Source organism: Mustela putorius, unplaced genomic scaffold (genome assembly GCF_011764305.1).
Source record: "Mustela putorius furo isolate JIRA1106 unplaced genomic scaffold, ASM1176430v1.1 tig00000430_pilon_pilon_pilon, whole genome shotgun sequence".
NCBI classification, from domain to species: Eukaryota; Metazoa; Chordata; class Mammalia; order Carnivora; family Mustelidae; genus Mustela; species Mustela putorius.
Genome location: NW_025421377.1, coordinates 19563303 through 19707481, shown reverse-complemented (window position 1 = coordinate 19707481; position 144179 = coordinate 19563303). Strand labels below are relative to the sequence as shown.

General features: G+C 35.6%; 2 protein-coding genes across 8 annotated transcripts; both read left to right on the top strand.

Annotated features, from left to right (window-relative positions):
* Window positions 1–2476: 2476 nt before the first annotated feature.
* On the top strand, window positions 2477–32132 carry SULT1B1 (sulfotransferase family 1B member 1). 3 transcript variants are annotated; one of them, XM_045079834.1, is made up of 8 exons: window positions 2477–2771; window positions 9814–10000; window positions 10276–10404; window positions 20613–20710; window positions 22807–22933; window positions 23758–23852; window positions 27374–27554; window positions 31900–32132. In XM_045079834.1, the coding sequence occupies exons 2-8, from the start codon at window positions 9853–9855 to the stop codon at window positions 32010–32012; spliced, it is 891 nt and encodes a 296-aa protein (XP_044935769.1). In that variant the 5' UTR covers window positions 2477–2771; window positions 9814–9852; the 3' UTR covers window positions 32013–32132. The 3 variants fall into 3 exon arrangements, with proteins under 3 accessions (XP_044935769.1, XP_044935771.1, XP_044935770.1); XM_045079836.1 differs by lacking the exon at window positions 9814–10000; XM_045079835.1 differs by lacking the exon at window positions 2477–2771 and having other exon boundaries at window positions 9718–10000.
* A 44541-nt stretch (window positions 32133–76673) lies between these two features.
* LOC101691729 (UDP-glucuronosyltransferase 2A1) lies at window positions 76674–137523 on the top strand. 5 transcript variants are annotated; one of them, XM_045079833.1, is made up of 7 exons: window positions 76674–77389; window positions 86722–87353; window positions 123747–123895; window positions 126695–126826; window positions 129343–129430; window positions 130723–130942; window positions 136090–137523. In XM_045079833.1, exons 1-7 carry the CDS (start codon window positions 76674–76676, stop codon window positions 136367–136369), a joined length of 2217 nt encoding a protein of 738 aa, XP_044935768.1. In that variant the 3' UTR covers window positions 136370–137523. The 5 variants fall into 5 exon arrangements, with proteins under 5 accessions (XP_044935768.1, XP_004766391.1, XP_004766394.1 ...); XM_004766334.2 differs by lacking the exon at window positions 126695–126826; XM_004766337.2 differs by lacking the exon at window positions 86722–87353 and having other exon boundaries at window positions 76674–77391.
* Window positions 137524–144179: the final 6656 nt, after the last annotated feature.

Genomic DNA, 144179 nt, shown 5'->3' with positions numbered 1-144179 from the left:
AGCATGTTGTTTATACTAACTCATTTAATAATCAGAAGAACTACATAGGGAAATTAGAACCCTTGTGCATTGCTAGTGGAAATGTAAAATGGTACAGATATTACTGCTAATAGTCTGGTGGTTCCTCAAAAACTTTTAAATATTTATTACCATATGATCCAGTAATTCTACATATATCTGAAAGAATTGAATATCTGAAGCATATATCTGAAAGAACTGAAAACAGAATTTCAAAGAAAAATTTGCACCCCATATTTATTGTAACATTATTCATAACAAGCAAAAGACAAAAGCAGACCAAGTATTCGTCGATGGATAACTCAATAAACAAAGTGGGATTTGTACATATAATGGAATATTATTCAGCTTTAATAAGGAAGAGAATTCTGACACACGCTACAACATAAATGAACTTTGAGCACATTGTACAAAGTAAATTAAGTCAATCACAAGAAAACAAGTATTGTTTGATTCCACTCACATGAAATACCTAGAGTAGTCAAATTCATAGAAACAGAATGAAGAGTTGTCCAGAGGTTTGGGGAAAGGAAACTGGAGAACTATATTTTTATGGGTATAGTTTCAGTATTGTAAGATAAAAAAAGTTCTAGACATTGGCTACATTGGAATGTGAATATACTTCATACTACTGAACTGCACCTTTAAAAATGGTTAAGGGGCGTCTCAGTGGCTCAGTCGGTTCGGTGTCAGAATCTTGGATTTGGCTCAAATCCTGATTTCAGGGTCATGAAATCAAGCCCCGGGCATGAAGCCTGCTTGAGACTCTCTCTTGCTCCCCCTCTGCCCCTCCTCTCTTTCTCATTCTCTCTCTCAGAAATAATAAATAAATAAATACAGTTAAGAGAGTAAACTTTATGTGATATGTATTTTTCCATAATTAAAGCTAAATAAGATGGCATTCTCCATCCCAATGGAACAATGGAAACACAGAGAGTGGTTGAAAATTGTGGCCTTATTCATAAAGCTGTGGATTACCGAGCTGGAGATTTAAAGCTCAGGGAGTCTAGTTCCGTAGACCACCCTCTTGGTTGTCCTACTGCTTTCAATGTACCTGATGTTGTTTTCCATAGCTTCACTAATAGCAGCGAGGATACCGTAATCATCTCTTTCACTGAGAAGTTTATTTAAGAAATGAAAGTATAATTCCTATAACTCCTGAGGTATGATTCCACAGTTCTCTAAATTTTGCCTGATTCCAGGCAGTCTTGATGTCCATTATTATCTTGCCTATGTAATTGTTTTTTAACAGCAATAATTCATTTTCAATCATGGATCTATATACCTAATTGAAAATACAATAACATGAGATTTGGTTTTGGTGGCCCACTGCTGCAAATGGAAGAACTGTGTTGATCCTGTGTTTTTGGAACGTGTCATTTGATTACATGAAGCATGGCAGGAAGGGCAGGTGATCTGAGGGAGTCATTGGATTTATGGGCTTTATGTGTCATCAAAAGGAAAAAAAAAAATCCAACCTTAGTTTGCAGAATCATAAAATGGACGAATTAGCTCAGAGAATATCTCGGAAAAATTAGCAATTCTGAATCCCCAAAGAGAGCCAGCCTAGCATTACTATGCTCAATCTTGATGTTGTCCAGATTTGTGTACAGACACCCCACGCACATAAACGTTTTCTCCCTGTTCTCTCACAGACTCCTACCCTCCACACAAACCAAAAATGAAACAACACCAGCTCTCAAAGAAAAATGGGAATCTGCTGGCAACATATTTTAAAGACATAAACACATTTTTTAAATCTCCTTAAACATCTGTAAGTAAAATGGAAGGTCTTAAAGGACGCGCTAGTTTCCTTCTGGGCTTTTTTGTATTTCCCAGCTCTGCATAGGTATAATCTCCATAGCAAGGCCTTGGTGGTTTTAGCTCTATCTGTCTTGTTAAGGGCCCTTACCTAAAGGGTTGATTACAGCAACTAGACCATGAGAGAATCTCACAGGGTGGCTCAGATAACAGGGGTTAGAGAACAGGAGCATATTTCTCGGGCAAAGTTTCTTCCCCTCCATACACAAGCTTCTTGTTTAATCCTTCTTTGTGTATATGTGACTCAGCATACAAAAAAAAAAAAAAATTACTGAGAGGTTGTAGAAATGATTAAAGTGTCAGAAACCATCAGTTCTACCCTGTTTCTGCTTGCTGAAATTGTTTAGTATTATCTTTAGTAAATGTTTATATATATTTCCCCTTTCCAGGACATTGGAAACTCAGGTTTCTTCCACGTGAACACACACAAACACGCTCACACACCCAGTGACTTTTCATCACAGTCAAAATTGCTAGAAGACATCCTTATAAACTGCAGAGAAGCAGCCGGCTCCCATACACGGATGCTTCAGATACTTCCCCTGTGCATTTCTTTCAGACTCTCTGCAACCCTGTGGAAACCGTCAAATCCAGGCGCTCTGAGTGTGCTTACATCGGGCCACCACCCTGATCCATTTCCTTCTCAGGGCTTCCTGGCTCCGCCAGCTGTTGAAATAGCACTACGTGCCTCTATGCGTGTGCATGTGTGTATAGCTCAACCTTTTTATATCTTAACTGTGTGTAAAGTCACTGATTACTACTCTCAGATCAAATCCTGGACTTACTTTTCTCCTGGTGACAGAAGTGAGCCTCCCCAGTCTCCCCTGGCCCTGCTTTCCAGGGACTCCCACCAGCTCCCAGGGTTCTTGCCAGCACCAGCACCAGCACCACTGGCTGAAAACGAAAACTGAAAAAGGAGACTGGAGTGTGAGGTAGATTTTGCTTTTTAAAATCTCTTTTATTGAAGTTTTTGTCTGGCATCTGCAGAACATTTGGGCTTCTCGAGTGATTTCAGTTTTGAACACAAGCTTTCGATTGAAATGCTTTTGCCTAATTCCAATTTTCCCACAGGAAACTCAGTATTGTTTATGCTGTGCACAATCTATCAGGCTTTCCGTGATCACTTTCATTTTCCTAGGTTCAGCTGGACTTTTCTGAAGCATGTCAGGACTGGGGGTCTGGACTTCATTAGAGTGAAGAAAAATGGAAGAAATATTCTTTTCTCGGGGTGCCTGGGTGGCTCAGTCGTTGAGGGTCTGCCTTCCGCTCAGGTCAAGATCTCAGAGTCTTGGGATAGAGCCTCACATCATGGGGCTCCATGCTCTGGGGGGAGCGTGCTTCTCCCTCTCCTGCTTATGTTCCCTCTCTTGATTGTCTCTCTCGGTCAAATAAACAAATAAAATCTTTTAAAAGATATTCTTTTCTCTGGGGCGCCTGGGTGGCTCAGTGGGTTAAGCCGCTGCCTTCGGCTCAGGTCATGATCTCAGGGTCCTGGGATCGAGTCTCACATCGGGCTCTCTGCTTGGCAGGGAGCCTGCTTCCTCCTCTCTCTCTCTCTGCCTGCCTCTCCATCTACTTGTGATTTCTCTCTGTCAAATAAATAAATAAAATCTTTAAAAAAAAAAAAAGATATTCTTTTCTCATTAAAAGTACCATTCAGTTTTATTTTTTTACTTATTTTTATTTTTAAAAATTTTTAAAGATTTTGTTTATTTATTTGAGAGACAGGGAGAGAAAGGGAAAGAGAGAGATAGAAGGCGTGCATAAGCAGGGCTGGGGCAGAGGGAGAGACAGACTCCCCACTGACCAGGGAGCTAGACAGGGGCCTAGATTTCAGGACTCTGGGTTCATGACCTGAGCCGAAGGCAGACACTTAACTGCCTGAGCCACCCAGGTATCCCAACCATTTGGTTTTAATGCCAGGTATCTCCTTTAGTTTTTCCTGAGAGGTGTTTTCATTTCTCTCTCTCTCTTTCTTTCTTTCTTCTTCTTTTTTTTTTAGCCATTGATCTTTTTAGAAGCCAATTCTAGACATTATAATTTTCAGACTATCACTCAACTAGGAAGACCTGTGGTGTCATGTAGCCTATCATATATAACCACATAAAACTGTCAGTTTGGGGTAAGATTCAAAAGATATATATAAACTAATATTTATAATTTTAAGTGTCCCTCATAAACCATCTTGCAAGGTTTCTGGCTCAGTGACATTAGTTAAGTTATGTTTTCCAGGCTTACCCATCTGCATGTCTCCCCATGTAATTCTGAAGTCCTCATCCATGGGTCAGGACAAGTGCACATCAGGACTACTGCTCCTAGATTCCTGAATCGGTTACACCCACTTCTCAGATGTGACTAGGATGTATTCAGAATCAGCTGCCTTATTTTCATCTTGTTACTCATATCCATGCTTCTCTGACAACATTTTTGCAGCATGAAAAGCTTGAGGTTTTTGTTCAAGGAAGTTTGCTTTGTCAAAGTAAAATTTCCTTACAAACGGTGAACACCCTAATTTGTTAAGAGAAAATCACAGACACTTTGACTCTGGCGCAATCCCACCCATGGTAGATTTGCCCTATGACCAAGTGGCTCAGAGCTGGGAAACTCGTCTATTTCTTGTTGCCACACACTTGTGTGCCTTTGAGCAGACTCTGAACTTGTTCCTTAATCTTATCCACAAGATGAAAGTAAGACTTATCATCAGCGTGGGTAGCCCAGTCAATACAATTTATTTTCTAGAAGACATTAATTCATTTTGATAAATCATTTATATATACCCTACATTGTTAAAGAGTAGATGAAAACTGGTTTATTAAGTCATGCTTTCCACTTTTCTTGAGCATGGCAATTACTTGGGGACTTTGTTAAAATATAAATTCTGATTTTAGATTGGGGCCTGAGATGTTGCCTTAACAAGCTCTCAAGTAATTCCAATAGTACATGGTGCTTGTACATGAACTGTATTTGAATAGCAATTGTGAACTGATTATATAAATATAAAGCAATAGTATAAATAAATCAAAATTAATAAAGAAATGAAAAAGGATGAGTGAAGACACGAATGAACCCAGGAATGATATTATAAATGTATAAAATAACATTAACCACCCACTAAGTAGGGAACAAATCTGTTAACATGATTTGTAGCAGACAATATAAAAATGGGAACTGTGCACTCTGTATTTATTTGCTTTCCCCTAATAATCTGTATGTAGAGTAAGAGCTGTTTAGTGCAATTATATCACTACTGAATTTTCTATTTTGGAGCCAAAGAAGAGAAAGAGAGCCTCATGCATTTTCCTCAATTAATTCAAAATATAAAAGCATTCAAATGATATTTGGGATCACTATTTATGTTTATATAATCTGTGAAGAAACAGTTAAAAAGTTAGTAGAACAAAATGTTTCAAGGAGAACTGTTTCACTTATTGTGTGTAACTCAATCTAATATCCAAATATACTATGCTGACTTCTGCTGTCCCTCATCCATCCTTCTATCATCTATCTATCTATCTATCTATCTATCTATCTATCTATCTCTCCAGGCTGGGAGGTAACACTGTCCCCAAGATCAGTGGGATATGCATGTTCAGTCGTTCACTCATTCAGTTCATTCAACATCTACTTTATTTGAAGTACAGAGCTTACAGACTCCATTTCACTTCTTTCCACCTCCTGCTTCTGCTGGGTTCCTGACCAACCACATTATTTGTTTCCTTCCTGAGCTTGCTGAAATATTCCATAGTAACTCATGCTGGAGAATTTCTTTTACTAGACTCTGCCCTTGTGCTAGCAAGGGACTGCTAAGGCAACGAGACGTTCACCGCAAAACAGAAGATAATTAAGAAGCATACAGAAGGCAAACACTTAATATGGAATATTTAATATAATTTTCCTAAAATGCCCTGGCCACTCCGCTTTCATCAGCATCTCACTTCAGAAACTTGCCTGCTCTAAATTTATGTGTATCTTCCTGCGCAGAGGCTCTGTTATTCCATCAGTGGGTTCTTCTTCAAGCCTCTGAAGGACCCAGCTCCTTTACTTTATGAGGAGTAAAAAGATGCAAAATTTGAACTATTTTTCCTGTTTTTCTAGCATGAGATGCATTATGTTTAAGGAAACCCATGGTTTGGGGCATCTGGGTGGCTCAGTGGGTTAAGCCTCAGCCTTCGGCTCAGGTCATGATCTCTGGGTCCTGGGTTCGAGCCCTCTCTGCTTGGTGGGGAGCCTGCCTCCCCCTCTACCTCTGCCTGCTGCTCTACCTACTTGTGATCTCTCTCTCCGTGTCAAGTAAATACATAAAATATTAAAAAAAAACCCATGGTTTAATAACAACTTTTACTGGGGAAACAAAAAGACACACATTTTTGTGTGCATTCATATTACTTATAAGACATAAAATTATGATATGCAATGCATATCTTACAATGTAAAATGAAGAAATCTTTGTCCAAATTTCTCTCTTCTAAAATATTTTTTAGAGAATGTGTAGAAGAGTTATCTCTAAAACACCAGGCTGTTGTATCAACAAGATTTTCCTAATCAAAAACGTTCTTCTTTCTATACAAACCAATTTTAGGTATACCAGTTTAAGCAGCACCTAGCTTTTAAATTAGTGATTTTGTTTGTAGCTTCCATTATACAAGTAAATATTGAAAGCTTAATAAGTACAATCACTGTTTAAAATACCTTCAAGGAATTTTGAAATTACCAAATTACTTAGAAAATATGTGATAAAACTTCTGGGTGGCAATCTTTGAAGTCCAGTTATACTTATTTTACTAGCAGTAATAAGAGTTCATCTAAGACATTATATAATTCTAATTGTTATTAACTCAAACTTTATTCATATGTAGTATATATTATGTATTATTTTTTACTGACAGATTCTCAGAAATAAATGGAACAGTAGATTATGAAGAATGCTTTAACTTCTACATTTTACATTTCTTCTGTTTCTAGGATGTTCACAATCTATGTGTGTTGAGAGGAGGGTTGTAAAATGAGAAATAATAGTAAAAGCAAAGTTTCAATTACAAAGTTCAGTAGAGATGAAGTGGAAAAAATAAACAATGAGTCATTCTCCCTGATGGTCAATTTTATGTGTCAACTTTATTGGACCACAGGGAGCCCAGGTATTTGGCCAAACATTATTCTAGGTCTGTGAGGGTATTTCTGGAAGAGAGTAACATTTAAATTGGCAGACTGAATAAAGCAAATTGCCCTTTCTAATGCGAATGGGCTTTAGGCAATCAGTTGAAAGCCTGAATAGAATAAAAAGGCTGACCTTCCTGGGAATGGGGGAGAATTCATCTTGTCTGACTTTGAGCTGAGACATCAGCTTTTTTTCTGCTTTCACACTCAAACTGAAGCATTGGTTGTTCTTGGGTCTTAAACTTGCTGGCTTTCAGATTAGAACTAAACCATTGGCAATCCTGGGTTTCCAGTTTGCCATCTACACATCTGGGGAATTTTCAGCCTTCATAATTACATGAGCCAATTCTTTATAATAAATTTTCTCTCTTTCTCTCTCTCTCCATATAAAAACATATGTATACAGATATGCATGTATATACATAATATGTAATATTGTTTCTGTTTCTCTAGAGAATAGAGAATAATAATATAGCTTCCTCCCATGACTCAAAAATTTTGGAAGGCTTAGCAATGAGATTCTAATTCAGAGTCAGTATTATTAGTATGATTATGATTATAATAATTGTTAAAGAGTTTGCAAAGCAATTTTTGTTATATATACATGTGTACATTATATAATATATATTATTATATATATGTATGTACATTATATGTGTGTATGTGTGTATAAAGGAATTTATTATACCTTTATTATACCTGGTTTATGTGGTTGAAGATCCAACAGGATAGATTGGCAAGTTGGAGATCCTGCATGGCTGATGATTTAGTTCCAGTCTGAGACTGAAGGCCTAAGAACCAAGAGATCTGATGTTTTAGTTTGAGAGCTGTCAGGTACAAGACTTAGGAAAAGTCAGTGCTTTAGTTCCATTGTGAAGACAGGAAATAGGCTGATGTCACAATTCAAAGGTCATCAGGAAAGAAGCATTCTCTTTTATTTGGGGGAGAGTCAGCTTTTTCTATTCAGGCTTTCAACTTTAAGGAGGGCAATCTGATTTACTCAATATACCAATTTGAATATTAATGTCTTCCAAAAACACCCTCACAGAAATACTCAGAATAATACCTAAGCAAATGTATCTGGGCATCTCATGGTGCAGTGAAATTGATCCATAAAATTTACCATCATAGTTTCTAAACAAGATCGAATAACAGGAACTAGATTCACCTTTTGCATGAAGCAACCAAATGAAAGATAGTGGATAGGAAACAAACAAACAAAAATTGAGCCATATGATTTCCCCAGATTACTGCCTTGAACGAATTCCCAGGCCACACTTCAAGGAGACAAGACAAGACATCCAATAAAAAATAATCAGGCATGCAAAGAGCAGGGGAAAAAAATGTATTCAATTGAGAAAGCAACCTAGAACTAACACCATGGTGGAATTAGCAAGTAAAGGCCTTAAGAGAGCAATTATAACTGTATTCAATATGCATGAAAAGTTGAGAACAAAAATATAATCATTTCCAAAATGATAATCCTGAGGGGAAACAAGGTCTAAGGTAAACACGCAGTAGGTGGGGTTAACATCACATTACACATTGCAGAAGAATAGGTTAGTAGTGAACATGAAGACACAATGATAGATGTTATTCAAAATGAAACACAAAGAGAGAAAAGGATTTTTTGAAGACATGACTTTAAAGCCACAATTCCAAGAAGCTCAGTAAATCTGAAACATGCACACACACACACACACCCCTTGTGAAAATGACCACACTAATGCAGATGATAATTCTTTTGGCAAAACCAGTGATCTTAGTCATGGGAATATAAGGCCCAGCATAGGGAATGTAGTCAGTGGTATTATAATAATATAATAATGTACAACATATTATAATAATGTTGTACGCTAACAGCAGCACCTGTGGGGAGCAGAGCTAAGTGTAGAGAAGTTGAATCACTATGTTGTACACCTATGTTGAAATAATGTAACATTGTGTGTCAACTACACTCAAATATAAAAGAAAAGAAAAAGAAAATCTTAGAAGCAGGGAAAACAAATGTGTTATATGATGAAGTTCTAGAATATAGATGAGGTTCGGTGGGCTGTGGTCCGGAGCCGATGACCAAGAAAGAATTCTTGAGACATCTTTGGTGCAAAATGGTGGTTTATTAAAGCACGGGGACAGGACCTGTGGTTAGAAAGAGTTGCTGCCCTGGGGTTATGAGGGGTGGTTGGTTATATACCCTAGAGGAATAAGGAAATCGGAGGTTTCAGTAGAACTTCCACAGGCTAAGGAGGAGCTACAGATACTGGATACCAGAGGCCTTGACATTAGGAAGGTCATTTTGCCCTCTAGCAAGGTATTAACATTACGATGGGAGGGAGATTCCTAAAGAATGTCACATATGTCCCACCCAGGAGGTTGAAGTGTCAGCCTTTTGCTTTGTCCTCAGCCAGCCTTCTGTTCCCTCATCATTCTGTATAGAAGAACAAAAAAGACAGTGGATTTCCCAAAAGGAAAAATGACGTACAATGGAAGTGGAATGGTGAATGGTAGTTTATTTTGCCTTGAGTCCAGATAATTCTTAGCATATTTCTGTAAAATCTGATTTTCAATTCTAAGATGTGCAGTTTCATTTCTGTAAAAAAACTTCCAGTAAAGACCTTTGTGCTCCTTGTCACTGAGCCAGTTGCTGCTCTTGTAATCTACAACTTTATACCCACAAAAATGCCCTTTGTATTTAGATCTCCCCATGCTGAGTGTTAAAGGCCAATTTCACTCGCATTGAGTAATAGTGTCTTAAGAACAGCCGTGGTTATTCCGTTTCTGATTTTGATCTTCTTTATTTTCCCATGATTGGACTGTCAGAAAATATTCTATTAAGTATTTGTACAACCTGGTACCAAAATGATTTCCCCAAAAGATGTCCTCAGAAAAAATCTGAAGGTGATTCATGGCTATCCCATGACCTATGCTTTTGCAAACAACTGGGAAAGGATTGAGCAGTTCCACAGCAGGCCAGAGGACATCGTGATAGCCACTTACCCCAAATCAGGTGAGTTTTGTGGACTGACAGAGGCATATCTGGCTTCAGTCTTTGTTTCCTTTCTACAAAATCATCTTCATCCTAAATAAAATTAATATTCCTATCAGCCAGTCTAGTCATATGTTTTTTGAGTATATTTAAAATGAGCATTTGGGACACAGAAAGGGAAATTGCAGAATTAAGTTTCTAATAGAATGTATTAAGATGGTAGACTACCTGTAGGGACTCCCCTCTACCCCCTCATTCAAGTGATGCTTTCTAAAAATTGTTGCCTTTCACCGCAGGTACCACTTGGGCTAGTGAAATTGTGGACATGGTTCTAAATAATGGAGATGTTGAGAAATGTAAGAGGGATTTTATAACAGTTAAAGTGCCAATGTTGGAAATGGCCGTTCCTGGACTAAGAACTTCAGGTAATTTTAAACTACTAGGGAATTATAATTTTATAATATTATTATTTTTAAATTTTTTATTATTTTTTTAAAATTCAAAACCAAATTTTCTTTTTAATTTAAATTTAGTTAGCCAACATATACTACATCATTATTTCTCGTTTTAGTGTTCAGTGTTTCATTAGTTGCTTATAACACCCAGTGCTCATCATATCAGGTGTCCTCCTTAATGCTCATCATCCAATTACCCCATCCCCCCACATACCCCACCTCCAGAAACACTGTTTGTTTCCCTGAGTCAAGAGCCTCTCATGGTTTGTCTCCCTCTCTGATTTCTTCCCATTCAGTTTTCTCTCCCTTCCCCTATCATCCTTTGTGCTGTATCTTATATTCTACATATGAATGAAACCATAGCATAATTGTCTTTCTCTGATTGCCTTATTTTGTATAAGTGATGAAGTTCTAGAACACAGGTGAGGTTCAGTGGGGTGAGGTCTGGAACCGATGACCAAGAAAGAAGTCTTGAGACATCTTTGGTGCAAAATGGTGGTTTATTGAAGCACAGGGACAGGACCTGTGGGCAGGAAGAGCTGCAGCTGCCCCGGGTTGTGAGGGATGGCAAGCTATGTCCCCTGCGATGGGGGGAAGGTGAGGGAAAGGGAGGTTTCCACGGAGCTTTCATATGCTAAAGAGGGCCTACAAGGTGCCAGATAGGGAAGTCTCTAGGCTTGATCAATGTTGTCTTTTGGCAAGCCATTAACATCAAGATAGTTGGGAGATTCCTGTCTTGCAAGATTGTGATCTCTGCAAGTTAACTATTTGTTTCTCATTTATGGTGGTCAGGGGTGCCTGAGGAATGTTACACATATTACCGAGGGGAGCTGGTGGACAGTGGGTGCAAGGTGCCAGCTTTTGCTTTGTCCTCAGCCAGCCTCCTGCTCCCTCATCATAAGTACCAAGTGTTAACTGATTGCACCCCTGGAGCTCCTGACTGACTTATTTCACTTAGCATAATAGCATAATACCCTCCAGTTCTGTCCATGTCAATGTGAATGGTAAGTATTCATCTTCTCTATGACTGAGTAATATTCCTTTGTATATATTAACTACATCTTTATCCATTCATCTGTTCAAAGACATCTCAGCTCCTTCCACAGTTTGGCTATTGTGGACATTGCTGCTATGAACATAGGGGTGCCCTTTTTTCACTACATCTGTATCTTTGGGGTAAATACCCAGTAGTGTAATTGCTGGGTGGTAGAGTAGTTCTATTTTTTTTAAATATTTTATTTATTTATTTAACAGAGCGAGAGAGATCACAAGTAGGCAGAGAGGCAGGCAGAGAGAGGGGGAAGCAGGCTCCTGCTGAGCAGAGAACCCGATGTGGGGCTCGATCCCAAGACCCTGGAATCATGACCTGAGCTGAAGGCAGAGGCTTAACCCACTAAGCCACCCAGGCACCCCGAGTAGTTCTATTTTTAACTTCTTGAGGAACCTCCAGAGTGGCTGTTCCAGCTTGAATTCCCACCAACAGCATAAGAGGGTTCCCCTTTCTCCACATCCTATCCAACATTTGTTTTCCATGTCTTGGAATTCTCACTGGTGTAAAGTGGTATCACAATGTGGCTTTGATTTGTATTTCCCTGATGACAAGTGATGAGGAGCATTTTTTCAAGTGTCTATTGGCCATTTAGATGTCTTCTTTGGAGAAGTATCTGTTCATATCTTCTGCCTGTTTCTTGACTGGATAATTTGTTTTTCAGGTGTTGAGTTTGAGAAGTTCTTTATAGATCTTGGATTCCAGATCTTTGTCTGTGGTATCATTTGCAAATATCTTCTCCCATTCCATAGGTTGCCTTTTAGTTTTGTTGTCTATTTCTTTTGTCATTCAGAAGTGTTTTATTTTGATGGAGTCCCAATAGTTCATTTTTGCTTTTGTTTCCCTTGCTTTTAGACACGTGTCTAGTAAAAAGTTGCTTGGCTGAGGCCACAGAGGTTGCTGCCTATGTTCTCCTCTAGGATTTTTATGGATTCCTGTCTCATATTTAGGTCTTTCATCTATTTTGAGTTTATCTTTGTGTATGGTGTAAGAGAATGGTCCAGTTTTATTCTGCATGTCACTGTCCAATTTTCACAGCACCGTTTTTCCATTGGATATTCTTTCCTATTCTGTCGAAGATTAGTTGAATATAGAGTTGAGGGACCATTTCTGTGTTCCCTGTTCTGTTCCTTTGAACAATGTGTCTGTTTTTGTGCCAATACCAAGCTGTCTTAATGATCACAGCTTTGTAATTTAGCTTGAAGTCAGGCATTGTGATGCCACCAGATTTGGTTTTCTTTTTCAACATTCCTTTGGCTATTTTTATTCCTATGATCTTTTCTGGTTCTATATAAATTTTAGGTTTGTTTGAGCTCTGTGAAAAATGTCAATGGTATTTTGATAAGGATTGAATATTGTTCTGGGCAGTATAAATATTTTCACAATATTTATTCTTCCAATCCACAAGCGTGGAATGTTTTTCAATTTCTTTTGTCTTCCTCAACTTCTTTCATAAGTGTTCTCTAGTTTCTAGAGTAAAGATCCTTTACCTCTTTAGTTAGTTTTATTCCTAGGTATCTTATGATTTTTGGTGCAATTATAAATGGGATTGATTCCTTAATTTTTCTTTCTTCAGTCACATTGTTAGTGTATAGAAATGGAACTGATTTCTGTGCATTGATTTTGTACCCTGCCATGCTGCTGAATTCCATATGGGTTCTAGAAATTTTGGGCTGGAGTCTTTTGGGGTTTCCATATAGAGTATTATGAAATCTATGAAGAGTGATGTTTGACTTCTTCGCAAATTTGAATGTCTTTTATTTCTTTTTATTGTCTGATCGCTGAGGCTAGCTCTTCTAGTACTATGTTGAACAAAAGTGATGAGAGTGGGCATCCCTGTCATGTTCCTGACCTTAAGGGAAAAACTCTCAGTTTTCCCTCATTGAGAATCCTATTCATTGTGGGCTTTTCACAGATGGCTATTATGACACTGAGATATATTCCCTTTATTCCTATATTCTGAAGAGTTTTAATCAAAAAAGGATGCCTTTTCTGCATTATTTGAAAGGATCATATGGTTCTTAACTTTTCTTTTATTAACAATTAATGTGATCTAGCATGTTAATTGATTAGTCAATGTTGAACCACCCTTGAAATCCAGTAATTAATCCCACTGGTTATGATGAGTATTCTTTTTAATGTACTGTTGGATCCTACTGGTGAGATCTTGGTGATCTTGGTGAGAATTTTGGCATCCATGTTCATCAGAGGTATTGTTCTGTAATTCTCTTTTTTGATGGGCTCTTTGCCTGGTTTGGGAATCAAGGCAATACTAGCCTCATAAAACAAGTTTGGAACTTTTCCTTCCATTTTTATTTTTGAGATATCCTCAGGAGAAGTAGGTATTATTTCTACTTTAAATGTTTGGTATAATTCCCCCAAGAAGCCATCTGGCTCTGGACTCTTGTTTTTTGGGAAGTTTTTTTATTATTGCTCTAATTTCCTTGCTGTTTATTGCTCTGTTTTACTCATAATATGCTCTTAAAATTGCCTGTATTTTCTTGGTGTTGGTCTTGATCTCTCCCCTTTCATTCATGATTTTATTAATTTGGGTCATTTCTCTTTTCTTTTGGGTAAGTCTGGCCAGAGGTTTATTGATCTTATTAATTCTTTCAAAAAAACCCACCTTCTAGTTTCTTTGATCTGTTCTACTATTCTTCTGGTTTCTATTTTGTTGGATTTCTGCTCTAATCTTTATTATTTCTCTTATGCTGAGTTTAGGTTTTATTTGCTGCTCTTTCTCCAGGTCCTTTAGGTGTAAGGTTAGCTTGTGTATTTGGGGTTTTTCTAATTTTTTGAGAGAGACTTGTATTGCCATTTACTTTCCTCTTAGGATTGCCTTTGCTGTATCCCAGAGGTTTTGAACTGATGTATTTTCATTCCTATTAGTTTCCATGAATTTTTTAACTTCTCATTTAATTTTCTGGGTGACCTATTCATTCTTTAGCAGGATTCTCTTTAAGCTTCAAGAGGAAATTCCAAATTTCCTCTTGTGATTGAGTTCAAATTTCAAAGCATCGTGTTCTGAAAATATGCAGGGAATAATCTCAGTCTTTTGGTATCAGTTTGGACCTGATTTGTGACCCATTATGTGATCTATTCTTGAGAAAGTTCCATGTGCACCAGAGAAGAATGAGTATTCTGTTGTTTTAGGATGGAATGTTCTATATATCTCTGTGAAGTCCGTCTGGTCCAGTGTGTAATTCAAAGACCTTGTTTCTTTATTGATCTTCTGTTTAGATGATCTATCTATTGCTGTGAGTGGGGTGTTGAAGTCCCTTACTATTAATGTATTATTATCAACGTGTATCTTTACTTTGGTTATTAATTGGCTTATATATTCGGTTCCTCCCATGTAAGGGACATAAATATTTACAATTGTTAGTTTTAGATCTTTGTGTTGGACAAACCCTTTAAATGTGATATAGTGTCCCTCTACCTCTCTTACTACAGTCTTTGGTTTAAAATCTAATTTGTCTGATATGAGGATTGCTACCCCAACTTTCTTTTAAGATCCATGAGTGTGGTAAATTTTTCTCCATCCCCTCAATTTCAGTCTGGAAGTGTATTTAGGTCTAAAATGAGTCTCTTGTACACAGTGTATGGATGGATTTTTTTTTTAATCCAACCTGTTACCCTGTCTTTTGATCAGAACATACATCCTAGACAAATCTGAAATGGTTGGAAACCACAACAGAAAACCAAATAAAACCAAAACCAAAACAAACAAACAAAAAGAACATGGGGAGAGACTATAATCTCATAGGGTGGTCAAAGCCAAGTGATCTACATTTTCCTGATTGAATTTTGTTTGGTGTGTTAGAGGACACTACATCTTAAAGTTAAAAAGACAGCAGAACTTGTGTGTGTGTGTGTGTGTGTGTGTGTGTGTGTGTGTAAAATTGAATAGAGTGAAAAAAGACTAAAATGAAGCATATATCTATAAAATGTAGGTGTTAAAAATAAAAGTCAAAAAGCGACTTAGAAACATAAGTTGGTAAAATAAGAATCCAGTTAAATGGGAAAATGATTAAAAAAAAAAAAGAAATGGAAAAATTTAGACTGAAAGATAAACAAATAGTGAGAAAACACCAAGAGCTTAATATACTATTTTCCCCTGGCACTGGAATTTTACAGTCTTGTGGGATCCACAAACTTGTCCACCTATTCTTCCAGTTTGTCTTCTGGGGGAGGGCCCTGCTATGCTGTTTTTCAGGTGTCAGGTTGCCCAGGCAGAGTTGCCCCACCCCTTGTCAGGGGTCTGGGCTCAGTGTAAGCTGGTCCTTTGTGTCACTTTTGTTCTCCTGGAGGCTCTCTGCACCTCTATGGAAGATCAGAGTAAAAATGGCCATACCCAGATCTCTGACTCAGAGCTGAAAGATCGCATTCCCACTTCTTCAATAAACCCTCTGGGACAAATAGTTTTCACTTTTGCTTGTGCCAAACTCCACAGACTCTTGTGGTAGGATCCTACTGTAATCGTCCCTGGGGGAGTCCCAGGGACTCCTTTTGGAGCTACTGTCCTTTGGAACTGTCAGCTGTTGTGGGATCATGCATGTACCCTGCTCTGCCGCTTCCAGGACATGGCGGGGTGTCACCCTACTGTCCTTTCTGCGGCCTCCACAACCCTGAGAGCTGTTGCCCAGTAGTGGGCACAGCCATTTCACCCCTCCCAGGGAATGGTAAATGGCTTATGGGTTCCAATCTTTTTCAGGGTGCTCAGGCAGAAAGTGGTCACCTGATTGTCCCCCCATGGGGCGTATGGTGGCCTGAGCTGAAAATCCCTTCTTGGGCTTGCTGACTGTAACCAGTTTCCCCTCCAATGCTTGGGTACCTGCTGGTTCAGGCACCCCTGTTTGTTCTGTCTCCTGAAATCCTGAGACCACAGTGACCTACCTAGAATTCTGCCCTTCTCATCCCCTGAGCCCCTTCCAGAAAGGATGTCTCACTGGAGTAGATTTCTAGGAGTTCTGATTTTGCCCTCCAGTGTTATCATCACTTTCCTATGGCCAACTTACAGAGACTCCTCCTCCCCTCCATTTATCTTCCAATATCTCCCCACAGATTTCATCACTCCACACCTCACACCATGCAAAAAGCAGTTGCTTTTCTGCTTATAGAGTTTGAGATATATTTTCTTACATCTCAGGCTGAATTCATGGGTGTTCAGAAAGATTTGACAGGTATCCAACTAAATTCAAGGGACCAGATGGAACAAGGTCTCCTACTCTTCTGCTATCTTGTCTCTTCCCTATAATATTATTTATGTAGCATATTAATTATTGTACTTATTATTTACATTCAAAGATAGTAGAGTCAATTTGGTAATATAAAGTGGAAGTTTGTAAGCAGTACAATCACCGAGATGTATAGAGAAACTGTAGTTTAATTCATTGTATATCCAGGTATGATGACCTAAGATGAAAGAGTTTTGTTGTAGAAAATAACTAAAAATTTGGTTAATAACTTAAGAAAAGTTCCTATCTTTTACTGACTTTTGTTGTATAGAATGTGGTAGATTAGATTAATAAATTTCTAATTTGAAACATCACTGTAGTTAAATAAGTAAGGAAGTACCAACAACTCTCAAACATAAATTTATTATTAATACAATTTATATTTCATTCCACAAATATTTATTGAGTGCTTCTAAATTTTGCACTGTGGTATAGGTTAGATATAAAATGATTAGTAAATTCAACGCCTTACCCCCAAGGAGTTTATAGTAATATTGTGCCACTAAATAAGTAAATAAACCAATAATATGTGATTATTGGGCTCATGTATCCAAAGAATAGGGAGCAACAAATTGTTTACTTTAGATTGGATGTGTAGGGATATCTACTCGGAATTGAGATGTAGATTCATGCACATAGTTGGAGAAAACATATTTCATGAAGGTGAGCATTAGGTATATAGGCCTAGAAGCAGAAAAGACCTTGGTGTAGTCTAGGAACCAAACAACAAAGAAAGGGGAAAAGTGAGATTTAAAAACAAACAAAAAACCAAAAAACAACAGCAACAACAAATACCAAACAAACTGGAGACTAGACAGGGACAGATCATGTAGGGCTTATAGTTTTTAAGAACTACTCAGTGATCTAAGAGAAAATTAAGTGTATGGTGTCCTTCTCAATCTTGAGAAGAATTCAAGAAGTGAGTCCTGGCCTTCAAATCCTGCTGGAAACTTGGGTAGGGAGATGAAAGTATGGTGATGAATGTTTTTATCAGTTTAAGGAGCAGAATCCAAATTCCCTACCCTACGAGAGCTCATTACTTCCATAGGCAGAGAAGAACCAACTGAGAGGGTGTCATTCCTTCTATGTAGTTGCCTGAAGTCAGTGAAAATGATGAATCTTGGAGCTAAAATAATTATTCTGGGACAAGCAAACAAAGTGAGTGCAAGAATAAGACTCCAGAGTCATAAAAATGTAAGGAAATGAAAATTTGATAGAATCAAAGTAGCATCACGAGAGAGTAAGTGAGTTTCAGCAGGTAAAAGAGGGTAAATTGTCACTCAGATTCACTCTGGAAATTAAATATGAATGTGTATAATATCATTTCATATCCCTAACATCCATATTTGTGCAGTAAAGTGTTCATTAAAGACCTTACATGGCAAAACAATTACAACCTAGAGTCTGAGGAAGCTTTCAATGAAGTTGAGGGAGTGAAGGGGAACAAAAGATAAGGGGAAAAATTCATTTAAAAAAAATGTAAAAGTTCATGTCCTGGGCATTGAGTAATTGTGGGTTGTGGAAGATGATGATTGCTCATTTCTATATGCTAGATGAAGTGGTTCTAGTTGCCAGATTAGTAGCTGCATAATAAAATATTTGGTGGAATTTTATAGGTATGTAATTAATGTTTCCAGATAGAACCCAAGATACTCAATTAAATTTGAATTTCAGATAAATGACTATTTTATTTAACCCAAGTACATCCCAAATATTGCATGGAAGATATTCACACTAAAAGGTATCTGTTACCCGAAATTCAAATTTAACTAGCATCCTTGACCTTTATTTCCTAAATTAGTCAACTCTATCCACATTAAAATTAAGAGATTCTTTCTAATATAACTGCATACTAATACAACTATGTGCTATGCATTCTTCTCTACAGAACATCCAAAATGAGCTACATCCTGGCTCTTGTGGAATCTCCATTCTAAGTGTGTATGTTTGGGGCTGGCGGTGGGGTGGGGAAGAAGCATGGGAACTGACAACAAATAAATAAACAAGTAAATAGACTGTAACAAAAGTAAACATTATATAGAACATTTTATTTTATTTATTTATTTTAAAAATATTTATTTTAAAAAGATTTTATTTATTTAGAGAGAAACACAACGAGAGGGAACACATCAGGGGTAGTGGGAGAGAGAGAAGCAGGCCTCCCACTGAGCAGGGAGCTCGAAGCGGGGCTCTATCCCAGGACACTAAGATCATGACCTGAGCTGAAGGCAGACTCAAAAACTGAGCCACCTAGAGGCCCCTAGAACATTTTGAAAGGGTATTTTAATAGAGATTGAGTGGCTTTTTAGCATATGTAATAACTTTCTGTAAACAAATGGAGTATAAGATTATTTCGAATGAGTGAGTCAGATGCAATTTTGAGCAGGTGTGCCTTTGTATGCAAAAGGTGGGAAGATATGTAAGGTTAACAGGTAATCTAGAGCTGAGACTGGATATAAGTCATATTGAGGAGATAATGCATAGGATTCTAAGATTTATTGGATATGAAATCTGAAAGAGATATTAAGTGTTGATGTATGTCAACACTTAATGTGTTGTGATGTATGATGTCATATAGAATATGACATCATTAAAAGATATATCTGGGATGTGATAAAGGCCACTGAGTACCTTAAAAGAATAGTTAAATTAAAAGGGTTTGCTCCATTTACAATAATGTGGTTGGAACTAGAGGGTACTATGCTGAGCAAAATAAGTCAATTAGAGAAAGACAATTATCATATGATCTCTCTGGTATGAGGAAGTTGAGAAGGAGAGTGGAGGGATTGGGGGTAGGGAAGGAAAAAATGAAACAGATGGGATCTGGAGGAAGACTCTTAATCTTACAAAACAAACTGAATGTTGCTGGGGGCAGGGGAAGTATGGAGAGGGTGGTTGGGTTATGACAGTTGGGGATGGTACATGATATGGTGAGTGCTGTGGAGTGTGTAAGTCTGATGATTTGCAGACCTATACCCTTGAGGCAAATAATACACTATATGTTAATAAAAATAATTAAAAAAAAATAAAGGTTGGCTCCACTATTCCTAGTCTATGTCAGGAATTCTGAATGTACCTCCATCCCGAAAGTGCCTCCAGACTGACCAAGTTACTTCCACTATTCCTAGTCTATGTCAGGAATTCTGAATGTACCTCCATCCTGAAAGTGCCTCCAGACTAACCAAGTGACTTATTTCTGAGATCCAGGCCCCTGGGAACATCCTGCATCTGACTAGACAAAATAAGTGGATATTTTCCATCTCAGGGAAGTTGACATACCCCTTATCCAATGACTTGATTTGAAACCAAATTCTGCCACATATTAGTTGTTTGCCTTTGGTGAGTTCAGCTAACACCTAAATGATACAGAATATTTTCATTTTGCATGTATGTACATATGACTCATAGAGGAAATAATGAAAAAAGGCAGGTGTAACAGCAATGCTCTACAGACATGACACCGTCTCTACCGTAAGAGCAAGTGCAAAACAATAGCTGATATGAGAATTGGTAGCTATCCATATCTCTTTGAGAAACAGAAGCTATTTTCATAATTATTTATAATAATGCAAGCAATGATAAAACTCCAAATTGCTAACACTGATATTATTACTTCTCATTTTGGAGATGGAAAAAGTGAAACACAGAGACTAGGATACTTTCCAATGTCACAATGAGTAAGCAACAGACTTAGGATTTGAACCCAAGGAGGCTAACCTCACCACTATACTCTTAACCATTATGCAATTTTGCCTGATAATACCTGTGATTGATTTAAAATTTAGCAGCATTGTATACTTCTCAAAAATATTTTAAAATGTCAGAAAAGAGCACGAAATGCTGGCTCCTTGAAGACTCTAATGTATCTATATATTAAACTAAAATTTTCCCAGGAGTAGAACAATTAGGAAAGACTCCATCACCGCGGCTTGTGAAGACGCATCTACCAATTGATCTCCTTCCTAAGTCTTTCTGGGAGAACAACTGCAAGGTACATTCCACACTGCAAGTCATTTCTTTAATGTGACCCTATCCCTTTAGTCATGCACATAATAAGCAATTGCTCAAATATTTTGTTTGAATTACATGAGAAAGTATTTCCATTAAAAATTGATGTATTTCAGTCTAAATCTTCATAATCAAGTTTGTCAAAGGTATGTGGCAACAGGATCCCCATCTCAGCACAGCATTGCTGCTATCATTCCCCAGCTTCCCCAGATACGCTGGCCGCCTCTGAAAACTCAACCTAAGAATGTCAGTTCATGTCCCGTTATTTGACAAAACTCTCCAGTGAAACCTTTGTGTCTGGATATTTGCTTCTAGGAACTTTTGAATTTGAAATTCAAGTTCTTCAGTATTTGTGGGGCTAGTCTAATTTTCTATTTCAACTTAACTGAATTTTGCTAGTTTGTGATGGGTGAGGAATTCTAAGTTGTGGAATTTTGCAATGAAAAGTGTTTCATAATTCTCTTCCTTTTTAAAAAGATTTTATTTATTTATTTGAGTGAGAGGCACCAAAGTGGGAGGAAGAAGCAAAATCCCTGCTGAACAGGGGATCTGATACAGGGCTCTATCCCAGGACCCTGGGATCATGACCTGAGATGAAGGCAGATGCTTAACTGACTGAGCCTTCCAGGCACCCCCATAATTCTCTTCTTATTCTTTCTTTGAACAGACTGTATTTTTTATAGCAATTTTATTTTTAGAGCAATTTTAGGTTCACAGCAAAATTGAGTGGAAGACAAAGAGATTTCCCAAATGTCCCCTGCCCCTACACATGCATACCTATTATCACTATCCCCCACCAGAGTGGTACATTGTTACAACCGATCAACCCGCATTGACACATCATAATCACCTAAACTTTATAGCTTACATTAGGGTTCCCTCTTGGTGTTGTACATTCAATGGATTTGGACAAATGTATAATGACATATATATATCATTACAGTATCCTACAGCATACTTTTGCTGCCCTAAAAATCTTCTGTTCTCCACCTATTCAATCTCCTCTCCTCCCAGTTTGGCAACCGCTGATCTCTTTTATTGACTCCATAGTTTTCATGGAGGCAATGAAAATACATACACCTTCTTATGAATAGAAATCTAACTGTATGACCTTTTCCAAAAGGCAGAAGGCATAATCATATGGTATGTAAGTTTTTCAAATTGCATTCTTTCACATAATAGTATGCATTTGAGGTTCTTCTATGTCTTTTCATGGCTTGATAGCTCATCATTTTATATTCCATTGTCTGGATGTATCCCAGTTTATTCATTCACCTACTGAAGCACATCTTGTTTCCTTCCACACTTTGGAAATTATGAATAAAGCTGCTCTATATATCCACTAGCAGTTTTTTGTGTGGACCTTATTTTTTAACTTTGGATAAACACCAAGCAGTGTGATTGCTGGATTGTAGGTAAAACGATCTATAGTGGTATAAGAATTGCCAAAGAGTCTTCCAAAATATCAGTACCATTTTTACAATCCCATCAGCACTGAATGAGAGCTCCTGCTGCTCAACACCTCACCAGGATTTGGCATCAGTTTTCTGGATATTGGTCATTCTGATAAGTACAGAGTGGTGTCTCATTGTTGCTTTAATTTTCACTTCCCTGATGACATGTGATATCGAGCATCTTTTCATACTCATTATAATTTTTTTGAAGATTTTATTTATTTATTTGATAGACAGAGATCACAAGTAGGCAGAGAGGCAGGCGGAGAGAGAGGAGGAAGCAGGTTCCCTGCCGAGCAGAGAGCCCTATGTGGGGCTCAATCTCAGGACCCTGGGATCATGACCTGAGGCGAAGGTAGAGGCTTTAATCCACTGAGCCACCCAGGTGCCCCCATACTCATAATTTTAACGGCTATAAGATTTGTTGTGAAACCTCCTGTTTTTTGTTTGTTTGTTTTTATATTGGTTATGTGTCTTCTTTTTTTTAGTTTTTCTAGATGTTTATGGAGTATGTTCATTTTTTAAAAAAGAAACAGCTTGTTGTTTTGTTATTTTTCCCTGATTTTTCCTGTTTTTAAGTTCATGGATTTCAAATCCATGTGATTTTCTTCTTTTTTCCCTGCAGATGATTTATCTGGCTCGAAATGCCAAGGATGTTGCAGTCTCATATTACCATTTCGACTTAATGAATAATTTGGAACCTGTCCCTGGTCCCTGGGAAGAGTATCTAGAGAGATTCATGACTGGAAATGGTGGGTAGGCCTGGGCTTGAAATTAATAAGCACTTTTCCTTTTTAATACCACTAATAACTATTTCTGGTATGACTTTTCTTATCAAAACATTTGCTCTTCGAGGCCAGTAAAAAGTACATTTAAATAGCATTAAAAAGTTAGATCAACTGTATCTAATATTTTAATATGACATCAACATATAAATTCAGTATTTAACATTGGATTGATGAAAATATTCTTTTTTTTTTAAGATTTTATTTATTTATTTGACAGAGATAAATCACAAGTAGATGGAGAGGCAGGCAGAGAGAGAGAGAGGGAAGCAGGCTCCCTGCTGAGCAGAGAGCCCGATGCGGGACTCGATCCAGAGACCCTGAGATCATGACCTGAGCCGAAGGCAGCAGCTTAACCCACTGAGCCACCCAGGTGCCCCTGGTGAAAATATTCTTAAATGTTTTTTCAGTTGCTAGAAATCCATTCTCAATTCCAGTTACAATGGAAATTCTTTAATTTACCCAAATCTTTAGTTAGATCTTTTATACACCTGTTTATAGTATTTAGATAGTTAATATGAGTATTTAGTAGAATGGTTTCCTACTATGGAGGCTAAGTAAAACCCATATGGAGGCCAATGTATTTTCATTTCAAATGCTTCCTTTTTACTTTATGTTTTTTAATCTGACTGTATATCCATAAATGGCTAATTATATATTTTTATTTTGCCTTATATATTCTGTTCCCTTGATTAAAATTCCACAAAATGTTTGTATAATTGACTTATTGTTTAGAAACAAACCTTCAATTTGATGAATGCTTAACAGTAATAGACTTTCTCTGGTTTTAGTGGCTTATGGTTCCTGGTTTAATCATGTTAAGAGCTGGTGGAAGAAAAAGGAAGAACACCCAATACTTTTCTTGTACTATGAAGATATGAAAGAGGTAAAATGGTAGAAATTCATTCTGGATAATTTCCCCCATTACATCTAGGTTAAAGCGTTAATATATATTTTCAGCTTAATCTATGGAATAAAGAAAAAAAATGATGTGATTATTGTCCTCTTCTCCATGCCTGCTTACCCAAATCTTGCTAATATTATGAGTTACTTCTTTTTTTTAATCTTTATTTTTTTTAAATTTTTTATAAACATATAGTGTATTTTTATCCTCAGGAGTACAGGTCTGTGAATCGCCAGGTTTACACACTTCACAGCACTCACCAAAGCACATACCCTCCCCAATGTCCATAACCCCAGCCCCCTCTCCCAATCCCCCTCCCCCCAGCAACTCTCAGTTTGTTTTGTGAGATTAAGAGTCACTTATGGTTTGTCTCCCTCCCAATCCCATCTTGTTTCATTTATTCTTCTCCTACCCACTTAAGCCCCCATGTTGCATCTCCACTTCCTCATATCAGGGAGATCATATTGACTTATTTCACTAAGCATGATACCCTCTAGTTCCATCCACATCGTCGCAAATGGCAAGATTTCATTTCTTTTGATGGCTGCATAGTATTCCATTGTGTGTGTGTGTGTGTGTGTGTGTGTATATATATACCACATCTTCTTTATCCATTCATCTTTTGATAGACATCTAGGTTCTTTCAATAGTTTGGCTATTGTAGACACTGCTGCTATAAACATTCGGGTGCACGTGCCCCTCCGGATCACTACGTTTGTATCTTTAGGGTAAATACCCAGTAGGGTAATTACTGGGTCATAGGGTAGTTCTATTTTCCTCTTTTTGAGGAACCTCCATGCTGTTTTCCAGACTGGTTAGTGACTTCTAATGGTGAAATCCATGACATTTTTACCTTCTTATACTTTTTAACCATTGTGTTTATTGTGAGCACCTTCCCTTGCTGAAACTCTTTCCTACATTTATTTGGTAGGTTATCACATTCTTCTAGCTTTCCTGTAGATCTCCATCTGTCACTTAGTCAGCTTTCTTTGTAAGCTGTTTGCTATATTTTGGTGATGGTAGCCATGCCTACTATTGCCAAAACTCTACATGTGCTAATGACTCCCCTAAACTCCATTTTAACTTCTACCCTAATTGAGACCCATGCTTTTATTAAAATGACTCTTAAATTGAACACATTTAAAACTAAACTCATCATGTCTCTCTCTCCAACATTTAATCCTTTTCTTTTTTTATTCTCTCTTTGGTTAATGATGTCATTTGCCTATTAATTTTCTTTTTTTTCTGTAAATTTTTATTTAAATTCCAGTTAGTTGGCATGCAGTGTTATACTGGTTTCAGGTGTAGAATTTAGTGACTCATCACTTACATACATGTCCATTAATTTTCAAAGTTTGAAAATACATTGTTCTCATTGACTTCCATATAGTGTATATGGTTTCACCATATTGTGTACATCCCATTGTTTCACATGCCCGACCTATTATAACTCAAATCCCTCTCCTTTACCCTTTACTATCTCCCTTATAGTGTGGGAACTCATAAGCATTCGTTTAGTCTACTGTGTGAGCTAGAATCAGTTCAAATACTGCTGCAAGGCTCCAGGCCTAGTCTGAGGCAATTTTACCCAAATTAGGCAAACACACACACACACACACACACACACACACACACATATTTTATGTGGAAACCAAGTTCCTCTATTTTAAAAAGCTTGGAGTTACAAATGAGGATACATTTTAAACTTTTAGATTCATGATGAAAGGTACAATATGTATCATTCTTGTAACTACATTCACAGCACAGAATTAACACCTTACACACACATAGGGGCTCTTAGAATCACCTGTATGAATAACTGATTGCTTCAATAAATAGATAAATGAATAAACAATAATAACATCTTAGAGACATCAGTCTTCCTTCGCATATCAAAAACCACACCCCATGTAAAATTTCCTTTGATCCAAGTATCTCTAAGAAAACCCCAGGGTATTCTCACATCTTAACAAAAAGAGTCCTCTGAATTTTTCTGCTCTGCCTAGGCTCCCACCTTCCATCACACTTGGTTGCAACCCATAAAGAATCTACCCTCAAAACTTTACTATTGCCCATTTATACTGGGCGCAAGGCAGTTAATTTCCAATTTTCAGGCAATATGCAGCTGTGAAACTGAGGTGGTTTTATGAAAAACACCTAAAAAGTGGGAATATCCCTTGAGTATTTACCACAGTATTGCCAGAATTTCCCTTGTAAGGAACTCCCTGCCAAAACATACACATGTGTATACGTGAGCACACATCTGCAAGTTAGTGACATATCACTAAATGTTGTGGCTTCCTTGTATAAGATATAAAGTCCAAGTCCTTAAGTGGGACATACAAGGATTTTCTCATTTTTACCTCAATTTATCTTTCCAACTTTATAGTCTCTCTTATTCCTATGAATAACTCAAACCTAACTTCAACCACTTTGCTTTTTATTCCCTCCCTTCAAAATACTATGAGACCTATACTGCCAAGTATTTTGACTATTTTTCCTACTGGAAATTCACTCTCCAATATCTCAGCAGACTACACATCATGGTAAATTCTGACTCATGTTTTTCACCTTAGTGTAGATTTCACCTTCTCAAAATATTTCTATATTTTCCATATAAAATTTAGTTTAGCTTCCTAAAAGTTGCAAATATTAAGTTTATATCATTAGAATCTGGAAAATGATTGATTCTTGGAATTTGCTCTTTCTATCCCCAATAATTAATGAATAACTTAATGTATCTTCATTGGAGTTTTGTTTTGTTTTAAGATCTTATTTATTTATTTATTTATTTATTTGGGAGAGAGAGAGAATGAGTATGGTCAGGGGACAGGGAGAGAGAGAGGGAGAGAGCCGGAAGCAGACTCCTCACTGAGTGTGGAGCCTGACTTGGAGCTCAATCTCACGATCCTGAGGTCATGACTGAGTTGAAACCAAGAGTTGGATGTTCAAGTGACTGCACGGCCCAGGTTCTCCTGGAGCTTATTTTTAATAATTTATGTTCTGGCAAGGTCTAAGATAAGTAATCTATGGCAAACATACTTGAAGTTGTTCAGAAATTTATTATTTTTGTTTTGAAATGTTATTAAAAACAAGAAAAGAATTTTGATTAGAAAAAAATTAATAAAGACAGGATGAATAAAGACATACTTGGTCCCTAAATATTTACTGTTCAAATCTGATTACAACCTGAGCTTAAAATAGGTGTTATTTTTTCCTCCAAATATTAATATTTAGTCCAAGCTTTATTTGTATTGTACTTTTAATATAAGTTAAAAATATGAAATTTAGGAGAAATAAAATATTTCATCTCTTTTTGCCAAAGATAAATTATTGATTTTTTCATTTTTATGATTAATTAAAAAAATAATCCAACAAAATACGGATTGACTATTCAGTACCAACATTTAAGAAAACAGATTATAAATATTATAGTTTTCACATTATGTTAATGATGTTTTTGCTTGCCATTTTCTTGGGTATGTCTCTTTAACCACTAATAGAATCCGAAGCGGGAAGTTAAGAAGATTGCTAGATTTCTGGAGAAGAATTTGAATGATGAGATCTTAGATAAGATCGTCCATCATACCTCATTTGAAATGATGAAGGATAACCCGCTGGTGAATTATACACATCTACCAAGTACAGTGATGGATCATAGCAAGTCCTCTTTTATGCGTAAAGGTAAATATTTTGCTGAGTTTAATTACCCTTTTCACTTTCTTGTGAATTACTCTGAAAGGAGGTGTAATGATCTCGAACAAGTTACTTAGCCAGTTTTGTCACCAATTTCTTCATCTGTAATGTAAGGACACTAAAAGACCTACCATAAATGTTACTGAACTAGATTAGAAATTACTAAAGGAAATAATAAACTCTAAACCCATGTTTATACCACTATAAACCTGGTATCTATAAATACCAGAATACCTTGGGTATTTGATGTATATTTCTTCTTCTATTTACTCTGCTACTAAATGGGAGTAGTTTTGTCAATTCTGATGAGTCATTCCAAAATTGTTATTTCTGTATCTTAAATCTTTGCCTAAATAGGCATAGGCCTCCCTCTTCTTAGTAATAAATTAATGTCACTTAATACAGGTCCATCTACTTTAAAGTCTCCATATCACTTAGAAAACGTGGTTATGGGCACCTGGGTGGCTCAGTGGGTTAAGCCTCTGTCTTCAGCTCAGGTCATGATGCCAGGGTCCTGGGATCGAAGCCTGAATCAGGCTCTCTGCTCAGCAGGGAGCCTGCTTCCCCTCTCTGTCTCTGCCTGCCTCTCTGCCTACTTGTGGCCTCTCTTTCTGTCAAATAAATAAATAAAATCTTAAAAAAAAAAAAAAAAGAAAAAGAAAAGAAAACAGTGGATACTTTGTTAAGGATTCACAAAGAGAAAGGACTTTTCTTTACCCTCTCGGAAGATTTTGCTCCCTAAAATTACTGTCTGAATTATAAGAAATATGGAATCCAAATTAAACATAAAAAGACTACAGTAGAGGAATATGGCATTTGCTATTGATTCCACTGAAGCGAATCCTGCGTATTATGGCTAATTGTATATTATTTGTGACAAAAATATTTTATTAATGATAGAAATAATACATTTAACAAATTATTAACTTAAATTTGAGATGCTATCCACCTAATAATGTCATCTTCTGTTGTCAAAATTCTTTACTGAAGTAGAAATGAAGGGGTAGAATTTCAACTGGCATGCTAGGAAATAAACATAACTCTAGAAATGTACTGTACATATGAATATATGGCTGAAAACCCTTGATTTTCAAAGAGTTATATGGTTAAATTTTTTCTAAAACATTTTTCTGAATTACTTATCAAAATAGCAAATAGTCCTGGTGTTTTCAAATTTTTTTTTTTCAAAAACATTACATTTAACTTTTCAAAACTAACCTCTGGTATAAGAAGGCAAAGTAAATTTTTCATTGTAAATGGTGTCTAAACAAAGTCTGATGCTCACATAAACACATTTTGTTGATGGAGAAAAATCAGGGAAAAAACCCAAACCTCATAACTATACAAGGCAAATTTCTCACTTTGTCAGATTATCTGAACGTAACTTCCAGGAGCGTTTTATTTCCAGTCACATAAAAACTGATACCACCCCGTGATACCTTATTAGGGTTAAAGGTAGATTAAGTAAGTTTAGTATCTCAATTCTGTAGTTTCTCTAACTTCAAGTAGAAAAGACTGCATGCTAGTCTCATAATAGAGATGGTCTTTACATCCTCTCTGGAAGTGATTAAAAAAAAAAAAAGACAAAAAAAACCCCTTTGTGGTCAGATTGATCTGGGGTTTAAGCAGGCTTTGCCATTCCCTGAATCTATGACTTTGAATACATTTAATCAATCTGCCAAAGGTCTAGTTACATTATGGGAAATATGGAGAAAGTAATAAGATCTGTGACATAGGTTTTAGGGGAGGATTATGATAAATGATGTATAAGCATTCAAAATATATATTTTTTTCTGACTGTAAATTACACATTAAAAAGTACCACATCTGGGGTGCCTGGGTGGCTCAGTGGGTTAAAGCCTCTGCCTTCAGCTCAGGTCAAGATCCCAGGGTCCTGGGATTGAGCCCCACGTCGGGCCCTCTGCTCAGCAGGGAGCCTGTTTCCTTTCTTCTCTCTCTGCCTGCCTCTCTGCCTACTTGTGATCTGTCTGCCAAATAAATAAATAAATAATCTAAAGAAAAGAAAAAAAAAGTTAAAAAAAAGTACCACATCTTTTTAGTCTAAATAGTTCAAGATATGTTTACTCATTTATTCATTCATGCCCTCAACAAACATTTAAAAAATGCCCATTTATTCATTCATTCATGTTTAGGAAACACTCTTCATGAACACCTGTATGTAGCACATATTCTCTAGAACATGCAAAGATGAATGACACATGCATTTGCTTTAAGAAACTCATAATGTAATGCAAGAGGCATGCATGTAAATGGATTCTAAACAGGGTCCAGGGTGACTATGAACAAAGTACTGGGTATACTCAGTCTTGGGGGATGCCATGTTGGTTAAATCAATGTCACAATTTAATCAAACAATAGTAAAAGTAGGGAGAGATCAGATGATGTCCAGTGGTTACACTTATGTCCCAAATTGCAACAAAACATAAAAATCTTGACTTTTGCCAGCATTTACTTCATCAAAATTTTTTTATACTTCCCTCTTAGTGAAGCAAATGTGTTTGTTTGTATTACATAATTAATACTCAAAATAGAAAATAATCAGAATACTTGATATATGACTCCTTATTTTTTATTTTTGGCTTTTTGTTTTTAATGACATTTTTACAGATGGGCTATTCCAAATATACACTACTTTCACATTTCATAGAGCTCTTACCATCCAGTGAACAGAGAACAAAGTATAGTAACCATAACAAACATTGTTTATAGGAATGTTTTTCATTGAAAGGATTTGAAATCTTCACCCAGCCGCCATGGGTTAATGTAGCTTTAATTTAACAGGATATATTTAATATTTCATAAAATAACAAAGCCAATGTTTATCTCCAAGCACATTTATGGTATAAGAATTTATTTTTCAGATAAATATTTGTAACCATCCAAGGATAAGAAACGAAATGCAAATTTGTTCCCAAAACTTTTGCTGTTGTAAAGATGGCTCAGAAAGGTCAAACATTTAACTTTAAATGCTATTCTTCTTATCCAAAATGCTAATACAGTATAAGACTAGTGAACTCAGGGAAAATGGTATCCTTTAAGTGTCATACCATCTTTGTTAATAAATTCATAGGAAATGGTACTTATCAACTTTCTAGTTCATGGATTGTTTGTGTTGATGACCAGTTCTTTGTATAGTTTCCCAAACTAATTCATGAAATGAAATCTGCCCTGACCTTTGATTGAATGTTCAGTAGTAACCCTATGACCCATGACAAGCAGAAACACTAAAACAACCTCTTTCAGGAAACTATTGTATGGTCCATAAATTTAGACAGGAAAATTAACCCTTTTCAGAATGTATCTTTAAGTCGGTCAAAATCATAATGATACATAATGAGACATTTCACAGCTGTCAGAATGGCTAGTATCAAAAGGATAGGAAATAACAAATGTTGGCAAGGATGCGGAGAAAAGGAAACAGTTGTGTGCTGCTGGTGCCGTGTAAATTGGTACAGTCGCTGTGGAAAACATGGACGTTCCCCCGAAAATTAAAAATGAAGTCGTGTATAATCCAGCAATCCCCTACTAGGTAACGAAGTGAAAACACTAATTCAAAAAGATACATGCCCCGCTGTGTTCACTGTAACATTATTTACAATGGGCACAATATGGAAGCAACCCAAGTGACCATCAATAGATGAATGTGGTATATTCATACAAGGGCATACTACTTGCCATAAAAAATATATAAGTAAAACAAAATCTTGCCATTTGCAGCAATATGGATGGACTTGGAGGTTATTATGCTAAGTGAAAGAAGTCAGACAGAGAAAGACAAATATCATACATTTCGCTTATATGTGGAATCTAAAAAAAATAAAACGAAACAGAAACAGACTCTTAAATACAAAGAACAAACTGATGATTGCCAGAGGGGAGAGGGATGGAGGAATAGGTGAAATAAGTGAAGGGGATTAAGAGGAACAAACTCCTAGTTATAAAATAGATAAGTCACGAGGATATAGAGCACAACATAAGGAATATAGTCAATAATATTATAATAACAGATGACATCTCCACTTACGGTGATCATTTCTTAATGGATATAAGTGTTAAACTACTATGCTGTATCATAAAAGCAAATATAATACTGTATGTCAATTACATTTCTAAAAAAAGTCAGATTCTATTTAGCTCTAAATCATGTTTCTAGATGGCAGGAACGACCGGTGAAGGAGAAATGGCATTTTAAATTATTCAAATACAAGGAAAGTCTTTCTTTAACTCTTTGTACCCTTTTTTTGGTATGCATGCTGTTTCCTTCATAATGGAAATACATTATTCCTTCACATGTTTTCTTATTTATTTTTAGGGACTACAGGTGACTGGAAGAATTACTTCACAGTGGCTCAAAATGAGAAATTTGATGTCATTTACAAGAAGGAAATGTCTGGAACTGAGCTTCAGTTCCGCACAGAGATTTAAAGAGCCTACGTGACCAATCTGGATAAGAATGGAGCTGTAATTTGTTTAAAGGGGGCAGTTATGACCTGACTTGGGCAATCGAATCAATTTATAAAGGAGAAAATGTGCTTTTAAAACGGATTTGTGTATGTGTGTGTCATCAATCAGGGCTCAGTTTTGCTCCTGACTCTGAGTTTCCAAAGTCCCGAAATTTAGGGCCAGTTATGTTTTTGTAGGATATTCCTGCCTTTTCCTAGACTAGCATGGACAACAGTGAGGGTACTTATCCTACTCAGCCTTTGTGAGTTATGGCTTAGAATGAAGTTTCCCTCCCTATTAACATGGTCCAAGGAATGTTATTTGCACACTGACACTACATTGTCTAGCTCTGCCCCAATTCCCTTTGGTGAAAACTTGACCCAGGACTCTCTGTTCCACTGTTGTCTTCCGGGTCTCAAGTTGTTCCCTGAGTCATCACTTGTCTTATCACAGTGGCACTATTTGGATAACACAGCTCGTGTCCTTGATACTGGGGTTCAGGTTTTGGAAATGTTGTTCCTATACCTAATTTCTTAGCATCCAAAATTTCAATTGCTGAGCATCTAACTTCTGGGTCTCCACAGATGAAAGGTCTATCTACATTGGTCTCCCTAAGTTTCTCCCATGGGAGCTGCCGCTCTGCTCTGAGAGCCTGGACTGAGGCTGCAACTTGCTTCCTTTGAAGTATCCTCCCTAATCTCAACAGCCTTTTCCAAAATGCTGAGAATTGACTATTGCCCTGGGATTGTCCCCATCTGGGAACTTCAGTTACCTCATTTTGTGAATTTTTTTGGTGGAGTTTCCCAAACTGGTATCTCAGGGGGAGTGTCTGGGCTGAATCTCCACTTTGCCCTTTAGACCCTATATCCCTTCTGTGTACCATCCCACACATATGGCTATCAACTCAGGCTCTTTGATAAATTCTTCCAGGGAACATTTGTTTCCCAGCTCCAGCTCTGCTTTAGATGTAGTTGTCGATACCTCCATGTGCAGCAAGGTCTTTTGCCTGCAGGTACTATCAACATGTGCCAACTTGTATGCCACGCCCAAACTCCCAGATTCAAGCTTGGTTTGAGCCCCCTGGGCCTAACTTGTTCTGGAGAAGAGTTCTGACACATGATAGACTGCCTGAGCCATTACCGAGAGAGGTAGGATAAAATCAGGTGACGGTATTTTGCCTTCACAGGTGAATTTGCAGATGGAATAGTGCCTCAAGCATGTATCTTCTCTCTTCCCTAGCTCCAGCAGGAGATTCATCTAATGCCAACTGCAAACCTCTGGGAGTGAGATACAGAAATATACATAAAGAAAATGTATATATATATGATTTTGGAGAGAGTTTTTTGATAGGTTTATTATAATATGTATTATAAATTATTTCAGAGTATGAAATTTATTTTTAAGTTCCTTAGAAATATGTTTAGTGATAGTTAATCTTGAATACCTAAGAGTATTGTGAACTAGTTTCAGTTTTCTAGAATACTCTTGACAACAAGGAAGTAAAGCCAATCATGGATATATTTGCCTTATTTATTTTGATTATTAAGTTAATGTGACACAAACTTCTGATTATATGGTTTACTTTTGAAAAATAAAAAAGTGTCTGTCTGAACTACTCTTTAATCTGGGTGATAGACTGGCCGCACTAACTGCCTTCCCTAGTATGATAGGATAATTCTTATTTTTCCTAATTTTCCATTGTGGAAACAGTTTCTGTAACTGGACTTTATTCAAAAAAATTGAGTAAGTTTTAACTATGCCCCAGGTATTTTTCTAGGCATTGTACATAGAGTAGAGAAACAAGTAGAATTTAGATTTTCCTTTATGTTTCTTATAGGTTGTTGCATCTGATCCAAATGCCAACGTACTGTTTGCTCTCATCAACTCATGTTTCACACCACATAGTAGCACTCCTACTAGAATTCCAGTTTTAAAAGTACGTGATATCCTTTAAAATCATTTTTAAAAACTGCCATCAAGTTAATTTTCCTAAAATAATGTTTTTATCATTATTTTTCCTATTCAACAATCATCTATATAATTTTCAAACAAACAAATTACAATAATCTCATTCTATTTTTCTCTTGCCAAAGCAATACTGTAAAGATAGTAATAGCAAAGGTCTATGATGAAATTACTCCCATATCCATGGCACCTCACTAATTCAAAAACTATTTTCCAAGAAATCAAAATGTGTCTTTAAAAGTTGTTTCACATCAGGGCATTCGAAACAAGTACTAGCACTTGTTCAGAGTAGGTGCCATTATTGATAAAAGGAAAAGAGCCACAAAACTCCCAAGGGAAAGGCATTTTAAACGTGGATTTTCCTTTCATGAAATGCTTAAACTTTGTAAAACCAAGCAAATCAGATTCTAGTTTCTCATCTGTAAAACAATGTAATTGGTTCATGTTTCCTCCATATTCTAAAACTCTATGGCTATACTTGCCTCCTGCTTCCATAACCAAACTGTTTTAATCAGCACCTGAATGCTCTTTGTGTTTCCTGTACCAGCGCTTCTGTTCACATCAGGACTTTTTCCTTCCAACTCATTCCCACAAACACCCAGAATTCCATATTTCCACTACTTTAGAGTAAAAGCCCAAATCCGATTTCACTTCAGCCAAGAGTTCTCTTACCACCTTTCACAAAGAAACTTCTTCCATCCCAATCTTTGGTATTTGTCCCCTGGATAGTTTATCCGAAAGTTACTAACTAAAGTGGTATTATCCTAAAGCACCATTATTTCTTTGGAGCGACCTACCTATCAACAAATTTAGCTTTGTTCATTGAAGAAAAGGACAGGCTTTTACCTATGGTGCTTCCACAATGCTTGACTCCATGTTCTGAATGATGACATTTAGAGTCATTTGAATTCATCTAATAAAGTTCATTTGTAAACCTCTTTTTTGCAAATTCATAAGCTATTTCAATACACATCAAATGACGTGAATTAAATAAACATAGCATATACATATTGCCTTAAAGATCAAGGCACTTTTCCATGCTAGATTAAATTATAGCCTCAGACTCCTTCTTAACACAACACTATATTGATATATTAATTCACTGAGGTTGGTATATGTGATCATCAGTTTTATATGTCAAGTTGTCTAGGCTATGCTACCAGCTATTTCACTAAACTTGGGTATAGGTGTTGTACAGCCATTTTGTAGACATGGTTAATATCTATGATTAGTTGACTTTATATAGGAACTTATCATTGATAATCAGTGTGGGCTTGATCCAATCAGTAGGAACTGAGATATCCTGAGGAAGAAGAAATTCAGAAATTCCATTTAAGGAATACAGTATCAGCTCCTGTCTTAAGGTCTGAAAGTCTGCCTTACAGATTGAAGACTTGCTTAACTAGGTCCTACAATCATACAAACCAACTCTTTGCAATAAATCTCTTAATATATACATATATGTGTATGTGCATGTATGTATATACACACACGTGTGTATAACACACATATGTAATGTATGTATGTTCTCTCTGTGTGTGTATATATATCCCAATTGGTCTGATTTATGTGACAAAAATGAAACATCAAAAATCATTAAAAGAATCAAAAATGTTAACTATTATATGGCAACTCTTTAGATCTTCCTTCCTTGTTATTTGTTCCAAGCAAAGGACTGAAGTCCATCTGATGTTGAAAGAATTTTCTTCCAAAGAACTACAATACTTTGTCTTAATTTCTAAGAAGTATGAAAGATCTCTATGCTGAAAACCATAATATACTGATAAAAAAATCAAAGAGAACACAAATAAATGAAAAGCATCCCATGTTCCTAGATTTTAAGAATTAATATTGTTAAAATGTAAATACTACCAAAAGTCATCTATAGATTCAATGCAATCTCTATCTCTGTCATGATTCCAATGGTATTTTTTACAGAAGTAGAAAAAAAATGCTCAAAGATTTACATGGAATGACAAAAAATCCCAAACAGCCAAAGCAACCCTGAAAAAGAAGAATAAAGCAGGGGATATCACTCTTTTAAATTTCAGGCTATACTATAAAGCTATAGTCATCAAAACAGTATGATACTGGCATAGAAACAGACAAATAGACCAAAGGAACAGAATTGCAAGCCCAGAAATAAACCCAAGAATATATAGTCAACTGATACTTGACAAAGGAGCCAAGTACGTTCACTGGAGAAAAGATGTCTTTTCAACAAGTGGTGCTGGGATAGATATTCATATGTAAAAGAATGAAACCAGACCTATATTTTACAACACTCATGAAATTAACTTGAAGGGAATTAAATCTTAAATGTAAGACCTGAGATCATGAAACTCCTAGAAGAGAACATAGAAACAATTCTCCTTGCCATGGGTTTTGGTAATGAATTTTTGGAGATGACACCCAAGACACAAGCAATAAAATAAAAATAAATAAGTGGGAATACATAAAACCAAAAAGCTTCTGCACAACAAAAGAAACCATCAATAAAGTGAACAGACAACCTACAGAATAAGAAAAAATATTTGTTAACCATATGTCTGGTAAAGGATTAATATCCAAAATACATAAAAAAACTCATACAACTCAACAGCAGAATAAAAACAACAACAACAAAGAAACGAAAAAATAATCCAAATAACAGAAGGGCAAAGCACATGAATAGACATTTCTCCAAAGAAGATATACAAAAGGCCAAGCAAATTTACTCAACATCATTAGTCCTTAAAGAAATGGAACTTAATTTAATGAAAATTAATATAAGAATGAGATATCACTTCATGTCTGTTAGCATAGCCATCATCAAAAAGATAAGAGATAACAAATGCTGTTGTAGATGTGGAGAAAAGAGAAACTCTGTGCACTCTTCATGCGACTGTAAATTGGTACAGCCACTATGGAAAACAGTAAAGGAAATCCTCAAAAAATTAAAAATAGAAGTATTATATATGATCCAACAATTCCACTTCTGGTAATATATCCAAAGGTAACAAAAACACTTACTTGATAAGATACCTGTACCCCACATTCTAAGCAACATTATTTACAATACCCCAAATATGGGACAACCTAAGGGTCCATTGCTTATGTATATAAAGTAAACATTTTTTTTACAATATTTATAATAGGCAAGATATGGAAAAACCTAGGTGTCCATCAACAGATGACTGAATAACGAAAATGTGATTATTATACACACACACACACACACACTGTATAGCCATAAAATATAAGGAAATTTTACCTTTTGCAAAAACATGGATAGAATTTGAAGGCGTTATGCTCAGTGAAATAAGTCAGACAGAGGAAGGCAAATACTCTATGATCTCACTTATATGAGGAATCCAAGGGAAACAAACAAACAAACTCATAGCAAAAGAAATGAAATTCGAGGTTACCTTAGGCAGAGAATGGTGGGAGAGGGAATTATAGGAAGGTGCTTATAGGTACAAACTTATAGTTATAAGATGACTAAGTACTAGAGATGTAATGTGCACCATGATAACTACAGCTAACACTGCTTATTATAAACAGGAAAATTGTTAGGAAAGTATATCCTAAGAATTTTCATCCGAGGAGAATTTTTTTCCCTTTCTTCTTTTTATTTTCCTTTCTTCTTTTCTTTCTAATGTATATATATATATGAGAATATGGATCTTAGCTGGACCCACTGGACTCATTTACATGATATGTAAATCAAACTAGCATGCTGTATGCCTTAAATTTATGCAGGGATATATATCAATTATTGCTTAATAAAACTGGAAGAAGATAAAGTGAGAAAACTGAAACTTAAATTTAGGATTCAATCTAAGTCTGTTTTACTCCAAAATGTCATCTTAAGAAATTCTGAAAATACATAGCATTATATATAAATAAGCTCTTTTGGACATTAGATGTAGATTGACTCTCAAAATACTATCATAAACATATTCATGTAAAGATGCCCAAGCTGACAATGTAAGCATTCCAAGCTCTATCCCCTTTCAGAGACCTACTATTGCAGAGACACTGCCTGCAAACCTGTGAAAGATTAGATTTGTAAGAATGTCTTCCCCTTATAAGCTATGGTATAATTGGTATTTCTTTATCATTTTTAAAAAGATGGCACAGTTCAAGCTCATCTAAATTAATGTATGTTTTGAGTGTTGATGTAAAAACTGACTAATTAGAAAGGAATGTTTCTGGTACAATGCATAGTGTCCAAATACATGACCAAGAACATAGTTTTTGTAATGCAGCCTATTCACAAGATGAGGACTGACTGTACTCTGTCCTGTTCTCTCCTATTCAGGGAGGAAGAGAACATGCTGTCATAAATCTTGTTGAGAAACTTGTAATGCAAATTTGAATAGGGGAGGAAAAGGACAAAATATTTCCTTGTAACTGGTATCCCTTATATCTCCTCTCTTTCTCTAGTCCTATGAACAGGAGTATCAAAGTTCTTGAGTATATTGAAAACATTTATAAAGAAAGTAAAAATTCTTGTGGTTCTCCTTAGAGGTTCTTAGATAACCTAGACAGTGAGCTCAGACTATGCATTTTATTTAAATACCAAAGGTAATTCAGTGGCTATATTACCTATTGCATTTTCCAAGTGATGAAGACAAGCTATTGTTTTCCAAGTAGCTACCAGATGGATAGATGATAGATAAGCAGACAGGAAGATAAATGATAGATAGATAAACAGATAATAGATGATACAGATAGATAGTAGATTAGGTGATAGAGGGATAGATAGACAATAGATGGGTCATACATACAGAGAGAGGGTAGAGATCGATAATGATAGATGGATGATACATAGAAATACATCGATATAGATAGATGACAGATGATAGAAAGATAGAAGATAGAGAGATGGATGTAACAGCTATCAAGACACTCTGGTACTGACTGGATTTATATTTGGAAATGTAAAAAAATTAAGTAAATAAAACTTAAAACTGGTGATTTAATATAATTTGAAAGGAACAAGTTTAGTGAATTTTTTTTGAAGTTTAGTGAATTATACAGCTCTAACACAGGCCTTTAGCCAAATACATACTAATTTTAAAATAAAAGAAATTAGTAATTTTTCCAGCACAGTTTGCACAATGTGTGACCTATACACTAGTTTAAAAAACTGGTGCAAATTCCATTTCATTAACATTTTTGTTTATTTCCTGTGTATTATTCCTTCCATTGGATAAAAGCTAAATTTCTAAATAGATCGGTATATGTGCTTGAAGCACACTGGGTTTCTACAACAAAACCGAAACACAAGGAAAGTAAACCAGTAAAAGGCAGGAATGCATAACAAAGTCAATAAAGTAAAATGCAACCTATTGGTGAAGGCATAATGTTCAGTGCTACAGATATTCTATGGCAATATGAGAATTTTTTATTGTCAACACAGTATTACATTTTGTGAAGCATAATATACACTCAGAAGAGTGTGCAAAACTCACGTATTCCAAGAAATATGACCAAATAAACACATCTGGGTAACCAGATCCTTATCTCAAGAAACAGAACAGTATCAGCACACCAGAGCCTTCCCCTCCATTGTGCCTCTTTGTGGTCAATATTCCCCACAATGAAAACCACAACCTTGACTTCCAATACCATAGGTTAGGTTTGCTTTTTTTGAAATTTATGTTATTAGAATTATACAGATGAATTTTTTGTTTTCTAACTTTTCCCCTCAACACTTAAAATTGTGTGATTTATCGATGTTGCTTATACTATTAGTTTTGTTATGTTTTCATTACTATACATAATTTTTGGTGGGAATATACAAATATTTATTTGCTCTTGAAGAGCATTGAAAGAATTTCCAGTTTGTTCTTTATGCATGCTACTGCTATGAACGTTCTTGTATACATATTTTTGGTGCATTTTCCTTGAGCTCAACCTAAGGTTTCAGTTACTAGATATTATATGTATAGCTTTAAGACATACTACAAAAAGAGTTCTAAGTATACCTACCAATTCCTGGGCTTATCTATTTTGTTATTTATAAAAATAATTTTATTCAGACAGAATGTAAGCCAACCATGGCTAAAAATTAAGGTCTATAGAAGTTCAGATGCATAAATTTTCAGCTCTGAAATACTATGTAAGAAAATAACTAAAATATGTAAACACTGATTCACATGATCATGCACATGACAATTTATGAATATGTTTTCATCTGCCAAAGATATGTGGAAATAATTATTTCCTTAGCTGATCTAACAGAGAATATATTGAGAGCATCTGAGGCCTGAATTATTTTCTTAATTAAAAGAAAACTTGGAGAATGCATACAGAAGAGGAAAACAACTTATGTACTGAACAAACCTCTATCTACCTCACCTACAATAAATTAATGATTCTCTTTTCTTACTTACTATTTCTTTCTTTTATAATAATACTTCATAATTAGTCTCAGGGCTCAGAATTAGAGGAAAGTCTGAAGATGTAGAAATATAATTTTTAAAGTAAATAATTCTTCAAAGAAATCTAAAAAAAGATTTTTAAAATTGTCACCATCTATTTTATACCTTGTCATCTGTCTCCAATAACTGGCCACAGACTGTGTTCAACATTCTCACTTTATTATTTTTGTTACTATTACTTTCAGTCTCTCAAATCTTAGACTCATTTTGTCTATGTGCCTTTTAATTGATAATTAATCTAATGGACTCACAAGAATAACAACAAAAAAATAATTTGAGGAATGTCATATAGTACTTACACTTTATGTCTCAGGTCTATGGGAACTCTTTTGCTAGATGGTCTCTAAAGACCTATTTGACCCTTTATTTTATTTCAATAGAGTGCATTAACCGTAGCCTTTTCTTTAGATACTTTTCTCTAACTATGTAGTTAGAATTAGATTTTAGGTTCAAAAAGTATCCTTCCAAGGATTTAACAGTACTAGGAACCAAGAAATAGTTGAACTGCCAAACTCCTCCCAACTGTGTGATTCCCAGGACAATAGTGCTTCTCATGGTTTCCAGCTAAGCACCAGGGAACACCATCTCAGTCTGGGCCATGCCATCCTTAGGGATGGCCAAAATCTCAAAATGATAAAAAATTAGTTGCTGGGGCAGGTGAGTGAACAGATGAGCATTGCCCAGCGATAGTGAGGACACTTCTGAGATTTCCTCAAAGTGAAGGGAGCTTGATTGTTTTAATTTTGAGTTGCTATTTTCTCCTTTATTCACTCTGTTCCTGGAGAGGTGAAATATCTTATCTAACTGGGAGGTTTGAGAGAATGACTGGCATGTTTTCTCATTGCTACTCTCTTCTCCTGGGAGTGAGCCTGTACTCTTTCTTAAGAGATAAATTCTAACTCTGTGGTTTAGTAATTCTCTTTGACTAAGACCTAACATCATATTTTCCAGCTTGGCCTCTGTCAATAATAATGACAATAGTTTAGCTTTGTATTTAATCATTTGTTTTATTTCTTAATATTGTACAGAAGCTGGGCCAAGAAGAGTAGTCTTAGCTGGTCTGTAAAGAACCCACTTGAGTTTGGACTGAGAACATTGAGAAATGAGATAAAAAATTTTTAGATAAAGCATACACGAGGAGAGGCTTTTGGAATGAAAAGGACATTTGCTTCTTTTCCTTAATCTCTGATATAAAGGGAGAGATTTGTGACTTGGTGCTTTAGTAAGGGTTGTATTGGGCCAGTTTTGACCCCTGCATCTTTGGTTAGAAGCTTTTTATCAATCAGTACAAATGGCCTTAAAGATCTGTACAGTGGCCTTAGGGATAATTTCAGCTTACATATGGTTTAACCTTAAGTGAGTGGTTCTTTTTAAACAGGTCTTGGGCAATCGTGGTATAGTCAGTGAGAACAGTCTTGGTAAGAGCCGGAAGAGGACCCAAGCCAAAGGCAGCAAATGAGTGGCATGGAGGTCTGCGAGACAGAGTTTGCAGTTGCCAGCAGAACTTTTTGCTTTGTCTTAGTAAAGTCAAAGACTCAGTTATAGGCACAGGTACACAAAAGCATCAAAGATAGGGCCTTAACAAAGCATGGCCCTGAGGTCCGTCAGCAGGCCCTGCTTTTCCTCGACCGACGGGAACAGCTGAGATAAGCATGTCACATAGAGAAAAGATCCCTTGAGGCTTTTTAATCATTGGCTGGCAGAACGGTATTGGCTGCTTCTTAACTGCAAAGGAATTGAATTACTTGTTCTAGAAATCAGGTTCTAGAAAGAAGATATTCTAAAAATAAGGTTTTAGCAGGATCTAGACAATGGTAGAACCACTAACTCAAATTTATTCTGTGCTAGAGCCACAGAGGAGCAGTAGAAAAGCTAACTTTGGACCCATCTGGTGCTGAACACAAACTCAAAAGTCTACTCTTCTCCCATGACATGATTTCAAGTTGGCTATTGACTTATTTAACAAGGAGAGGCTTAGCGGGATTCTCTGATGTACTCATCACTCTCTAATCTTGTGTGAAAAATCAACATCTTTCTGGGAATTTGTTCACAGCTTAATTTAGATTTGCAGGGCATGGTGTGATGGTTAATCTTATGTGTCAACTTGGCCAGAAGTTTGGTCAAACACTAGTATAAATGGTGCTGTGAAGGTATTTTGTGATGTGATTAATGTTTCTAATCAGTTGACTTCATAATGGAGATTATCTTTACAATGTGGGTGGGCCTTTCCAATCAGTTAAAAACATTAAGAACAAAAGCTAGGTTTCCCTCAAATGATTTTTTTTTTTTCTTTTGAGAGCGAGAGAGGGGAGAATGGGAGGGTCAGAGGGAGAGAGAGAATCTTAAGCAGGTTCCATGCTCACCATGGAGCCCTATGCAGGGCTCCATCTTACTACCCTGAGTTCATGACCTGAGCCAAAATCAAGAGTCAGAAGTTTAACCTACTGAGCCATCCAGGGAACTCTCTAAAAAAAAAAAAAAAAAAAAAAAACAGCCTCAAAACTACACAGATACCTTGCCCTAGCATTAGACCTGCCACCTACAGATTTCAGACTCAGGCTGTAACATGAACTCTTGCCTCGTCTGCCAACCTTTGGATTTTGGACTAGCCATTCCCCAAAATCATGTGAATAAATTTCTTAAAATAAATTTCTTTAGGGGTGCCTGGATGGCTCAGTCAGAAGGTCATGTGACTTTTGATATCAGGGTCATGGGTTCAAGCTGCACATTAGGTACAGAGATTACTAGAAAATAAATATATAAGCTTAAAATAAATCTCTTTACATCCCACATATCCAGTCACCCACACTCTTATCCACATATATGGATATATAGGGATATATGTGTGTATATGTTGTAGGGGCCCATTTAGCCAGAGCAGCCCCACCTTGGTTGAATAGCCATTTTGTTGTTTATGCTGTAAAGCTTAAATTGACCCTGCCCCCCCCTCCCCGTCCCAGCGGAACTTACTTAAAAACAAGTCTGGGAAACCAGTCCCAGGTAACAAATCCCAAATAAAGGATGGGTCAGGTCAGGTGGAGATAACAGCCTGAATGCAGGGATGAGTTGGGTCAGGTGGAGACATCTAATCAGTAGAGCAAGCATACTGTCTTCCTAGCTACCAAAGAGTGTCGGCCCTGCCTTTTGGGTGCCAATTCTGACCAAGGTGATAGGCTAGTTCAAATGTCTACTATAGGGTAAATTGTAATTCAGTTGGCCACTTATGTGTGACCTAGCATGACTGTGCAGCTTTCTCTGTGTGTTACAATCTCATTGGCCACCTGTGTGTGGTCAGGCTCAACCACATGGTCTTTGCTCTATAAAAGTTAGTCTGTGAGGCAGGGAGGGGTCACCATCTCTGTAAGGAGTGGCCCCGACTGGTCTGTTTGATGGTTGTTTGATTCTTGATGCTTGGCATGAAATAAAGCTTTGCTTGACCTTTGCTTCGTATCAGTCTCCCTCCTTTGACCATGGTCCCATTATTGGGGGACCCAACAATGTGTATATGTATGAATATAAACACATACATACATACGTATATTGTTTCTTGTTTCTCTGGAGAATCCTGAAAAATTCACATGGTATCCGGGTAACTGTCAAAGTAATTGACACCCTGGAAAGGTTAAAACAAGGAATAATTTCTCTTTTCCTTGAATACCAACGAGTTTCTTTTTTTTTTTTTTTTTTAAGATTTTATTTATTTATTTGACAGAGAGAAATCACAAGTAGATGGAGAGGCAGGCAGAGAGAGAGAGAGGGAAGCAGGCTCTGCGCTGAGCAGAGAGCCCGATGTGGGACTCGATCCCAGGACTCTGAGATCATGACCTGAGCCGAAGGCAGCGGCTTAACCCACTGAGCCACCCAGGCGCCCCACCAACGAGTTTCTTTTATGGTCTTGGTGAATACTAAATATTAGTGTTCAGAAGCCTACATTTGCCTGGAATAGTTGCTTTAGAGAATCATTTTTTTTCTAAATGTAGTATAGGCAGTGATGGGGTGCGGATATTATTTTGTGTGCTACTAACTCTTTGAACTTCTAAATGAAGTCCACATCAGAAACTTTCCTTAGATTTTCTGAGATCTTGAAGAAACTAGGTCATTCTAACAACAAAATTTAGGTTACAACTACTGAAAGAACCCCAGGATCTACAAAATTACTAAGAATCCATCTCGCTGTGACTCTTGAGAATTACAAATTGAGAGAAATTTGGACTTTGGATTATGGACTTCTTTCAAAAGGCAAAAAAAAAAAAAAAATTAGTTAGTTTCTTTGGGCTTGGAGTTGCAATGAGATTTAATGTTTAGCCTTCAACTTCCCTTAGAAATTTGACAAAAGAATGAGAACATAGTCAAATCAGGGTTACCTTTATACTATTAGCATTTTTTTTTTTTTGCATTTTACCCTAATTGTATTATTTAATTTTATTGCAGAATCTCTGATCACCTGATGGTAATTGGTTGGACTAGACTGGGCTAGACTGATTCAGTTGAGAAATAGAATATAGGGTAAATTACAGAAAGGATTTTCAGTTGACTTACTAAATGTGCTGTTTGGGTAATTTCATAGGTTTCTAAAGGTAAAATCTAACTTCCCATCAGCAGTTCCAAAGGATAGACTGGTATTGGAAGAGTGACTTTGCACAGGAGGCACCAGGGATAATCGTGATTTAAATTGCTAATCTCATTTAAGAGGAATGCCCTTAACCCTAGTAGATCATAGTTTAATGATTAAGCAAAGAAAAAAAGAGAACAAATATTCAAAGAATGATTAAGCCAAAGGAAAAAAGAGAACAAATACTGAAAGAGTTTTAGTAGGGAGTGATTCCCCTTCTTTGTGTTTTTTTTTCTCCCCCCCCCCCCCCCCCCCCCCCCCCCCCCCCCCCCCCCCCCCCCCCCCCCCCCCCCCCCCCCGTGGAAGGAATTCTAATAGTTAACTCAAAGTCTCTCTTTGCTACCTTACTAATTCTAAAACTGGGGTTAAGCATATATCTATAGTAAATTGGGGGGAAATAACTGGGCAGGTTCTGTTCAGGTGTACTCTTCTACCTTCTGACAGCTATTTTGGCCACCAAGATATTCTGTTCTGCTCCTCCAGGTATGTCATGGTACAATTATGCCAGGTACAACTATTAAACAATTGGTCCTCTCATTCTTTACTGCTTTTTTCCCTATGTGGAACTTTTAGCCACATTTCAAATCCATGTGGCTTTTCAGAGCAAATGAGCTAGCTAAATAGTTTTCTCAATACCACTTAATTGATCAGATCACCCTTCCCTCATTGATTTAACAACCTCATCTTTTTCATGTCACATATTTTACACATACACATTTCTGGATAGATAGAAGGAAATGTAAAGGAAAATCACAGTCTAAAGTATGAAAGTTTCTATATACATGTATGTATCATGTATTTATTATGTTGTCTTTTCTTGTTGAAACACAGAGCACATTTTTTAACCTCTTGTATTTCTTACCACTCTGGATTATGCATTGATACATAAGTACTTTGTTTTAATTGTCTATAAATGACTATCTCTTATCTATTTCTATTTTTCCCCCCAGTTCCTAGCACAGTAAAGTCACAACCTAAGCATTCACTAAAGGGTTGAGGAATATATTTATTTAAACTTCAAAGATTTTTACAAATATAAATTGGAAAAGTGATTATGGTACTATTCATATGTTTTGTTGATTCTAGAATATAAGACAATTGTCTTGTTGTTTTGTTAAACTTTGAGATGAATATATTTCCAAATTTTTGTCGATAAGAGTCATAAATGGGTTGGCTTATAACTTCTAAGTTGGGAGCTTTGTCTTCTGGGTTTTATTGGTAGAGGTTTTGAGAAAAGATGACATTGGCAAATACCCCCCAAAAGTCTTTCTGCTATAATGAACCCCTAATATATGGTTATGCAGATCGTGAGTTTAGACTTACCTGCAAGTTGCATAGTTATGTTTGTAGTGGTATTAAAGATTTAAATATGCTTACTCAATAGCAAAAGAAAGTCTAAGCCCAAGCTTTGGCTCATAGATGGTGGGCCAGAGTACGAGGGGTGGAGTAATTCTTTGTGCTGCCTGGGAACTATCCTTTGGATTTCCCCGTATCCCTGTCATTCAGAGTTTTACACTACAAAGTCAGATACAACTAAAAAACGTTTTACCCAAATACTGATCATGTCAGGAATCATGGTCTTTAGATAGGCACTGTCAATGATTACAATGACAATCAGAGGAGATATGCCTCCATGAGTGGGGAAGAAAGAGAGGAAATCAGAAACTACAACAGGAGCCTGGGACCAGAAAAATCCTGGAGGAATGTAAGGGCAACTATAGTTCTTGCAAAGCAGATGAAATGAATAGAGAAGAAATAGTGTTCTCATAATGTGTGTTTAACACTTTCTTTACCCCTATGTTATTGTGGCATAGCATAATCTATATTTATAAGCATAATCTATATTTATGTTTCATTGTGTGATTTTCACTTGAATCAAAATGGTTATCAACTTTTAATATAATGGGAAGCAGCACACCTAGTTTATAGGAGATATGTAATTACTTAAACAAATTGGTGTTCCTCTAATTACATTGAAGAATTATATATAAAATGTTTAATTTTTAGGTATAAAAAAACTTTTTGTCTCATTTTGCATCCTTAATATAATAATTCACTTTTTAAAATGGGACTAATTATTGTCTGCAATGAAGTGGAAAACTTAAATTTCATGTCTGGAATTTTACTTTCGAAGTATTTTGTTCAGCCAGCAGCATTCTTGGTGTTGTTATTAGTGCTGGGGTTTTGTTTCTTTGATCTTTACTTTTTGAGGAATTTTAATATCTGTAGTTGGAGCATATAGTCTCCAGTTCAGCACAAGCCCCAATACTCCCTCTTGTTGCTTTACACATTTATGTGACTTGACTAATCCCCAAAAATCATTTTGGCTTTTTGCTTGTCTAGAAATGTCTCATCTAGATTTTTCTCTAAGAAAACAAAATTAAATATGATTAATTTGGTATAAATGTACCTAAGAACACATTCAAAAAAAAATTAGAAGAAGAAAAAGAAAGAAAAAATAAAAAACAAAAAAGAAAAAGTAAAGAAAGATGACAAACACAGGCATGCTTGGAACTGGGAGGCATCTCTGAATTGTCTTAGGCAAAAATCTTGTTTTGTAGCTGGGTTGAAACTGCCCCATTCAACTACCAAGGTGTGTTTGGTTGAAAGCATTTCTCCCAAGAAATTTTCCTGATAGTGAGAACGTCCTGACATAAGTAGTAATGAGATATTTTGTGATGTTATTGCCAAAAAACAATGGTATAGCAGCCAACTTTTAATACTCCCCCTTCCTCTGAAGAGTAAGTGAAACCTCTAAAATAAACACATGTCAAATTTTATGTTTTGTGACTTACTTTTAGAGACAAAAGAACCTGGGATTCTGAATGCCGATATGATGAGTTTCTGAAGTGAAAATATAATGAAACACTACAGAGGTTTAATGATTTTCAAACTGAATTAATGCATATTGTCTCCTTCTGACTTGATAATCAAATGTCATGTGAAATGATTAACAAAGTCATGATACAGATGAATAAGGGCTGTTTGTAAAAATTCTAAATGGAAGAAAGTTTCTTCTTTTTTCTTTCCTTTTCAAATATTTTTGTCCCACAATATTAGTGCTAGTGCCTTCCTGTCCTTTCCATCTCACTAAATATATATTTGCCTCTATAATCTAGTTATAAATAGCTGAATTATTTATTGCAATAGTTGACATATTCATACATATTCAGAACACATACATACACTGAGGCAATTGTTATTTATTACCTATTCTTATGTAACAAACTATTAAAAATGTACTGGTGGAAAACAGAACTATATTATCTTCAAAGTTGCTGTCGATCAGGGATGCAGACAAAAATAAAGAGAGTATGGCTTCTTTCTGCTCTGTGATGTTAGGGCATTCAACTGGGAAGACTCAGATCTCAAGTAGCTGGGTGCTGAAATTTCCATAGGGCATTTTTAATCTCAGGTTGGGAACCTAGGTTGTGTTGAAGACTAAACTCAACTTGTAAGGGAAACCAGGGAGCTACATGTTCATCCCTTGTAGCTTGGGCTTCCTCACAGCATGGCAGCCTCATTGTAGCTTTGATGAAGTTCTAGAACATAGGTGAGGTTTGGTGGGATGAAGTTCAGAGCCAATGACCAAGAAAGAATTCTTGAGACATCCTTGGTGCAAAATGGTGGTTTATTAAAGCAGGGGGACAGGACCCATGGGCAGGAGGAGCTGCTGCCCTGGGGATGTGAGGAGTGGTCTATTATATACTGGTAAGTTGGGGAGGGGTTTAGGGATGGTGTAAGCCTCTAAGGAATTTTGGAAGCAAGGTTTCTAGAACCTTGAGGGGCTAGCTATTGTCTGGGGAAAAGGTTATTCATTACCAGTAATAAAACCTTCTTGTGAGACCCTTTATATGTGTATCAGTGGGCCATATGCTTGGGAATGATTGTCGATACCATCTCGGAGTTTTAGAGATAAAGTTTCCAAAAGAATTGTTAAAGTAGACTTACAGGATCCTGGATGGAGGTAGGGGTTTGGTCAGGCTAGGATTGTCCTTTGCCCTTAGCAAAGCCTTAAGATGGGGGTAGTTGAGTCCCTAAAGGAGAGTCACTCTGCCTGTTTTAAGGGCTTGTCAGTAGGTAAGGAAATTTAATAAATTTTCTTCTGCCTCTATTTCCCATATCAGCTTGACTTCTTACATGATAGTGCAGAGCTCTAAGAGCAACTGTTCTGGCAAACAAGGTAGCAATTATATAGCATTTTATAGTTTGGCATCAAAAGTAAAAGTGTCAGGTGGCTGGGTGGGTCAGTTGGTTAAATGTCTGCCTTCAGCTCAAGGCATGATCCTAGGGTTCTTGGATTGAGCCCCACATCTGGCTCTCTGCTCAACAGGGAGCCTGCTCTTCCCTGTCTTGGTACCCTTGCTTATGTACTCCCCCCACCCCTCTCTCTCTCTCTCTGTCAAATAGATAAATAAATAAATACATCTTTTAAAAAAGTTAAATAGTTTCATTTCCAATGTTTGGTGAAATAGTCACAAACCTACCCATACTCAAGGGGAGGTAAAGAATACCACTCTTACTGAAATGAATATTGAAAGTTTACATCCACCTTTTCTAAAACCACTACAATAGTATCAAAGATAAATATTGAAACAAAATTTCCTATTATAGGTGAAATCTTGATTTCCCTTTATTTCATTCATTGGGGAAAAAATCCTTAGATTTTAAAAATTATGATGACTTTTTCTATTGATTCTAAGTAAAAGAAGAACAACTGACTCTTTAGGAAGGATTATTGATTATTCCCCTGTATTTTCTATTCAGTATTGAAATCACAGCAAACAGTGCTGTGAGCTCTCCTTAGGAATAAAAATTTACAGGTAAGTGGTAAGGCAGCAGATTTTTGCTGTGAGGGAAGGAAGAGCAAAGGTCTGCTCTCCTAGACTGAGTTTTTATGGAACAACATTTCTTTTCCTTTTATCTTCTCATGTATTTCATCCTCCAAAATCTTCATCCAGTCATACATTAGGTGGAAGAAATATATTCTCGGCCATTACTTGCTCACAAGCTTTAGAGAGCCATACTCTTGGCCTTTTTCTGGTTGCACCTTTCTTTCTCTATGTAGCAAGGAGTCTGGGGAGACAAAGACTCCGTCCTGCCTTCCAGACCTTGTCTGAGGAGTCTTAAATCCTGGAATTCCCTGCCCATATAGTCCTCACTTACTCTCAGATGTATAAAAGTTCTTCCCAGGTCAGTCCTCCCCAGGGCAGACCTCTGTTGCAGGTATGTACACCCCTATGCTTAAAAGATGCCCAAGTGATAGCTTTTTGCTAAGAGGGAGAGTTATGGACAGAGCTTGAACTTGTGGCTTAGTTGGTCCAAATACATTTATATGAGGCCTTCTGGGTGGTAAATGGAGCTAGGTGGATCTGTGGGCCAGAGATCCAACTTGTGCTCTTGTTCTGGCCTCGCAAATGCTAGCAGTAGGCCAGTTTCAGGCTTTTTTTTTTTGGTTAAAAAAATCAGAAATAGTAATTTGTAAATTACTATATTAATTAATTGTATTAATTGTATATTGTATTAATTTATTTTCCTGACATATAAGTTGGTAGAGATGGAAATGTTAATATATTTCAGCCTGTGTTGTTGTTTGTCCAAATAAAATGTACAGGGTGTACAGTCACAAGTAGGAACATCCACCATGCTTGGCACTTCCAAGTTAGAACTCTGAGCACACATTCCAGAGAGTTACTGTTGCACAGTGATTAAGACATATAGAATCATTTGTTATGCACAGTATTTCATGAAGATAATCATTCCTAGGAAAAGTGTTTTGTTTAGGCTGGGTGAGAACTATAGAACAGGGAAGACCAGAAAATATGCTCTAAATACAGGATTTACAAATGAATTTCTTGGCTACAGTTGATTTATCTATGGTCACTTACACTGAAATAGGTAGCAAAAGAAGTTTACCACTTAAAATTTTTCTGATTAAAATAATACAATTTAACTTGAATTCATCTATATATACAAACTTTTCAGAAGACTACAGTATAAAAACCAGAGAAATGGTGGTGTTCAGGTTAAGTCAGCCAGTTTAAGTCTGGTTCCAGATGCTTCTGAGCTCCATGGGGGTCCTCTGAGTCAGAATTCTAAAGGCTGAATACTTAAGGCTTTCAACATTTTTGTTGTCAATGATTATTGTTTTTATGAAATTCCTGACTTATATTTGTATCATCCTAAATCATATAGTTCTTCCGAAATGCTAAAGCTAATTTTGAGATTTAAAAGCTTAGTGATAAAATTCAGTGCCCCCTTGATTAAACGTGACGAAGGAAGAATGGTATCTTCATACCTGGAAGTTTGCTGATCTGTTGGACACTCACTTACTTTTCAGAAAAATGTTCACTTGAAAAAAGAAAGAGCTTTCTCCTTATCTACACTGAAAGCAATGAAGAGAAGTATGCATGTCCATTGTTGTTACACGGGGTATGATGTAAATTTTCACTTTTATAATGATTTTATTTTTTATTATTCTCTTCAGGAATCTGAAGCTTATTCGAGGGCATGGGGCTAGAGATTTAACTAAGGACTGCAAAAATAAGTTCTCATCAACAGTGTCCTGAGGATCCTCAGTAAACTGGTGCATCCCTAATGGATAAGAAGTCTTACTCAAAGTATTGACAAACAGCCCCAATATGTACAATCGTTTTACATCAACATGAAGCCCTCACAAAATTGAACCTTGGTATACTTGCTATAAAATTCATGCAAATATAGTTGCCACATGTCCAAGTTGATTAAATATATTGCTTAATGTACCTTTCCCACCTTGGTATACTTGCTTTAAAATTCATGCAAATATAGTCGCCATATGTCCAAGTTGATTAAATATATTGCTTAATGTACCTTTCCCACCATACTGAATAACATGAGTTAAAACATTTTAACAAAAAAGAATACGAGGAGTGGGGGTTTAAAAAATAAAATGGAGAGTCGAGCACAAGAAAACAGCAAAGAGATGTGAAATGGTTTTCCAGAAGATTTTACCGGCCACAAGAGCGGCAGGTAGGGAAACAGAGGAAAACAGCTGTGGGCATGGTGAGGGCCTTCACTTAAAATAAGACCAGTTACCATGGTAGTGTGTTTTTTTCTTTAGTCTTGTTTGGGCACAAAGTAGGTGGAATGTCTAATTTAATCAGGGTTGGAATTTTGGCAAAACAAGTAAGATGAAGGGTGAGAGAAGCAGCAAGATGAATGAATAAAAGGAGAGGGGCTTGGGAGCACCTGGTGGCTCAGTTGGTTAAGTGTCTGCCTTCATCTGCTTTCTGCTCAGGTTAAGATCCCAGGGTCATGAAATGGAGCCCCACTTTGGGCTCTCAGCTCAGTGACAAATCTGCTTCTCCCTCTTCCTCTGTGATCCCTCTCACTTTTTCAAATAAATAAATAAAATCTAAAAAAAAAAAAAACAAGGGGAGATTAGAATGAGCTATCATGAAGGGTTTACTAACTGAAGTCTTTAGGATATACTTATTAAAATCTTAAGTGTAACAATTATAACCAGTTTGGATTACTTTCTATATGCCAAGCACTGGACAGACACTGTATCATTTCATTTAATCTTAAAACAAAACGAAACACCGTTTTAAATAGGTCCATTATTAGGTTCATTTTACAAATGGAGAGATAAGCAATTAAACACTAAATCAGATAGCTCATTCACTTAGCGATTAAGTATAACAGTTGTAAAAACCAATAAGGAACCAAACTAGGATAAAATTAAAACTGTAAAATTTTAAAACAAGAAACAAATAAACGAATAATATTTGGGGATTGGAAAAACAAATCTGTAAGAAATACAGAAAATAAGAAATACATGTAGTAGTTCTTAGAGTTCAAAACTAAAATAGAGCAAAACATTTTTGGAACCAGTTAGCCAGTGATTATTCAGAGTGATACAAGAAAATGGGAAGCCTGACCAGCATAAGTAAGTTGTCATGAAAGAACACTTTTAGGGATTTAGTCTCGGCAAGCAGGAAGGCCACATGAAAATACACCAACAAGAGGGTTTTCTCTTCCTTAAGAGAAAGAAGCCACAGAACAAGATCCTACTTAAGCAGACTTGATGGGGAAAACAAAACAAAACAAAACAGGAGATTTTAAAATATAACAAAAAATTTCTTAGAAATGTGACAAAGAACAATTAAAGAAATCATAGTTACCTAATTTAAAAATTCAACAGCAGAACAGAAATAGACATCCATGAAAATCAAATTATCTTAAAAGTTAAATGAAAGGGGAGAAAGGGGGTGGGGTTATGGAAATTGGGAGGGTATGTGCTATGGTGAGTGCTGTGAAGTGTGTAAACCTGGCGATTCAGAGACCTGTACCCCGGGGGGTTAAAAATATATTACATGTTTATAAATAATAAAAAATTTTAAAAAAAGTTAAATGAAAGAACTCTCCTATAAATAAAAATACCAAAGGAAAATATAAGTGACAAGATAAGGTATTGGAGAGATGGAGAAGAGATGAAGAGCACTCTGTAAGGAAAAATAAAGGAGTCACAGAGGCATAGAGAAACATGAAAAACAAAATCAATAATCAAAAAATTATTTTGAAGATATTTTACAGTATTGAAAATGAATTGAAATTTTAGATGAACTATTATAGTGAATTTAAGGTGGATTTAGGAAACAAAGACTCACACTGGAAATATTTCAAAATTTGAAGGAAAAAACTTATGTCCTGTCAGAATGAATTGGTTGCTTTGATTCCAAAGGGAGGAAAATGAAACCACTTATGGATTTTTCATCTGTAACACTGGAAACTATAATGTTTACAGTTTAAAAAAATTAAGTATTTGTGCCCTAAGAATCTTAGCCCTTGCCAAAATACTATTCATGTAGTAAGATCAAAGTAAAATATTTGGGGAATATTTAATGGTTCAAATAGTGTTCCATTCATTTACATTTTGAGAAAATCATTAGAAGTAGGTATAATCAAAAATAACCCAACCAGTATAAAGATCTCAAAATAAGAGAGGATGAAATGAGCACTGCTGAGCAGAAACTAATGAAATGAATGATAAAGCATACATGTTAATGTGCTTGGAAATGATTCTTTGTTTTCAAATTTCTTTTCAGTGTAACAGAATTCGTTGTTTTTGCACCACACCCAGTGCTCCATGAAATACGTGCCCTACTTAATACCCACCACCTGGCTCCCCCAACCTCCCACTCCCCGTCCCTTCAAAACCCTCAGATTGTTTTTCAGAGTCCATAGTCTCTCATGGTTCACCTCCCCTTTCAATTTCCCTCAACTCCCTTCTCCTCTCCATTTCCCTATGTCCTCCATGTTATTTGTTATGCTCCACAAATAAGTGAAACCATATGAGAATTGATTCTCTCTGCTTGACTTATTTCACTCAACATAATCTCTTCCAGTCCCGTCCATGTTGCTACAAAAGTTGGGTATTCATCCTTTCTGATGGAAGCATCATACTCCATAGTGTATATGGACCACATCTTCCTTATCCATTCATCCGTTGAAGGGCTTCTTGGTTCTTTCCACAGTTTGGCAACCGTGGCCATTACAGCTATAAACATTGGGGGACAGATGGCCCTTCTTCTCACGACATCTGTATCTTTGGGGTAAATACCCAGTAGTGCAATTGCAGGTTCATCGTGAAGCACTATTTTTAATTTCTTGAGGAATCTCCACCCTGTTCTCCAAAGTAGCTGCACCAACTTGTATTCCCACCAACAGTGTGAGAGGGTTCCCCTTTCTCCACATCCTCTGCAACACACGTTGTTTCCTGTCTTGCTAAATTTGGCCATTCTAACTGGTGATGAACAATGTTCATCATCACTAGCCATTAGGGAGATTCAAATTAAAACCACATTGAGATACCACCTTACACCAGTTAGAATGGAAAGGATTCTTAAAATAGAAAAGATAAATGTAATGTATTAATCAAAATATCTGTAACACATATGAATGTTAAAAGACTATTACTCAAAATATAAAAATTGACAAAACAAATCTTAAAAAGTATGAAAAATACGACTAGGAAATTTTGGGGAAGGAGATATCTAAATGTTCATTAAACTCACTCTAGTATAATTTCAGCAATCTTTGAACATGCTGGGATAAACAATCCATTGATTTTGCCTCTCATCACTGTTGATCAGGTCCTCTCACATCCTTATTATTTACCTAGCAGAGGTTTCATGGACCATTATATTAATCAACTCTGTTGTACTGATCATATACTCATTAGCTCATCTAACCTCTCCACATATTGCTCTGGCAAACCCCAATCTTGGCAGCAGAAGGGGGCTGGAAAAATCCACACAATTATGGTGTATAATACAATTTATATTCATAATCGTGGATTATAGAGTTGACACTTCTACAGTATTCTGGTTTCAATCACTTCTCCACTCTTCTAAAAAACTATTTCATACTTCCTGTGGTGTTCTCGGACGTCCAAAACCACCTCTCATTTTATGACAATCAGAAGAGAATGTCCACAAACTCCAGTCAACAAGTGTAGACACAACTCTTCATGTTCTCCCTACTTTTCCCTGTGGATATATTGTCCCTGTGGTCATATGATGCCATCCCTTCCAGAATTTTGTTAGTTCCCATGCTCACTTACTCTCTTCCCTCTTCAAAAGTTGTCACTGTACCAGTATTTCCCTTTCTCTTCCACAATCATTCTCTCATTCCATGAATGTTATTTCTTCCATGTTAAAAAAAAAAAAATACAAAAATCTCTTTCCCCTATATTGGTCTCCAGTAATCACTTCATTTCTCTGCTCCCTTTAGAACAGCTCTTAGAAGGTGTTGACCACCATCACTAACTCTTTGAATATACTCAGTGAGGCTTTCACCTCCACCACTTCATTAGACTGCTCCTGCCAAGTTCACCAAAAGTCTTCATATTGCTAAATTATGTGGCAAATCTTAATTGGCTAATTATCAGCATTGAACACAGTTAATCATTATTTTCTTTTTGAAAGCTGCCATTTCACTTTTGGAACACAAGTTACACCTCAGAGATATTGTGGGTTTGATTCCAGAGCACTGTAATAATACGTCCCAATAAAAACAGTCAAATGAATTTTTTAGTTTTTTGGTGCATATTACATGTATATTATATGTACATTATGTTGTTGTCTATTAAGTATTCAGTAGAATTAGGTCTAAAAAACAATGTATGTATCTTAATTTAAAAATACTGTATTGCCAAGAAAATGCTAACTATCATCTGAGCATTCAGTGAGTGTCATCGTTTTGCTGGTGGAAGGTCTTGCCTCAATGTTGACTGCTGACTGATCAGTGTGCTGGATGCTGAAGACTGAGGTGGCAGCGGTAATTTATTAAAATAAGATGACAGTCAAGTTTTCCTCAGTGATTGACTCTTGCTTTCACTAGTACACATAGAGGGCATTGTAGGATTTTTAATTGGCCTACTTTCAATATTGTTGTGTCTTAGGGAAGAGGGGAGCTTGAGGAGATGGAAAATCATGGTGGAATAGCTGGTTGATGGAGTCACCAGAACTCATATGAAGTTTATCAGTTAAGTTCACTGTCTTGTATGAGTGTGGTTTGTGGCACCCCAACACAATTAGAATAGTAACATCATAGATCACTGATCACAGATCGCAATAGTAAATAAAACAATAATGAAAAAGTTTGAAATATTGCAAGAATGATCAAAATATGGCACAGAACAGATGCTACTGGAAAAGTGGTGTTAATAGACTTGAGGATACCAGCTATAAAATGGTACCCAACAAAGTCCTTTAATTTGTAAAAAGAAAAAAAAAAGCTATATCTGCAAAGCAAAATACAAGAATGTATGCCTATTTTCGCAGTTGGTTCTTTTACCTCACTGGTTGCTCCCTCTCCATCTCCTTTGCTGATTTTCCCTCATGTTGACAGCCTCTAAGTACTGGAGTCTTCCAGAACTCAGTTCTAGGATTGCTTCTCTATCAACTCTTAACCCTGTAGATGAGCTCATCTGATTTCATTGCTTTAAAAATCATCTGCAAACTGATGACTTCTGAGTTTATATTTCATTCTGGACTTTTTCTTCAAACTTCAAACTTCTTTCTCCTTAAGTATATCTAGTATGTCTGCCTGAGTGTTTAATAAGCATGTCAAATATAATGTGTCCCAAACTCAGCTTTTGAGTCCAACCTCCAAACCTGCATCCACCTCATCCTGCCTCATTTCAGTAAATGTCAACTCTGTCATGAGAGTTGTTTAAGTAAAATTACCTTAGAATCGTTCCCAGCTTTTCCCCAAGATTTGCAGCACTGCCTTCAAAATATATTCCAAATCTGATCTCTTCTCCCCACATCTCCTGCTAATACTTTTCTCCAAACTTCTGGTACTAATGGCTTTCATTATAGCAACAATTTCCTAAGTGGTCTCTATGCTTTAGCCCTGCACTCTACACTCAACCCTCAGCACTCCACCCAAAAGCTGAAAGCTCCCAGAAAGTCATGAATCCAATAATGCCACCTCCCCCACCCCCGCTTTAAGTCTTCCTGTAACACTGCATGCATCACTCAGAGTAGAAACTAATGTTGTAATGGCCTTCAGCGGTCCATGTATCTTTCCTTTGAGCTCTCTGATCTTGACTTTCCTCTCCAGTCTTGTCTGACCTCTTAAGATTCTTAGAGCATTTTAAGCATTATCCTACCTTGGGTTAGAGCTCTTCTCTGTAGTTGTAACTGGCTTGCCTCAGACGTCCAGATTACTCACTCCCTCAGTTGTTTCAAATGTTATTTTATTATTAGAGGGCCTCTCTGAACACCCTATAAATCTAAGAGCTCACTCTCTAGGCCTTTTTCCTGGACCAAGCTTAATTTTTTCCACACCACCTATCATCATCTAATGTATGTTAATTTCATTCTTTGTTTTTAGTCTGTCTTTCCACCAAACAATATAAACTCCAAGAGGGTAGGAACTTTATCTGCTTATATACTACTACATGCTCAGCATGTAGAAAAATAAGTAGCAGGTAGTAAATATATTAACTAAATAAACAAATGGATACAGGAAAAGATGCTAAGCATGTAGAAAAATAAGTAGCAGGTAGTAAATATATTAACTAAATAAACAAATGGATACAGGAAAAGTTTTCTAATAGAAAACTGCTTAGTAAGAGAGTACAAGATTATTTCACCTAGTATCTTTATAATGACAAAGAAATTATTGTGGCATCTACTTCTGAAGATAGAATACAACTATAACAGGCTTTTTTTCAAAAAAGTTTATGATGATTAAAAATTAAAAATCTGCCATATTTTTAACTCACCTATGTCATTATAGGGAAATCTCTTTTTAAGAAATAGAAGCAAGAGTAACATTTGCATTGTTTGCATTGGTAACAAAAATTGCATTTTTGTGCATCGGTATGGATTTGGTACAAAACTGTAGTAAGCCTAAACTATAGAATAGGTCAATTATATTGACTTTGAGGAAGCTCACGATGTATAGCAAATGAAAAAAACAAATTGTACAGCACTAGGACAGGAGCTACCTGTCAAAAAGGCGAGATCTGTTGGGGCGCCTGGCTTTCTCAGATGGTAGAGCATTGAACTCTTGACCTTGGGATTGTGAATTTGAGCCCTACATTGTGTGAAGGCATTACTTTTCTAAAAAGTGAGATTTGTTATTTACTGCATCGAGAATCTGGTTGGGTTTGTTTTAAGTGAATCGAGAAAGGGGTCAGGAAGCAGGGGTTTATCCTGCACTGGGCCAGTTAGAAAATGGAAGTGATTCTGTGATTCTGTGATGAATATTTTGACATTAAATTTAGGTGGTGGGGGGGATGGAGTGAGGCTAAAGCTGTCATTGAGAGAGAACTACCAGTCACCCATGTTAGCTGAGAGAGAAGGATATTTCATTTTTTCCTCCACGGTATTCTTGTTTTTGTCTGGGCTTAGATTACAGAGTGATCACAGTTTTGTCTCACTTATCTAGTCACAGACAGACCCCATCTGATTTTGGTATTCTGTGAAATCTTGTGTGCTCAATAGGAAACATGGCCAAGGTGATAGTGATAGGACAGACCAGCCGGCAGTTGTCAAAGCTACTTTCTCAAGATTGATGGGCATAATGTGATATCTGTTTAATAAAAGCATGTCATAGACAGCAAAACATCAATAAATCATATATATATATGTATATTTTATATATATATATGATTTGTAACACTGAATGCATCATTCAGAGTAGAAACTAATGTTGTAATGGCCTTCAGCAATCCATGTATATATATATATAGACAGCATCTGCACACATGTCCCCACACACATACATATTAGAGTTGTGTGGGTAAGAGTGTGTAAATAGAAATAGTCAGGAAAAATACACGACAAATGATTAACATTAGTCATGGGGATGCGGGAGTACAGAAAGCTTAAGAAGAAGAAAAAGTTATCCAATTTTTCATTAAGTAACTTTGAAATCCTTCACTGATTGCTATGATCACGTCTGTGTGATAGTTGTAAATCTGCAACTGGAAAGCTAATAAAATTTGAAGACAAAGGGAGAGAACAATTCAGAGGCCTAGAGAATGAGAAATATGTAATTGGTGGTAATGAGCCATAATTCCAAAGCTTTTAGTTGCCAGGAAATTCCTAATTTCTCTGACCTTGACTTCTTCATCTATAAAATAAAGATCACAGAAATTTGTGGCAATTCAGCAAAAAACTGTAAAGCGCCTTCAAAACTATATTCTACAATTGTGTATCACTTGGCAACTGCGACTATTAGGCTTTAGGTCAAACCTGGATCCCACTCGGGACTTCTTTTCCTGTGACTTGTCCATCTAGCTTTAGGATCTGCTGCCACCATGTGGGCAGCAGTGGGTAATGTTGACCAGGCAACCAGTCTGATTTATCAGGATTTTCCGTTTGTTAATGGGATAAAAATAAAGTTCATTGAGATGTATATATACAAAGATTTGTGTATATACTAGATTTGTTGTGTTTATATAAATGGAGAATAGTTAATTTTATTTGCATTTCATTTTGTGTAATTTCTATTACTATGTCTTCACATTCATTTTTTTCTATACTGTATCTAATCTTCTATTAATCCATCCAATGCATTTTTATTTTTCTTAAATATTTTATTTATTTATTTTAAAGAGAGATAATAGGGGAAGCACAAGTGGGAATAAGGGTAGAGGGAGAGAGAGAATCTCAAGCTGACTCCACACCAAGCCATGGAGCCTGACAGGGAGCTGGATCGCACAACACTGAGATCATGACGAACCAAAGTCAAGAGTCGACTGCTCAACTGACAACCACCCAGGTGCCCCCCATCCAATGCATTTTTCATTTTAGATGTTGTATTTTTCATCTCTAGAACTTTAATATGGGTCTCTTTAGCTTGTTTACTCTCTCTTCACTCACTTATGTTTATCTTTATGTTTTTGGCCATGTCCTAATTTTAGTAGTTGACTTAAAGTCCTTGTCAACTAATTCTGTCATCTGTCAACACTATGAATTTATTTACTGAGTGGAAGACTATACAGTATACGCTGTAAGTCATATATTTATACTTGGTTAAATGTCTTATAACTTTTTATTGCAAATTTACCTTGTTAGGTGGTGGAATTTTATTTTCATTATTTGGTATTTTTTTTTTTTTTTAGATGTACAGGGTTTTTTTTTTTTTTTAAAGATTTTTGTTTATTTATTTGACAGAGAGAGATTACAAGTAGACAGAGAGGCAGGCACAGAGAGAGAGAGAGAGGCAAGCAGGCTTCCTGCTGAGCAGAGAGCCCGATGCGGTCGATCCCAGGACGCTGAGATCATGACCTGAACGGAAGGCAGCGGCTTAACCCACTGAGCCACCCAGGCGCCCTAGATGTACAGGGTTTTTGTTCTAGAAGAGAGACATTGGGAATTTGAGCCACTAGAAGCTTTCTATGAAGTTAATTAATTCATCTTTAGGACATATTTATTTTAGAGTAAAATTTACCCTACCACTGAGGTAACACACTTTTAAGGACTCTGCTTGAAGTGTTTGCAGGTCTTTCCAGTCTGGCGGAGGAAATAGGGACTACGGCCATACCACTCACTGTTTCTCCAGTTCCTCCCCAGTCTCAGGAGGCTTGTCACATGCATGTGAAGATCAGTATTCAGCCAAAGACATGAGAGGACTCTGATTTTTATTATTATTTGTAATTTTAAGAGGCTCTTCAGAGGCAATGTGTCTCATATTTATTGTAAAAATAATTTCATTGAATGTTTAATTTGTCCCAGTAATTCTGCTTATTGTCCTCCATTTTGTCTTAATATCATGCTGCTCTATGTCATTGAAACTTCTGCCATATTTTATCATGACTCTCAAGTATCTTTTGCTTAAATTTTTGACAATTCAATAAAATTAGTTTTTATGAAAAAAATCTTTCAATTCTAGAGAGAAATTGAGCTATTATAACTAATTGCTATGGTACTTTAGAACATTATTATACCTTATCAGATTATAATGCCAAATAAATTGCATTGCCCTATCAAATTACATTGTTCTTCCTTGCTGAAACTTTTAATATAGATTTTTTAACTTCAAAGATTTTGTTTAAATTCAAATTAGTTAACATATGTGTAGTATTAGTTTCAAGAGTAGCATTTGGTGATTCATCACTTATATAAAACAGAGCTCACCCCAATAAGTGTTCTCCTTAATGCCCATCACCCATTTAGCAGTCCCCAACCTCCCCTCCAACAGCCCTCAGTTTGTTCTCTATACTTAAGAGTCTCTTATGGTTTGCTTCCCTCTCTGTTTTTATCATATTTTATTTTTCTTTACCTTCCCCTAGGTTCAGCTGTTTTGTTTCTTAAATTCCACATATGGGTGAAATCATATGGTGTTTGTCTTTCTCTGGCTCACGTATTTCACTTAACATAATATACTCTAGCTCCATCCACATCATTGCAAATGGCACAATTTTATTCTTTTTGATGGCTGGGTAATATTCCATTATAGCTCTATATATACCACCTCTTCTTTATCCATTCATCATTTGATGGCCATTTGGGATTTTTCCATAATTTGACTATTGTTGATAGGACTGCTATATACATTGGGGTGCATGAGCCCCTTTAAATCAGTATTTTTATATCCTTGTATAAATACCTAGTAGTATAATTGCTGGGTTATGGGGTACCTCTATTTTTAACTTTTTGAGGAACCTCCATACTGTTTTCAAGAATGGCTTTCCCAGTTTGCATTCTCACTAAGTGTAAGAGGGTTCCACTTTCTCCACATCTTTGCCAATATCTATTGTTTCCTGAGTCGTTAATTTTAGTCATTCTGACAGGTGTGAGGAGGTATCTCATTGTAGTTTTGATTTGTATTTCCCTGATAATGAATAATGTTGAGTATTTTTCATGTGTCAGTAGGCTATTTGTATGTCTACTTTGGAGAAATGTCTGTTCATGTCTTCTGTCCATTTCTTGACTGGATTATTTTTTGGGGAGTGTTGATTTTGTAAACTTATTTATAGATTTTGGATACTACCCCTTTATCCAATGTGTCATTGGCAAATACCTTCCATTCTGTAGGTTGCTTTTTAGTTTTTTGATTGTTTCTTTCATTCTGCTGCTTTTTATCTTGATAAAGTCCCAGTTGTTCATTTTTGCTTTTGTTTTCCTTGCCCCTGGAGACATGTCTAGTAGGAAATTGCTATAGAAGAGAACAAAGGGGTTGCTGTCTGTATTCTCTTCTAGGATTTTTATGGTTTCCTGTTTGATCCATTTTTAATTTATTTTTGTGTATGATGGAAGAAAGTGGTCAGTTTCATTCATCTGCATATTTCTGTCTAATTTTCCCACCATCATTTGTTGAAGAGACTGTCTTTTTTCCATTGGACATTCTTTCTTGCTTTGTTGACTATCAGCTGACCATATAGTTGTGGGTACATTTCTGGGTTCATTATTCTATTTCATTGATTTATGTGTCTGTTTTTATGCCAGAATCATAATGTCTTGATAATTATAGCTTTGTAATGTAGCTTGAAGTCCAGAATTGTGATGGCTCCAGGTTTCGTTTTCTTTTTCAACATTCTTTTGGCTATTCAGTGTCTTTTCTGGTTCCATACAAATTTTAGAATTGTTTGATAGAGCTCTGTGAAAAACAACTGGTGTTATTTTACAATTTTTTTCCAGCTCTGTGAAAAACACTGATGAAAAATATTGGTGTTAATTTATTTGGTATTGTTTTGTTTACAGTGAATGTGTAGATTGCTTTAGGTGGCATAGACATTTTAATAGTATTTGTTCTTCCAATCATAAGCATGAAAAATTTTCCATTTCTTGTCATCTTTAATTTTTTCATAAGTGTCTATAGTTTTCAGAGTATAAATCTTTACCTCTTTGGTTATGTTATTCTTAGGTCTTTTATGGGTTTGGGCATTGTTTTAAATGGAATGAATTCTTCGATTTCTAATTCTTCTACTTCATTTTTGGTGTATAGAAAAGCAACAGATTTCTGTATGCTGATTTTATATCTTGAAATTTTGCTGAATTCAGGCATCAGTTCTAACAGTTTTTGGTGGAGTCATTTGGGTTTTTAACATACGGTATCATGTCATCTGTGAATGGTGATAGTTTGACATCTTTCTTGCTTTTTTAGATGCCTTTTCTTTTTATTGACCAATTGCTAAGGCTAGGACTTCTAGTACTATGTTGAACAAAAGTGGTGAGAGTGGGCATCCTTGTCATTTTCCTGATCTTAGGGGAAAAACTCTCAGTGTTTCCCAGTTGAGGATGATATTCACTGGGTGTCTTGTATATGGTTTTTATGATATTGAGATATGTTCCTTCTATTCCTACTTTATTGAGGGTTTTCATCAAGAAAAGATGCTCTATTTGTGGAATATATAGGAATAAATCCCACTCATCAAGGTGAATAATCCTTTTAATGTACTGTTGGATTCAGTTAGGTTTGTGTCCATGTTCATCCAGGATCTTGGCCTATAATTCTCCTATTTAGTGGGGTCTTTGTCTGATTATGGAACCAAGTTAATGCTGGCCTTATAGAATGAGCTTGGAAGTTTTCCTTCCCTTTATATTTTTTGGAACAGTTTCAGAAGAATATATACTAATTCTTTGAATGCTTGGTAGAATTCCCTTGAGAAGCCATCTGGCCCTGGACTCTCATTTGTTGGAAGATTTTTTAAAAGATTTTATTTATTTATATAACAGAGAGAGAGAGAGAGAGAGAGAACAGAAGTAGGCAGAGAGGCGGGGCAGAGAGAGAGCGGGAAGCAGGCTCCCTGCTGAGCAGAGAGCCAGGTGTGGGGCTCAATCCCAGGACCCTGAGATCATGACCCGAGCTGAAGGCAGAGGCTTAACCCACTGAGCCACCCACGTACCCCTGTTGGGAGATTTTTGATAACTGCTTCAATTTATTTGTTTGTTATGGATCTGCTCAGATTTTCTATTTCTTCCTGTTTCAGTTTTGATGGCTTATATGCTTTTAGGAATTTATTTATTTCTTCTAGATTGCCTAATTTTTTGGCATATAATTGCTCATAATATTCTCTTATAATTTTTGTATTTCTACAGTGTTGGTTGTGATGTCTCCTCTTTCATTTATGATTTTATTTACTCAGGTACTTTCTCTTTTCTTTTTCATAAGTCTGGCTGGGGGTTATCAATTTTGATGGACCTTTCAGAGAATCAGCTCCTAGTTTCATTGATCTGTTCTACCATTCTTGTTGTTGTTTTTTAATTTCTATATCATTCATTTCTGTTCTAATATTAATCATTTCCATTCTTCTGCCAGTTTTAGGCTTTATTTCTTGCTCTTTTTCCAGCTTCTTTAAGTGTAAGGCTAGGTTGTATATTTGAGACTTTTCTTGCTTCTTTAGGAAGGCCTGTATTGCTATCTATTTCCCTCTTAGAACTGCTTTTGCTGCATCCCAAAGATTTGGGATTGTCATGTTTTCATTTTCTTTTGATTCTATGTATTTTTTTTTTATTTATTAATTTCCTGGTTGACCCCCTCATTCTTCATTAGGATTTCCTTTAATCTCCATATATTTGTGGTCTTCCCAAATTTTTCTTGTTGTTGACTTCAAATTTCATAGCTTTGTGGCCTGAAAATATGTATGGCATGATCTCAATCTTTTTTTTTTTCCCCCTTCAGATTTTCCTTATTCATTTTAGAGAGAGAAAGAGAGACAGAGAGAGAGAGACAGCATGAGCAGGGGAGAGATGCAGAGGGAGAAGCAGTGGGGAGCCCGACATGGGGCTCAGTTCTAAGACCCAGAGACCATGATCTAGGCAAAGATAGCCCTTAACCATCTGAGCCACATAGGCACACCAATCTCAATTTTTTTTGTACCATTTGAAGCCTAACTGTGACCCAGTGTGTGGACTCTTCTGGAGAATGTTCCATGTGCTCTCAAAAAGAATGTTTATTCTGCTGTCTTAGGATAAAATGCTCTGAATATGTCTATTAAGTCCATCTGCTCCATAGTGTTATTGTTGGCTTGTTGATCTTTTGCTTAGATCATCTGTCCATACATTGCTGGGAGTGGGGTGTTAAAGTTCCTTATTATTATTGTATTATTATCAATGAGTTCCTTTAAGTTTGTTATTAATTGATTTACATACATGGTTGCTCCAAAGTTGGGGGCATACATATTTACAATTGCTAAATTTTCTTGTGGTTAGACCTCTTTATTATGATATAGTGCCCTTCTTCATATCTGACTACAGTCTTTGGTTGAAAATCTCATTTGTCTGATGCAAGTACACATACACCAGCTTTCTTTTAATGTCCATTAGCAAGATAAATTGTCCTCCACCACCTCACTTTCAGTCTGGATGTGTCTTTGGATCTAATATGAGTCTCTTATAAGCAGCCTATCAGTAGGTCTTATTTTTTTTTTAATCTATTTTGACATGCTATGTCTTTTGATTGAAACATTTAGTCCATTTACATTCAGAATAATTACTGATAGATATAAATTTAGTGCCACTGTATTAACTGTAAAGTCACTTTTCTTGTAGATTGTCTCTGTTCCTTTCTAGTCTTTGTTGCTTTTGGTCTTCCACTCAAAGACTTCCCTTTAATATTTCTTGCAGAGCCGGTTTATTGTTCACAAACTCCTTCAGTTTTTACTTGTCTTGGAAAATCTTTTATCTCTTCTTATATTCTGAATCACAGCCATGCTGGATAAAGTATTCTTGGCTGCATATTTTTCCTATTTAGCATGTTGAATATATCATGCCACTCTCTATGGCCTGCCAATTCTATGGATAAATCTGCTGTTAGCCTTATGTGCCTACCCTTGTGGGTTAAAGATCTTTTGTCTCTAGTTGCTGTCAGAATTCTCCTTCATCTTTGTATTTTGCAAGTTTCACTATGATATGTCTTGGTGTTGACCTGTTTTTGTTGATTTTTCTGGAGAATTCCCTATGGCTTTTGGACTTGAATTCCTGTTACCCAGATTAAGGAAGTTCTCAGCTATAATTTGTTCTGCCTCCCTTTCCTGCTCTTCTTCTTTTGGGAGTCTTATAATATGGGTTTATTGCACTTTATGGAATTACTGAGTTCCTTAAGTCTATATTTGTGATCTAATGGTTTTCTTTCCCTTTATTTTTCAGCTTCATTATTTTCCATAATTTTATCTTCTATCACCACTTCCTTCCTTTGCATCTTACATCTTTGTTGTGATTACATCCAGTCAATTTTGCATCTCAGTTATAGCATTTTTTTTATTGCAGCCTGACTAGTTTTTAGGTCTTTTTATTTATAGCAAGGGTTACTATGGTCTTATGCTTTTTTTCAAACCCAGCTAGTATTCTTATGACTGTTCTAAACTCTTGTTCAGATATACTGCTTATATCTGTTTTAAATAAGTCTGGGATTTCTTCTTAATCTTCTTTTGGGGAGAATTTCTTCATTGTGTTGTTTTGGCTAAGTTTCTGCCTTTTGCATGTTATGAAATCTTGTTATATTTCTTACTCCTGAGAGTAATGTGATATCAAAAAGAGGTCATACACCATCCAGGGACTGGTGCTTCAGGAAGTGTTTCTGCTGTATGCTGTATACATTCTACTGCTGTGTTTTGGCTGCTCTTTTCCACAGGTTAGTCCCCTACAGAGTTCCTCCTTGCTTGCAGTGAGAAGTGTTTGAGCCTTTATCTAGGTGTGTTTTGATATGTGTGTTAAGATAAGCCTGATTAAAACAAACAAATAAGCAAAATCAGAAAAAACCTGGTCCAAAAAAAGAGAAAAGGTCAATGAACAACAAAAAAAGCAAACAAATAGATTAAAAAATAAATAATAATAAAAAAAAAAACGAACAAACAAAAAATCTATAAGCCTGATTCCAAAGGAAAATTAAGGGGAGGGGGATTGGTCCTATTTCCATCAGAACTAAAGTTGACACTTTGGAGAAATCAATGATCAGCAGACTGGGTACACATGGGAGGCCTGTGTTGGTTCTCTGGGAAAGAGATCCACTGTGCAGGATCACAGTCAGACCTGCCCTAGTAGAGATGCCCCTGGAAGGTGCAAGGAGGTAATGTCTGGTGTAGGCAGTTCCAGCCTCTACTGGAGGCACTGTGTTTCTCTCTGAAGCCCAACCATGCTAGGGGAGAGGTGGCATTGGAAAATGGCACGATTTCACCCTCCCATCCACAGGGCTAGGACCTAAAGACTGCCCCTGTTCAGGAGGCACTCACAGAAAGACAAAAAATCTCCCCTGCTGTGTCCCAGACCTTAGTAAGATCCCTGCCCTCAACCTGTCCATGCCCAGGCTGACTGCATGCTGGGAGTCATAGTCCTGTGTTTTATCTCTGGTTGGTGGCTGGGATTAAAAACTCCAAATCTTAAAGTACCCAGCAAGACATGGACCTGCTCCCCTCCCCTGCAGGAGAGCCACACAGTGCAGCACCCAGCACTGTTCTATCTCAAAAAAGCAGTCACATGGCCACAAGGATTCCTGGAGTCTATGGTAAAGCATAGTGAAAAGCTGTGACCAGATTATCTATCTTTTGCACATGTCTCTGTCCCTTGGGGGTGCCACGCACTATGCTGCTCATCTTCCACTCCCAGGCTTCTGTCTTCCCTCTCCCCAGGAGCACTGCTTCCTATCTGGCTGGACTCCTCAAATCAATTTCCTAGTTGTTCAAAATGTTTTGATGTTGAACAGCTTTGTTCAAAAATGAGGCAAAACCAGGGCCTCCCATCTACTCTGCTATCTTGCCTCCTCCCCCATAGGTTTGTTTTTATTTGAAGTTTCCAGTGTTCCCCCAAAGTTACCTATATAGTCCCACCATGTGTCATGCGATGGTAGTTGGGGACTTGTCTCTGTTCTTCTTCCCACATTAGTAAAAAGTGCCCATTATATTGATGTTATAATATGCGCACATAAAGATTTGCCTGCAAATCTGCAGGTTTTGCTGGAACATCTGTGAGAGAAAGGATGAGAAATGAATCCACAGAAAACTGGAGGCCCAGACACCACAGTAAGGTTTGGGTGTTGTCTGGTCTAGTAAGACACGTGTTATTCCAAAAGTTATGATTGATAATATGCAAGTTTATCCCAACACTTAAAATGTTAACGAGGTACAAGCCTTTGTAGAGATCTGGGTTTTGGAAGATTTTTATTCCTCACCTGCCACAATGCACCTCTGTCCCTTATACTGCCTGGTCAATAAAAGATACATGTGGGAGTGGGAATCAAAGCAGCAAGCTGCTTTTGAGAAAGCAAAATACTGGTGAAACACATTGAAGCTCTGGCCATCTCCTAAGCAGGGTTACCATTTGAGTTAGATATGAATGTAACTGTTTAAGGTATGGATTGGACATTGTGGTAGAGACAACAGAAAGGGAGAATACACGTGTGACTTTGGACCCTGCTCTGGAAGGGGGAAGAAACCTGATATACCCCCATAGAACTATAGCTCCTAGCAATTCTCCTCCACCTCGAGTCTCTCATACAGCAGCAGATGCAGCAGCCAGGGGGCTGAGCTCAGAGCAGTCTGGCAGGTGATTTGTTGTTAACTCTTTACACTGACAGTTGGACTTTTCTAAAAGGATTAGTCCTATAGCTTGGACAATGGAAAGTTAAAGTGTGGATGATCATAAGCCAGCCATTTTGGGGGAAAAAATGTGTGGAAAGACATTCGGGTCTGTCTGCAAGAGCCTGAGGCAGCCCTCATAGTTTTTCCCATCCCAGCTCATAAGGCACTGACAATCAAGAAACTGATGCTTTAGCTCAGGTTCAAGTCTTAGTTACTGACCCTTCAGTAGATATAACAGATTGAGGTCATCAGAGTGCCTGAATAGGATGGTGTATTGCCAGGGAGGTCAGATTGTTCTGACCTTGTATGATGACTTAGTTAATGCAGTAGAGCATGTCCTGTGTATTCTGAGCAGCCAAGGCAACAGCCAAAAGAATCTAGGCCACCCATTTTAGTTCCCAGGTGGTGAGGGTCTGGCAAATTCATCATACTGGCCCTCTCCTTCAGAGTGCAGGTTCTAAATTTGTCTTGGTTTGTATCTGGTCTAACCCAAGATTTCCCTTACCACCATGCAAACCAGGCTGCCACCTCTAGTTATAGGAGAAACTGACTACCATGTATGGATGGTGATCTGTGGTTACATTTCAAAGCTCGTGATTTGCAAGAATGGGCAAAAGCACATGACATTAAGTAGAGGGTTAGTCTTCCCTATAACTCACATTCAGCAGGGTTGAGAGTAAAAGATAATGAAATATGAAAGCAGCAAATTAAATTGTTAGCATGTAAAACCACCTCAGCTGGGTGGATTTAAATATTGCTCCAGGATTTAACACATTTGAATGATCAACTAGTAGGGCCTATTGCTCTATTTGCCAGATCAGGAACCGCTGCCAAAGTGCCCAATACTGTAAAGTTATGGAAATCATGGGAAACAGACACTGCCCCAGCTCTCACTGTGGATCAATGTGGTATGCTACTTGGAAAAGGTGTCATCTACCAGAATTTACAGTGGAACATCCCACCAAGTTGGGTGTTACTTCCCACTCCTGGGAGAGGGGGAAATACTCAATCTCCTCTGAGATCTCAATGTCCTACTTCAGGCTGCACCTGCTAAAATGCAGGATGCCCGGAATGGAACATGCACCATTAAAAGGAGAAGATGTGGGCCCTGATCTGGCATACCCAGCCAGAACCCATTTTCTCATGCCTGACAGTGCTGTATCCCCTGGCCAACATGTATTATATGTATAACCAGTTCAAGTTTCTAAAGCTGCCAACTTCCCTGTCTTCAGGACCAGTAGGAAACATTCTGTGTTTTCACCGTCATGATAGTCTCACTGCTTTCTTCTCTCCATTGGCCTGGAGGACATTTTTTTAAAAAAGATTTTATTTATTTATTTATTTTTCAGAGAGAGAGAGGGAGAGAGCATACACAAGCAGGGGAGGGGCAAGCAGAGGGAGAAGCAGTCTCTCCAATGAGCAAGGAGTCTGATAGGATCGTGACCTGTACTGAAGGCAGACACTTAACCAACTGAGCCACCCCGGGCATCCCAGCATTTTAACACACATAGGACATTTTAACACATATAGAAGCCCTTACAAAATTCATGAGTAAACCTTAAATGACAGCCAACAAATCCAGTCCTTACTGAATAGTGAAATGTCTCTGATGAGAAAATCTGTTTTCCAATATAAAATGATTTTAGCCATTATCACTGTCTCACAAGGAGACACCTGTGCCAGTATCCAAACAGACTGTTGTCTGGTCATACTTGATGAATGAGCCTACTAATCTATCACGAGGACACAAGTGAATGTCTTGAATGATCTGACCTATAGCTTAGGGGAACTGACAAATCAATAGTTCAGATGAACTTCTGTAGAAAAAGTTGTCACTGACTTTGGAGACTATTGTTCTAATCTGTGTTTTCTCTTAGATGTGCTTATATTGTTGCTATAGTGCTTGCTTCCACAGCAGCCAATCAGCTGCTAAACCAGCTGAGCCACCCAGCCACCCCCCCCCCCCCCCCCGCCCCGTGCTAGTGAAATCCTTGACTGCCTGTTCAGGGCCCATTCCAGAAGAGGGGCCTGTGATATTGTAAGATCCGGTCATGAGAAGTGGAATGTTTGGGGAAGATCATAGAAAAGATATGACCCTCAGGTGATCTATAAGCTGGACCCCAAAACTCAGAGGTTCCTCACCTTGTCCCCTATCCTTGGAATGTGGGTTCCACTTACTGTTCTAAAGATGTTGCCTTGAGATAATTATGTAGTCTTGGAAGATCCTACAGGATATATGGGACTGAGCTCAGTCAAGACCTGTTTATAAACTTTCAAGGTTTTGCAGGTGGGTGCGAGGATCCATGCATCTTGCTGCCGCCCCGAAGAAGCTTCATGTGTACATTCCTTTTGTCGATTAAAATTGCCACCTGCTAACCTGGCACGAACTGCCTCTTTCTTTGGTCTCTCCTTGCCCTCTGAATACAGAGGCCATTTCAGATTATGCCAGGGAAGCTCTTGAGAGGGTTATGAACCAACATAAAGTAGTACCTTTTTTTAAAAAAATAGATGCAGGGGCATCTGGGTGGCTCAGTCGTTGGGCATCAGCCTTCGGCTCAGGTCGCGATCCCAGGGTCCTGGGATGTTGCTCTGCATCGGGTTCCAACCCCGCATCAGGCTCCCTGCTGTGGGAAGGCTGCTTCTCCATCTCCCACTCCCTCTGCTTGTGTTCCTTCTCTCACTGTGTCTCTCTCTGTCAAATAATAAAAATAAATTAAAAAATAAATAAATAAATGCAAAGCTCAATAAGAACACCAGAATTTTTCTGAGATGTTTCTTCCTTATACAGAGAAATTCAGTTCTGGTATAGCTACTGCTGTGTGAATGAACATAATCCCCTCTGATCATTACACAAATCAGGAAAAAAAGAACTCAATTAAAAAAAATTATTTTCATAATTAGTAGTGACAAGAATAATTTTATGTTGCATGGGAATGGGAGGTATTTACCATAATTCTTGTTAATAATCAATGATTATTAACTATTACCAGTCATTATTTCATATATATCCAGACATACTTGGTTGGGTGGGGGAGGGTGAAGGGCTGGAGACCATAATAGCAAAGGCAATACTTCATGCAAATAGTTGCCAGAAAACCAATAGAAGGGAAAACCATTAATACCAGGTTAATCTACTTAATAATGTAATGGAAGTAGAATGCCTTAGGAGTAAACAAGTCTGTTCAATCTCTTCTTTAAGATCACATTTCTCACCATATTATGTTTACCCAACTAGCATCTATTTAAATTCAACTTTCAAATAGCAAATGAGTGTTATTAAGGTTCTGGCTGAAAACTTCAGGTAAGAAATTTGAAAACCTTATGACAAGTAATATAAAAGCAATGTATGATGTATATTTGGATTTATATTTTCTTCTAAAAGAAATATCAATCATTACAAGGTTGTGGGTTAAATTTTAGCTTGTTTCATTACTTTAAAAAAGTATCCATTTCTATTTTTAAATAATTTGGGTTCCCCCCACCAGGTGTTATACTTAAGAATAATTTGATATTGAGGGAACTGTTCTATTGAGCAGTAAGGTGAATGCTTTATCCCAGTGTGAGCTCATTGGCTTCTTTAATTTTTATGTTTTAAAGATTTTACTTATTTATTTGAAAGAGAGAGCATAAGCAAGGGGAGGGGCAGAGGGAGAAGCAAACCCCCCGATGACCAAGGAGCCCAATGCCAGGCTCAACCTCAGGACCCTGGGATCATGACCCAAGCAGAAGGCAAACACTTAACCAACTGAGACACACAGATGCTGGCTCACTGTCCTCTTTAAAGGTTTATCTATTACCTTTAGTTCCTACAGTGGAAAATTCATTTGGTCCTTAACTAGCTAACACATAAAGTGAATACAGAGAGTATTCAAAAAAATACAAAAATGATTCTCACAAGTGACTACTATAGTCTTTAAGAGAGCACGGCATAATAAGAATCAATATGTCATTATTTGGTGGGTATTTTATTTCTTAATGTTGTGTAATGGATTTTTTATGTCTATATGTTTTATATTTATATATTCTAAATTTATATATATCAAATAAGCTTTATGCAAAGTCAAATTTATTTATTTAAAAAGGGATATTTAAAGTTTCTGTAAAGAAAATCCTGACGTAAAAGCAATAACCAGTTTTGGTAATGTAAATACTATGTATGCCCCCTTTTTGTTCAGTTAATTGAAGCATCTTTTATTATCATGACCTAGGATAAAAATATTTGTATATAGTAACTTCTTTTTAATTACATTAGCTTTTCCTTTGAACTCATCAGATTTCATTAATACATTAGTCATATTGTTAGCTATAATCTCCAAAAATTTTTTGGAGAGAGTAGATTACCATTTCAGTGATCCTAGGGTCAGAATAATTAAAATCACATTTTTAGTTTTCAGAAAACAACCTATTTAAGTCTTTATGGCCCATAAAATTTCTTCATTTAGCTTTCTATTAAATTTAAGAACATAAATCAAAAATTAAACTTCAATAGTTTGAGAAGTTTCTCAATACTATTCCATTATTGAGGTCCTTTCTCAAAAACCAAAGTTTATTTATGATATAACACTGGTTTCCATAATGCACATCGCTCATCACTCATGTCCAGTCACTTCAAACTCCAAGATAAGCATCAAATACCACATCTGTAATGAAAACTTTCCTATCTTTACTCCCCACCTTCAACTTCCAAACAACAGAAAGCAATCTCTGTAAGAGCTGTGATGGTTTTTACCTGTGTCATTTCATCTGAAGGCACCTGTCATTTTCTCTACTTAGGAGAAAGAATTAAATGAGGAAGACAATAGATTTTAAATATGTCTTTTATTTTGGCACTATGCTTGTAGATTAATCAATATTGTTTTATTTATTTAAATATAATTTTTATCTTATATACTGTTTATATTATCACATAATTTGTAGTAGTTATTGAAGAGTTATGCATTTTATATATTAATGAATGTTTTATTATTTATCTTGTTTTATTTAATACTCATAAAAGCCTTTTGGATTGTTTCTAATTTCTATTTGATAGATGAGAAAAGTGGGTCTCATCAATATTAAGCAGCTTAATGCTAAATTAAAATTCTTTGTTTTTGATTCTAATACCTAAATTCTTATATTATCATGCTGACTTAATACTATGCTGATTTTTACTGTAGTTACATATGCAATTATCTCCACTGAGAGCATAAAATAGATGTAAGAATTATCTCTTTGGTTCATCTTTCACTTAGCTGTGAGTTTTCTGTCTAGTAGGCACCCAATAAACCCAAATAAACTGAACAAAGACTATATTTTAATTGTTTAAAACTGAATCTTTTCTCTTGTAGTGAATAAAATGAGTGTAATAATAGTAAATTGTTACTAGTGCTTCATTCTAGTGAGTCACAACAACTGTTTTAAAGTATCCTGGCAAGTAACTCTGAATCAGGCTGACACGAGCAGCCAGAAATTTTGTGCATACTATAACATTTTAGTATATGGAGCCTTGAATTGAAATCCATACCATGAACTGTATGATTACTCTGCCGAACTCTGAATAGTACTTTGTAAAAGTTAGTAACTATTTTAAAGAAGCATTCAGGGTTTCACTATAGATTACCTTTGGTGATAGGGGAGCTCAGAAAAAACATCACTAAAAAATACAAGATTTCTAATTTCAACAGGTCTATTAAAAAAAAAAAACTCCATGTATACATGGACATATGCATACATATGCACAATTTTCAGAGATTATTTTACTCCTGATTTGTCCTACATTACCCAGTGTGAGTTACACAAACTTTTTTAAAAAATTTTTTCAATTTATTTATTTTCAGAAAAACAGTATTCATTATTTTTTTCACCACACCCAGTGCTCCATGCAATCCGTGCCCTCTATAATACCCACCACCTGGTACCCCAACCTCCCACACCCCCGCCACTTCAAACCCCTCAGATTGTTTTTCAGAGTCCATAGTCTCTCATGATACACAAACTTATAGTGTGCATTTTATATGTGTCAGCATGTTTGGGGTACTTTATGGTTTATAGGGGTAGACTCCTTACAACTGGTAAGGAGACATGATAGACTCTGATAGGACAATGTATCCTAGTGATTAATACAGTAGACTCTGGGAGCCAAAGAGCCTAAAGACTACTACTACCATTTTTTTTCTTATTCTACTATATGACTTTGGCAAATTACTAAACTTCCTTGAGCAATGGTTTCTTCTTTGATATGAGAATATAGGATCTATTTCATTGAATCTTTTTTTTTTTTTTTAGTGAGAAATAAATGAGCTTAACATGTAACACACTTTGCACAATGTCTGACACACAGTAAGGGCTTAATTAATACTAGAAATTATGAAAGGTTTGGTCTAAATATCTCATAGTTGCTCCTCACACAGACCAGCTGGCTTTTGAACTGCACTTTCCACAGAAGAAAGGTTGAATTAGCAATTCTCCTCAAAGACCTCCTATTGATTAGTAACATTAACATATATACTTACAAAACAGTTTAGTCATTTATTTATAATTTTTTCTCAGTGATTATTAATACAAAATATTTTCCTAAAAATGGGGTACCTGGGTGACTCGGTAGGTTAAGTGTTTGCCTTTTGCTCAGGTCATGATCTCAGGGTCCTGGGATTGAGCCCCCACATTGGGCTCCCTGCTTCACAGGAAGCCTGCTTCTCCCTCTCCCACTCCCTCTGCTTGTGTTTCCTCTCTTGCTGTGTCTCTCTGTCAGATAAGTAAATAAATAAAGTGTTTAAAAAATAAAAATTAAAAAAATATTTTCTTAAATGTATTATGAAAGTAGTAATAAAAATTAAACTTTCTCTAATTGCTAATACTTCACATTTTTGTAAATATTTTTTTTGCAATAATCTTATCTATTAAGAACCAGTTACTACAGGGATACCTGGTGGCTCAGTGTGTTAAAGAGTCTCCCTTCAGCTCAGATCCTGATCCCGGGGTCCTGGGATCAAACCCTGCATCAGGGTCCCTGATCAGTAAGGAACATGCTTCTCCCTCTCCTCCTTGTACCCATTCTTACTACCTCTGTCTGTCTCTCTTTCTTTCCAATAAATAAATAAATAAATAAATAAATAAATAAAATCTTTTAAAAAAAAGAACAAATTACTACTCTAATAATATTTAATTGTTGCTAATGACATTGTACTAAATGCATTAAATATTGGAAAATCTATAGCCTTGGTATGTCTACATTTCTGAGCAAGTTCTGACCTAACCTGGTATTTCAATACCCAGGACCGAATGTAGAGTTAAGATATAGAGTGACTTCAAGGAATTTAATAGTAAGAATTTCACAATTATGAGATGGCAGTGAAAGGTATGAAGGCTCACGTTTAAGAAAACGATCAGAGAGTGAGAATCATAACCCAAGCTAAAGCAACAGGTGGAGAAGTAAGACACATGTTACCCCAAGCCTGTAATTATCATAAAATAGGTGCTACCATGGGTAATATCATTTGGTCAAGAGAAGGCTCTTAAGGGTATCAATTGTTCTGAATCAAAACTGAAAAATAATTTTCCTTTTCTTTTTGCTTGAAAAGCAGAGAGATTTGTTTATGTCACATTTCATCAAGTCTTCTACATCAAGATACATCATGTTAAACAAGAACATTCTGCTGTTTTCTCTTAAGATTAGTCTCTTAGGAATCACTCTTTGTGGCAATGTTCTGATTTGGCCAATGGAAGGGAGTCATTGGCTGAACATTAAGATAATTATAGATGAATTGATTAAAAAAGAGCATAACGTGACTGTCTTAGTTGCCTCTGGTGCACTTTTCATCTCACCGGCCTCTAAACCATCTCTGATGTTTGAAATATATAAGGTGCCCTTTGGCAAAGAAAGAATAGAAGGAATCATCAAGGACTTTGTCTTGACATGGATGGAAAATAGGCCATCTCCTTCAACCATTTGGAGATTCTATCAGGAGATTGCTAGAGTCCTCAAGGACTTTCACATACTGTCTAGAGAAATCTGTGATGGTGTTCTCAAAAACCAAAACCTGATGGACAAGCTGAAGAAAAGCAAATTTGAGGTCCTAATATCAGATCCGGTATTTCCTTGTGGTGATATAGTAGCTTTAAAACTGGGAATTCCATTTATGTTCTCCTTGAGGTTTTCTCCAGCTTCAACAGTGGAAAAGCATTGTGGGAAGGTACCATTCCCTCCTTCCTATGTACCTGCTATATTATCAGAACTCTCCGACCAGATGTCTTTCACTGACAGAGTAAGAAATTTCATCTCCTACCATCTACAGGACTACATGTTTGACAGTCTTTGGAAATCATGGGATTCCTACTATAGTGAAGCTTTGGGTATGTGATTTTTAAAATTAATATCCAAATTTGAACAGAGTTTTGTATCACCTCTTAATTTCCCTGTAGTTTTTTTTTTTTCAATCCCACATATTGATAAACTATCTATTAGTATCATTTGAGAACAGGAAGAAAGATAAAAAACAATATGCTTTGTAACTATAGTGTGTTGTTTTCCAATTTTATGGACTCAAAGATACCAGCTAAGTTCTTTCATGGATGACATATAGCAAGTTTTAAAACAGGACTGAATTCTCATTCAGATATTGCATTGATGATAGAAATTGCCTAGAAATTTCAGTGGTGAGTAGAGAAAGCTGGAAGAGATTAGACTTCCTATAAGTCCATTACTAATATAGACGTATGTGTGTGTGTGTTTAAAAACTTACATGAGTATGGATAATCTCTGATCATTGTTTCATTGTTCATATATTTCCTACTGTTTACTAGGTGCCCCCTAGGTAGGGAAGTTATAAAAAGGACTAAGATGAAGATCCTGACTTCAAGAATTTCAGTCAAGCAGAGAAGTCATACAAGAGAGGGAATATTTACAGTATGAACAATGTGGGTAATGAAAATATGTATAAAGAACAGAGAGTATAAAAGAGTTGGGCAGAATATAATAGGAGAGAGTGACATTCTGAGAAACTAGAGTTGAGGTGATACACAAGAAAAAAATTTAAAGAGTTAATATGAATCTTTCTGCAAAACCAGGGTGGAGAAAGAAACTGTCCAATGTGGAATCTGAAAGTAGTATTATGTGTGCTGGGTATTACTGATGATTCTTTATTTATAAAGGTCAAAGTGCAAGGTGGGGGGGGGCATGAGAAAGAACAATGAAGATGTCAGGCTTGCAAAAACTGGTTAATTCAAATAAGTATTTTCAAAGTCTCTTGTATGTCATGCTAAGCATTTTGGTTTTTGTCTACTGAACAACTGAGAACAGTTAAAAGGGATGTACTATAACTAGATTGCATCTTACATACAATATCTGGATAGATGTGGACCTGGTGTGAAAAGATGTTAGCTTATAAGCTTCTACATAACTCCAGGAAAGATGTGGTAAGAGCATGTACTCGTGAAGTAGCTTGTAAGTGGAGAAAAATAATGCAGACGAGACTCCCATAGTAAGGCAATCAGGAGCGCAGGCTCTTGATAAAGAATTTCCACTTACAAGTGTATGACCATGGAGAAGCAATTAATTCTCTTTACATCTGCATTTATTCACCCCATCTCTAACAGAGCTACTATAAGGACTAAATTAGTTAACATATAAAAGGATCTTATAATACTGTCTAGGAGCTAGAAACCATTTAATTTGCTTTAGCTGTTTATCATGAAAAATTAATAAAAGCTAATGGCTAATTGGTTAGGACATGTTAAAAGGCATGAAGAAGAGATTAAGATGGTTTCTTTGGGGGGGGTTATAATTGGTATATAATATATTATTTTCTGGTGTAAAACATAATGATTCTATGTATGTATATATAACCATATGATCACCACAGTAAGTCTAGTTAACACTTGTGACCGGACATAATTACATTATCTTTCCTTGTGGTGAGAACTTTTATGAGGTACTCTTTTAGCAACTTTTGAATATACAATACAGTGTTAACTATAGTCACCAAGCTATTTATTAAATCCCCAGGATTTATTTATGTTGTAACTGGAAGTTTGTGCCTTTAGACCTTCTTCATCCATTTCCCCCACCCCTACCCTCCACCTCTAGCAACCACCAATCTGTTCTCTGTATCAGAGTTGGGGTGCTGTTTGTTTTGTTTGTTTGTTTTTTTTGCATATTCCACATATAAATGAAATTATACATTGTTTGTCTTTCTCTGACTTATTTCACTTAGCGTAATGCCCTCGGGGTCCACCCACATTACCATAAATGGCAGGATTCTCTTTTTTATGTTTGAATAAATAATTATTATAATTTATAATTTTAATCTCCATTGTAGATAAAAATAATGCTGTAATGAACATGGGGACATAGCTATCTCTTAGAAATAGTGGTTTTGTTTTCTTTGGGTATAGTCTAGAAGTAGAATTCCTATCAAAGAATTACTGGATAATATGATGGTTCAATTTAATTTTTTTAGGAATCTCTATACTGTTTTCCATAGTGTCTGTGTTAGTTTATACTCCTATCAATAGTGCACAAGGGTTTCCCTGTTTCCACATCCTTGCCAATACTTGTTGTACCTTGTCTTATAACCATTCTAATAGGTGTGAGTTCATTAACAACATAGGAAACAACAAATGTTGGTGGGGATGAAGGGAAAGGGGAACTTTCTTACACTGTTGGTGGTAATGGAAAATGAGACAGCCACTTTGGAAAAGAGTATGGAGGTTTCTCAAAATGTTAAAAATAGAGCTACCCTATGACGAGCAAATGCACTACTGAGTTTTATCCAAAGGGTACAAAAATACTGATTCAAAAGGTCACATGCACCCTGATGTTTTAGCAGCATTATCAACAATAACCAATAGCCAAATTATGGAAAGAGCCCAAATGTCTGCATGTGTGTTTGTGTGTGTGTGTGTGTATATATATATATATATATATATATATATATATATATATACTGAGCCATCAAAAGGAGTAAAATATCGCCATTTACATCAACATGGATGGATGGAGTTAAGAGTGTATCATGGTAAATGAGGTGAGTCAGAGAAACAAATGCCATATGATTTCACTCATATGTGGAATTTAAGAAACAAAACAAATGAACATAGGGGAAAGGAAAAAAAGAGAAGGAAACAACCCATAAGAGACTCTTAACTACAGAGTAAAAACTGAGGGTTGCTGGAGAGGAAATGGGCAGGGGATGGGCTAAATGGGTGATGGGTATTAAGGAGGGAAATTGTGATGAGCACTGGGTATTATATGTAAGTGATGAGTCACTGAATTCAACTCCTGAAACCAATATTACATTATATGTTAAATAACTAGAATTTAAATAAAAACTTTTAAAAGTCAATCAATAAATAACAGGTGTGAGATGATATCTTGTGGTGGTTTTGATTTGCATTTCCCCAATGATGAGTGGTATTGACCCCTATTCATGTACCTGTTGGCCATTTGTTTGTTCTTTGGAAAAATCTCTATTCATGTTCTCTAGCTTTTTTTTTTTCCTGCTATTGAGTTATATGAGTTTTTATATACTTTGGATATTAATCTCTTATAAGATGTATGATTTGTAAATATTTTCTCCCATTTGGCAGGTTGCCTTTCCGTTTGTTGATGGTTTTCTTTGCTATGTAGAAGCTTTTCAGTTTGATGTAGTTGCTCTTGCTTATTGTTCTTTTGTTATCTTTGGTGTCAAATCCAAAAAATCATCGCCAAGGCGGATGTCAAGGAGCTGACCACCTTAAAGTTTCAGGTCTTATTGATCAAGTCTTTAAATCATTTTCAGTTTGTCTTTGTGTATGGTGTAAGGAAGTGATCCAATTTCCTTCTTCTGCATGTAGCTGCCCAGTTTTCCACTTATTAAAGAGGCTGTCCTTTCCCCATTGTGTGTTCTAGGCTTTTTATAATGACTTAGTTGACCATATAAGTGTGGTTTCTTTGGCAAGGATTATTAAAAGAAGCATTAATTGTGGGGCGCCTGGGTGGCTCAGTGGGTTAAGCCTCTGACTTTGGCTCAGGTCATGATCTCAGGGTCCTGGCATCCAGTCCCATGTCGGGCTCTCTGCTCCGCAGGGAGCCAGCTTCCCCCTCTCTGTCTGTCTGCCTCTCTGCCTGCCTGTGATCTCTCTGTCAAATAAGTAAATAAAACATTTTAAAAAAAGAAGCGTTAATTATAATTGGCTCATCATCTTCTCTGGGTATGCTAAGTACTTGTCCCCAAATTCAAAAATTTATGTTTACCTCCTGGGATATAAATGAAAACTGAACTGTTCTGTTATTCAGAGAAAATAAGCATAGCTACTACATTGATTATAAACTAGCTTACAAAGGTAGAAGTGAATGGTCAATATTCTAGGGCTAAAACTGGATCTCTAAAAATGAAGAAAAATGATGAAGAAATGGCAATTTTATGAAGCTGTCAGGATCTGCAAAAACTCTCTAATCTGCTCATAGGTGTAATAAACAAAGATATCTGAATATGTGCAGCATCTCTGTTAATGAAATAGAGGAGCGTATACGTAACATCTTAGTCACGATATAGGTTTACATTTTTATCTCATTACTTATGTTTTTATCAACGACTTGTCCTCAATCTTGGAATAATAATTATCATGATCACAGTGCTTCTTATTCATATTAGTGACATTATACCCCAGATAAAACTTCCTCATGCTGGCAGTCTCAGAATCATGTTCCATTGTTTTGTGCTTGTAAGTGAATACTGGTAATGAAACCATACAATTTTTCCCAGTCATAAGACATGAGACTAATCTTTCTTAACAATTTGTTCATGGGAATGTAATGAAGTTTCTAAAAATCTTCTTACCCTCTGATTTTGATAATATCATGTTTCTAATCAAATTACACTCTTTTGACTTAAAATGACTATTTAAGTTTGTTTTATGAACGATATTCTTATTGATGTCAGGGACATGAAGACTCAATGAACACTCATATTCAAAAGACCAGGTAAGAAACAAAAGTACTGAAGTGACAGAGTGATCCATTTTCGTGCAAGCTTTTGTACATGTAGAATGATAAATGAGAATGATAAATGGAACCAACTTTTAAAAATCACTTCTTTCCAATGTATAACTTGATTTTTTTTTTTTAAATGCTCTAAAAAAGTCATTGCAATGAACCTTTATCCACTCAGGTCTCAAATTGTCACACCTGAGTAAATAAGTAGGACAGCTTTCTGTAAGATTACTTTTCTGCAGTGAAATGCAATAATCTGAGAATGAGTCTTTAATCTCTGCTAATTGCTAGGAATCAGATATTATAATGTCTAAATTATTTCTTTTATTTCAGCATTTGGGTATTTGGTTCAAATTCATGGTTCAAAATCATGATAGCAATAACAGTATTTGTTGATTTTTTCCTGTGCACTAGACACTGTAATAAGTCCATCACATGTTATATCTCTTAATTTTTGCAATGAATTTGTGAAGAGAAAACTATCACAGATGAGATTATTGAGGTTGTGAAATATCAATTGCTAAAATAAAATTATATAGTGACTAGTAGGAGAAAATATTTTCAGATGAAATCCAGATACCAAAACTGCTAGAAAAATTTTCTCTCTTTTCTTAAAATTACGGGTGTAAGTCCATTATTCAGAATATTTTAGGTTTAAACATTCTCAGTTACTTTTCATCTTCCTAGATTTAGCTTTTGAAGTCTGCTGTTTTATTTCTTATTTATATTAAGTTTGCTAACTGGAGTTTAATTGGTTTGTTATCACTAGGAAACTTGTTGTTTCTTTAGGCAAAAGTTTCCATTTGACTGTTGCCTGGGGCGAGTTGCCTGAGGATAGGTATCTGTTCCTAATAGAATTTAAAATGCTGTGTTTAACTGAAAGTAAGAAAAGGCTTCTACAGATTTCAAATATATTTATTTAAAGTTGAAGCAGGTAAATTTTGTTTTCATATACATATTAACAACAAAAAAAACTACCAAATTGGGGAAACATTTAAGAAAAAAAATAATGTAGCATTTTAGTGCTAGTAAAAATATTTATAATCCATAAACATTACCTATTGCTATCAACAGTTTTGTCCTTCGGCCAGTATAGAAACAAATAGCTTTTTTGTGTGAATGATCTTTATATGTTAGATTTATATGAATACATAATGTATTATTATACCTGAATAGTCAGATGATTACTCTCAAAGAATTAACGTTGTCTATAATAACAGACTTTCCCATAAATATATTAAATAGAAAAAAACAACACATCTTCAAAAAATTATGACTGTAATGTTCAGATCTTTACATGAACTAAACACTGATCAAAGGTAATTAACATAAAATAAAGTGCTAGAAATGAAACAAATGTGAATGTGTATATCCCCAAAGTGCTTGATTTCCAGTAGTCATTTTAAAGGAGAGAAAAATGTATTGGGGTTCTTTACCTAAAGAGTACTACATGTTAGTTTAGGACATTTTTCCCCTTCTTTCTTCCCAGTCTTTTTCTTGCTCCTCTATCTTCTCTTCCTTCCTTTCTTCCTCTATTTTTTGATGTAAATTAATTTTGTTTGGTTAGAATCTTTCCAAGGACCTCTGGTAGCATCCTTTTTTTCATAATGACCCATGAGTGGGATGACAGCCATAAGCATGCCATCCAAGAAGGAATTTGCTATGGGACATGCACAGTTTCAAGGGCACTGTCACTCTTCGCTGCAACTCAATGAAAGGGAATGGAGGTGATAATTTTTATGAAAATAATTTTGAATTTTCAGTGTGTATATTTCTTAAAATAAGTCACTTGTGAACCTTGGTACTGAAAACATTGTTAGTAACATATCATTTTTTTAAAAGAGTTTACTTATTTATTTATTTCAGAGAAAGAGAGAGAGCACAAGCAGGGGGGAAAGCAGGCAGAGCAGGCAGAGGGAGAAGCAGGCTCCCTGCAGAGCGAGGAGCTGGACGCGGGACTCGATCCTTAGACCCTAGGATCATGACCTGAGCTGAAGGCACCAACTGAGCCACCCAGACATCCCATAACATATCATTTTTTTTTTTTTTTTAAAGATTTTATTTATTTATTTGACAGAGAGAAACCACAAGTAGACGGAGAGGCAGGCAGAGAGAGAGAGAGGGAAGCAGGCTCCCTGCTGAGCAGAGAGCCCGACGCGGGACTCGATCCCAGGACCCTGAGATCATGACCTGAGCCGAAGGCAGCGGCTTAACCCACTGAGCCACCCAGGCGCCCCTAACATATCATTTTTGATGTGCCTCAAGATTGAGCATGACTGACACAAGAGGAACTTGTGGTGTTTAGGAATACCTGCACCAAAACTCAGGCACCGCAGAGGACCATTATCTGAGAAGCAGAAGAAAGGAAGTGCATCTAAGTGATAAGATCTGTTTAAATTGGTAGTTTTTAAAGAGTCTGTCCTTACTTTATCATATATAGTTAATGTTTATTGAGCATGGATGATGTTCCAAATAATGTACACAAATTAGAGTTGTTTTTTTTTTTTTTCATTCAGTCCTCACATCTACAAGAAACAGGCACCAGCATTCTCTATCATTTTGTAATAAGGAGGCTGAGAAACTTGCCTGAGGATACAATGAAGAAAGTGGTGAAGCATTTGATGCGAGACCCTGAGCTAAAAGAAGATTCTAAAAAGATACTCGGTTAATATGCAATAAAACAAAGGGGAAGAGAAAGTACATCGACTTTTAAGCTTTCAAGAATGCATTAACTAAATGCATTCAAGGAACTAAAAAAAAGTTGAAGCTCTAATGTGAAGCTAAAACTCTAAGCTTACTAAGGAGTTGATTATAAATTTTCAAAAATAGTATGAAAGATGGTTTCCAAGACATCTTTGGGACATCTTTATGGCCTTTGGGATGACCTCCCAGTCCAAGAGACAATGAGAAATTAATTAGCATAGTTAAATTCTAGCCATTCATTGAAATGCTTACAGGAAAAGGAGACATTTAACTTGTGGTTTCTGTCCTTTTAATTACAGTATTTGTTCTTATTTTCTCCTTTTAATGGCAACTCTTAGCTTCTTTGAATTCCTTAACTTTTAAAATAGCATCAGTATATGGTTGCCCTTATAGAGTTTGGCATTTACTAAAAATCTCAACAGACAGATATCATTATAGATGTGTCTAACTGGTCATTCTGTAGCTAACCTGTTGGTTTACTGATCAATCTTCAGGCAAATTTATTAAACTACATTACTAAACTTTTGCTTTGAACTGAGCAGTTTACAAAGCAACTTTGCAGATATTACTGCTAATCCACAAAGTAATATAACATCACTATCTCTCATTTTTGCATGAAAAAACCAAGGCTGAAAGGGTCCAGATAATATTCCAGAGTCACAAGGCTTGTAAAAGAATAGTTTTTGAATCTGGGGCAATTGAACTCTAGTGTCCACCTAATTTAAGCTACTACACAGCTCTGAATGAAAAAGTGTGTGACTTCTTGTGGTGCTAGACTCTATCTTCTTGATTTGCATATGAAAATATCATATGAAAGAAAATGAAAAATTCCCTGCAAAGAGGAGATGATTATTAATATGCTTTATCAGAAAAGAAAACTCTCCTCTGACAAATGTGTAAAATTTGTTCTATAATCCAATTAATTGAAAATATCTTGTATTCTTTGAGAAAATCTCTTCTAAGTGAAGGTTGTTTTTAGTTTTTCTTCCTAAATACAAGCCATGGGGAAGTAATAATAATGCTTGTCATTGTGCATTGCCAAAGCTTCTAAAACTTACAAAGATGAGGCATAAGACCGTGAAAATCTAGCAATTCTCAGATGATGTTATGATAATAGTCTCAGTTGCCCTACTTTGTAAAATGTTTTTGGATATGCAACTCAATATTAATTTCAATATCTATGAAATATAGCAAGTAATGTATGATGCACAACGCTCTGGAAAGGACTGAATTAGACAATGTATATAAAAATGCCTTGAGGGGCGCCTGTGTGGCTCAGTGGGTTAAGCCTCTGCCTTCGGCTCAGGTCATGATCTCAGGGTCCTGGGATCCAGCCCCACGTCGGGCTCTCTGCTCAGCAGGGAGCCTGCTTCCCCTCTCTCTCTGCCTGTCTCTCTGCCTACTTGTGGTCTGTCTCAAATAAATAAATAAAATCTTTTAAAAAAATTCCTTGTAATAAGATATCTAACTTAAAGTTACTAAAAGTTTTGAGACAGTGGTTTTAGCAGTAACAACTGCTATAATTTTTTGTTTAACATAATTTTAGGAAAGATAAATTAAAGACACATTTTATAATTATTTATAATTTATACATATTATATATAATTGTACATATATAATTATATATAATTTATAATTATTATCACAGACAGAGTACATAGACACCAGGCTCATAACTTGACTTCTTTTGCTTTCAAATAGGACTTGATTTACTTCTGTTGTTAGAATAATAATATTATTGCACATAATGGTTTGAATTATATTAGTTTCCTTTTAATCTATAGATCAAGTGACTTATGAATGAGTATACCCATCACATTAAACATCATTTATTTGAAAAAATAATCTACCTAAATAAACTTTGAAAATTTCTTTTTATCTTAAAAGATCTACGGTAGGATGGTTCTCATAATGGATATCACCATGCCTAAGAAGTTTGTCCAGCTGCTGGTTTTCAATTTGACTTTGACTCAAATTGTTCTAAGTGGAAATGTGCTAATTTGGCCAACGGATGGTAGTCATTGGTTAAATATTGAGATCATTCTAGAAGAGCTGATTCAAAGAAATCACAATGTGACTGTACTGGCTTCATCAACAACTCTATTAATCAACTCTAATCCTGATTCTCCCGTGAATTTTGAGGTGATACCTGTCTCCTATACGAACAGCAATATAGATTCCTTAATTGAACATATGATAATGCTGTGGATGGACCACAGACCAACTCCTCTCACACTCTGGACTTTCTATAAGGAACTAGGAAATCTTCTAGATACTTTTTTTCGAATCAATATACAAATCTGTGATGGAGTATTAAACAATCCCAAGTTAATGGCAAGACTTCAGAAAGGTAGTTTTGATGTGTTAGTAGCAGATCCAGTAACTATCTGTGGGGATCTAGTTGCTCTGAAATTAGGAATTCCATTTGTATACACATTGAGGTTCTCTCCAGCCTCCACAGTTGAGAGACATTGTGGGAAAATCCCAGCACCTGCCTCCTATGTACCCGCAGCTTTGTCAGAGCTCACTGACCAGATGACCTTTGGTGAGAGGGTTAAAAATACTATCTCTTATCCTCTGCAAGACTACATATTTCAGTCCTACTGGGGAGAATGGAATGCATACTACAGCAAAGTTCTAGGTAAGTCTCTAAAATATTCTCTTATTAATGCCTCCAGATACCCCATTTATGCTTGTTAGTAAAACAGTAAATGGTTTCTGTCCCACCGCACATGCCAGGCTAAGGTAAATATACTTACTATAGATAATACTCTCATACAAGATGAGTCTTTTTGGATAAATTTCTTAAAAGTGTAATGGTGGTATTAATATGAATGCTAGTGCTTCACTGCAAATAAACTTGTCTAAATATGGATTTAGACAATGAGTAAATCAGTCTTCAAATATAAACGAAAGTGCCTTTACTTGGATGAATTACGGTACTGCTAAAAAATACCTGGCAAACATTTTGAAGCCGCGCATGATTTCCTTTCCCTCCTTCATTCCTCATTCTTTTCTTTGTCTGCAGAAAACTTCAAAAAGCCTAGGATTAAGCATTAGAAACCTGTTTAGAACCTCCCCCATTTCTCACTATCTCCCTGTCCTGAGGCTCCTCGGGTGTTGGGTGTTAGACCAGCTTAATTTCTCTGTATCCTTGGGTAATCCTCAGGTTTCCTTGCCTCACACATTCCTATGAGGATCAAGTAAATTATGCAAACAGCTCCGGACAGTTGTTTATCTTTCTGATTCTCATGAACCTTCCTTCATTTTTCTATTTTCTTCTCTCCTGAAGTTTTTTTTTTTCTTTAGATTTATTAGTCGTAAGCACCAGGTATATTAATTAACAGCAGAAATTAACCATTGATGCTACCAATGGTACTTTCTCACAAAGATAATATACAAAATGCTGTTCTTTCCATACCTTTCAGCCTGCCTCCCTCCCACTCTTAATTTTCCTGTTTTTCTCCTTCCCCTCTTCTCTCCCTCCCTTCCCTTTCTTCTATGCTTTCTTTGTATAAAAATAAAAGTACTCACTGAACACCAACTCGTTACCTGCCACTTTTCTAGGTACAGTTGACAGAACGGATCAAAATCTTTTTGATTTTTTTACTACATAGGGTCTATCACAGTAGTGTATATGCTATGCATATATACTATGTAGTAAAATAAGAGGAAGAGGGTTACACTTTTAAATACAGTGGCTAGGGAAGGTCTCAAATGGTGACATTCAAATGAAGACCTGAGGGCAGTGAGTGTGAGAGCCATTGGGATCCCTGGAGGAAAAGCATTATAGACATCCATAAGGGCAAATGGAAGGATCTGTGGCAAGCCAGAGAAGCAGGAATAGCCTCACTGTGTCGTGACCTTAATCTTACATTTCACAAGCAGAATTTGTGTATATATTTTTCTTTCCTGGATTTTGGAATATTCTTCACCCGATTTTTCATCACTTAAACTTTTAAATTTCTTCATGGAGTTGTCTAGAGGGAAAATGTTAAACATACCACACATATGTAAATAAAGCATATGCAAGATAATTAAAATTTGTATATACATTTAAAGACATGGTCATTAGAATTTTGAAAGTAAAATGTGTTTTTATACTCATTATAATGTCACTTAACTATATTTTATTTTTCTTTGGACTCCAAATTTCATAAGCCTCAATGACATATTTTGATTTAAATTTAGATTTTTTTCCCCAAGACATTTGAAATCTGTCCTATAATAGTTGTGTCTGCCCATAGATGCCCACATACCAACTACTGCAGGTATTGAGTGAGATAACAGTCTCTATTCCTTAAGAGGATTACAAAAAGTAAGATAGTGAAGGTTCTTGGAAAGCACATGAGCATCTGGGTTCAAGTTCCATTTGCTGTGTAATTTCAGGCAAGTGATTTAAACTCTGAGTCACAACATTTCTACATTTTTAAAAGGGGGCAATTATTCTACTGCACTCTTTGGGATGGTCATATGGTATATGGGTATGCTATGTCAGTTATAAGGAATTGTACTTGTGTTAAATGTTGTTTACAGCAAACTACATAAGAACTCTGAAATGACAAAAGCCCAGGGTTTGAAGCTTACTAAGTAGTCAGTACAGATAAGCAAAGAATAAAGAGCCTCTGGAATGTACTAACTCCAAATTATATAATGTATGGAAAGCCTTTGTAAAACAGAATGTTCTTGTCTTCTCATTTTCACAGGATCATGACCTAGTTTCAGAAATCCTACGTGCTGAGAAATTAGATATCATATTTATTTTAATCCTTTATACTCCTCATGTTACTCAACATACTTGAACTAATAATTGTCTTGAATATTTTATTTCAAATTGAAGTTTTGGGAATATAATAATCCAATTTGTCTTTGATTGCAATTACAGTCTTAAAGTATTAGGGACACCTGGTAGCTGTAAACCGAGAGTGAAGTAGGTCAGGTACCTTCCATTTGATATTATTAGCAAACAGAGGAGAACACAGGAAATTTAATAACATCAGACCTCAGGGGAGTTTCCATCTCCATATTTATTCTTTATTTCTCTGGGAAAAATCAACCAGAAAAATAGCATGTTTAAGTGTGGTTAAGAAAAATCCCAAATATCTATATTAAAGGAAATAAATAAGTTAGAAGGAAATAATCTAAGTGCACTGGTTAAAAATCCTGTTTTGCTTGCCATGGAGATCTTAAATTCTTTGGATGAAGCAAATAAAATTCATAATTCAATTTTAAATGTGCTTCTCACACCTAATGGAGCAGGCCTATCTGGAAATATGGCAATCATGACTATTCATATAAGGGAGTGAATCTCTAATTAATCTTGTTCAAGCCCAGCGTTCTGCAAGGTACCTTCCAATTGTACCGAGCTCGATCTCTCCAGCCTCTGAGCGATCTGCTGACTGGCACATAGCTAGTTCTAATGTGGATAGGATTTGGGACTTGCCTTCACTACAGCAATAGGACATGCCTTCACATAAGGCTTCTAATTCCTTCTCACATGCAGTTTTCCTGGGGTCAGTGCTGTAAGGTTTTTAAAATTCTGTGTAACCTATCTTTTGAAGTAGGTAATTTTATAGCTTACTGAAGTTTCACAGCGCGAACTTACCCATGCAACCAGCACCCAAATCAAGAAACAAAAAATTATTCCCATAGTGCCTCTTTCTCCTCACACCAGTCCCTACAACTCCTGAAAATAATCACTTGACTTCTAACACTACAGATTAATTTTGCCTGATTTTAAACTTTGTATAAATGAACCACACGTTGTGTACTCTTTTGTATTTTGTTTCTTTTGGTGAATGTTTTTTATATTCACCCAAGTTGTTGCATAGAGGTATAGTTTGTTCATTCTCAGAGTTATGTAGATTCTATTGAATTAACATACTACATTTTATTTATCCATTTTGCTGTTGATAAATGTGCAGACTATCCTGGTCTTGGCTATTTATGATAAGCATTGCTATGAACATTCTTGTACATGTCTTTTGGTAAATATGCTTGTGTCATTCTAGGTGATAGAGTATACATTTGTTTCATTTTAATACATACTGCTAACATCCAGTTTCTCAAGTTGCTTGTGCCAATCAATAATTCCATCAGCCATTTACTAGGATTCCTATTGTTCTTCATTCTCACTAACACTTAGTATTTATTATCTTTTTGCGTTTTGAAAAAATTATAGCCATGCTATTGATGTGTAGAGTCATCTCGTTTTTATAAAAAGATTAGGAGCTAATTTATACATGGTGAAAGGAAGTGCATTAAGTACACAGTGTGATTTGTTTTGTCAAATGTATATATTTCTTTAACCAGCACATCTAACAATTTCTGGGATCCCTTTTCTAAAAAAGCTGCTCTCCAGACCTTTTCAAAGTCATTAATTCCTACCACTTAGTTTTTGTTCTTCATTCTGATTCGTTTCCATTTTCCTTTTGTGGGCTTTTAAAATTCATTCTCTAATAAACTTAACTCTAAAAGTAACATGATTACATTGTCACTCATGTTCAGTTTGTGCTTCATCAAGCAGCTATGATCTAGCTCTATTCAGTGATTCTGCAGCCAATGCCTTTGCTAATTGTACCATTTTTGTTATTAACTTAGTAAATAGCTACTTTTAACTATACACCTATCAAGAGCTTTCATTGGTACAATGCATACATTATTACTAATCCAATACACAAGCCGAAAATGATCCTTATCTCTTATCTTGGAGCCGTCAAAATTCAGAAAGATTAAGCAACTTTGCTAAAATCACCAAATATGTAACTGAACCAGAGAAGACCCTATGTATATTGAATCCACTACATAAAGAAATTCACATTCCCAGCAATAATGACCAGTCCATAATTTCCAGGATTTTAATTTGAGAAGTCACAGATAGGGAAAAGAAAAAAACAAATCTGCTCATCTCCCATTGTTTGCTTGGTAAGCTGGTGTTTCCTGTGAGCATTCTCTCACCCAACTTTCTTGAAGGCACTGCTGTGACATTATTTCAACTTTATAGACTTTTTCTTTTGTTTTTCAAGTTAAAAATCTTTAAATATTTTGGTGCAAACTGTCTCTTTTGTCACAGAGAATTGTGTGGTCCTGAGTTTTGTCTTTAAGGAATGACATACAAGTCCTGAGTACCCTTGGCCTCTCCTGCTTGCTTATAGTATTATAGAAATAATTTTAACTAGCTCTTGAGGAGGAAAAGACTAGAGTTATTTGCATTGGCATACAGTTAAGTGCAACTATTTGGTTTAAACTGACCAAATTTAAATTTTAATTTAAAGTTAAAATTTGCTAAGCACAGACCTGTACCCCTGGGGATAAAAATATATGTTTATAAAGTTAAAATTTGGTTTAAATTGACCAATTTTAAATTTAAATTTAAAATTTTAATTGTCACCATTCCAAGGATATATTATTATTTTAAAAGAATCATCCGTGGGTCTTTTGGAGTGTTTACCAATGTTTCTTATATAGGTTTTACAGATTTGTTGTTAAATTTCAGCCAACTGATTTGTTTTGTTGTTGGCCTTATAAATGGGTTCCCTCTTCCTTTTCTTTTCCATTAGTCATAGTTTGTATACATAAATTCTAGTTACCATTCAATTTCAATTTCATATCCTGGTATTTGTCCATATTATCCTATGCTTTACAGTAGTTATCCAGATACATGTTCATTAAACTGATACTAGAAATAAGTTACATCTCCCTTTATAATTCTTAAGTCACTGGTCACCTTCTCTTGTCTAATTTTACTTCTGATAAAATCAGACTTATTTAATAATAATGAAGATAGTTGCCTTCATCTTTTATTTTCAAATTTAGTTGAAATGACTAAATGTTATTCATTAATTAACTTGCTTGTTTATGAGCCATGTGAAGAAAATATCAATTACTTAATTACTATTACAGTTAGCATTTTCTTTTGTAAATCAGAACTGTATCTAGTTTTGTCAACTTCTTTTTCCACCTATGGCAAGAATTATTTGATTTTCTAGGCAAGTTAATAGATGAATTATATGAATAGATTTCCTATTACTGAATTATTTCTGGAATGATTTTATAATCATTTTTGTATAAATCATTAATATTTTGCTGGATACATTTTTATTCATAGATGAAAGGCTGGATAGAAAGAGAATAAAAAATATTACATTTTTGTACAATCTCTTGAAGATTTGAGACCCATATTGTAGACAGTTCATGAAAATAACCTTTGTTTCCCTTCTTTTTTGTGCTTGTAACACTTCTAAAACTTTTTTATTTTTGCTATTTTAAGGTTTAGTACAATTTTTTGTTCTTTTTTCTCCAGATTTACTTAGATATAATTGACATATACTACTGTGCAAATTTGTGTATAAAGTAATTATTTGATAGATGAATATATTGTGAAATGACTACAACAATAAAGTTAGTTAACACGTCTATCACCTCATATAACTACAGTTTTGTGTGTATGTGTGTTGTGTGTGTGGTAGAATTTACTGTTTTAGCAACTTTCAGATATAGAGTTCTGTTAACTATAGCCATGATGTTGTACAGTATATCTCCAGAACTTATTTATCTTGTAACTGGAAGTTTTTACACCTTGATCACCTTCACTCATTTCCTCCACCTCTCAACTTCCACCCCTGGAAACCACCATTTTACTCTCTGATGAGTTCAGCATTCTTTAGTTTCCATATACAGGTGAGATCAGACAGAATTTGTCTTTCTCTGTTTGATTTGCTTCACTTAGCATAACACTCCCAAGGTTCATCCTTGTTGTTGAAAATGGGAAGTTTCCCTTATTTCTCATAGCTAATTTCTGTCCCATTGTGTGTTACGTATATCACAACTTTTTCATTCATCTGACAATGGACACTTCAGTTGTTTCCATTCTGTTGTAAGAATGCTGCAATAACCATGCGAGTGTAAATGTCTTTCCAAGTCAGTATCATTTCCTTTGGATATATACCTAGAAGTGAAATTGCTGGTTTATACAGTATCATTCCTTTAATTTTCTGAGGAACCTCTATACTGTTTCCCACAATGGCTGCACCAGTTTACATTCCCATCAACAGTGCATAGCTTTACAAACACTTTCCTAAACAGCTTTGCCAACACTTATCACTTGTCTTTTTTATAACAACCATTTTAACAAGTGTGAGATGATAACTCATTGTGGTTTTGATTTGCATTTCCTGGTGATTAGTGATGTTGAACACCTTTTCATGTACTTGTTGGCCATTTTTAAGTTTCCTTTGGAAAAACATCTCTTTAGGTCTTCTTCCCATTTTTTAATTAGATTATTTGGGGTCTTCTGCTGTGAGTCTCATACTTATTTTGAATATTAACCTTATCAGATATGTGGTTTGCAAATATCTTCTCCCATTCTGTAGGTTAAATTTTTACATTGTTTCTTTTTCTGTGCAGGAGCTTTTGAGTTTGATATGGTAACACTTGTTTATTTTTACCCTTGTGTTTTGTGGTTGGGGTGTCACATTCATAAAATCATTGTCAAACCAATGGGTTATTAAGACACTTTGATCCTATGTTTTCTTCTAGGAATTTTATGGTTTCAGGTCTTATATTTGTCTTTACCATTTTGTGAGTGGTGTAAGATAGAGATCAAATTTCATTCTTTGGCATAAGAATATCCAGTTTTCCTAACTTCATTTATTGAAGAGACTATCTTTTCTCTATTGAGTATTCTTCATTTCCTTGCCAAATATTAGTTAACCATATATGCATAGGTTTATTTCTGAGTTCTCAATTCTGATCTAATGATCTATGTGTCTGTTTTATGTCAGTGTCATATAATTTTAATTACTGTAACTTTTAAATATAGTTTAAAATCAGGAAGTGTGCGGCCTCCAGCTTTATCTTTTTTCTTGGGATTATTTTGACTATTCAGGATTTTTTGTGGTTCCATATAAATTTTAGGGAATTTATTTTCTATTTCTGTAAAAAAATACCATTGGAACCTTAATAAGGATTGCTTTAGGAGAGTGATTGTTTTGGGTAGTATGGACATTTTAACAATATTAATTTGTATGATCCTGGACACAATATATCTTTCCCTTTATTTGTGTCTACTTTAATTTCTTTCATCAGTGCATTAAAGTTTTCCATGTACAATTAAAGGTCCAAATGTGAGACCTGAAGCCATAACAATCCTAGAGGAGAGCACAGGTAGTAATTTCTCTGACATTGGTCATAGCAACATTTTTCTAGATATGTCTCCTAAGACAATGGAAACAAAAGCAAAAATAAACTATTAGGACTACATCAAAATAAAAAGCTTCTGAACAGTGAAGGAAGCAATCAACAAAACTAAAAGACAACTTATTGAACAGGAGAAGGTATTTGCAAGTGATATATCCAGTAAAGGGTTAGTATTCAAAATATAGGAAGCCCTTATACAACTCAACACCCCTGAAACAAATCACCCAATTAAAAAATGGGCAGAAGACATGAATAGATGTTTTTCCAAAGAAGACATACAGATGGTAAACAGACATATAAAAAGATGTTCAACATCATTCATCATCAAAGAAATGAAAGTCAAAACCAGGTGAGGTGACATATCATTTCATAGGTGTCAGAATGGCTAAAATCAAAACCACAAGAAAAAATTGTTGACAAGGATGTAGACAAAAAGGAACTCTTGTGCATTGTTAATAAGAAAGCAAACTGGCATAACCATTGTGGAAAACAGAATGCAAGTCTCCCAAAAAATTAAAAGTAGAATTACCATATGATCCCATAATTCCACCACTGGGTATTTACTCAAAAAATATGAAAACACTAATCCAAAAAAATATATGCACCCCTATGTTTATCGAAGCATTATTTTAAATTATGTAAGCAACCCAGGCATTCATTAATAAATGAATGGATAGAAATGATGTGGCATACACGTGTGGGCATGTGCACAATGCATGTACAAGCGCATACATGCACACACACGTGCGCACACACACACACACACACGCACGCTAGAATGTTATGCAGCCATGATAAAGAATGAAATCTTGCCATTTGCAAATATCTGGATGGATCTAGAAGGTATAATTCTAAGTGAAATAAGTTTTTTTTGTTTGTTTTTGCTAAGTGAAATAAGTTAATCAGAGGACAAATACTATATGATTTCACTTGCATGTAGAATTTAAAAAAACAAAGTAAGAAAGAAAAAGGAGAAAAAAGAAAAAAGATTTTTAACTATAGAGAACAAACTGATGGTTACTAGAGGGGATTAATGGGGGGATGAATGTAATAAGTGAAGGGAATTAAGAGTACATTTATCATGATGAGCACTAAGTAATATATAGGATTGTTCAATAACTATATTGTACACCTGAAACTAATATAACATTGTATGTTAACTATACTGGAATTAAAATTAAAAAATAATAAACTTTTCCATGTACAGATCTTTCATTTTATTAGTTAAGTTTATTCCTAAGCATTTTATTATTTTTGGTGCTGTTTTGTAAATAGGATAAAAATAATTTTTAAAATTAATTTTATTACTATTTTGTTGTTAGTGTATGAAAACAACTTATTTTTATATGTTGATTTTGTATCCTGCAGCTTTATTAAATTCATTCATTAGTTCTAACGGATTTTTGGTGGAGTCTTTAAAATTTTCTATGTATAAAATGTCATCTTCTAGCAGAGAAAATTTTACTACTTCTTTTCTAACACAGGTGTCTTATTTCTTTTTCTTCTCTGACTGCTTTTACTAGGTCTTCCAATACTATGTTGAACAGGAATGCTAATAAGGATGAGAGTTGGTATTCTTGTGCTTTCTAGTCTTAGAGGAAAAACTTTCAATCTTTCACCATTGTGGATGATGTTAGATATGGGCTTGTTATATTTTTCCGTAAAATATTCTGAGTTGAGGGATTTATTTCAGGAGCGTGTTTGGTAATATATATACTTCTTAAAATTTAGACTTTTTCTTTTTTGACTTCTTTCAGTTTTGGCTAATGTTAAATAGATGATAGATAGATTAGATAGATAGATAGATAGATAGATAGAAATAGATAGATGATAGATACATAGATAGATAGATAATATAATTTCATCTACCCTTAAGTTGTCAAATGTATTTACTTAGAGCAGACTCCCTTCAGAGACCTATGCAAGGCTCCATCTCATGACCATGAGACCATGCCTGAGGTGAAATCAAAAGACAGTTGCTCAACTAGCTGAACCACAAGATGCCCCTTAAGTATCTTCTTTATAGCTACTCTTTTTCATTTTTAAAGGTCCTTTTTATTATGATTTTTCTGATTTCCATGTAATGCATTCCCATATGAAGTCATCTGTCATGCTGACTCTGGTCTTGGCTATTCATCTTGCTTGGCCAATATGACTTTAGTGAATGTAATGCAAGTCGCCTCTTCCAAGCAACTTACTCTCACTGCTCTGTGACATTTTAAAAATCTATATATTAATGGAAATACTTATTTAGAATAAGAAACCATTACAAGATATTGATTTTATAAAAACTGACAAATACCATAAGCATCACAAAATCCAAAACAATCATATTTTAAATTTACTTCCTGGCATTTCTTTTCTTTTCTTTTCTTTTCTTTTTTAAAGATTTTTATTTATTTATTTGACAGACAGATCACAAGTAGGCAGAGAGGCAGGAAGAGAGAGAGGAGGAAGCAGGCTCCCCACTGAGCAGAGAGCCTGATGTGGGGCTCGATCCCAGGACCCTAAGACCATGAGACCATGACCTGAGCCGAAGGCAGAGGCTTTAACCCACTGAGCCACCTAGATGCCCCACTTCCTGGCATTTCTTTATGACCTTTTCTCATAACTTATTTGGCTGAGTATTTTTTTGATTGTCTTATTCACATGACATTTTATATAATTCTATATTCTATAGAGAACAAGGATAATTCAACCTGTTCTCTAGCATGGTTGATCAAAATTTATTTTTTACTGTTGATAATTAAAGAAATAAATTTTCTGCTTTATAACTTGCTTTTGGGTCATGTCAGGTAAACTTTCAAGATTATTGCCAAATTTGAGAAAATCTCTGTCAAGTTTCCTTTAAAAGAGTTATAAGGTTTGAAAGAACATTCCATAGACCAAATTCTGGCCCTGTATAATTTTTAAATTTTTAAAAATTTTTACTTTTATTTTTTTAATTGAGGTATAATTAACATACAGCATTATGTTAGTTTCAGGTATACAACATAATGATCTAATATTTGCATATATTACAAAGTAATCACCACAGTAAGTCTTGTTAACATCTATCACTATACATAGTTACAGAATTTCTTTGTGTGATGAAAACTTTTAAGAATTACTTTCCTAGCAAGTTTCAAATATGCAATACAGTATTATTAATTATAGTTACCATGCTGTACATTACAGCATGCATGGGGCATGCAGCATGATGACTATAATTAATTATACTGTATTGCATATTAAATAACCGGAAGTTTGGAGCTTTTGACTCCTTTTACCTGTATCACCCACCTCTATCTCCAGCAACCAGCAATTCTCTGTATACATAAGCTTGTTTTATTTTCTTTCTTGTTGTTGTTAGATTCTACATATAAGTGAGATCATATGGTATTTATCTTTCCCTAACCTGTTTTACTTAGCACGATGTCCTCAAAGTCCACACATTTTGCTGTCAACTTTTCGTCCTGTGATTTAACCTTCTAGCATACTAAACGGCGAGGGATTCACAACTCAGGATATTTACCCACAAAGATATGAGAAAAACAATTGCAAAATACTCATGTGATGACCTCAAGTATCAGCTAGCCCTTTGATGACTCAGATTCACATGTGCATGAAAAAGGTCAGCCCATAACAGCTCTACTTAGACTAGAATTGTGAGCAGAGTCAGAGGTAAATAGAAAGTTGTTGTTTTAAGATGATAAGGCTTTGGATAGTTGGTCATTTGATAATAGATAACTAATAAAAAGACTTGTAGTTTTTTTTTAATATTTATTTTTTTAAATTTCTTTTCAGCTAACAGTATTCATTGTTTTTGCACCACACCCAGTGCAATCCATGCCCTTTCTAATACGCACCACCTGGTTCCCCCAACCTCCCACCCCCAACCCCTTCAAAACCTTCAGATTGTTTTTCAGAGTCCATAGTCTTTCATGGTTCACCTCCCCTTCCAATTTCCCCCAACTCCCTTCTCCTCTCCATCTTCCCTTGTCCTCCATGCTATTTGTTATGCTCCACAAATAAGTGAAACCATATGATAATTGACTCTCTCTGCTTGACTTATTTCACTGAGCAAAAAGACTTATAGTTTTGAGGCAATCCATTTGTTAAATCTTGGATCTCTACTTTGCTTCTACCTCTACATATGCACTTTCTTTTTTGCACATTTGTATCCAGTGATGGGCCGTAAATGTTTAACAATTGGCTTTCTGTGGTATAAAAAGAAAAAAAAAACACTTTTGTATAGCATTTATTAATATCTGTGGTGTAATTCCTTCCACCTTGACTAATTTCAAGCTATTGGTAATACAATAACCAGCTTGGAAAGATACATAGAAATTAACAATTAACTTTCATGAGCCTGTAATAGTTAGGTCCTCTGGCAGATCTGCTTATGACATTAGCTTTGATTAATTGATATGACCAAAGTTCATGGACATAAGTTTTATCATGCAGAAAACATTATACACTCCAACACATTCTGCAGAGTAGTATCTGGGCCTGTAAATATCATACCCAGATACAAATATAAACATATACAAATTCTTTGCTTCGTAAAGCAGAAACTTCTCTCTCTTGGAGAAATCTATTGCCCAAGAGAAATCTTGAGCAATAAATTCATTCCCTCCTCTGTAGTTCATTTTTATAGCTACAACACTCCTGCATCCACTTATATATATTATCTATATATGCATTTCCAACATACATGATTTTTTACTCTTCAGGAAAATTGTTACCTTTTAAATATTTCTGAAAAATCAATGGATAGACTAGCTCTCCTTTCCCAGCATCTTCCAAGATACTACTAAAAAGTTTGCTTTCTAGGAAAGATCATTCTCTAGGAAAATAATATTCCATCTAATAATCTTAAATACTGTAACAAGATGCTTGAAATTTCAATAAAATGCCTCTTCTGCACTGGATACCTATATAAAAGAGAAAAAAAGAAAATGAAAAGTAATAATTGAGTATCTCGTATAGTATTCATGAATTTCTTTAAAAATTAGTAATTGATTTTAGAATTTAGTATTTTTAGATCAGACCAACTGTTCTGTATGGTTCAGGCCTTTTACTGCTTATATATTTCACTGATAAAATAAATGTGCACTAAATATGAAATTTCAGACCATTTGGACACTATTAAAAATGGAAAACACAAAGGCCATCTGTTTTTGTTTTGAGGGAGAAAGATGGGGGGATAAAGGCAGAGGAAGAGGGACATAATCATGACAATTAACCAACTGGGCCACCAAGGTTCCCCATTGGCACGCTTTTTATTAACTTTTGACAATGGGGCATCCAAAGAAATACTGGATCCCTGGTGTATCACAGTTTTCTAGCCCTTAGTAAAGATAATAGAAATTAGATACCTGCCCATGCTATATGTTTCATGAAAATAATATTTCAAACAAAAATTTGAAAAAAAATTTTGATCCACTTGTCAATTTAATGGTACAATGTTAGAATGATGTTACTTATAGATTAGGAAGGAATTCCTCTAATTATGAGGAAAAAAATTCTACACTTTAAATACATGTGCCTCATTAACCTGACAAACGTAGTTCTTTTTAACTTTGTAATATGCTGTCTTCCCTTCTGACAAAATCCATGAAAGAAATCATTTTTAAGCTGGACTTCATTAAAATTAAAAATCCCCATTGTGATGGACAATGTCAAGAGAATAAGAAAACAATATGTAGACTAGGAGAAAATATTTGCAAAGGACATATTTGATAAAGAACAGTTATAAGTGTAAAAAGAACTATTAAAACTCCACATAAGAAAATATATAGCCCAATTAAAGTATGGGTCAAAGACATGAACAGACACTTTATCAAAGAAGATAGACAGATGACAAATAAATGCATAAATTGATGCTCCACATTGTTTGTCATTAGAGAAGTGTAAATTAAAACACTAATAAGCTACAACTACACACTGATTAGAGTGGCCAAAATCTGGAACCCAGACTGCAGCAAATGCTGGTGAGAATGTGGAATAACAGGAACTCTCATTCATTGTTAGTAGGAGTGCAATATGGTACAGTCACTTTGGAGGATGTTTGGCATTTTTTTACAAAACTAAACAATCTTACTATATGATCTAGGAATTATGATCCTTGGCATTTCTCCCAGGAAGGTTTAAAGCTAAAGTTCACAGGAAACCCTGCATACTGATGTGTTAACAGATTTATGCATAATTGCCCAAACTGGAAGCAACCACCATGTCCTTCAGTAGGTGAATACATAGATACACTGTGGTAGATCCAGGAAAAAATGAGATATTATTCAATACCCAAAAGAAATGAGATAGCAGCTATGAAAATACATGGAGGAACTGTAAAGGTATATGAGTAAGTGAAAGAAGCCAACCTGGAAAGACTACATATGGTATGATATCAAGGAAAAGATTAAGAATAGAGACAGTAAAGTTTTAGTGTCTGTCAATGATTGGGGGAGGAGAGGATGAATAGAAAGAGCACAGGGGTTTTTAAAGCAATGAAATGATTCTGTGTGATACAATGGTAGATCAACACAGCACGGCACGGACACAAAAATAGACACATAGATCAATGGAACAGAATAGAGAACCCATAAATGAACCCACAACTATATAGTCAATTAATCTGTGACAAAGCAGGAAAGAATATCCAACGGGAAAAAGAAGGTCTCTTCAACAACAGGTGGAAGGAAAACAGGACAGCGACCTGCAAAAGAATGAAACTGACAGAAAACCATAAAAATCCTAGAGGAGAACATAGGCAGTAACGTCTTTGACATTGGCCATACCAACTTCTTATTAGATATATCTCTTGAGGCGAGGGAGACAAAAGCAAAAATAAACTATTAGCATTCATCAAAATAAAAAGCTTCTTCAAAGTGAAGGAAATGATGCATAAAACTAAAAGACAACCTATGGAATGGGAAAAGATATTTGCAAAGGATGTATCTGATAAAAGGTTAGTATTCAAAATACATGAAGAACTTTGAGGGACGCCTGGGTGGCTCAGTTGGTTGGACGACTGCCTTTGGCTCAGGTCATGATCCTGGAGTTCCGGAATTGAGTCCCGCATTGGGCTCCCAGCTCCACGGGGAGTCTGCTTCTCTCTCTGACCTTCTCCTCACTCATGCTCTCTCTCCCTGTCTCTCTCTCAAATAAATAAATAAAATCTTAAAAAAAAAAAAAGAACTTTGAAACTCAGTACCCAAAAAATGACTAATCCAGTTAAAAAATGGGCAGAAGACCTGAATAGATATTTTCCCAAAGACATCTAGATGGGCAACAGACATAATGAAAAAATGTTCAACATCACTGATGATCAGGGAAAATCAAAACTCATCAAAACAAATCAAAATCAAAACAATTCAAAAATTTAAAAAAATCAAAAAAAATCAAAACAAATAAAAACCCAATGAGATACCACCTCACACCTGTCAGAAAGGCTAACATCAACAACACAACAAACAACAGGAGTTGACAAGCATAGGGAGAAGGGAACACTCTTGCACTTTTGGTGGGAATCCACTGGTGCAGTCACTCTGGAAAACAGTATGGATGTTCCTCAAAAAGTTAAAAATAGAACTCCCCTACAATCAAGCAATTACATTTCTAGGTATTTACCCAAAGAACAACAACAAAATCCTAATTCAAAGGGATCCATGCACCCTGATGTTCATAGCAGCATTGCTTATAATAGCCAAATCAAATGTCTATCAACTGATGAATAGATAAAGAAGATATGGTGTATCTACACAATAGGGTATTAGTCATAGAAAGGAATGAAATTTTGCCATTTGCAAAGACATGGATGGAGCTAGAGAGTAATATGCTAAGTGAAATAAGTTAGAGAAAGACAAATGCTATATCATTTCACTCATATGTTGAATTTAAGAAACAAAACAAATGAGCAAGAAAGAAAAAAAAAAGAGACAAACCAAGAAACAGACTCTTGACTAGAGAACAAACTAAGTGTTACTAAAGGGGAAGTGACTGGGGCGACGGGTAAAATAGGTGCTGGGGATTAAGGAGGGCACTTGTGATGAGCACTGAGTTTTGCATTGAAGTGTTGAGTCACTATATTGTACAGGTAAAATTAATATTACACTGTATGTTAACTAACTAGAATTGAATAAAAACTTAATCTTTAAAAAAATTTAAAAATCATCTTATATGTACTGTTCCTTTTAAACTCTAAGTTTTGCATTTTTCTAGATATTTTCTCCACATCTTTCCAAACTCAGCCAGCTAAATAAAAATCAACATCTAGCTTTCAGTCTTAATTTCTTTTTTCCATACTAAGCATATTTTTCTTATCCATCAATTTTTATTGATTTTATAATTATGTTAATAATACTATTGTTTGAAATAATATTATGAATTCTGTTATACATTGGAATGTGTAAATGTCATTAATCTATTTCTCAAAATCAATGTCCAAGTGGTTAATCTGTGGATGGGTTTCAGGTGGCACAACCTTCAGTTTAGTATTTAAATCTATGATGATTTATTTAACCCTCCACTGAAGCACCTTTCTAAACATTTGTTATTATTATGATTTTCACAGTACTCTAATAAAATATTATCATCAACTCCATTTTATCGATAATGAAATACAAGCTTAAAAATTGTATTATTCATAAACATCATTTTGCGTAATACATAAACATAGGTCTATTTATTCCCAAAGTCCACACAACTAATTTCACTAAATATCTTATAGAAATCCTTGTGGTTCTAGGATTAACTCAAGCCTTAGTTCCCTGTTTTTAAAAAAGGAAGTCAATGGGAAGACAAAAAAAAAAATCATTTATATCGAATCAGGTAACACTAATTTTCTTTTCCTGAGTGGAAAATGATAATAAATACCTTCAAAAGCAAACAGTAGAGAAAGTTATATTGTTTTTCTATTACTGTGGAGTGAGGGATCCCAAACAGAAAGCCCGTGCCAGTTATTAATAGTGTTTAGGTAGTATTCTGTCACTTAGTCATGGATTCTTTGGTAAACACCACAAAGTAGTAATTTTGCACATAGATATATGCCTAATTGGTGTGTATTGTAATTGTGTGTGCTGGTGTGTGTGCATTGCAGTACTGGTTCTTGAGTGACTTCTCCCAGCTATAGGATTGTATTCATGGTTTTGTCCTAAGTAATACCATGCTACTAACCAGAGAAAATATTTGAGGTGTAGATTTTTAATATGTCCTTGACAACTCAGCTATAACCACTGGTTTTAATTTCTTAATCAGTTTAACTATTGAAAATCTATCATTTTATTTGCATTTTCTTGGAGTTTTTTTAGATGCTTATCCCATAATTAACTGTTTATAAATTTTTTTACTTAGAATGAGGGAGATCAATACTTGAACTGATTTGTAGGAACTCCAAATGGAAAAAGCAAATATCATAAAATCTGCAGAACTCTAAAGAAGATTGTCAAAAGTAGGAGATGGCACAGTAGTGGTGCAAGAAAAGGATGGCTTATGGTCCTAGAGAAATGACAAGGGTAGCTTTAATATTGTTAGCATGACTGTAATGGAAGGAAGTGGGAGTGGAAAATCATGGGGAGTTAAGACGACCCAAAACACCCCTGGGGAAAAGGAAACTTTGTAAGGATCTGGATGCATGTGGTTCCATTCCAGCTGCCTCAGAAGTATAGGAGAAAAAAATGCAAGAGGAATGTCCATGTGTAGATCAAGCTGTTATTATTGGTAAATCCTCTTTAAAACAAAGAGAAAGTTTAGCCTCTACTAGAATAAAGTCTCATAAAAGTTCCAACTCATTAGGTACTATTTGAGCTCATTTTTTTTATATAATCCTCAATATCTACTCAAAATCACATTTAAATCTGGGAAAGAAATTAAAATACAATAGTTCCATCTGTATTTGGAATATTTGCTCTACTTACATATTTAAGATTATGGAGTATGGAGGAAACATTTTACAAAGAAATTGACATTGAAATCATGAATTGCATTGTTTTACTAAATTATTCATAATGGCTTACTTGTTATTCTTATGACTTTCTGATTCCCAAATCATCAGTATTATATACGTGTGTACATCTATATTCATAATGGTGTTGTTGATAGTTTTTTTTAAATTGTATTTTATTTTAGTTTAGTTTTTAGAGAGGGGGGAAAGGAAGAGGGAGAAAGAGAGAGCAAGAATCCTAAGCAAGCCCTGCACTCAAAATGGAACTTGACATGGAGCTCCATCTCATGACCCTGAGATCATGACCTGAGCAGAAATCAAGAATAGAACATTTAAGGAACACCTGGGTGGCTTAATCAGTTAAGTGGTTAAATGTCTGCTTTTGGCTCAAGTCATGATCCCAGGGTCCATGTTGGAGTTCTCTGTGTTCTTCTTCTGCCTGCCATTCCTGCTTGTGTGTGTGTTCTCTCTCTCTCTCTCTGTCAAATGAATAGATAAAATACTAAATAAAAATACTAAATAAAATACTAAAAAAAATACTAAAAAGAAAAAAAAAAGGAGTAGGACATTTAACTGACTGAGCCACTCAGGTGCCCCAATAGAGTTTTTTTTTTTTTTTAAACTGGAACATACCTATCTATATAAAGTGGTATTATATATTATATAATATATATATAGTTAAATATACATATGTTCAACTTAAAAGACAGTACATAGGTATAACATCTTAAATCATAATACATGTAATATTATTTATATCAAACATAGTATTATACATTTATAGCATTAGTTTTTAACATTTCTCTATATATTATATATAATATTTATAATTCATAATACTTTCTATATATAAATTGAAAGTTTGTTTCTCTCTGTGCAGAGTTGTAAACTGGCAGTGGCCACAGTGTTTCTTTGTCTCTTGCTTATGAAGAATAGTGGCTAGTTATTTTTTTCTAGAATATCCTTTAATTTGGCTTTTTCTGATATTTTCTCATGATTAGAGTGAGGTTAACATTTTTGGTAAGAATACCACAGAAGCAATCTTGTGTGCTTTACAGTGTGGCATATCAGGGGCACATAATATAGATAGATTAGTCCTAGTAACAATAATTCTGATCACTTCGTTAAGATGGTGTTTCTTATAAACTTTCCTATGTGATTAATAAATATCTTGTAGGGAGTTACCGTGAGATTATGCAAATCATACAAATCATATATTTACACATATTTTTGCCAACCTTTATGGTAAAATTCCAATTAACAACTACAGAAGGAATAATGAAAATAGTAAATCATCATTTGGCAAATACCATAGTAATAATTACTGTGGGATATATGGAAATCTCTATACTTCATTTGTAACTTTTTTGTGCCTAAAATGATTATAAGAAAATAAAAGAAACTGGGAGATTTTGTTGAAAGAACTTAAATATAGACTTAGCTGTGTAGGCTGGTTGCCGAAAAGGGACCAGCTTTACTACTATATAGAGTAGAAAGGAAGTTGAGAAAGGAGACACCAGATAGGTCAAACCAACAACTGGATTTGGATATTAGTCTATTCTCCATGTCTCTTAACTGTTCTATCATATTTCCTATTCCATGTTTTTTATTCAGAACGTAATTCTGAATAATATCTTTAGATTTATCTTCAGGGTTACTGTTTATTTCTACAGTTGTGTCTAATTTACTCTTAAAATTTCATTTGTTGAATTTGTAATTTCTAGAAATTCTCTTTGGCTCTTTAGCAAATTTTCACAATTTTTTTTTAATTCTTTTTAAACTCTTGTTTCTTGCTTATGTTTTCAGGTTTTGCTTTCATACTCAAACATATTGAACAAAATAACTTTATATTTTATTTCAAATAATAGTAATATTTCAAATCACTGTGTTAATATTTGTGGTTTCTGTTGGTTTTGTTGGTTCGTAGTCATAAGGACTTGTTTCCTTATAAACAAATTCTAATTGTTCAGGGCTGATTGGAAATTTGACCCTGGATTTATCTTTGCATCTTCTAAACAATTCTACTTTGGATCTTCTCTTTAGCACACAGCAAAACTTTCAAGGGATTTAAAATTTCAATATGTCCTGCTGACCACCCACAGGCGCCTGCGTAACAATAAAGAACCTCTTGCTGTTTGCATCCTGTGGCAGTGTCGAATTCTTGGGTAAGGGGATCTGCAAGTCTTTCATCCCTGTCAAGTACTTTGATATAATTATGTAATTGAACATAACATTGATCTAGCTCCGTCATACTTTTTAGAACACAGATACATTAGTGTTCTTTTTTACTTCCTAGTGATATTTTTCAGCTTGCTAAATACCGCTCTTAAAGACTTAGCTAAAGCATCGATTCATCATTTTCCTCCTCCACCAAGCAACCTCCTTCTACTTGCCCTCCTCGATTCATCCTGACCATCTAAGATCTATCTCCCTCATGTTTGTAGAATATGTACAGGTTTAACTGATGTTTTCTGCAGTAATCTGTGAAGTCATTTTGAACTGGAAGTGATCTTTCTTGTTTATGCCCTGTGCACAGTACAGAAACTGGCATAAACTGTGTGTTAAAAATTGTTTTTTATTTGTTTCTTTTTGTTTGTTGTTTGCTTTTAATTAATGTTTAATGTATTATTTGTTTCAGCGGTACAGGTCTGTGATTCATCAGTCTCACACAACACATGGTACTCACCACAACACATACCACCCTCAATGTCCATCACCCACCACCTGTCCTCCTCCACCTCCTCCCCTCCAATAACTCTCAGTTTGTTTTCCGAGATTAAGAGTCTTTTATGGTTTGTCTCCCTCTCTGGTTTCATCTTGTTTTATTTTTTCCTCTCTTCCCCTATGATCCTCTCTGCCTTGTTTCTTAAATTCCACATATCAGTGAGATCATTTCATAAAAATTGCTTCTTGAAAGTATGAATTATTAAAGGATTTGTAGAGGAATTGAAACGGGGTTAAATATAGATGTGGGGCTTGATCCCAGGACACTGAGATCATGACCTGAGCCGAAGGCAGCGGCTTATACACTGAGCCACCCAGGCGCCCCTAAATATAGATGGATGACTGCACGCAAAATCTGTATTTCTAAATTTTATCCTTTCCTTCAGATTTTAGTGTTCACAAGAAAAAAAATCAGTATTTCCACAGACATGTCCAATTATTAACTCATACACTGCAGGTCAAAAATCATTCCATACTACTGTTCATTTAGAACAGTTTTGTTTAGTCATTATCATACTCGGGTTGCTCAAACTATAAACTGAGCACTTCCTCATTGTTTAATTACAAGTCGTCTCTCACTTTTCATCAATCATAGGGCCATCATTCTATGCTTTCCATTCACAAACCAATATTATAGTCTCCCTGATACTTTCATCAGACCTTGCTTTCTTAATATTTACTTTTAGCTCATTACACATTGTTTTTTTCTCTACCACTCAAATCCCATTTAGAAGCTAGAATAGTTTCCTTATAGGACACATATGATCATTTTTCAAACCTGATTTGTAAATCTTATTATACCTCTTTGTGGAAGTTAAAATTGAACCCAAAATATAGCATTCAAGACTCTCTTCTGTTTTAACTAGTATTTTCCTTGTCCGTATTGTTCACTCTAAACATACTGAACTGATAACTGTATATCTAAATGGCCATTATTTCCATATCAGCATTCATTTTCTCCTTTTCTTCCATTCTTTTTCAAAATGCTCCTATTTTCACCTTTGTTTCTGGTCTCAGGTAAAATGCACCCTACATCCTGAAGCTTTGTGTGATTTTTTTTTCACGTTGGAGTGACAGCATCTTCTGGGGCCCTGAAATGCTGTACCATACCATATTTAGCATATTCTTCCTGTTATTATGTGATGCATCCATCTTATCTATATACTAGCATGTGACCAACTTTATGTCAATACCTACAATTTGTTTCCCCAAATTATCAGTCATCATGTTCCACAAGATATACCGTATTATATACTAGACATAATTAAATGAGTTTTTCTATTATATTTAAAAATCGACAATTAAAATATATCATTTTTATTTTAATATATTTAAAACTAACTCCTATAATGCTGCAGTCATTTCCTCCAAAATATTTAAATATTTCATATCTCCTCCTGAACAAATATTCTGTAGTACTCTGCCCTGTCAACAACATTGACAAAGTCCTCTATGCATAGTCATCTCCTAACTCTAGAAATTAATTTTTAACTTGATCTGTATCTAAATTGCCTCTTCCCTTCTATGCCCAGCAAACATTTAACCTCTGTAGAGCAGTGTGTGAGGGAACTGCTGTCATGGTGTCTAAGAAATGGATTTCAGCAATTGTACTGCTCCAGCTCTGCTGTGCTAGTTGTGGATTTTGTGGGAAGGTCCTGGTGTGGCCCTGTGACATGAGCCATTGGCTCAATATGAGGATTATTCTGGAGAAGCTCACGGAAAGGGGCCACGAAGTGACTGTGTTGGTTTCTCCAGAGAGTTTCATCATTGATTACAGCAAGTCTTCCACATTGAAATTTGAGGTAATCTCTATGCCATATAACAAAGAGGAGGCTGAAGAAAATTTGAATGCTTTTTTAGACATGGCTGCTAATGTTATGCCAACATTGTCACAATGGCAGTCAGCCATAAAACTGCAAGAATTCTTTGTTCAGATAACTGGAAAATTAAAACTTATCTGTGAGAGTGTAGTCTACAACAATTCATTCATGAAGAAGCTCCAGGAAACCAACTATGATGTCATGGTCATAGATCCTGAATTACCCTGTGGAGAGCTGATTGCTGAGTTACTGAAAGTCCCTTTTGTGTACACACTGAAGTTTTCTATAGGTGATACTGTGCAGCAATACTGTGGGAAACTTCCAACTCCACTTTCCTATGTGCCTGTTTCCATGGCAGGACTAACAGACAGAATGACCTTTCTGCAAAGGGTAAAAAATATAATGTTTTCCATCTTCATTAACTTCTGGATCCACCCACTGGACACTCAGGTTTGGGACCAGTTTTACAGTGAAGCATTAGGTAAGAGATAGCTTTTCATTATAAAGTAGTTTTGTAAAGAAACTTAGGTGGTTTAATAAAAGTCTAGGAAAATGTAAAGTCTTAAAAATTTCAGGCCCATGTAAAACTTTGTAGGTGATGGCCATGAACTATTATTATCAATAACTAATTGGGAGGGAGAGGCAAGAAAGATATTGTCATGTTCACCCTTTTTTTTTTTACAGTCATCTAACCATTTTGTAAGATACCTCAATACATAATAGACTTATCAAAGCAAAACAAAATATAAAACACATTAATAAATGCCAGTCTAATGGAAGATTATTTTTTTAAATCAGATATAGGATATCACAAATAAGTCTTGTATACTGAGTTTTCATAGCGGAGAAGCTTTGGCTTTTTATTAATCAAAAAAAGTGTAATGTTTGTTGTAAGAGTAAGATAATATCCTTGCCTGATTCCAGTAATAAGCTGAAACCTGAACTACATTACTTTGGCATATGGTTTTGGAACTTTGACCCATGAATTTTGAGATTCATGGATTACTATTCAAAATGTATATTACTCTTCTGTTGGATCAGAGTCCCTGCCATTCTTATCTCTCTCATAATAGTGGGATGAAACTTCACTAAGTCTTATGTGAACTGTTTCATCATAGCTGGTCATACTGAAAAGTTTTCTAGATGTTTTATACTTCCTAAGGAAGCACTACACAGACACCTGAAAAATTAAATAGAAAGCTAAAAAAGTTTATAGCTTGAGTTGTTGAAAGACAGCATTTTTTTACTTCACTAATTATACAATACATGTTCTACTTTTAATTGCTTGCTTTTTCAATAAAGAATGGTTTTGCTTTGCAAGTTTTATATATATAACTCTCATTTGATCAACTGAGGCTGGCTTCTACTCCAACTGTTTTTGAGAATCATGAAGAAACATGAACTGACAAGCAAAAGTTGGGTATTAGAAATATTGACTAACTTAACTCCCTGGTTATATTAGTTTGCTGTCTGCCACAACTAAATTCCACAGACTGTCATGAACAACAAAAATTTGTTTTCTCATAGTTCTGGATGCTAGAAGTCTAAGACCAAGGAATGTGTTGCCAGAGATGGTGATTTCTCTGGAGGCCCATGCTCCTAGCTTGTATGTGGTCTACCTTTCGCTCTCTCTCTCTCTCTCTTTTTTTTTTTTTTTTTTGCTATATCTTTTCATGGTCTTCCTTCTGTGCATGCATAAACCCAGTGTCTCTTCCTCTTCTTATGAGGAGACCAGTGATATTGGATTAGGGCCTACTCTTAGGACCTCATCTGAATTTAAGAGTTTATTCTGACTTTAAAGGGCCTATCTCAAAATATAATCAGATTTCAACATATGAATGTTAGAGGAACACAAGTCAGTCCATAACACTGAATTTCCAATAGATGCTTTGTTTCACAAGCTAATATTCAAAGGAATCCGTTTTTAAAATCCTTAGCTTTATACATGATTTAAATTTATACTATTCTGATTTCACCATAAATAATTTAAGAACCAGGAAGCACTACCTGAGTGTAGGCAGTGTGTAGTGCTGTATGGATTTAAAATAAAGAAGACAGGGTTTTGGCCTCAATTCTATTCTCAGAAATAAATGCAATACATAGAAAGATAAATATATCCTAATAATTTGAGATGTTTCCCAGTTCTAATCAATAAATTTTCAGGCCATTTGTCATGGTATGCATAACAGGGGAAAGGTATAAGATTCTGTATTTAAATATTATGAAATAAATGTAGTCCTTAGAATCTTTGGAAAATTTTTAATTCTATCATCATTAACAGGGTTGTTTGTCTGTTTGCTGTATGCACTTTTCTTGATTTTCAATCCTGCATTCCCACCTGACTTTATCAGGGAATTCTGAATCATCATGAGTATAACTTCATTCTCAATTTCATAATAAAAATAACTAATACAAATGGCTAAAAAATGGGAACAGAACAAAACTATATATAATGAATGATAATGGGCTTCATATTTCTCCTATGTAAGTAATATTAACTATGCTTGTATTTACATCAAGACATTATCTATGCATTACTAAACAGAAGTATTTATATACAACTTTTTTCTTTGTCAATAGGAGGGATTACTAAATATTCATTTTTATTAATTATTTTTATTAACGTATAATGTATAATTTACCCCAGAGATACAGGTCTGTGAATAGCCAGGCTGCACACTTCACAGCACTCACCGTATCACACACTCTCCCTAATGTCCATAACCCAACCACCCTCTCAATTCTCCCCCTTGCCCCAGCAACCTTCAGTTTGTTTTGTGAGATTAGGAGTTTCTTATGCTTTGTCTCCCTCCTGATCCCATCTTGTTTCAGTTTATATTCCCTACCCTCCTAAACCCCCACTCTGTCTCTCTAATTCCTCATATTAGGGAGATCATATGAAAACTGTCTTTCTCTGATTGACTTATCATGCTCAGTATAATGTCCTCTAGTTCCACCCACATTGTTGCAAGAGCCAAGATTTCATTTCTTTTGATGGCTGCACAGTATTCCATTGTGTGTGTGTGTGTGTGTGTGTGTGTGTGTGTGTATACACCATATTTTCTTTATCCACTCATCTGTTGATGGACATCTAGGTTCTTTCCATAGTTTCGCTATTGTGGACATTGCTGCTATAAACATTCAGGAGCACGTGCCCCTTTGGATCACTACATTTGCATCTGTAGGGTAAACACTCAGTAGTGCAATTGCTGGGTCATAGAGTAGCTCTATTTTCAACTTTTTGATGAACCTTCATACTGTTTTCCAGAGTGGCTCCACCAGCTTGCATTCCCACCAACAGTGTAGGAGGGTTTCCCTTTCACTGCATCCTCTCCAACATCTGTCATTTCCTGACTTGTTAATTTTAGTCCTTCTGACTGATGTGAGGTGATATCTCCTTGTGGTTTGGATTTGTATTTCCCTGATGCCAATGGATGTGGAGCACTTTTTCATGTGTCTGTTGGTCATTTAGATGTCTTCTTTGCAGAAATGTATGTTCATGTCTTCTGCCATTTCTTGATTGGGTTGTTTGTTCTTTGGGTGCTGACTTTGAGAAGTTCTTTATAGATTTTAGATATTAGCCCTTTATCTGATATGTCATTTGCAAATATCATTTCCCATTCTGTCGGTTGTCTTTTGGTTTTGTTGACTGCTTTCTGTGCTGTGAAAAAGCTTCTGATCTTGATGAAGTCCCAATAGTTCACTTTTGCCCTTGCTTCCCTTGCCTTTGGCTATGTTTCTAGGAAAAAGTTGCTGTGGCTGAGGTCAAAGAGGTTGCTGCCCATGTTCTCCTCAAGGATTTTGATGGATTCCTTTCTCACATTGATGTCTTTCATCCATTTGGAGTCTATTTTTGTGTGTGGTGTAAGGAAATGATCCATTTTCATTCTTCTGAATGTGGTTGTCCAATTTTCCCAACATCATTGGTTGAAGAGACTTTTTTCCATTGGACATTCGTTCCTGCTTTGTCAAAGATTAGTTGAGCATAGAGGTGAGGATCCATTTCTGGGCTCCTTATTCTGTTCAGTTGGTCTATGTGTCTGTTTTTGTGCCAGAACCATACTCTCTTGATGATGACAGCTTTGTAATAGAGCTTGAAGTCTGGAATTTCATGCCACCAACTGTGGCTTTCTTTTTCAGCATTGCTCTGGCTGTTTGGAGACTTTTCTGGTTCCATATAAATTTTAGGATTATTTGTTCCATTTCTTTGAAAAAAATGGATGGCATTTTGATAGGGATTGCATTAAATGTGTAGATTACTTTAGGTAGCATAGACATTCTTACAATATTTCTTCTTACAATCCATGGAGCATAGGACGTTTTTCCATTTCTTTGTGTCTTCCTCAATTTCTTTCATGAGTTCTTAATACTTTTCTGAGTACAGATTTTTTGTCTCTTTGGTTAGGTTTATTTCTAAATATCTTATTTTGGGTGCAATTGTAAATGGGATTGACTCCTTAATTTCTCTTTCTTCTGTCTTGCTGTTGGTATATAGAAATGCAACTGATTTCTGTGCATTGATTTTATATCCTGGCACTTGACTGAATTCCTGTGTGAGTTCTATCAGTTCTGCAGTGAAGTCTTTTGGGTTTTCCACATAAAGTATCATATCATCTCCAAAGAGGGAGAGTTTGACTTCTTTTTTTCTGGTTTGGCTGTCTTTAATTTCTTTTTCTTGTCTGATTGCTGATGCTAGGACTTCTAGTACTATGTTGAATAGCAGTGGTGATAGTGGACCTCTCCGCTGTGTTCCTGACCTTAGCAGAAAAGCTCTCAGTTTTTCCCCATTGAGAATGATATTTGCTGTGGGTTTTTCATAGATGGCTTTGATGATATTGAGGTATGTACACTGTATCCCTACACATTGAAGTTTTGATCAAGAAAGGATGCCCCATTTTGTCAAATTTTTTTCCAGCATCTATTGAGAGGATCATATGGTTCTTGTTCTTTCTTTTATTAATGTATTGTATCATATTGACTCATTTGCAGATGTTGAACCAAGCTTACAGTCCAGGAATAAATCTCACTTGTCGTGGTGAATAATACTTTTAATGTACTGTTGGATCCTATTGGCTAGTATTTTGGTGAGAATTTACACATCTGTGTTCCTCAAGGATATTTGTCTGTAATTCTCCTTTTTGTTGGGGTCTTTGTCTGGTTTTTGGGATCAAGACAATGCTGACCAAATAGAATGAGTTTGGAAGTTTTCTTTCCATTTCTACTTTTTGGAAGAGTTTTGGGAGAATAGGTATTGATTCTTCTTTAAATGTTTAGTCAAATTCCCCTGAGAAGCCATCTGGACCTAGGTTCCTGTTTGCTGGGAGATTTTTGATGACTGCTTCAATCTCCTTACAGGTTATGGGTCTATTCGGGTTTCTATTTCTTCCTAGTTCAGTTTTGGTAGTTTATATGTCTCTAGGAAGGCATCCATTTCTTCCAGACTGTCAAATTTGCTGGCATATAGTTAGTTAGTCATAATATACTCTTACAGTTTCTTGTATTTCTTTGATGTTCATTGTGATCTCTCTTCTTTCATTCATGATTTTACTTATTTGGGTCCTTTCTCTTTTCTTTTGTATAAGTCTGGCCAGGGTTATCAATCTTATTAATTCTTTCAAAGAACCAGCTCCGAGTTTCATTGATTTGTTCTACTGTTCTTCTGGTTTCTATTTCATTGATTTCTGTTCTGGTCTTTACTATTTCTTTTCCCCCGCTGGGTTTAGGCTTTCTTTACTGTTTTTTCACCTGCTTCTTTAGGTGTAGTGTTAAGTTGTATACTTGAGACCTTCCTTGTTTCTTGAGAAATCTTGTATCACTATATACTTTCCTCTATGGTATGCCTTTGCTGTGTCCCAAATATTTTGAACACTTTTGTTTTCATTTTCATTTGTTTCCATGAATTTTTTCAATTCTTCTTTAATTTTCTGGTTGACCCATTCATTCTTTAGTAGGATGCTCCTTAGCCTCCATGTATTTGAGGTTTTTTCCAGCTTTCCCCTTGTGATTGAGTTCTAATTTTGAGCATAATTGTTTGAAAACATGCAGGGAACAATCGGATGTTCCATGTGCACTAAGGAAGAATGTGTGCTCTCTTGCTTTGGGATACAATGTTCTGAATATATCTGTGATGTCCATCTGGTCTAGTGTGTCATTGAAGGCCTTTATTTCCTTGTTGATCTTTTGCTTGGATGATCTGTCCATATCAGTGATGGAAGTGCTAAAGTCCCCTACTATTATTGTATTATTGTTGGTGTGTTTTCTTTGATTTTGTTATTAATTGGTTTATATATTGGCTGCTCCCATGTTAGGGGCATAGATATTTAAAATTGTTAGATCTTCTTGTTGGACAGACACTTTTCAGTATAATATAGTGTCCTTTCTCATCTCTTAATATAGTCTTTTGCTTAAAATTTAATTTATCTGATGTAAGGATTGCTGTCCCATTTTTCTTTTGATGTCCGTTAGCATAGTAAATGGTTTTCCATCCCTCTCATTTTAAATCTGGAGGTGTCTTTGGGTCTAAAATGAGTTTCTTGTAAACAACATATCGATGGGCCTTGCTTTTTTATCCATTCTGATACTCTGTGTCTTGGCCATTTAACCCATTCACAGTCAGGGTAACTATTGAAAGACATGAATTTAGTGCCATTGTATTGCCTATAAGGTGACTATCACTGTATATTGTCTCTGTTTCTTTCTGGTCTACTACTTTCAGGCTCTCTCTTTGCTTCAGGACCCCTTTCAATATTTCCTGTAGGGCTGGTTTGGTGTTTGCAATTTAAAAAAAATTTTTTTGTTTGTCTCGGAAGCTTTTTATCTCTCCTTGTATTTTCAATGATAGTCTAGCTGGATATAGTATTCTTGGCTGCATGTTTTTCTCATTTAGTGCTCTGAATATATGATACCAGTCCTTTCTGGCCTTCCAGGTCTCCGTGGATAAATCTGTTGCCATTCTCATATTTCTACCATTGTAAGTTACATACTTCTTGTCCCAAGCTTCTTTCAGGATTTATTCTTTGTCACTAATACTTGTAAATTTTAGTATTAAATGATAGAGTATAGACCTATTTTTGTTGATTTTGAAGGTGGGCTCTCAGTGTCTTCTGGTTTTTGATGCTTGTTCCCTTTGCCATATTAGGGAAATTGTCTCCAATAATTCTAATATACCTTCTGCTCCCCTCTCTTTTTCTTCTTCTTCTGGAATCCCAATTATTTTAATATTGCTTCATCTTATGGTATCATTTATCTCTCAAATTTTCCCCTCATGGTCTAGTAGTTGTTTGTCTCTTTTGCTCAGTTTCTTTATTCTCTGTGATTTGTCTTCTATATCACTAATTCTCTCTTCTGCCTCATTTATCCTAGCAGTAAGAGCCTCCATTTTTTATTGCACTTCATTAATAGCTTTTTTTATTTCAACTTGGTTTGATTTTAGGTCTTTTATTTCTCAAGCAGGGGATTTTATTTCTCCAGACAGGGTTTCACTAATTTATTTCATGCCTTGTTTGAGCCCAGCTAGCACCTTGAGAATCATCATCCTAAATTCTAGATATGACATATTATCAATATCTATATTGATTAGGTACCTAGCTGTTGGTACTGCCTCTTGTTCTTTTTTCTTTTTTTTGTGATGAGCTTTTCCACTTTGTCATTTTATCCAGATAAGAATATGTGAATGAGAGAATAAAATACTAAAAGGGTGGAAAAGACCCCTGAAAAATGTATGCTAACCAAATAGAAGAGACCCCAAGTGGGGGGGGAGAAGAAATTTTACAAAGAAATTAAAAAAAAATTTAAAATATATATGTGTTAGACTGGTAAAGCAGACAGAGCCACCCACTTGATTTTGGGTGTATTCTGGTCTCTTAGAGAAAACTTCCTCACAAAATTTAAAAAAAAAAAAGAAAAGCTTATGTATATACAAAAATAAGGATAAACATGATGAAGGGATGGAATATGACTGTAAAGATGAAAACGAAAAAAAAATTCTAAAAAAAAACTAATCGATATGTTAAGTTGCTTGGAAAAATAAAAAGAAAAAAAAAAAGAGGAGAGAATGTGCTCAGGCTGGAGATTAGAACAAAGCCCTGTGCTAGATTTAGGGTATACTTTGATCTATTAGAAGAAATTGCATTCCGAATTTTTTTAAGAAAAAAAGAAACCTATATGTATACAAAAAAATAAGGTTATATACAATGAAGTTTAAAATATGACTATAATAATAAAGGTTTAAAAAGTTTTTTTTTAATTAAATTATTGTTAAGATGAACTAGTTAAAAAAAATTAAAGGAAGAAAGAAGAAAAGTTAAACAAAAAGTTAGAATAAGAAAAAAAAATAAAGTGGAAAAAATCCAATTTAACTTTGCAAGACTAAAGGATCTTGGGGAGAAAGTCATGAATTCCATGAATTGCTTTCCTTTAGCTCTGGAGCTGTGCTGTTCTCCTTGATCAGTGAGCTTGATATTGGCTGGATGTTCTTGCTGATCTTCTGGGGGAGAGCTCTGTTGCAGTTATTCTCAAGTGTCTTTGCCTTTGGAAGTGGAATTGCATCACTCTTGCCAGGGTCCAGGCTAAGAAATCTGCTCGGATTTGCTCTCGGGAGCTTTTGTTACCTGAATTTTTCTGTGGAGCTCTGGAGGACAGGAATGAAAATGGTGGCCTCCTAATCTCTGGCCCAGAGGAGCCAAAAGCTCAGGACCCCACTCCTCCATGTGACTTCAGAGAAAAGCGGTCAATCACTCCTGTCTCCCTATTCTCCAGCTGCACTCTGAGCTCACCTGGCCTGTTACTGAGTGTTTCTATCTCTGGTGCACAACCCCATTTGGAGTCTCCAAACACACCAGATTCCTGCTATGCTGCTCCTCCAGAGGAGGAAGGTGAATCTCCCCAGATCTGCCACTTGTGGAGTCCCTGCTCAAAGAGCAGTGGCCCAAGTACACAACAGATCACAGTTTAAGGTAACCTTGAGCTGAGAGCTTACTCCTTGGCTCTATCTCTGTAGTTGGCTTCCCTGCTCTGATACCTGGGAGCTCTGTCACACTCAGACACCCCAATCTTTCTGTGACCTTGCAGGACCTGAGACCACACTGTCCCCATGAAGGCTCTACCCCTGCTTAGCCTCTCGAGTGATGTCTAAATTATAAAAGTTCTGATTTTGTGCTCCACTTCTCCATGCTTGCTGGGAACCATCCCATCCCCGCCATGGTCTATCTTCCCATTGCTTCAGATTCACTTCTCTGCAGGTCCTATCTTTCAGAAAGAGGACAATTTTCTGTTCCTAGAATTGTTGCTCTTCTTCTCTTTGATATCCTGTTAAGTTTGTAGGTGTTCAGAATGATTTGATATCTATCTAGCTGAACTCCTGTGACCTGATGTCATTTCAGTCTGCTACTTCTCTGCCATTTTGCTTCTTCCCCCTAAATATTCATTTTTGCCTTTCTTTTCACCAAATCTAGATTTTACAACTGTCTATAAAATACTTTGAAATTTACATTGTTCTTTACATTCACATAATAGTATTAATTTTAATGGATGTAACAAATCTTTTAACTAGTCTAGTCATTAGAGCTACTTGGGTTGTTCCAACTCTGGTATTACAAAACATGTTGTCTTAAATTTTTTGCATTTATATCCTTGCCATAATGTTCTCTAAAACTGATGAATCATTTAGCCTTTATCCTCAGACCTTTTCTGAGGTGAATAGCAATTCCATTTTCTTTAGGCTGTTTGTCTTACTGACCTGTAACCTGTAATACTTGAATATGTATTACAAATCAATGTAAATACAAATTCCTTAAAAAATTCAATTCCTTAAAAGACATAATCTGCCAAATCTCATACAAGAAGTAGACAATCTATAAAGGCTTATATCTACTAAACTGAATTAATAATTACCCTTTCAAAACAGAAAGCATTGGGCTCAGGTATGTTTGTTGGTGAACTCTACCAAATATTTAATAACAAAATTATAATAATTTTCTACTATCATTTTTAGAAGATAGAAGCAGAAAGAATACTTCTTAACTCATTCTATGGGGCCAACATTACTCAAATATCAAAACCAGATAAATACATTGCAATAAAAGAAAAGCATAGACCAATATTTCTTATAAATATAAATCTAAAAATCCTTAACAAAATGCTAACAAATTGAATCCAACAATGTGTATAAAAAATTATATACCACCATCAAGTAGGATTTATCCTGGGTATGCAAGACTGGTTCAACATTCAGTAATCTTGACTTTTACTTGATTTTACTGCTTAGATTCCCCCTCAGATGGGTCATTTTTATGTAAATACCTTGATGCCAGTAGTAGGAGGCCGATGGTCCATTAACCAACCTAAAACTACAAGAAAACACCTGTTTGAATCTGCCAGCAGTAAATCCTAAACACAGAATTGAGAGGTCATAGCTGTCCTGAGCTTTAACTAATGTTTCAGAATGTTTCTGTTGAATAAATTTGTCATTATTTGACAAAATCCAAAAGCCACTCATGTTTAAAACTTTCAGTAAATTAGGCATAGAAAGGACCTTCTTCAACTTGATAAATTATATCCACAGCTAGAAAAACAAAACAAAACAAAAACCTATAGCTAGAAATACACAACAGAACAAAACAAAAAACCTACAGCTAAAATCATCTTTAATAATGGGACATGGAAAGCTTTTCTTCCAAGGTTAGATAAAGGCAAGATATCATCTTTCTCTACACCTTGTCAACATAATACTGAATGTTCTAGCTAAGGGAATAAGACAAGAAAAGGAAATAATATGGAGGTCAAAAATAGACCCAAACAAGGTAGTCAATTGATTATTGACAAAGAAACAAAAGTAGTACAATGGATAGTCTTTTCAAGAAATGATGGTGGAACAACTGGACATTCACATGCAAAGAAAGAATGTAGGTACAGACTTGGATCCTTTCACAAAATTTAACTAAAAATGAATCATAGATCTAAAGGTAAAATGCAAAACTATAAAACTCCTAGACGATAACCTAGGGAAAACTCTAGATGATCTTGGGTATAATAATGACTTTCTATACACAACACCAAAGGCACACAATAGAAATAATGAATATGCTGGACTTCACTAAAATTAAAAATTTCCACTGTATAAAGGACAATGTTAAGAAAATTTAAAGATAAGACATTGATTGACAGAAAGTATTTGCAAAAGGTACATCTGACAAAATACTGTTATCTAAAATATTTTTAAGGGTGCCTGAGTGGCTCAGTCAGTTAAGCATCCAACTCTTGATTTCAGCTCAAGTCATGATCTCAGGGTTGTGACACAGTCCCGTGTCAGGCTACACACTGGGCATAGAACCTGCTTAAGATTCGCTTTCTCTCTCCCTCTCTCTCTCTCTCCCTCTGATGTGTGTGTGTGTGTGTGTGTGTGTGTGTGTGTGTGATCTTAAAATTCTGTAAGAAAACATCTATCACCATCAAAAATGGGGCAAAGCCAGGCATCTCATCAAGGAAGATATATAGTTGGCAATCAAGCATACAAAAAGATGCTCTATATCATATGTCATGAGGGAAGTGTAAATTAAAATAATGAGTAACACTACACTCTGTTATAATGGCCAAAATGCAGAATAGTGGCAAATACTAAATGCTAGCAAGTTGTGGAAAAACAACTCATTTAGTGCTAATGAGAATGCAAAATGGTATAGCCACTTTGGAAGACATTTTGTTGGTTTCTTACAAAACTAAGCATACTCTTACCATACTACCATAGTCATTGGTTTTTACCCAAATGAGCTGAAAACTTATGTCCACAGAAAAATGAGCCCATGGATATTTATAGCAGTTTTACTCATATTTGCCCAAACTTGGAAGCAATCAAGATGTCTTTTGGTAGATGAAGGGATAAACTGGTAGATCTACACAATGAAACATCACTTGATGCTGAGAATAAATGAGTTATCACACCATAAAAAGACATTGAAAAACCTTAAATGCATATTACTAAGTGAAAGAATGCCATCTGAAAAGACTACTACTATATAAACCCAACTATATGACATTCTGGAAAAGGCAAAACTATGAAGACAACAAAAAAATTAATGTTTTTCAGGAGTAGGGTGGGAAGAAAAATGAATAGACAGAACAGAGAGGACTTCTAGGGCAGTGAAAATATTATTATATATTATACATTTGTACAAACTCATAAAATTAACAACATCAGGAGTTAAATATAATGTAAAGTATGGACTTCAGATGGTACAATGTGCTAGTGTAAGTTCATTAATCATGACAAATGTATCACTATGTTTGGGGATTTTAATAATGGAGAGTCTATGCATGTGTGAAGGCAAGGGGATATGAAATATCTCCACCTTTCCTTTAATTTTACTCTGATCCAAAAACTGTTCTGAAAAAATAAAGTATTAATTTTTTTAAATTTTTTATTTTTTATAAACATATATTTTTATCCCCAGGGGTACAGGTCTGTGAATCGCCAGGTTTACACACTTCACAGCACTCACCAAAGCACATACCCTACCCATAAAGTATTAATTTTTAAACAATGATCAGAAATTATACATGTTAGTTTCCTCACACATCTTCAAAAAGAAATTAATAACTTTAGCCTTGAAAGATTTTCTCTAGATATTTACCCAGCTAACATGACTTATCTCTGAGAAACCGGTAAATGTCCTCCATTGAAATTCATTCCTATCTATCTGGATTACTGTAAGGCATTTTGCTATAAAGTCAGGTTATCTCTAAGGACTCTTTGAAATTAAAAATCACCTTAGTAAACTCATCATGTAGGTTTATAACACTGTATTAAAACATTAATAATATTGACATGGTAACTCAAATTTAATACCTCATTTATATCATTCTCCACTGTGTTCATAATAGGGCTTGTGTGAATCATTTAATTATAGGAAAATCTTGGTGGTAAATTTTAATTCTATATTTTGTTTTATAATCCCTCAACATAGCATTTAAATTGTCTTATGAAATTATTTGCCAATATTTGTATACTTTTGTTCAATTTTATTCTCTTTACTTTTCATTGACCTTATATTTGTAACCATGCGTCACTGCTTCAAATAAAGAATTTTAGTAAATACTTTAAGTATTTCTCAAAACATGGTCTATAACTTATACACAACAATTTCACCTAAGGCGTTGGTAATCAAGAAAGGACATCACACACATGGGACAAACCTCTAAAGTACTTAAATATATTGATGTAGAAGCTGTGAAGTGGTGTTTTTATCCAGTCTCTGGCAGTTTCAACTTGAGTGTCCTTGAGAAATTTTTCTTCATTATCAAATTAAGACATTCGCATTTATAACCTCAGATGTAAATTCAAACACTACAAAGCAATGACTCTAAAAAGAGACTATCCAGTCTGTGTTGTATATGATCACCAACTTTGGTGGTAATCTCTAAGAAAGGAGAATTCTTATATGAGTTTTTATTTATTTAGATGCAAAACATGTTTTCTGTGTCCAAATATGGTTGACTTGGTCACTTGCAGAGGGTCACTTACAGAGGGTCATTCATCCCCTCTGTAAATCTTCTAAAATTAATACTTAGAATCTCCCTTTCAAAAAACATCATTTAAAGGTAACACTGAAATAACTATGACATTGATGGTATGTACATGTATATTTCACATTCCAAAGGGGGTTGTATTGGGTATGAATTATTCAGGGAATTTCAGCTAAGAAACTAGTGGCAAAACAATTGTGGTGGAAAGTGGTCGGACTTGATTCAGGAAGATGAAGCAAACAAATGCTGGTGGGGTTCTTTAACATTATGAGTGAACCAGAGACTATAACAAGTCAGAAGGTGGAGGTACATTCCTAATTAGAAGTTAGAAACCATCGAGAGGGAATTTGATGTTGATATAGTGGGGCTAACCTATTATCTGCCATTTAATTGGAGAGAAACAATGAGTATTAAGTTCATCAGTAAATGGAGTTCTGGTTAAAATTTTATTGAATTTGTTCTTGTCAAACTACACTTGCACATTACTTTCCCTACCCAAAAATCCTCTCAACCTTCCTCTTTGTCACCTTTCGTCCTTCTTCTCTTATTTCCTTTTTCTTCCCTCCCTCCCTCCCTCTCTCCTCCTTTCGCTCTTCTTCCCTCTCTCTCTTCCTTTTTTCTCTTCTTTGTTTTTTACTTCCCTCCCTCCCTCTCTTCCTTTCTTCCTTCGTTCTCTTTCTTTTCCCCTCCTTAACATGTTAATTTTCTCTGCCTTTTAATAGCTAGATGTGATAAATAATCTAGAAGACTTAGATTTATTTTTTTCTTATAGCTTGTCAGTAAATTAGTGTAAATTGTATCCCCAAAAGCATATACTAATTATCTCCACACAATTTTTTTTCATTTTCTACAGGAAGACCCACTACATTATGTGAGATTATGGGAAAAGCAGAAATTTGGCTAATCAGGACGTACTGGGATTTTGAATTTCCTCGCCCATACTTGCCTAATTTTGAGTTTGTAGGAGGGCTGCATTGTAAACCTGCCAAACCATTACCTAAGGTAGGTCTATTATGTGGAGGATTTATTTTGTACCTTATGATATAATGTTGATTTTTCTTTAAAGTGTACTGCCTCAGTAACAGAGAAATGCTCTTTATTACGCCAACTCTACAAATCATAGGGGTCTCTTATGACTGATATTACCTTTTTTGGACTTCACTTTGGTATTTTGGCTAAAGGAAGAAGTGATTCAAGGGAAAGTTAAAATATTAGTGTGTCTACAGTTTGGGTGCTGGACTGAAGCAACAGGAAGCCAAAGTCTTGGAAATTACTTAGGAGATTCCTATAGCTTTCTAACAAGCATGATGGAGTTATGAATTGGGACAGTTACTATTATTGCTTAAGTGATAAAGATGCTTTCATGAGAACTCTCACATAGATTCTAGAGTTTCATCAGTAAGAAGTAAGTGTTGACAGAAGACGTGAAATCAGGTAGAACTTCTTGGATAATAGTAATTGTTACCAAGATAAAAATTAATTTAAGGAAAAACTTTTTTTGAGATGAAAATGATGAATTCAGTATTGGATCTATTCACTTTAAGGAGCCAAAGAAATTTTCAGGTGAATATTTCTAGTAATCATTTGGGTAATACAAGGTCTAGGTTTTAGCAAAGAGCATTAGAAACAGATTAGGAGTCATAAAAATAAAGAAGTCATAGGACTTAAAGACCTGAACACTGAATTCTTTCTTTAAGATCATGATGTCTGGTTTTTCTGAAATGAAAATGGTACCACATTCCAAAGTCACCAACAAATAAATATGGACAGCCAAAAATATTGGAAGAGGCCTTATTGATAAGTAAAAGAAAATAGATAAAATGGAAAAAAATACTGTAATATTGTATTTAACTATCTTTATCATTAACTACTGTTATCAAGGGATTGAGGAAGTGGACACTCATTTGCTTGGGTTGTAGGTAAGTGAACATAACCTCTGTAGAAGACTGTAGGTTAAATAGTGTTCTCAGGATAGTTTTTGATTTCTATTTAGGGTAAGATGTATATTTAAGTTTAAATTTTATTTTACGTTTCTGAATATGCTTTTCTTACCAGTGAAGTTATAGCTGCAGGTCAGCTCTATTGAGTGTTATTACAGCAAAAAATAAACCAACATCTAAACAAAGGTATAGAAAGAGGACATATTCTTTGGTTCAGTGGATAATACCCATGCCACACTATTATATTCATCTTCCCATCTTCACTTTTCATCTACACAATTTCACAAAACAATTCAAACATGTTTTACAAGGGGGGGGGACTTATTCCATTCCAAAACCAGTTACTAATACAAACATTTGGGCAATATGAACATCAATCACAGCTTATACCTCTGATGAAAAAATTATGCCAGTCACTGCACTCACAGAAAAAAAAAGCAATGAAAGACGGCCAAGGATCCAACTTCTAGATGTGTAAGTTTTCATATACGTGTGTGTGTGTGTGTGTGTGTGTGTGTTTATTCAATCACTCTCTTACAAAGAGGAATCAAAATGGTAAAATACCAGTTCCTGGGACTTCAAAGATAGTTTCCTAACATTATCTAAACTAAAAGAGCAGTCAGCTTTTATTTATGACATCATCCTTCTCCTTTTATTAGCCTTAAATTGAGAAATACATTGATTAAATAAATAAATATAATTAAGAAATGCAATAAATATATTGAGAAATATTGCAGGGAAGCCACAAATAATTGCACAGGAAATGCATGATACATATCTAGAAGTTGACATTCACATAAATTAGAATGCAAAAGACCTCAGACCAGACTTTGCAATGCGCAACTTGCACAACTATAAGTGGAGACCCAAAGGATTTTATTTGTAGAGAAGTTTCAAATTAAGGTATGTCAGCTACTTGTGGGAAGGTAGAGAAGCACTGTTTCATAAATGTTATCATGATTTAAAAAATAGAAGTTTACTTTTTTTTTCCAAAAGTATATTTTTTAAATTTTTTATAAACATAAAATATATTTTTATCCCCAGGGGTACAGGTCTGTGAATCGCCAGGTTTACACACTTCACAGCATTCACCATAACACATACCCTCCCCAATATCCATAAACCCACCCCCCTTCTCCCAACCCCCCTCCCCCCAGCAACCCTCAGTTTGTTTTGTGAGATTAAGAGTCACTTATGGTTTGTCTCCCTCCCAATCCCATCTTGTTTCATTTATTCTTCTCCTACCCCCTTAGCCCCCCATGTTGCATCTCCACTTCCTCATATCAGGGAGATCATATGATAGAAGTTTACTTTTAACATGTATTACTATATATCTCAATTCTTTAAAAAAAATCATTTTTAGCCCCACTAATCAGGAAAGAATAAACACGAGAAAAATATCCTGAATGCCTAACAGGGAGTTAGATTAATTTATTCAAAATTTATTGGCTACAAACTGACATGATACACATTTTAAAAGTCTAGTTAGGACCCTTTTTTGGGCTTTTTTACAAGGTATATTTTTGAGTTTGCAAACATCTCTGCTGGTTCATAAAATTAAGCCTTGAGGGTAAGATTTCCATGAACCATGAGAAGAGCTGTCTCTTATTGCTTATTCACTTTGTTTAATGGTTTGGCTCTATGCCTTTATTTGTGATCACTTATTATATATTTAAGCCACAGTTTTCCAGAAACATATTTCCTCTTGAAGATACTAGATGGTTCTCTGTGGCAGAAGACAGAACCAGTCTAACATTTCTGACACTTCTCTTGACTCTGCTATTTAGAAGAGTAGGTGAACTTCCCCCAGCCCCCACTTTGATCCTACATGTTTGTGATAAAGAGAATTTTATCATTGTAGGAAATGGAAGAATTTGTCCAAAGTTCAGGTGAAGATGGTATTGTGGTGTTTTCTCTGGGATCAATGGTCAAAAACCTCACAGATGAAAAAGCCAATCTCATTGCCTCAGCCCTTGCCCAGATTCCACAGAAGGTCAGTACAACTTTGGGTCCTGGTGAATAGCTGCTTTGCCAGTTGGAGTGAAAATGTGACTAACAGTACTTTTTCTAGATCAGAACTGAAGCACTGAGCATAACTGGTACCACCTTCAAATAAAAATTCCTTAAAACATTAAAATGGTGTATTGAGGCACATGTAATCATTTGCTTAGTAAGCCTTTGCATTATTATGGAAATACATCTTCTTATACGATCATTTATTTTCAGTGAAATAGAGATGAAAATGTTAAGATCCTGATAACTTTTTACTATTTGAAATCTTATGACCTGCATTGAGTACTCCCCCAAATTCTCAAGTGTGTTAGTTCCAAGGTCCAAGAAAAGAGAGATGTTATATACAGAGTAGATAGGAATTACGTTCAAGGGTATATTTTCTATTTTTAAGTTTTATTGACAATATATCAAGATCTAGTTGATTTAGAAGTAGTAGCCTAAACTTTCTAAATTGGAATTTCTACAGTTAAAAACAGTTAAAAATCCTAATATTATTATTATCAAACAATATATATTTTCTGATTTATGATGTTCAATTTAATTTTGCTGTCATTATAGTTCCAGATTTCTACTCTTTATATACACCTATTTATGGAATACCCTAGAACTTTTCATGTTGGTATATTAGTTCAAATATATAAAACTTCATAAAGATGAGCATACTAATTAGGTCTGTTAAACCTTTGAATTTTTATTTCTAAACTTTTTTTTAAAAAAGTTTGCCACCTGAGAATATGGAGAAAAGGGAACTCTCTTGCACTGTTGGGAATGCAAACTGGTGCAACCCCTGTGGAAAAGAGTACAGAGATTCCTCAAAAAGTTAAAAACAGAACTACTCTATGATTCAGTAATTGTGCTACTGGGTATTTACCCAAATGATGCAAAAATACTAATGGAAAGGGAAACACGCACCCCAATGTTTATAGCAGCTTTATTATAGTCAAATTATGGAAGCATTATATTTATCCATGGACAGATGAATGGATAAAGAAGATATGGTATTATATAAGTGATGAACCACTAAATTCTACTGAAACCAATATTACACTACACTATATGTTATCTAACAAAAATGTAAATAAAAATTTGAAAAAAATGTGGTAAACATACACAATAAAATATTTTTTCAACCATAAAAAAGAATGAAATCTTGCCATTTGCCAAGACATGAATGGAGCTAAAGAGTATAATGCTAAGAAAGTAAGTCAAAGAAAGACAGATTCCATATGATTTCACTCATATGTAGAATTTAAGAAACAAAACAAATGAGTACGAGGGAAAAAGAAAAAAAAAACAAGAAACAGACTCAATTATAGAGAACAAAATGATGGTTATTAGAGGTGAGATGGGTGGGGGGGATGGGTTAAACAGGTGACGGGGATTAAGGAAGGAGTGCATTGTCATGATGATTAGTGGGTGAGGTATGGAATTGTTGAATAAAATAAACACTTAAAAATAAGTTTGCCATCTATTAATATTTAATCTGAACTTAGTCTTACAGAGCTCCCCCCACCTGCAAAAAGGATAAAACAAAAGGCTAACATTCTAACACGATACTTCATTAGAAAATGAAATAAAGCAAATTTATTTCCTCCCTCGAAAACTATAGAAAGTGCTAGAGAAAGAAAGAGGAAGGAAGGAAGGGAGGGAGGAAGGAGAGGGAGGTAGAGGGAAGGAGAGAGGAAAGAAAGAAAGAAGGAAAGAGAATCATTCAACAACCAGACAACAAAAATTTGAAACTAATTATAGTTTTGGAAAGCATTATAATTGAAACATGAAAGTTAGGATTCCCTTATAACATTAGTTAATTCACACAGTAGTCATGTTCATTTATTTATTTATTTATTTATTTTTTTAAATAGAGGGGAAGGAAACATGTATTCATGGAAATTAGCCATTACTAGACATTGAGCTGGGTTTTCCGGGCACGTTAATCCCATCCGTGTTTTTTATTGTTTTATTTTTTATTTTTTTTTTATTTGACAGATAGAGATCGCAAGTAGGCAGAAAGGCAGGCAGAGAGATTGAAGAAGGGAAGCAGGTTCCCTGCTGAGCAAAGAGCCCGACGTGGGGTTCGATCCCAGGATCCTGGGATCATGACCCGAGCCGAAGACAGAGGCTTTAACCCACTGAGCCACCCAGGTGCCCCAATAGTCATGTTTATTTTAATGCTTTTTTAAACCCCCATGCTCTGATTGATAAAACCAGTCTTTCTATTTTATATGCCTTCACTTATAATCTCATACCTCAGAACTTTTAAGTGGTAAATATAAAAATGATAAAACTATACATAATGGACTATTAGTTCAAGCCCTTTTTGACAGGGTTGATATAAACAGACCTACTATATCTCCGTGTTTGCAAACTAACCCTTATGTCCATTTCTTTCACTATCACATAAAGTAGTAGTGGGCCACATGGTTTATAAACTCTACAGCATTAAGATGACCTCACTGTGTATTTTTACTTGCAAAATTAAAGCACTTTCTTTGACAGGTTTTATGGAGATACAAAGGAAAGAAACCAGCCACATTAGGAGACAACACTCGTCTCTATGATTGGATACCCCAAAATGATCTTCTTGGTAAGACTGAGGGAAAGAAAACTGTACTTTTGAATAATGGACAAGTAAGGCAACTATTCAACAGCAAATAATTCAATAAATACTTAATAGCTTAACATGTCACATTTTAGGTTTAAAATTAAAAACACAAAAAACAACAAATGTTGTAGAGGATATGAAAAAAAACAAACTCTCTTGCATTGTTGGTGGGAATGAAAACTGGTGCAACCACTGTGGAAAACAGTATGGAGTTTATTCAAAAAGTAAAAAAAAAAAAAAAAATAGAACTATCCCGCAATCCAGTAATCACACTGCTGGGTATTTATAGACTAATTCGAAGGTATATAGGTATCCCTATATAATAGCAGCATTATTTGCAGTAGCCAAGATATGGAAACAGCTCATGTCCATTGACCAATGAATGAATAAAGAAGTGATGTAGATAGATAGATAGATAGATAGACAATAGATTAGATAGATGGATAGATAGATAGATAATAGATATTTTAATCTATTGATTGATCTGTATATGTAAATAATATTATTCAGCCATCCAAATTTTGCATATGCAAGAGAATGTATGAAGCTTGGAAGAGTATAATGGTAAGAGAAATAAGTCAGAAAGATAAATACTCATGATTTCACTAATATGAAGAATTTAAGGAATAACAACAACAAAAGAAAGAGCAAAGGAAAAATAAAAGAGAGAGAAAGATAAATCAGGAAACAGACTCTTAACGGTAGAGAACAAAATGATGGTCATTAGAGGGGATGTGATGGGCAGGTGGATAAAATGGACAATGGGGATTAAGAAGGGCACTGTGATGAGCACTGGGTGATGTATGGAAGTGTTGAATCACTATAGTGTATGCCTGAAACTAATATAACACTGTATGTTAACTATACTGGAATTTAAAATAAAATTTAAAAAAATAAATAAAGCTAGAAAAAAATAAAATATCACATTTTACTTGCAGTTTTAAAGCAGAAATAATTTAAGAATTGACAGTTAATTTTATAGACTCAATGCTTTCTTTGATTCACAAAAGAGCATTTCAGTTAAGACTCTCATTACTCTTCAAGTTTCAGTCTCAGTTCAGATATTTTCTCCTCAGTAAAGTCCTTCCAGACAAGGCAGAGGAAGCTAATCCCTTCCCGCTTTTCTGGGGTCATAGTTTTCTGAGATAGCAAGAGCCCATGTGCTCTCAGAAAAAAATTCTTTCTTTGTTGAGTTAATCTGTAATTTTCCCCTATCTCTCTCTAAAATTCTGTTACCTTATTATAATGAAATCCTCACTCAATTCCTAAACTAGGCCATCCCAAAACAAAAGCTTTTATCACTCACGGTGGAACCAATGGGATCTATGAAGCTATTTACCATGGGATTCCTATGGTGGGAGTTCCTATGTTTGCTGATCAACCTGATAACATCGCTCACATGAAGGCCAAAGGAGCGGCTGTGGAGGTGGACATAAGCACAATGACCAGTGAAGATCTGCTCAATGCCTTGAGAACAGTCATTAATGAACCTTCGTAAGTACTACTGTTTTTAAAGGCTTTCCATTGATTATGCTACCCATCCTACTTGGAAGTGTTCAATGACTTATGATTTTGTTAACAGATTTAATTTCAAGTAACTATAACATGAATATAAAAACCACTTTATTATTTCATTTTCCAAACATTGAAGTAATTTGCTAAAATTGGGGAAAAAATATTATTACTTCAAATATTTTATCAACCCTTTTTTTTTCAAAATCAATCATTTTAATGATCACGTAAATTCTTAGACATTTTTTGAACAATCTACTTGTTCATATAGACACAAATATCTATACCTATTTAAATATTATAACCATTCAGTAAGTACAAAATTGGAAGTGATAATTCACTTTGATAATGATAATTCATTTATCATTCAAAAATGGCCATCATGAACATTTGCTATATATCACTCATCACTATATGCATATACACAGGGAGGAGAGATACTGAGTAGGTAATAACTTTATAAATGCTGGTTATTACTATGTATGAATTCTTAAACAAAATTTTGAATTTTGTCTTAGTTAAAGATTAATTGAAATGAATCTATAAACTATATTTAACTTTAGGTACATATCATTATATCTTAATTTTTTCTCTGAAAAGTCTCATCAAGATTAATAATTAATACATGAATCCAGTTTTAAGTTTTCATTTTTATGCATTTTTGATTTTAGCAACAGTTGAACTGCCATAGAAATAATCTCATTTCCAAAAAATAGAAGTAATCTCATCTCTAATATGTACTACTTAAGATTTTAGTTTGTCAATATTTAGCCGCTTATTTTCCTCAAATTTAGCCTTTTTGCTTTATCTTAAAGGAATCAACATTTGCCATTAATTCTGAGATTCTTTATTCTAAAATATTTTAGAATCATTCTTAACTGAATATATTATATGAAATTTCCTTTCAATAAAGACTCATGGATATCAAATTTCCTGAGATCAAGCTTAACAATATTTTCTGATTGCCTTAATATAAGAATGATATCTCGGGGCACCTGGGTGGCTCAGTCATTAAGCGTCTGTGTCGGGCTCCCGGCTCCATGAGCCTGCTTCTCCCCGTCTCCATCTGCCGACTGCTCTCCCTGCTTTTGTTCCCTCTCTCTCTGTCAAATAAATAAATAAAATCTTTAAAAAATGAAAAGGAAGATATCTCACCTCTCTGAATATAAGATATTTAGCTCTCTCTTTTCTTCAGAATTGTGTAAATATGACTCATGGTCTTCTGGCTTTAAATCCTTCTATAGGAATTTGAAGCCTGTCTGATCATCAATTTATATTTGTTTTATTTTTCAGTCTGGAAAAAATAATTTTTTTTAAAGTGTAGAAACCTAATAATGATGTATATTGATAAGCTATTTTCTATATTTCCCCTGGGTTATAGTATGTTTTTTCAATACTGTTAATTTGGAATAAAAATTATTTTTCTTCTCAGAAAAATTTTTTTTATTTATCAAAATGTTTGTTGGTTCCACTTTTTATGTCTATTTCAGAGACATCAAATTTCAGCATTCTATATGTTAAAATATTTTGATTCTTGTTCTCTATCATTTTCTTTTTTTTTTTTTAAAGATTTTATTTAATTATTTGACAGACAGAGATCACAAGTAGGCAGAGAGGCAGGCAGAGAGAGAGGAGGAAGCAGGCTCCCTGCAGAGCAGAGAGCCTCGATGCGGGGCTCCATCCCAGGACCCTGAGATCATGACCTGAGCCGAAGACAAAGGTTTTAACCCACTGAGCCACCCAGGCACCCCTCTCTATCATTTTCTAAGTGTCCTAATCATTTTCTACTTTTCTTAATTCACTGGGATTTCCTCAATCCATTAATTAGTAAATTTATTCTTTGACATTAGAAAATTACAGTTTCTAATTTCATTATTAATCCTTTAGGAGGTATTTTTGCCAATTTATTTCAACAGCTCACCTATACCCTTTATCATCAGTTTTTGTTTTATAACCTAATTTTTAAATCTTTTATTCATAACCCCTGCATTCTTTTTTTTTAAGATTTTATTTATTTGTTTGACAGACAGAGATCACAAGTAGGCAGAAAGGCTGGCAGAGAGAGAGGAGGAAGCAGACTCCCTGCTGAGCAGAGAGCCCTATGGGCAGCTGGATCCTAGGATTTGGGGCTGGATCCCAGGACCCTGGAATCATGACCTGAGCAGAAGGCAGAGGCTTTAACCTACTGGGCCACCCAGGCACCCCAAACCCCTGCATTGCTATTTTACTTCAACTCTCCTCTTTTTTGAACTATGTATTATGCTTAATTACATTCTAAGCCAATCATTTTTATGGTTCTTTCCTAATATCATATGTTATCAAGGCATATTTCATCTAGATTTCTCAGTATTTACTCTGAATGTGTATAAGTGCTTTATATTTAAATTTGTTTCCACGTTATCTCAGACTCAATTATTTTCATTGAGAGGCAAAACTCAAAGGATAGTTCAAACATCCCATTTGAGGGGCGCCTGGGTAGCTCAGTGGGTTGATCCTCTGCCTTCGGCTCGTGTCATGATCTCAGGGTCCTGGCTCTCTGCTAGGCAGGGGGCCTGCTTCCTCCTCTTTGCCTGTGTCTCTGCCTACTTGTGATCTCTGTCTGTCAAAAACAAACAAACAAACAAACAAAAACCATATCCCATTTGTATGGCTTAATGCTGAAATTCAGGAGGTAGATAAGAAGGTCAACTCAAATGCAATTTTGTGTAGCTTTTTTTGGTGGAACTAATCTATCTAAAACCATCTATTCTAAGCCCTACTTGCAGAGTATTTTAGACAAAAGGGTCAATGTATTGCTCCCCAAAAGGGAATCTTTGCCTTGATTCTAAACTAAAAATTCAGTGCTAGTAGTCTTTTGCTCCCTCTCACACACATTCTAATCAAGTGACTTTTACTAAGATGAATGTTTAAGGGGTGCCTGTGTGGCTCAGTGGGCTAAAGCCTCTTCCTTCAGCTCAGGTCATGATCCTAGGGCTCTGGGATCAAGCCCTGCAGTAGGCTCTCTGCTCAGCAGGAGGCCTGCTTCCCTTCCTCTTTGCCTGCCTCTCTGCCTACTTGTGATCTCTCTGTCAAATAAATATATTTTTAAAAAATGAATGTTTAAGTCATAATTTTCAAAACATTATAGATACCATTATTTCAGGAGCTGGAACTAGTGTTAAGAGCTTCAGTTAGGCTGACTATGATTTTCTGTTTCTCGTAAATGATGATCTTGATAGCTAATGCCTTAGACTATTATTGGGTTGTTACTGCTGATAATTTGGTTCATTTTACTAAATAAGAGCAAGTTCTGTAATTTTTCAGAACCCTACCTTATTTCATGGCATGCCATTAAATTTTATTGTTCATTTGGAAACTATTGATGCAAAAGACAGAACCATAAAGACTCGGGATTTTCCAAGAAAATACCTAAAATTATTTATTTTAAAATATCTTGGGACGCCTGGGTGGCTCAGTTGGTTAAGCGGCTGCCTTCAGCTCAGGTCATGAACCCAGCGTCCTCGGATAGAGTTCCATAGTGGGCTCCTTGCTCAGCAGGGAGCCTGCTTCTCTCTCTGCCTCTGGCTGCCATTCTGTCTGCCTGTGCTCGCTCGCTCTCTCTCCCTCTCTCTCTGACAAATGAATAAATAAAATCTTAAAAAAAAATCTTAACATTAACTGTAAAGCTAATTCTAACTGAGAAATCATCTGGGAACAATAGAGTTTAGTATAGAGTCTATATATGGATGTATTTGTGTTCCATTTATTACTCCTTAATGGAATTCAGGAACATAAAAGATTACACTTAAAAACATAAACCATAATAATTTTAATTACTTATAATATTTTAAGATAAAAGACATATAACATTAGTGACCGATAAAATGCTAAATATTCATTTTAAATACGAGCATAGACCTTTCTTGTCTTATTTATAGGAAAGCATACTTTATTTTTATTTAGATTCATAAGTAAAAGTTTATCTGGCTAATTTTATATGTATTTCAGATTTTAAATCTCTAACTATAAAAGGAGAAAAACTTGAACAAAAATATGATTTGGAAAGACAGGCTTTTACTGCCACTGTAGTTTGCCTGGAATGTTTTAGGGTGAATCAGGTGAAATTACTGCTTTAACCCTACCTATATTTCAATCCAATTAAAAGAGTATGACTATTCTTCCTCACTGCATGCATAAAAGAACACAAGTAAATTATTCCCTCCTACTGGATCTAGCATACCATGTTCACTGGTGAATGATGATCACACTTCTTCTCCAGTCCCCAAAATGGCTAACTCACACCAGGACATCTCTTCACAAATCACGTACATTCCATCATCTTCATGTCCCCAAGCTGGGAGGCTTATTTATAACAAAACCAAAAGGAAATACACTAAATCTGGCTCATTAACTAGGAAATGTCAAGTGAAGATAAAACCTGCCTTTCAAAACATACCATAACCATTATTGTTTGAGAGATTAGAGTTAACTCCATACAACCATTACTACTTTGATGCCTCATTTACTAATTCTAGTAAAATATTTCTATTCATCTTAAAAATTCAAAGTTCCATATCCTTGCCATTTCCAAAATTACCCTAGTATCTTTACCAATCTTGATATTACCAATATAGACACTGTCCTTTGCATTACAAAGACACAATGTGTGCAATGGGGGAATTATCACAGTGCCAAGGTATTAGACCCTGAAGAAATGGTTTATTAATGTCAATTATTAGCTTCTTGTCTGTCATCATGAAGTAGCCAGAGCTTAAAAACCATTTTAATGGAACTTCCTATGGATATTTCTGCACAATATTGGATTATTCAGCTTTGATTTGGGGACGATCCTGGAAACTACACACAATATCAAAAGTTCTCCTTGGAAAAATTATGCCATACATGTGCAACACACCTGTTTCATGTTTTATGTCTGTGTTTCACCACATTCAGTTAAGAATGTATTTCTTCTACATCCTCCTTTCCAATCCTTAAGATGCTATGCAACCAACAAATTTCACATCTCAGCAAGAGTGTATTTTTTCTCAATTATTACCTATGGTCTTTGGCTTACATAACATATAACATGTATCAGGGATTACCCATAATGAAAACAAAAACTCTCTAATTTCTCTATTTTTGCCTACCAGTTATAAAGAGAATGCAACAAGGTTATCCAGGATTCACCACGATCAACCTGTAAAGCCCTTGGATCGAGCAGTCTTCTGGATAGAGTTCGTCATGCGTCACAAGGGAGCCAAGCACCTGCGGCCGGCGGCTCACAACCTCACCTGGTTCCAGTACCACTCTCTGGATGTGATCGGGTTCCTGCTGGCTTGTGTGGCAGCTGCTATCTTCTTGGTCACAAAATGTTGTTTGTTTTCTTATCAAAAATTTGGTAAAACAGGAAAGAAGAAAAAGAGGGAATAGATCTTTCTAAGTGTGGCAAAGGCCTTGATGGGCAATCCTGTTCCTTCTAGCCACAGTGACCTTAATGAGAACAGATTATCTCCATCCCATTTTCAAAATACCCATTCCTCTACCTTAGCCTAGAGATAAAGCCTAGAATTCAGCACGATCATCAACTAGTGAACATGTCCCAGTGTTCCTTTGTCTTTTCCCAGATGCCTATACCCTCTTGTTTTTCTGACACAGGGACACTAATGATTTCATGAATCTTCTATTTAATTATGCTTAACCTTAAGAATATGCTGACTAACAATATGCTGAGGAGTGCATGAAATGTTAGTTGAATGTGATGGATGTAGGGAATATAGAAGAATAAAATTCACAACTTCCCCAAGAATATACAAAGCAAGGAGCCACCATAGAAGGTTAGTATGCTATAAAAAGAGTGATTATTTCTTTTTTTCACAGAAAACAAGCCCTTCTGCTTGTCCAAAGTTATTGGGGTTAGAGCCTAAATTGATAATAACTGTTATAGTGCATCAAAGTAGGGAAGGTCTACAAATTCCATTCAATACATAGATAATTATGGCCTGTGTACCTGCCTGCAATCAGCTAACACTCTTGTGTGCCTTTTAATGCAGGGGTCTGGGGACTACCCTCAAACAAAAGAGATTAATTGAGTTATTATTTTTTCTCAGGGACAGAGAATGTCAGCAATATCTTAAAGGTGATCAGATCATTTATACAGGAAATAATTAAGAAATATAGAAAAAATTACATGAAACTTTTAATTAACATTGATAACATTAAAGTGAAATGTCAATTTATTATATTGAAAAATCACTAATGTCCATAATCTATAATCACTCTTTATAATCAAAGATTTAGTTTTCTAACAAAAACAAATATTTACTTGGAATGTAAGATGATTGTATTATTTTTCAGTCTGTATTATTTACAAATTTAAATTTATCAATTAATTATTATGCCACGGATGTAAGATATTAGCATATTTGCTTGACTAATGGCATGCTTTAGTAAATATTTATCATGGAAAACACTAATTAAAATTCATATTTGAATCAGCTCTGCATTAATTTAACAAATGAAGGCTGTGCTTAATTTACCCCTTATAAACTTAATGACATATTCTAATAAAAGTTTTAATTTCAGTATTTCTTGTGTAATTGAGGTGATAAATGACATCCATTAGCTTACTGAAAATTTTGAAATTCATATTCATGTCAGTATGGCATATTGAAAATTACTTTCAATTTAAAAATAACTGCATGACATATAGGAATATGTATTTGTTTTTGAATATGTACATTACCAAAAATGCAAATAAATTCTTAAATTTTTTTGTGAAGGTTAAAATGTATTTGTTAAACATTAACATTTTTAAAAGGTGATTCATGGGGATGCCTGGGTGGCTCAGTTGGTTGAGCAGCTGCCTTCGGCTCAGGTCATGATCCCAGTGTCCTGGGATCGAGTCCCACATCAGGCTCCTTGCTCCACAGGGAGCCTGCTTCTCCCTCTGACTCTGCCTGCCATTCTGTCTGCCTGTGCTCTCTCTCTCTCTCTCTCTCTGATGAATAAATAAAATCTTAAAAAAAAAAAAAAGGTGATTCATGTTGATGTGTTTTGACTTTTACGATTTGATTATGTCCTTAGAAGAGTTTTTTATCTTTGCTTTATCCTAGTATATTTTCTTTTTTTTTTACGATTTTATTTATTTATTTGACTGACAGAGATTACAAGTAGGCAGAGAGGCAGGCAGAGAGAGAGAGAGGAGGAAGCAGGCTCCCTGTGGAGCAGAGAGCCTGATGCGGGCCTCGATCCCAGGACCCTGGGCTCATGACCAGAGCGGAAGGCAGAGGCTTTAACCCACTGAGCCACCAGTGTGTCCCCCTGGTATATTTTCTACTGGAACACAGCAAATGGCTTAAGATACAGTGAGAGGTGGCTTAGCCATTCATGGTGTTGAGCACCACCCAAGTCCATGCACCCATATGGTTTCTGAGACTGGCTACCCACAACACAGAGATTTATTTCTGCACAGATATAGTCTCTGCTCACCTGCTTTCTTCCCTCCTGCTGATTATCTACAGTTTTCTTCCTTTGCCTGAATAACACCAGAAGGCAGCTGGCAGAAATTCCTGGGTGATACCAACTGCATTAGTCAGTCTAACTACAGCGTATATTTGGATAATAAACAAATAAATAAATAAAAATAATATACACATATTTATATACACAGTGAGAATGGACTTTCATTAGCAGTCATTTGCAAAACTGTTCAGATGAAGAAACTCTCATCCTTAATAAGCAGAAACCAAGTCTCATAAACCAGAGGACTGTTACATAGCTCTTACATTCTCAGGTCTTGGAGCTATTCAGGAGGCTGCACTTAATACTTTTATTTATTTTGTTCATAGGCATTCCTTGTTCCCCTTATCTTCTGGCAGCATCTCCTCTGGTTAGGATTCCTTACCTGACAGAATGATCCAAAACTTCAAGCACTCTAAATAAATGTCAGCAGCCAAATTTATCTTTGGTATTTTGAACCTGTGATCACAGACAAGAGAGTAAATCCTTCTTTGACTGAATTCTGAAGCAGAGGAACTTAAAATAATCAAGCTCAAAATAATTCACAGTTAGTAATCTAAGTAAATCATGGATCTATCCCTGAGGGGAATCATTCCTCCCTTGGAAATGCAACTTCTAAACCACCTGTCTCCAGGTTGTAATAATGAAAAACAAACTTGTCTAAGGGAAACCATGAGGCGTACTTGTTAAGGGACTCTTTCCCACTTTCAACCCCTTGAGATCTGAACCCATGTATTCAAAGTAAAATACAAAAGGCCTATATATTAGGTTAATGATCTGAAGCATACACTGCATCCTCTAAGACAAGACCTAAAATATATAGGATTTTGTCTTCCAGCTAAAACCCTGAAAAGCTCTCATTAGCTAAGGGGGAATTTGGTAAAAATCAGAAAATTCTATGAATATTAGACTGTTGCATTTCCTTCATTGTAAATATGTTCCCTGGTCATGCACAATGTTAATATCAACACCAACATTTTTACTAAGGTTTCATGTGCACAGTTTGTGATCTGGCAGAAATACTGCAGAGAAGGTGAGGGGGAAATCTGTTATTTGGAAATTCTAACTACTTCTATGAAGAAAAAAATGGTGCATCATCTAGGATGGAAGGTGACCAAAACAATTTTTCTACTTTTTTGGCTAGCTAGAACCCTTGGGAGTTTACTATATTGGGAAGGAAGTGGGGGTGACCCCTGTTATTAACATATTAAGATGGAGTAACCAAATGAGCTCTGGTGAGGTGAAGTCCGTGCCATGTATTCATATGTAGTTTCCACCCCAGTCTCCACTACTCCTTTGTGCATGAGCTTTAAGATCAAATTCTGAAGGGTCTGGAAAAAGACCAACATTTGCAGGACTGCTTATCCAAATCTCCTTATTTTTTTTTTTTAAAGGAGATTGTGTTTATTTATTTGAGAGAGAGTGTGCAAGGATGGTAGAGAGAAAAGGAGAGGGAGAAGCAGACTCCCCACTGAGCAGGAAGCCTGAAACAGGGCTCTACAACAGGGCCCTGACACCATGACCCAAGCCAAAGGCAGATGCTTAACTGACTGAGCCTCCCAAGCACCCCAAGTCGCCTTATTATTGAGACAGTTTGTCTGTAGCACATGGATTCTGGAGGGAATTTCCAAAGAATATGAATATATTCATAATCTATGCAACCTCCAAAAGGTTTATTCACATACTTCTACCTCAAACCTTCTTACATTTAAACTTCCTTCTAATTATTTCCAAATCCTTGACAAACAAGTCAATCCATTAGTCTTTGCCTATGAATCTATAGATCTAGATTCATAGATCTAAAGCAGACCACCCTTTTTCTCCATAAAAATGGAAACATATTGATATTCTACTGATTGTAAAGATTATGTTCCACCACTAACTTCAGAGACCACCCTGAGGAGAGCTGTAACAATGGCTACTTTCTTCTGCTGTGAGAATGTGTGTACTCACACACAAATTGGGATGTATGAGAATGTTTTCCCTATTTTCATTTTGGAATCCTCTTGTGAGTCTGAAAGTGGGGATTGCCAGGTTTATTTAAAAATACTGGTAGGTTACATGGAAGTCTAAGCCACCTGCAGAGACAATTTATGTGTATTTCTGGAATTGCTCTGACCTATTCTCACTATATTATCTCTGTTTACTTGTAGAATGTTGCTGCTAATGTTCTGTCATATTTTTGTTACCACAGCAGAGACCATCACAAGTAGCATGGTTATTTGGTGCCTATGGTTAGGTATTCCGTCTCAGCCAGGGCTCAATAACAAGCCAGGGGCTGTTTATTCTGTGGACGAGAGATACCAAGAAAATAGGTCATAGTTTTGTTTCAAAATCTTAGGATACTCTTTTTGGAGTCTGTCAAAAGTATATTTAACATTGCTATCTGCTATAGCATGGAAGCTACCCTTGGATTTTCTTTTCTTTTCTTTTCTTTCTGTGGTAATTTAAAAACAACACATGAGATCTACCTTCTTAACAAAATATTAAGTATACAGTACAGTGTTATTAACTAGAAGTACAATGTTGTACAACAGACCTCTAGAATTTGTTCATCGTGCATAAGCAAAATATTATACTTCTTGAACAGCAAATCCATCGACCTATGCTTCCAGCCTCTGGCATCTACACTCTGCCTTTTATTTCAATGAGTTTGATTACTTCAGATGTCTCATTGTAAGTGGAATCATGCAGTATTTTCCCGTCTATGTCTGACTTATTTCACTTAGCATAATGTCCTTAATTTTTTTCGATATTGTAGTATATGACAGGATTTCTGTCTTTTTTAATGCTGAATAATACGTATATACCGCATTTTCTTTATCCATTCATCTATCAATAGACATTTAGGTTTCTTCCACATCTGGTTTATTGTGAATAATCCTACAATGAACATGGAAATACAGATATCTCTTTGAGATAGTCATTTCGATACTTTTGGATAAACATCTAGAAAAGGAGTTGCTGTATTATATTTAAAAATTAATTATTAATTTTTTGAAGAAGGTCCATACTATTTTCAATAGTGGGTGCACCATTTTCCTTTTCCTATGTATTATATTACATACATTTACATTACAACAGTGCTCAAGGATTTCAATATCTCCACATCTTTGCCAATGCTGCCGCTGCTGCCGCTGCTTCTTCTTCTTCTTCTTTTTTTTAAATAATGGCCATTCTAACAACTGTGAGGTGATGTTCATTGTGGTTTTGATTTGCATTTTCCTGATGATTAATTATGCTGAGAATCTTTTCATATACATGTTGGGCATCTTTGGAGAAATGTTTATTCAGATCTTCTGCCCATTTTTAAATCAGATTCAGTCACTCGGTTTCCATATGGATAACAAAAGTCACCTAAAGTGTCTCAACAGGGACATTTTATTTTTTAAATTTTTTAAACTTAAATTCAATTAATTAACATATAATGTATTACTTATTTCATGGGTACATGTCTGTGATTCATCAGTCTTATACAATACACAGTGCTCATTACAACATATACACTCCTGAATATCCATTATCCATTACCCCATCTCCCTACCCCATCCCCTCCAGAAACTCTCAGTTTGTTTCCTATGATTAAGAGTCTCTTATGGTTTGTTTCCCCCTCTGACTTCACCTTGTTTCATTTTTACCCTCTCTTCCCCTATGATACTCTGCCTTGTTTCTTGAATTCCACATATTAGTGAGATCACATGATAATTGTCTTTCTCTGTTTGACTTATTTCACCAAGCATAATATCGTCTAGTTCCATCCACATCATTGCAAATGGCAAAGTTTCATTTTTTGATAGCTGAGCATACCACATCTTCATTATCCATCCATCCATCTGTTGATGGACATCTAGGTTTTTCCATAGTTTGGCTATTGTGGACATTGCTGCTATAAACATTCGGGTGCACGTGCCACTTTAGATCACTACATTTGTACCTTTGGGGTAAATACCCAGTAGTACAATTGTATAATCTACGATCACACCTTAGGAAACCAACTACAGTGCAATGTTTATGGGTCCTCTGATGCCCTGTGGAGAGCTGGTGGCTGAACTGCTTGCAGTGCCTCTTGTGATCACTTTAAGAGTGATCAGTAGGCTCATTTCACCTGTAGGAAGCATGAATGAGAAAGATTGTGGGAAATTTTCACCTCTACCTTGCTATGTGCCTGTTTACATGACAGGACTAACAGACAGAATGACCTTTCCAGAAAGAGTGAAAAATACAATGTTTTCTGTTTTCTTTGACTTCTGGATCTAGGATTATGACATTCATCTTTGGGAACAGTTTAAGGTGAGGCACTAGATAAAAGACTCTGCTTTTCATTTTAAACTTGTTATAAGAAGAAATTTAGAAAGAATTCAGTGAGTCTAGGTCAATAAAGGGAATACACTATAAAACATGTGCCTTCCATTTTAACTCTACAAGTAATAACAATAAACTAGTTATCAAAAACTAAGTGGGAATGAAGACAAGAAATCTCGTGCCATAGTTACTCTTTACAGTCATCAAATATTTCCCATAAGATACCTTCATACTTGTTAAATTCACACCCAAAGCAAAACAGAACATACAAAATTTATCAATCCTCTGAAAGATGGATGGTTTTTCATATTTGGATATGATATATAAGTCCAGTACCAAGAGTTTTCATATTAAAGGAAATTGGGATATTCTTGGTAAAAAGAAATAGTATAATATTGATTCAAACACTAGATAACTTATTTATTGACACAAGTAATAAACTGAAATATGTCAACATTAACAAGATTAACAAAGAGATTTAATTTACCTCAATCTCTTCCAGAAATTGCTGATAATTGGGGATGATTATACCCAATCTTGTACCATTTGTATTGGAACAGAATGCTCACAATTTTTGTCACTCTCATAAATTTTAGATAAAAATTCAGAAAGTCCTATTTGGAAAGTTTTACCATGGTTGGCAATTGAAAAGTTTCCTAGAATGCTTTACACTTGGAGGGAGTGCCACAAAGAAAAACCTGAAAAGTATTTAGAAAACTAAAAACCTTTGTTTCTTAGCAGTAAAAGAGAGTAGTTTTTTCTTTACTTCACTGAAATACATTTATTCTACCTGTTTTCATTTCCTTGCCATTCCTGCTAAAAATGATTTTTCTCTGCAATTTTTCTAAACTCAAGTATGATCTGAATCATTCAACTCAGACAGGCTTCCACTTCAACTATCTTTGAGTAGTATGCACAGATATGAACAAACAAAGGTTCATATTAGACAGAAAATATTATCTAATTCACTGAATATCTAATTGTTTCACAGAACTAATGCCAACAGAGCACTCTTTGAAAATCCTTAGATTTAGACATGATTTGAATTAAAATGCAGTGATCTGCTATAACTAATTAATTTAATAATCAATACACATTGCAGATGCATGCTACATGCTAGGCTCTATATAGATTTAGGTTAAAAAGAAAATGCAAGAATCGTGATGTCAAGTCTACCTCCAGAGGTAAATTACAGAGAGAAATATATATAGGTCACTGCCACACTTTGGTAAAATAGGATTATGAGTAAAGACATCTGGAAGGACTCAAGTTGATAACGAGAGGACAGAGGCATTATCAAAGAAGAAGAGGGGAAGAGCATTACCTATTAAGCAAAACTGTACACTGGCCATGCTTCAGGCAATCTCCAAGAAGTCTTTAAAATTAAAAAAACTATCTTACTTGGCTCACTGGGTAGCTT

Coding starts and splice junctions, on each gene's coding strand:
- LOC101691729 (XM_045079833.1), top strand. CDS start 76,674: ATGTTAAACAAGAACATTCTGCTGTTTTCTCTTAAGATTAGTCTCTTA. Junction 77,390..86,721: donor TCCTACTATAGTGAAGCTTT/GGGTATGTGATT, acceptor AATTTGGCCAAC/GGATGGTAGTCATTGGTTAA. Junction 126,827..129,342: donor TTGCCCAGATTCCACAGAAG/GTCAGTACAACT, acceptor TTTCTTTGACAG/GTTTTATGGAGATACAAAGG.
- SULT1B1 (XM_045079834.1), top strand. CDS start 9,853: ATGATTTCCCCAAAAGATGTCCTCAGAAAAAATCTGAAGGTGATTCAT. Junction 20,711..22,806: donor TCTGGGAGAACAACTGCAAG/GTACATTCCACA, acceptor TTTTCCCTGCAG/ATGATTTATCTGGCTCGAAA. Junction 27,555..31,899: donor GTCCTCTTTTATGCGTAAAG/GTAAATATTTTG, acceptor ATTTATTTTTAG/GGACTACAGGTGACTGGAAG.